Consider the following 137,041-nt stretch of genomic DNA (forward strand, 5'->3'; position numbering starts at 1 on the left):
ATCTGTCATATCAACCAGAAAGTTTAAAATACTGTGATTTAAAACTTTTATATTATCTGTGACGTTGTATTATAATTCAAATTCATAAAAGTACAAAATAGTAAACAAATCTAAGCACGCCAAATTCAGAACATATGACGTAATAATAAACAAGTTTTATTGTTCTTGAAGACATGTGTATGTCTGGAGTGAGTAACTTAGTGTAACCTAAAAAAGATGAACTGTTTTTGAAAACAAATTGTTAGTGTTGTTTATTCTCTCTTTACTCTTGATTTTCCTGTTTCTTACCTTACATTTTTAATTTGTTTAATAATAACAATTATTAATTTTATAGTTGTATATAGTTTATTAGTGATTTTTAATACTATTTTAATAATGTTTAAGGTTTAGTTTTTTTGTTTATTTATTAATATTAAGTTTTATTAAAAATAATTGGTGTAGCAATTGATTAAATCATATTGTTATTTGTATTCATCCTCATATTGGAAATAGTAGTATTTAAGCTAGAATTGAAGTTAAGTTGGACCATTTAGTAATTTTATGGTTGTGTATAATTTATTAGTGTTTTTTAGTACTAATTTAGTGACATTTTAGGTTAAAGTTTTCTGTAGTTATTAATTAATATTAAGTTTTATTTGAAAATTATTAGTGTAGTAATTGTTATTAATACTCAAATAAATATTCATAATGTTATTGATATTTATCCTCATATTGATATTTATAATGTCATTCTTATATTTGATGACGAGAAGATGAGTGAGAGACGCATGAGTAAACGTAGTAAAGAGAAGGGTACTAGCCAGAGCCTTGCGACTATTAGGGTCGCAAGTGACTCTGAGGCTATTTCGCCGGTGCTACAAGGCCCTACGAGCGTACAGATCAGTGTAATAAACTTTAAACAATTAAAAAAATACTAACTATATATAAACATATATGATAAATAGCAGTTTAAACTAAAAAAAGTATTAAGAGCAACTTAAAAATTTACAGATCTATTAAGCGATAAATCAATAAACTGGACTAAAAACAGCCTGAATAACTTTTATGAAAGGTCAACAAGCTTCAAACAAAACATAAGTTCAAACTTAAACTTAACTGACAAAAATGCAAATTCTTCATTTGGCTTTACCAGATCTGGTACTGAGCAACATAAAAAAAGAAATCGAGACATTTCTGCGACAAAATTACCAGTATTGCAAACAATTCATAGTTACACTCCTAGTAACCAACACTTAAGTACTTCTTATAACTTGGGAAGACTCAATGAGACTATTGAAAGAAGTCTCACTACAAACGCAAGCTTAACTAGTCAAGCAAGCAAACTTTCTAGTAGCTTTACTTTCTTATAAACCTAATGATTAGGATACCAATAAATTAATAAAAAACAAAAAGTTTACTAGTTAAAATTTTTAACAATACATAACAAATAAGTATAATTACTTATGACATTTTTTTTACTATTTTACTATGATTATTGGTCTAGTTTGAAGAAAACAAAGTATATGCAATTGAAAGAGGCTTATCAAACTTTTTTATTCTATTGTTAGATAAACTTAGAAATTAGTAGTAAATCTTGTAAATGCTTATAATTGTAAGCCAAACAATACTACTTTAATATTTAAAAAGTCGTTCAAAAATTTTGAAACCTTTATCAAGTTAGTTTAAATAAAATCAAATATGTTTACACTTTTTCAAAAAATTCAGGAAAATATGAATTTTTATACAAATAAGGAATTAAAACAGGGGTCGGTAGCAAAAAAATTTGTCACAAAAATTTGTCACAAGTTGTGACTCATAACTGTAGAAAATTTTTGTGTGCATCAACTAAAACAGAAATTATTAGAAACCAATGATGTGATAAAATAGCTATAGTGTTTCACAACCATAACTATTTTTTTAATTTATGAGTCAGACTATAACTTTAATAACTTTTTATTTTTATGTTGTTTTCAAAAAGTGTGTTTTTAGATAAATATAAAATGTACTAGATGGCTAAAAAATACGAAAACAGACAATATTTACAATAAAGTTTAGTTTTAATAATAAGTGTACGAATCTCAAAACACTTTAAAATCAAAAGTTTTGTAACATATTTAAATTTAAGATAATTTATACTTGCAATTTAAAAATGTTAACGAAGCAATCAAATGTTTACCATGAAAATATTTAACTTTCGTCTTGCCATTTTTGTAAATGATGAACTTTCTGTTAGAATTTTCAAAAACATTTAAAAAAAATCATTGTAGATAAAAAATACTTTTTACATTTTCAGACTACTTTTTTTTGTGTTTCAATTTATGCTATAAAAACTAAATGCATGAAAAATAGTGGTTGATATGAAAAAAAATATATTTATACTAAAACAAAAAAATTCACAATCTAATTTATTGACTTTAATTTACAATGTGTTATACCAAAAGATACTTAAATTACTGATAAATGTAAATAAACAAACGTTTAAAATTTACAAAAACCAGTAGCTAGTTTAAACGACTCAGTTACTTTTCAAACCAATTATCTTTTATTCTTTATAAAGATTTTAGTCACGTATAGGAATTTTATTCAGATGTTTAATTTTACTGACAGAACCCTATTATATATATCGTTTATTGAACGATAAAAAAAGCGCTCAAAAATTTTGGTCTAAGGACCTAGTATACAAAGGAACCTTTCGGTTATCGAGTCGTACACCACATGCTTATAAAATATCTTACGAGCTATTACACATAGTTTTTTGTATCATTTAAATATTTAAATCTTTAGTAATAAACAATCAGTTAAACGATAAGAAAATGAAAGAAAATAAAACTAAACGAAAATTAACTGAATTTTGTGTTTAATAATGTACAATGAATCTTGTTTAGTAAGATATGAACTAAAAAAAATATATATCACTTCAAACTAACTTTTAAAAGTTGATAAAGTACACTAATAAGAAACATGTGAATACTTGAATTATAGGTTACAGCTTCTTTAAAGAAAGTAAAATGTAATACGCTGAAATTTTCTTACGAAATATTATTATTAATAAGTATTTTTGTTAAAAAGGTAATTTTTATATTATTTAATAATCTAACTTGAACAGTAAAAACAATTTTACATTTGAATATTTAAATAAACTGTTGTAAAATTTTTTTGTTAAGAATTTTAAAGAAATGATTTTTACAATAACTGAAATTAACTTTCATTAAATATGAAGATAAATACTGTAAAATTTATGCTTTTAATAAGAAACAAAAGTTAAAAAAACTATAATAATTTTAACAATAATGATAGTAACAACAACAAATTTTCTTCTATTTTAAAATATCCTTTTTATTTTTTTTTTTTTGAATACTTTTACAAGTCTAAAACTGTAATAATTTTAACCAAGAAACATTTGCAAACACAAAAAAGAATAATTTTTTCTTTAATTTCCTCAAAAAAAAAAAAAATTAAGTTAACTTAATTTTGCCTGGAACAGTCATCTTAGCCTACTATTTAATTACTTTATTTTCTGCTAAAGTAAAAACATCTATAACTGTTTTTTTACATTTGTTTGCTAAAAAAAATGTAAGCCTATGAAAAATAAGTTTTTAAGTATTCTGAATTTAATTCAAAATAGCAATCTTAAAGAATAATCTTAAAATATTAAGTTATATTATTAACTGGCAAATTTAAAGGGAGTTTAAACGGTTATAAATTTAACTTAATATAATTTGTTTAATGATTACTTACGAGCTATTCAAAGTGATTTCTTTATTTACTATTTATTATTAAGTTTAAGATACTCAAAACAGAAGGTTATGACGCAGTTATATAAGATTATTTACGTTATGTAAATTGTTGAAAGCGTTTATAAGATATTCTACTAAATTTAGTTTTTATGTTGTACAAAAAGTTATTTCTACTACTTTATTTAAAACTACTTTTGTTTAAGAAATTTTCAATTAAAAAGTCAAAAGAGTAACAATTTAAAACCAACTAATTAGCAATATGTTTTCAAGTTTTTTTAATTAGCAATAACTAAATATTTGTTTTGCAATTTTTGGAACTATAATGAAGGCATAAGCCATTCACACTCAAACAATTGATTTGACACAAAGTAAAACAAAATTAACTGCTGTGTACAAGTTACAAATAAAATTTATTTTGTATAACTAGGAATTTTTTTAATATCTCAATAGCTTTTATCATTTCATACAAAACATAAGCTTTTTGACTTAATAAATAAATACAAACCAAAGAGATCTATTAAAATAAATAGAAGATGAACTAAGTGGCACAAGAACAAAAAAATAATGACAGACTTAGTAATTATTTTATTAGCGGTCGAATTTGTTAGTGTAAATATTATTTTAGACTTAAATACATATGTAATTGAAGAAATAACTTAAGTATAAGTAACTACTACAAAAAGTTTATTATAGTTATTGCTCGAGTTTTATGAAAACAAAGTAAATGCAATTTACAAGGGCTTATTAAAACTTTTATACTGCTGTTAATTTAACTTCAACATTAATTGTAAGTCTTTTAAAAGTTAGTAACCCAAACAGTACTACTTTAATATATTAAAAATCATTAAAAACTAAGGAAACTTTATTAAATAAATTTAAAAAATGATGTAATATATTTACCTTTTCTTTTTCTTTTCGAAAGAACGGGATTTTTTGTACATATATGGGATTGAAACAGGGGTCGGCAGTCTTTTAAAAGTTTTAAAATTTCCCTAGCTACTCGAAATTAAGTTAATTATATAAAACAATTTTGAAAAATATTATTATAAGCCAAAGATTTAATAAAAAGATTTATAATAATTCACAAGTAGCTACAATTTTTTAATTCAGGAGCAAAACTATAGGTTTTACCACGGAACGTTTTTTTTCTAATTATTTTTAAAAATTATGTTTTTAGCTAAAAGTACAACGCGAGCCGCAGCTTGCCGATTCCTGTGTTAATCGGCTACAAAGACAAAAACAAACAAATATTGTAAAACATTTAGTTTAACTTATAATGTAAAATTCCAAACAATTCACCTTGCAATATCTAGTAACCGAAAAACTTTGTCACAATTTTTGTAAAAATTGCAAAGGAAATTCATTATAATTTTTTTTCGTGTATAGACTACTTTTCTTTTGAGTATCAATATATGCTATAGAAATTAAAGACATGAAAAATAATGTTTATGTTTGATGAGCAAAAATATCTTCATTTTAATACAAAAAAATTTTGTAAACTAGCTATCTACTGACTACAATTTACAATGTGTTATACCGAAAGGTACCTAAGTTACTGATAGAAAAAATAAATTTCCTTAACTTTTTAACTAACTGTAATTATATAAAAGGTTCATTTACTTTATGAAATAAATCATCTATTGTTTTTTATTAAGATTTTGTTTTCGTATAGAAATTTTACTTAAGAACCTTAGTCAAATAAATTACTACCGTATTGAAATTTTTCAAATAAAAACTTAAGAACATTAATTTACTTCTACTACCTAACGATTAGTTTTCAAAGTTAATTTTTTATTTATTATTTACGATCTATATAAGTACTATTTATTAGCATTTCTTTGAAGTCTGGTCTTTATATTAGATTAAATTTGAGTTTAATTAGGTCGATAAAGTTTCTGGAACATTATAATGCATTCAAAATAAAAGGTTCAGGCATTAATTTATAAAGTTAACATTAATTTTAGACAACTTAGTAAATCTTTTCATCCAATTATTCTAATTGTACACTACGCTAAAGATTCGTTAGCACATGAATGTACTTGTTAGTAAAATTATACAACTCAGTATTTTAATGCTCTTAATTTTAGTTGAGTATATGTGTTTAATTTAAAAACTCTTTTATACCCCTTAAATAATTTATTTTAAAAAGTAGTAATTAGTTTAGTTAATGAAAAAAAAAAATATGAAAATAGTAAAAAAAAATCACTTTTGTAAGTTTCTAAGCCTAGTATTAAATGATGGCTAGTAATGGTACTGGAAACCTTTCACGTACAAACTTATATAAGTAGCTACATTTTTAAATTGTTTATTTTATTTTATAATGTAAAACAGAAACTTCAGTAATTTTTTTAAAATTTAAACAAACATCTGGCTATCTTTTTAACAGTTCGTGTTTTTATCTTTTATTTATCGATAGTTCTCACAAATATATATAATAAGTTGGTTGCCAAAACAAAATTTTTATTAACACAAATAATTTAAACGATCAAACGAAAAATACAACTAAACATAAACAAGACACTGGGCAATTTTAAGCGCAAAACAGACAATCTTCACAATATAAACCTTTCTTTAATCATACCGCTGCAGTTGAATCGACGAGATATTTCATTTTCCAAAATTTGCAGGCAAGTTCCGTAAGAATAGTTTCCACAACCTGCATACTCCCACAAAACTCTTTGAATAATGGCTCGAACGTGTTTACATTTCTTTTGGAGTAATAAACATTGATATTATTCAGGAGGAAACCGACATCACGACAAAGTCTTCGATTCATGTCCAGCAAACCTACGTGCAAGTCGCGCAAGAATTCAACGTAACTTGAAAAATTTGTCAACCATTTCATATAGTCCTTTTCATTGCCGCGACAAGGTTGCGCCTGACATAATTCGTCCAATTCAGCGTTTATATAAACACTGTAGCTCTCAACAACACTTTTTAAACTTGCTGAAAAGCACTTTAGTTCATAATAACCTTTAGATAAAAGAACTTCAGGTTGACAAGATTGGATATTTGTTTTGCAATTTTTGGAACTATTATGAAGGCATAAGTCATTCATACTTTAACAATTGATTTGACACAAAGTAAAACAAAATTAACTGCTGTGTAAAAGTTACAAATGAAATTTAATTTGTATAACTAGGAATTTTTTTAATATCTCAATATCTTTTATCATTTTATATCAAACATAAATATTTTTGATATAATAAATATAAACCAAAAAGATCTGACAAAATAGTTGGAAGATGAACTAAGTGGCATAAGGACATATACTAAATTATAAATAAAACAAACAGACTCTATTGGCGATCAAATTCAATATTATAAAATTTATTTAAATCAAAGTACTTAGATATTTGATGATTGAAAGTAAAATACACAGCCTTTGAAAAATTTAGATTGAGTATCTAATCAAGGCCAAAATTAATTAATTAAGATTGTAAGCGAAGAGGTCTTGTACTTGGAGGTCGGATTTCGTATTAACAAGAATTAACCTAACAATAGAAATAACCTAACAATAGATAAAAATTTAATGTCTGACAAATTATTTTCAAAATTATCACATTGAACACAGTTTTCTCAATAAAAAAAAACTCAGAAAAACTTTTATTGGAAGTCAAAATTAACTATACACTTAATTTAAAAAATAGCAAAATTTCAAACAAAAATTAGTATTTTCTTAAGAGTTTTTGGTCATTTTTTTATTTCTATAGTTTGTACTACTTTCCTTTTTAAATTTAAGAAAACTAGATCACCTATATAATTTAAACCATTGTTAAAGTTTGAATCAATACAAGTTGCTTAATTTTATTTTTTTAAATGCATAAAAATCTCAAACTAAATTTAGTATTTTATCTAAAGTTAATATAAATAACTTTTAAAAGTATTCCAAACTTTATATTTTAAGGTATCACAGCAATTATTAAATTAGAAGTTTCTTATTACACAAAAGTCTACATGTTATATATGATTTTTCTATTTTAATCAATTGTCGATGATTAAGTATTTGTTTAATTTCAAACGTAATTAATAAAAGTATTTTTTAAATCAACAGTAATTAAACTAATTTAATTTGATTTTTCAACAACTTTATATGCTTTCTAAAGTTCATTTTAACTTTTTTGAGTTTGATTTTTTTGACAATATTTTTAGTACCGCTTCAAAAGTATCTTTAATAAATATCGTTTTTTGTAATTTTAATATTTGATATGAGTATAAAAGCAGTATAACCTGACAAAGTGTAAAACCTAAAATTTAGTAACTAAATATATAATTTGTTTAAAATCATTAAATGTAATAAATCTTAAAGACTGACAAAATATTTTTTAAATTTAATCATATAAAGATTTTATTATGAATGTTGGCAACTATGTACTCAATTATAGTATGCATAACAAATAAATAAAAAACACTTTACTTTTTCTTGAGGTCTTTTAGTCTTTTTTAAGCTAAGCTAATTGCTAGTTTTTTTACTATAATATTGTTTCTAAGTTTATCACCAGTAAAAAAATCCTAAGTATTGATCTATTAAAAAACTACTTGAAACTTTGATATAAAATTACCAAGTTAATTATTTAAAAAAGGTTATAAACAAATAAAATTAATGTTGATTTAACAATTGCTATATAATAAAACATTACAAAAATTTATGCTTTTTTTATCTTCTAGAAGTTTAAAAAGTTATGTTTTAAATGTTTAGAAACGTAAGTTAGTTGAATTAATATTGATTCCGGATGTGATAAAGTTCAGTCGAATAAAATCGAATACGTTTAAACTTATAAATCAAATTAGTATGACATTTTTTTACTAAGTAAAACTTAAAAAAACAGAATATATATACAGAAATGTTTATTCGAATTAAATCAAAATTTTAGTTTAGTTTAGGGCAAATATATAATTATTTAATAAATATAAAAAACATGAAAACTTTACGCAGCTAAATTTTTTTATGAATTAATGATTTATTACTATCTCTTTTTTTTACTCATAAAAATTAAAGTCTCTCAAAAAAACGTGTATAAATTGACATTTGTTGAATATATTGAAAATATTATATTAAAAGTTTGTAAAGATGTTAAACATTAGATAAAAACTATGAATAAGTATAAGAATCAACTAAGATTTAAAAAAATATTTTTGCCTAAACTAAAAAGATTCAATTTATGTTTATTTCAACAGTTTTTGGTTATTTTTTCTTTTTGCTTTAAACTGTTTCTACCTTTTACTCAAAGTATAAACAACTTAACTATAGTTTTTCTGAGCATAGATTAAAGGGTTCAAACAATTAATTACTAAAAACTTTTTTCTAATGTTAATTACAGTTTAACAGCTAAAAACAACTTTGTTAAGGGCTTTAGAGTTATATAAACAACAAATAAATATACTTAGCTACTTATTATCGTGTTTTTTTGTTCTAAAATCTTAGTTTTAATACTAGTTTTAAAAAAGTTTTAGGCGTAAACTGTGCTTAATCTTTTTTTTTTTCTAAAATCAAGGCATAGTTATTACAATGGGAAAAGTAATTATAGATATTGAAGAACTAGAACGTGATTTAGAAGAGCTAAAAATAGTGCTAAATTTGGAAAGAATGAAATTGTCTAAAAGCGCTGGAGAGCTAATGGAATTTGTGAACCAGGGCGAAAAAGATGATTTTTTTGTAAACAGCAAAGACAAAGTAAACATGTTTAGAGACAGAAACGGTCCTTGCTCATTGCTTTAAGAAACTTAACACAAAATACATTTTCACAATACTGTATTGTTCTAGTAACAAGTATGGCAAACATAAAAGTTCTTAATTTAGTATTTTCGCATTAAAACTATCATTAAATTTACTATCATGTGTTAGGTTATTAATCTTCACAATATATTTTTAGATGGAATTTATATACATTTTTTTGTTTCTGATGCTTTTTATAAGTGTAATAAAAAAGTTTTCAAAAAGTTACCGATGTCAATATTTACAACATATTATCTTTTATGACCTTTTAACAAAGTTCGTAGATTATTTGTTTATTTGAATTCGCATTATTTAACTTAAAACTCATTATCAATAAAAAAATTAGTTTTTTACCTACTAAACGTTAAACCTTAAAAACAATCTGTATTACTAAATATAGCTCCATTAGGTTTTTTCGATTAACTTTAATATTAAGTTTGTAAAACTCGTTAACTATGAGCCGTTGTTGTTATTAAAAACTCCTTATACTTTTTTTAATATGTTTTATTGTTAGCAGCAAACAATTTGTAGGACTACCCAGCTAACATGTATTAAAAATAGTGTATCACTTGTATTTTATTATAAAATGTAAAAGAAAATTAAAAAATATTCACAAATACTTTTGATATTTATTTTTTATTTGTATTAAGAATTATAAAACAAAACCAGGCATTAGAAGTTTTTAATAGTTTACTACGGGATAAATTTATAAGAAAACGCCTATCGCAGGCTAATCTTATTAAAAGACTAAACTTTCGGGATGCAGTAATTTTATTAAAACTATGTTTAAAATTTCAAAGAGTACTTGATAAGCAAAACTTTACTAAAATGGTCTACATATAAAAGCTAATGTTTACTAACAAATAAATAAAGATCATATTTTTAAGTGATTATCAAAAAAATCGTATGTTTGGTAGTTTTGCACAATTTGTTTTCAAGCAAATAGTGCGGGCCAGCATTAGATATAGTTTATTTAATCAAGTACTCAACAATATACAAACGTATGTTTTAATTTTTCACTAATCATACATCTATTTATTTAATAAACCTTTAAAAAACTGAGAACTCAATCGATCAAAGATTATGAGATGTTACTGACTTTAATAACGCATTAGAATTTTTTAAGACATTTAGTATAGTTAAGAAACCGAAAAAGAACCAATTATAAAAAGGTTTTACTTGTTAACAAATAATTCGAGTTTGATAAATTAATCTAGTTAGTGTTTTAATTTAAATTAAATTTTTGATTTTATTAAAACTAAGCAGTTTAGTAAATTTATAAAATAACAAGCGTTAAACATACCAATGAAAAAAATAGGATTGAAAAACTAAATTAAAAACTTAATTAAAATTTAAATTTAACTGAAAATTTTACTTTACAAATTTTATAAAAAAATAATAATTTACAACGTTAGTTAAATAAACTTTTCTTTGACTTTTTGTAATAGTTATAAGACTTTGATAAAACGTAGAGCCAATTCAAAACTAAAAAGTAGCTGTAATAAAACACTGAAAAATATGTAATTACAACATGTTTAATGAAAAACTGAGAATATATTCAAACGATTCTGACTTGAAACGATCTGTAAAATTTAAACAGTAAAAATCACAACAAAACTTAGATGCGTTTTGTTTGTTAAAAATTATGATAATACTACTACTTTTAAAAAAATTATTAAAAAATTTACGCAATATTTCAAAAATAATTGGTTTAATATTTTCTTTTTTATAATGCATTATTTAAAAAAAATATACTTTTTGATTTTATAAAAAAGTAGACTAACATGTTATAAGATGTAAAAAAATTAAAAAATAAAGACTAACTCCATAAAATCGGGAGATTTCTTTAACATGTGTTCAAACTCCGATTCTCCGAGTTTGTTGTCCTTATCCAAGTCCGCTTCTTCCATTATCTTAAACAAAAGAAACTAAAATAATATAGTTTACAACTTATTTATCGGTAAAAACTAAAGAACTAAATAAATAATTTTTAACTTTGAAATTGAAAAATTCACAAGATTTGTTTCAGAACATGTTCATAATAATCTTTGCTTTTAAATTATAAATTAAAAGTTATTTAAAGTTGTATTACAGGCAACTAAGGAAAAAATAAAACTAGCTATGTTATGGAGTATAACTATTAGTATAAAAATATTGACATAGTTACGCAGCATTTTTGAGCTTCTTTGTAAAATTTTCTTAAACTTAAATATGGCTAAGAGGCATTTAAACCTCGATGTACAGTAGAAGAGACTTTTGCTTTTAATACTGACCATACCAAAAAGTATATTAGATTCAAAATGGTTAATGCAAAAGGCCACATATATTTAATTGAAAATCTACAGAAATTTTTTCTTTTACCAACCCTAAGTTTTTGTTCAGCTCTTAAATACTACTTCATCTTGTAGGAAGGTAAGCGGCTTTTATTTGAAATGTAGTTTCATCGGTAAAAGTTTAAACTAAAATAGTATTAATGTAGAGATCTGTGTTGAATTTTACCTCTGTTCAACTAAAATAAAAACTGGCTTCAAAGATTACGAGACTACAGTTCACAATATTAGTGAGAACTGATTTTGTAGGCGGTAGACTATTCTTAGGGGCTCATTAGTTACTGCTGAACAAGTTGCGTACACTATTTCAAACTATTTGTTAACAAAGCTCCAATTGTGTGGAGTTATTAGTAAATAATCGATATCTCTTTTTACCGTGTCACTCATGAAATCTTAAAGAAGAATATTTGATCAATTAAGCATTTTTGATTTGTGACAGTAGTTAGGTATAATATCTTTCTCATTTTTAGACGAAGTTAGTTCAGGTAATTTTAGATTTTTATTTAACTGACATCACACTCATATATTATCTTTATTCATTTGCTTCGCAGATCATTTCGGAGTTCTCTTTACTCTTTTTGAATCAGCTTCATTTTTCTTTTTGATTGAGAAGTATGTAGTCTTTCACTCCCAGGACGGTCTTAATATGTCCTAAGTCCTATTATAGCGTGGTAAACTGTCAATTTAGCCCCCGTTTAAAGCTTAATAATTTCTGAACTTATCCTTCTAGTGCAGGGGTCGGCAGCCTTTTGTAGCTCACGGGCCAACTTTCCCAGGAAAATTAATTATTAAAGATCAAAAATAGGATAAATCAAGCAACAGTAGAGCACTAGTAATTAGTATTTATTGAATTAAAAGCGTAACTGTAAGTTTTTATAACAAAATATTCAAATTAATTGTTTTAAAACTGTAAGTTTTTGGCTGAAAAGGAACTCGCGGGCCGTAGATTTTGATTTTGAGGGCCACATTTGGCCCGCGCGAGCCGCAGTTTGCCGACCATTATTCAAGTGCAATGAGACTTAAATATTGCCTCTGTTTTACTTATTTAAAAAAGGTTTAGTAAATACTGTTTTTAAAATTTTTTTAAGTTGTTACAAACAGTTGCACAAGATACTTCTTTTATTTGAAAAATTATTTATTCTAAATCAAGAAGAAATCTAAGGACCTTTAATTTCGATGTAAAATATACATAAAATATGCTAACAATAAACCAAAAATTAGATACATTACAAAAAAGCTAAAAACAGAATATAACGATCAATTAGTTTTATGGTCTGTAAACTCATAAACTATTTCCTACGCACTTATTATTACCTCTATAAAGCAAAAAAACATATACTGATTTAATTAAAGGTAAGGTTATCTTTTAACCAAAAACTTTTAAATTTGTAGTTTTGTTTATCTCTTAAACTTTAGAAGAGCCTGTAACTTTTTAACTGATTTTTTTTAATCTATTATTTACATATAAATTAAGTATATCAATTATGAAAAAACCGATTTTATTATGTGAATTATTTCCTCCTTTTTTAAATTTTCGTTGTCATTTTTGGCAATAGAAGTTATAATCCATCTTAAATCATCACCTCCAACGAAATCATCTCCATCAAAGTCTGTTTAATTTTTTACTATTTTAAATAAAATTATGAATAAAGCTAAGTATTTTACTTTTATAGTTTAATTTATCGTTTTTCAATATAAAATATCTATGAAATATAAATATGTTTAAAGATGTATACATCAAAACTGTCATTATTTCAAAAATGTAAAGATGTATTAAAACAAATAACAATAAATTAATTAAACAATTTTTTAAAATAACTAAAAAATTGTCATTTAAATGTTTTGTTTTCAAGTTTAACAAAAAACAAGTACTAATATATTTTTGTTGTACCGAAAATGCGAAAAGCGTAATAAGCTTTAAGAGAAAAGGGAGCTTTAATCGAAAGTACATTCATTAAGTCGAGAAAATCTTCGAATCCCAATGATCTTTCTGCACTATGTTCGTTGTTTGAAAATATGTCAATAAGGCGATGCAGGAAAGGGTTTTGCTAAAATGTTTTTTTTGTTTTTAATTACTTTACAATGTTTTTTATCCTAAATGAAAAAACCGTGTAAGTTAATGCTTACTAAGTTAAATTAGAATTCTTTTTTAAAGTTTTTTTAAAACTTGTACAGTATCAATCCAATAGTTTTACATTTTACACATTGAGCTTTTTATAAAATTACAATTTACACGAATTACAATTTTACTAATTAACGTTTATAACGAACTAAAACGAAATTAAACACTGAAGTAATTTATTTAAAAAAGAATTAGTACGTATTTTACCTTTTAAAAGTAATAAGGATTGAATTAGAAACACTGAAAGCTATAAAATCATTAGCTTTAATTTAAAAAACTAATACATGTTTTTGACAGAAACGTTTCTAAAACTATGAAAGTTAAAATAATAAATTTATAGTTAAGAAAGCTATGATTTTAAATCACAGTAAAAACGTAGCTAAAACAACATCAATAAAATGAAGCATTAAGCCATCTTATAGGTCTTATAAAAAAATATGTCTAAAATAAAATTCCACTATAATTTTAAATTTTTTTAAGTAAATTAACAACCAGATAAATTAATATTTTACTTATCTTTCAATACATAGTTTTAAAATTCTTTTAAAGTGGTAAACCTTTGTTTTCTTAATAAACATTTAGACAGTTTTCAAAATTTAGAAACTTATTGTTTTTAATTGTTAATTCTATAAAAAATTTAAATTTTTTTCTATCAAACTCTTTTTTAATAGAATGTTTTTTATCTTTTATATATTTTAGTTTGCTTCGACATAAGTTGTAAACTAAAATAATTGTTTTTATAATTTAAAAAGTTATAAGTAAAACATTTAAATTGTTTTATAAAACTCAAATGTTAAACATAAGTTTAATTCGTAGGGACACCAGTCTGTGTTTAAAGTTTTTGTTCTAATCTACTGATGCTCTAATAGTCTAATACAATGGTATGGAAATATTTTTAAACTGGACAAGACGTTAAAATCTATTAAAATGCATTATTTTTTGTTTGTTTTCCAATAAATACCCTCAGTAAATTAGTTGAATATGTAGTTACAGTTACTCTATCTACCATAACTATAGTCTACTCTTTTTGATAACTTAAAATAAAGTAAAATGCGTTTTAAACAAAAACACAGCTATTAAACAAGTTCAGGATAAGTTGAATACGTTAACTTAAAAGTTACATAAAACTATTACAACATAAAAATAAATCAATTTACTGACTGATAAAGATAAGTGTATTTTATAGCTCAGTTTAGAAGTTAAGTTAAACAATTCTACAAAAAAAAACTTGTTATAGTTTCAAATAACAAAAACTAACTTATTTAATATATAGTTTGAAAAAAAAAGTAGAAACAAAGGTTTCAATAAACTGAAAAGTATTTTTCCGTAATGTTTTTTTTATTTTGAATAAAAAGATATTTTTTATATAAAACAATTTGTAAAAAAAAGTACTATTTTATTTATAAATTTTCTTGTTTTAATAAAGTTTAGTATAAAGTGTTCAATGGTTTGTGTTCAAAGTGGAGCGAATTATATTTATTGTCAATTAAAGAAAAAGTTTAAAACTATTTCACATATTCAGAAATGTGTGTAAAGTGACCTCTTAGGAATCTACACATATTTTGTCCACAGCAAAAGTGTGTAACTAAACGAAAGATAGCAAATATATCTACTTTGTTGTTGTACTGTTGGTGTACTATATTTTATTAACAAAGACTTTTTGTACAATCGTAAATAGCTTTTAAATTTATTTTTTCTATTTTCTTGTTTTTGCAGTGTGAGGTCACGATTTGCCTTAGTTTAAAACACCTTAATCAATTGTGTTTGTTACCAAATAAAGGTAAATTTAATAATTCGTTTAAACTTCTAAAACTTTTAGTTAAGTCTATACGCTTACTATAAGTTATAACGCAATGTAACTTACTACTAACTCACTTAAATTAAAATGAGGGCTTTATTTTATCTTAACTAAAACATAGTGAATTGTTTTTCGCTTAGAAATATATAACAATTCACTTAAAATTATAAAATAGAACTTAGGTAAAAAAGATCGTTTTTATTATTAAATGCGTTGATTAAAACTAATTAAAAAATATATTCAGAATGAATAGCTGTACAATCTGTACATACAAGCTTAAATTATCCTAAAAAAGTACATAACTTATATGAAATTAATTTCTTGTAGTTTATAGATAGATTTAGCTGATTTTGCACCAAATTTACAAAATTAAAGATTTCTAAAATGTTTGTTTTTTTTCTTGAGAATTCTAAAGTGCGTAACAAAACGAGAGTACGTAACCAAACGAGTGCGTAAATTTGCAAGAGGTGACTGTATTTTAAAACTTGAATCATAATTTAAAAATATATATATTATACGAAGTTTTCATAAACTAATTCATTAGTTGTCTAGCACGAAACTTAGTTGTGGAAGTACTTTGATAAAAACGTAGAAATGGTTAAACTTTAAGGCTGGTCGTGTAAAACTTTTCTAAAAAAATAAGTCATTATTCTCACTTGAAACTCAGATAATTCTTTTAGCTGTGATTCATCAACTTGTATTGTACCAATATTTTCATGTGTTATACTTTTGTCTAAACTGCAAAACTTCTTAAAGAGACTGCAATTATAAAAAACATAATTTACAATTTTTTCTTTGTTAAAATGACTAGGATAGTTGTATACTCATATCAAACTTATGCTCACGTTTTTAAAATAAATCTAAAAACATTTAATTTTTATTGACTCAAACAATGTACCTTTTTTATATACATTTATTACTATAAGCAATAACAAAAGTTAATTTTTACTAAATAACTTTATTTCTTGCTTATCTTATTTAATATAAAGTACTTGTTGTCATTTTTTAATGAGATAAATGAATTATCTTTTATTAATTTGTCTTCTTTAACTAATACAATGTCTTTGAATGTTAAAATAGTATAATAAAGCTCAATTGTACTTTTTATATACTCCGTAATGGAAATAAATAAGAAATTAATTTTTATATTCCAATTATCCTAAAATAGTTGTTTTATTAATTTTTTACCAAGCAATAGTATTCTGGATATTTTTAATTGTACTATTCAAAACATAAATTTAAGTTTTTTTTAACAAAAAATCCTAGTGAAACAAGTTCCACATGTTAAAGCGCTTTACTGCTTTTACAAACATAAAGAATAAGTTATCTAACTTTATAACACATATTAAATAACTGGCATAATGTTCATATATATTGTGACGTAATTATTAAATATATTTTGTTCAATCATTAACAAAGGTAAATAAATTTGAATCAGTTATTCTGACCATTCAAGTAAGTGGTTTATATTATGATTTGTTTTGTTGTGTATTTTAGTTTGTTTTACTTTATTTAGGGTTGCCACTTTACCTGGAAACCTGGAAAAACCTTAAAAAACCTGGAATTCGACAATTTAGGCAAAAATAACCTAGAAAAACCTTGAATTCGAGAACTTTTGAAAAAAACCTGGAAAAACCTGGAATTTTTAATAATTTTAACATTTTCGGTACTATAATTTCAATTTGACACAAAAAATCTAACATATAAACAAGATTTTTTTGTCATCAGCAAAAATTTTTTTATTAAAAAACACATTTAAAGTAACTTTACAGCATCTTTTAAATGTTTTTGTACTATATAACACAGTTTCTTTTATAGAAATTAACTTAAAACTAAAAATAGACCTAAAAATGTTTACTTTTAAAAACCTGGAAGAAATTTGGAAAACCTGGAAAAACTTTAGAAAAAACAAATGGCAACCCTGTTTATTTAGACTTAATAATTACAAATTTTATCAAGTTTTATAACAGTCGGATTTAACATTAAGTATTTTACCTATTATTAACTGTTAACCTCTAAAATCTGTATAAGTTATTTTTATGAAAACATGTATACACCTACTTCAGCTTTTATTCTTTCACTACAGTAATTATTTTTTTACAGAAGCCAGTTGAAGTGTGTTGATTCGTTAACACACAGAAACATGTGTTGCTACAGTAAAGGAATATTACTGTATAATTTGTTTTTATTTTTAATTTAGTTATTTTGAAAGGGATCAACATCTTCAACTACTATTTTTAAATAAATTTATAGTTTGAAACAACAAACAAAACTAACATACTTATTTCTTTCCTTGTAAAATATGTAAGCTCTACATATTCATCAACTAAATCTTTATCTAATTTACTGCTATTTCCTCCCATCTTTAAGAAATAAATTTGTTTGCGTTAGTAAAGACAGAGTTGAAAATAAGTAAATGTTTAATAAGTAAATGTTTGATATGTTAAACTTATAATACAAAATTCCAGCATAAGTTTAAAACTTAGTAATTGTGCTTAATTTTTAAAATTCAAACTTATTATATTTATAAATAGTTTTAAAAAAGTATGCATTACAATTTATTTTAAATTTTTAGCGAGTCAACTTTACTCATTTTAGTGAAAGAAACTTATTGTATTGCAATGAAATGATGTAAAACAGTATACTATTTATTTAAATGACTAATCAAACTTATTTTGACAGAATTTGTTTACAACTTAAGGAAATTTAACAAGTTAGTAAGAACTTTCTTTTAATTGCATACAAAAGTTTTTTAAATTGTGTTCTGTGCTAAAATCATAGTGTTTTAACACATTTTCCCCTTACCAGCTTAAAAATTTGCTAAACAAACTTAAATGCATTAAGTACTTTTAGAAAACAAAATTGTTTGGACAAAAGCACTTTAATAAAATATTTTAAAAGCTTTTTAGCCTGTTCATCAAAAAATGTTTTAGGCTGAGTTTAAAAGTATATTTTATATATATAAATACTTATATTAGCATCTTAAGATAGTATTTAATGTTTTTAAAGAAATTTAAACTAAATCGATTCTTCTTACTATTTTTAACTTAGTTATGTAAACGAGAATAATTCGATTTATTTAAAGTATCCTTCTTTGTTTTAGTAAAGTTTTAATTTTTAACTTAAATGAATATATACATTTAAATGTTAGTCTTGATATAAAATGATTACTTATTGTTTTATAAAACTATATAAGTTTTTATTCACTTCTATATCATTACAATTGTATAAGAAACGCATTAATAAAAGTTTACGAAATATTTAAAAAATAAAACATTACAAATAAATGTAATATTGAAATACATGTACAACAAGATATTCAGTCATATAAGTATATACATTATTTGTAATTAATACTATGTTGATGTATCTAACCGTTTAAATATAGTACTTAAATATTAAGCCTGATTATCACATAACACTATTTTTTAAATCAAAATATATAAGCTAATGTATCAAATGAAAAATGCATGCTATGTTTTGGAAATACTTTACTGTATTAGAAAGAAATCTTTCTTTAAAGTTTTATCTTTAGATTATACTACAACTACCAAATTAATCGTTTACGTAGTATTTACAGAATAAATAACTGCAAATTAAAATGTTTATTTTTCCAACTTCTATTTTTTCATTTTTAAGCTGATTTATAAAGTATAAGCTAACTCCTTTTTTTTAAATCTCGTGGTACACAATAGGGAACAAACACAACAATGAACATGGCATTTTTTTTTTGTTTGCACACAATTTTCTCATACTATTGGTCACCTTTTTTAAATATGATTTTATTTGAATGAAGTAAATTCATTCGCTTTTTATTTATCTACGTTTGATTGTTAAGCAAAAAGAAAACACTTATTTATTTTAACACTGAAGTTCTACGTTTTATTTTTTATAGAAAGTAAACTTTTAAACATTTAATGTTAAGATGGCTTAGTAAAAAAAGTAGATTTAGTTCATACTCATAGCAATATTATTTGATTTATTATGATTTATACCTTAAATTTAAAACTTTCTTAGGAGTTTATAAACATTTCAAAGCGGTAAAAGTTAAACAAAGTTAGTTTAAACATTATATGTATCTAACTGAAGTAATTAAAATACCGACTTTATAATTTTTTAATACTTTTTGTAATACTAGTTTTAAAAAACTGTAGATTTGTTATTAATTACATTTGTAACTACTAATAAAATACAAAAAAAAAACATTAGGAACAGATAAACATTTTTTGGGTTATAACTATTTGTTATCAAATTATTTGTTAAGTGATACATAGGGAAGAAGAATTTAGTTAATTATTAACAATTTTGTAGACATCTAGTGTTGTTTATGTATTTTTGTATATACATAAACTAAGACAAAACTTAATTACTTTTTTATCAAACATATTTTTTTCTTACCAACAAAATGTTAATTTAATTTACTCTAAAATACATAAACAACATAAGATACTTTAGAGATCCATAATATATGCAGCAGTAGTAAATTTTTATTTATTACTTAAGCAAAAAAAAAAATTAATCTAAAATTTAGATTAGACATCTATTAAAAAACAATCAGTGGTTTAATTAAAAGTATTAACCTTGATTGATGTAAAATTGGGTCAAACATCTTAAACCAATTATTCTTAAAATAATTTCTAAAACTACTATCTTTTTAGCATATAACTAGAAAAAAAGCAACTAACAAGATTATTTTTTATATCTTATATTTCTACTGTATTTAGTAAACTATTAGATATTTAATTTTCTGATACTACAAAAAAATAATAAGTAAAATTTTGTTGCTTAAAACAAAATGTGTAATGAATAACTTATAAAGGTACACATGATCTTAGTATTCTTTTAAAACTAAATAGAAATGTTTTCGTAAACAAAAACAAACATAAAAGCTTAGAGCTTATAGTACAACAAATATCTACAATACTAGCATTAGTTCCGGTAGAGCTTTGACCTCTTGAATGCTATTTACAAAATAATCTTTCATATAGTTTTGAAAACTTTCTTACAGTTATTTTGTTAACTTAGTCAAATAAAAATTATCTCTACAAGAATGTAATTCTTAAGACAAAGCTTTTGTCGATTTAATTATAGTTTCCTCAGTTACTTTAATGAATTTATAGCTAAATATTGTGTTAATCGTTTTAATTTTGTTATCATCATAGATAATTTTGTTTACTTACAAGCACTTAGTAATGTTTTAGTATTTTACTTCAAACACAGCAAATAATATCTAATTTGTTTTTATGTTCGTTTAGTTTCTATTATTTTTTAACTAAATTTAATAAAAAACTATAATCATAAAAAATTAAAGGTAATGTTAGTAAAAATTTGGAAAATAAATTTTCTAATTAAGCAGGTATTAATTTTAATTTAAAATTTTTTATTTAATGTAATTATAGAACTTAGATTTTAGTGCTTTCTTTTAAAGAAACTTTCGAAAAACTTTTCTGCAAGCAATATATATATATATATGTTCACAAAAGCGACAATAGTTAAAATTCATCAATATTTAACAATAAAACTCAAGTATCTCTTAATCGAAACCTGAAATACTTTAGTAACAAACTTTAAACTTTAGTTGTTTAACATTTGTTTTGTTACAGTTTATGTACTATTCATTAACTTTAAAGCGTGAGTACTTTAAAAAAAAATTATGCCTTACATTTAATTTTACCGTAATAACTACTACAGTTGTTCAACACAACAAAAATACAATTTTACTTAGTTAATATTTTTTAGTAACATAATCCTAGTTAATGTTTTTTTTTTAATTTAGTGCTCAATACAGTTTTTTTTTCTTATTTACAAAAAAAATCTTGCCGTTTGTACTTTCACTGTTTGCTTTGATATATGCATGAATATTTAAAGTCTTACACTGTAACTAAACGCTATCAAACTTTAATGCCATAACTCAAAAAGTTTCGCTTTTACAAATTTTTGTCTAGTGTTTTTCTAGTTTTGTCAACAAAAATTATTTAAAAAAAGAACTTTAAAATAAAGCTAATTTCTTTTTAATTACTGCTTTAGAAACAACTTTTAGACTATGTCGTCCGCTATAGTATTAAAACAGTAGTAGATTTTTAATGCTTCATTACTCAGCATTCTTTTTTTTTTCAAGTCATCAGTTGTTTAAACAGTTTAAATGTCAAAAAAATTTATTTAAAGTAATTTTTTGTGTTTTAAAATAACTATTTGTAACTATATAAACAAAAATCATTTGTTTTATCAGAAAATTTTGATATTGATTTACAGCAAATTTCGTTCTCTTTTCTAAAATACTAAGCAAATAATGTTGATAATCGTTACTTTCAGAATTAATTTAAAGTCGCTATTATCTTTTTCGACTCACAACTTTACACCAACTTACCTTATCATTAGTTTTCTCTTAGTGTGATTTTTTTTTCTAATTAATGGTTTTAATCTTATACCAAGTAAACATGCAGTATGATACGATATTACAGTAGCATAATACGAAAGAGTATATTTTTTTACAAAAAACTATATTTTAAGTGAGTTGCAAACAACAAATTTATACTTAAAAACGATTAAAAGCCGTATCCAAATAACGTTAAACGAAAATTTTTGTTTTGCAGTAAAACATTTACTTAATTACCATGGAAGAGTTGAATCTGAATTAAAGGTTTATTTAGGTGGTTCTTTAATAACTTTCGGTTTTAAGACGTGTTTCATAATCTTCGATCATATTTATATCTTGTAATATTTTTATTAATTAGTATAAATAACACTATTTTTAATGAAAATAGTTTATGTTGTATTAATCATTATTAAGTTGTATCTTGCATTCTGTTTTTATTTTTAGATTTACTTACTATTTGTTGTTTTTGCCTAACACTTTACAGTTATCGAAAATATTTCGCCTATTCCTTTAAATTCCAACGTTTAGTGTTAGCTTACTTTTATGTTTTAACTGAATAAATACTCAAGTATATTCATTTATTAAAGATATTAATAATAACAGAAAAAAGTATTGTTTTTTTGGTGAAACTATCTAAATTTGAAATTTTTCGAATGTAGTTTAATCTCGTCGAGGTTTTTAGTAACCATATGTATTGGTTTTGTTGGAATTTTTAGGTCTTAATGAAAACTTAAGTCTTAAGTCGTACTCAACTTACACTTTGTAAAAGTTTACTTAATAATAACTTATAAGAGGTAAAGTCTAACTTCCACAGAAGATGGTATTACAACAATTAATAGTGAAATGTTACCGATAATTAAGCGTATTTTGTTAATAGTATTTAAAACTAGTTCTTCTTTCGAACCGAAGATGTGTTTAATATTTATTATATATTTTTTAATATTGAAAGAAACGATTAGAGTATTAATGAATTCAAACTTTATAGTTTGTATATGAAATTGAACCGTTACCTTATTTTGTAACAAGCCTATCCTAGTAAGTTGCATATATTTTTTCTAGCTTTTCTCTATTAACAAATAGATTAACTATGAGGAGCTTGTTTTTCTCGTTAACGTATTTACTTGATAAAAACCTCAATTTAAAAAAAAATAAATTATCTTTACTCTACTATTGTTTAATTTTTAACAAGAAATTTTTTTTACAAAAACAAATATTTTTTTATTCCTTAGGTTTGAGAGATGATACCAGATACTGTCTTCAGTATATTTATCTTTCTACTTCATTATAAATACATGTTTTGTTACTCTTTATTAGTTTGAAAACCTTTAAAGAATATTTTTTTTAAGTTTTAGAATGCATAACTTGTAGATGAAGGAGGAGAGTAGTAATGTACAGGTAACGTTAGGATAAATTTGAGATTGTTTTTTGACAAACTTTATTTTATTACACACACAAACATTTCATTAATTATTTTTAATAAACAACTTTGGTATGAATTGATTTATACATTTAAAATTTTACAATCAAATGATAATCTAATTATAAATTTAAATAATCTTTATTTTTCAAGTATTAATTCTTTGTAACTTAAAACACTACTTATAATAAGTTAAAAAGTTAAAATTGAAAACATTAAAACTAATATAGTTTAGATACGCATAATTTTGTACCTAAAATATCTCCAATAATAAATACATATCAAGGAAGACAAAACTAAGACGCTTATTTCTTTGGGACTTTTGGAGGATTCGGAGTAGTACTTTTTTTATCAACAGCACTTTTACTTACAGAATTATCTTCACTGTTCCCCATATTAGGCTTTTCGTTGCTTTTCAAAGGTACAGTTGGAGTTGATGCCTTTTTTGTTTCTTTTTTAGTTTCAGGAATTTTTGTTCTTTTTTTGCCGTGTATTTGAGTATGAAGCCAATCGGCTATAGCCTTTATCTCTGTCGATAATTCACTTTGTACTTGACTAGAATCATTTTCACCTTTAAGTGTAGAAGAATGTTTATTTAGTGTGTCAGCAAAAAGATTCCATTGATCTTTCAAAAACAATAATACTTCCTTTCTTTTAGGTTTGTCAGTTTTTGCTCCTTTAACATCGCTACTATTGTTTGAGCTGTTTTTACTGCAATTTTTTTTAACGTGCTTCAACTCTGACTCGATATCAGACTTTGGAGTCAATGGACCAGGATTGCAGTTTTCCATCGATTTTCCTAGTAACATGTTTGCAAGGTTAGGACCATATATAACAAGAGCCATAAAAAGCATCAGAGCTTTCTTTGCGCGACTACCGAACAGAATTTTACCTCCGTTCGACAAGGCTTTCACAAACCGTTTCCAAAGGAGGCGAACAAGACTGAAATGTTTATTTTACTATTTAGAATAAAATAATTTATTTACTCAATTATTGCTGTAAATTTAACAATACTTCAGCAAAATTTCTGTCTTAATGTTTTATAAAAATGTTAAAATAGGCTTTTTAGAAATATTTCATAAAAAAAATATACTTAAAACTTTTATTTTGATAATTATAAAATCACCCGAAAAAAGATTTTCTCTTAAAGTTGTGTCTCACAATTGTAAAGCTGTTGATAACTGCAAAAAACGTTTCTAGTATCCAGTAAAACGTCTGATTAACTTTTTCACAAAAGCTAGCTACCTGTAATTAATTTAATGGTTAGCTTTATAAGATTTAACAAGTGTGATAAACGTTTATTTCATACAGAAGAAAATAAGCAGTTTTTTATTCTTTTAATAAGTTAACAACTAAGCTTACATCGTTTAAAAAATGTACTAGGCTCTCGAATGTTTCAAACATAAGCTTGAACTTATTAGCTGAAGCTTCAATAAATTTACTATTTTCACCGTAAATTTTCCCCTTATCTGCAATATTGGAGGTTATCAATTCTTTCAAACTTAAATATATTACTAATTTTTAGCTTTAAATATGGTAAAGAAAGAAGTGTAGCTGGTCTTTAATATTCATTTAAGTTTTTTCTTTACTTGATAACTAATATATATTACCATTTTAAAATTACTTTATGTTTAAAATAAAAACTAGTGTTGTTGCAAAAAAAGTATTTTCTACGTTTTCGTGATTTTAATATCTAAACAGCTTAAATAAATAAACTATACTTAAGTTTATGAGTTATAATGCTTTCTTTTTCAAAACTTTACTAAAACTACAGTAGTTTATAGTTGGAGGTATCCACTAACCTTTGTTAAAGCAGCGAGCCTGTAAAATATTTTGTTTTAAAAAACTTTGTTAGGTTTAATCAATAAAACTAACTTAAGTATAACAAGTTTCAGGTTTCTTAAATAAGAAACTTCTTTACAAAAAGTTTTAGGTAACATAAGTAACTATATCTTGCTTTTGAATAAAATACAAGTAAAGTTTACTAATTTAAGAAAAGTTCAATTTATTTAGTACATCAAGTTGAAACTTACCATTAATTCAGAATAACTTCGAGGAGCAACCTGTTAAAAAAAATTAAGCTGTTAAATTATTCAAAAAAAAACTAGATCTATCCTTTATACTACAACACTAAAATCTGATCATTTATGTTATTTGAGAAACTTTATGTCGAATTAATAGTAACATAAAAGTTATTTTTTTAATAAAACCTTCTTTTTTTTGCAAATTTCACAGTTAAAATAGTAATATAATTTATGCATATTTTTTTTTACTAGTTTAGCTAAATATTTATTTCAAGTACATACGATGATAATAAATAAATTTACCACAAACAATTTTCGCGCAAGACTTATTATAAAAAAAAACTTAATGGGTCGCATTATTCTTAAAAATTTCCCATTGAAAAATAAAAACAGTTTACAGTAAAACTTTAATAAATTAACTATTTGACAAGCACTATTTTGTAGAATTACAGAATTCAAAAAATAAAGAGGTCCGAACACAAAATAAACATTTTTTCTTTTAAGTTGAAACTTATATTTTTTTATATAAGTACTATAATAAGTTTTAAAGCTCATTTCAAAGTATTCTTTATTAAAAAACTAAATTTTATATGTTTGAACAACTTACATTCCAGCTTAAAATATTTACGGTCTAAAGCAGGGGTTGGCGAATTGCGGGCTACATGCAGTTTATAAAAGGTAAAAGTGCGGCCCACGAACATATGTTACTTTAAAATTATTGAGGCCAATAAAAGGTACAATCTGCAGCCTGCAAGCACATATATGTGGCCCACAAAAAATCTTAAAACTTACACAAGAAATTCTGAGGTTGGAAGTCAACAGCTAAAAGCAGAAAGAAAGTCTCAGATTAGTTTGAATGGAAATTCGATACTTACACTAGATAATAGGTCTATCTAAATAAAAAGTTCTGTAGAGACAAAAATTACAAGCAAGTTTTATGATGATAATCAGATAAAAAATGTTCATGTACAATCTCTAAATTAAAAAAAAAAATTTTTTTTTTGAATAAAAAAAAAACAAGGTTTTCACTTTAAAGTAATAAACAAACGTGGTACAACAAAACAAGTAAATGGTATGTTGACTTAAGACTAGGGGGGGCAGCTTTTACAGTCAGCAGGCAGGTTCTAAAAGAAAAAATGTTTCGCGGCCCATACAGTTTTGTAAAGTTATTATTTTAAAGTTAAAGAAGTCTTAAATAGTAAAAGTTCAATGAAATAATCATTTGTATCAAAAACAAAATAAAAGCAGACATCAAATATTGTTTATAAAAAGCTCAACTATTTTAAGATATTTTTTATGGTAGAAAATATGTCGTGGGCTGTAGGATTCCCACCCCTACCCTATACTGTAGGGTTTTAAACACAACTTAGTAAAATTATCACACAAACCAATGCTACAAATATTGCTCTGAATTCTTCAAAAAATTGTTGTTTGTACATCAAAATTTTAAACTGATGTATGTTTAAGAGTTCATTAAACGTAGACTAAATTTTATTTAAAAAAATACTAATCCGCAGACTGTTAAATTGCTTTAATTTGTTTATTAAAAAATTCTAATATGTGTATTATATACTAATTTAATGATGAATAGGGAAAACTAGTAAAAACTTTATTAACTTACTTCAGGTTGTTGTGGAACTTGAAACAACGGATCAGTTACTTTTTTCATTTGTTCTTTTGACAAATAAATTGGATACGCCATTGTATTCTAAATAAGTAAAAAGTTGTTTAATTTTAGATAAAGTTTTAATCAAATACTTATAGCGAATCAAATAACAACTTTTGACTTAAATATAATTAAACAGAACTTAATAACTATCTCAAATTGTTTTTAATTACTGTTTCAATTTATAAAAAGATAGCTTTTATAAAATATAAAACTTTTCTTCATTAAAAAACAATTCTTTTGTTAGTTAAATTTTAAAGTCAAATATATAATCAGAGTGTTGCAGTTGATATTTTTCATCTTTAATATCTATGAAATATTTTTAAAGTTATAATAAATCTTATTAAAAAAACTTACTTTAGAACCAAAGATACTTTGTAGCCTTGAAAGCTGATCCGGGACTTTAAGGAGTTTAGAAGCCTAGAAAAAATATTATTTAGTTGTTAAGTACCTAAAGAACATTTTTTATTATGTTAAAAAATATTGTTTATTATTTTTCATAATTAATTTTGATTATCTACTCATGTAGTTTAGTTTTTTTTTGTTACCAACATAAAAAATTTTAAATAGTATATTAAATAGTTTTAAATAACAAAAAATATTAAAACAAATGTTTGGTTTATGACAGCTTTAGTTTGAGCTTGACTTTAAATAAGTAACAAAGTTGTAAAAAAATTGAGATATAAAATAAGTACTGTAAACTTACCATTGTAAACTACTAATAAAAAGAATTTTAAATATTCACTGTTTCTATAAAAAAAAAATCAACTTGCAAAAACTACTCTTATAAGTGCAAACACTTTATACTACAGTTTTATACTTTTATAGAAATCTCAACTTTTAAGGTATCCGAGCTAAAACTGCTTTCAGCCTAGTTGTGCAGTCATGAAAACACAGAATACATTATAGATTTTATAAGATCTTAATATTGTTTAAAACTTTAAAAACTTCAATTAAAACTTATAATACTCATATAAATTGAATAAAAAATTATAAACAGTTATCTGATTATATAAATTATCTTTCAAATTATAAACTATTATCTAATGCAATTTCTAATTTAATTTACTTAAACTTTTCTTTATAGTTACATAATCAAAATATATAGGAAGAAAAATGTGACAACTGTAGTTAATATTAGTTGTAAAACTTTTTTAAGAGATATTTAATTTTTTCCATTTTTCAGTTTGTTGCATTTTTCTGAAAAACCAATTCTTTTACAAAGATAAGAGGCCAAATTTAATAAATGAGTTAATTCTATAATCTTTTCATTAGGTTCACAATATGCTTTCATCTAGTATTTATTTTAAAGGTATAAAAAAAACCTATTAAAATTGTATTTAAACAGCCTTTAAAGTAATTTTTGATTAAACCTCAAATAATTAAAAATAAGTAATTATTTAAAAACTAAGAGTTATAACTAATTTGTTAACAACTACTTAGTGATATTAAGAAGTACTAATTATGAGTATTATGAGAAATATTATTTAGAAGCACTAATTTGTCATTTCCAATTAATGCATGTTTTATAAAAAGTTTTTATTATATTTAGAGTTAATTTATATAAATTGAAAACTTAGAACTTTAAATAAAAATTAAGTAGTTTATTTTACTGTAATTTTAATTTTTTTTAATAATTTTGGAGTTTAAAATCTACTAATCAAAGTAAAATGTTTAAGTTTATGTTATAAAACCTAAAAAGCATATACTTTATGAAAAAAAAAACTCGTTACACATTGATGCTTTTTTACTGTATATGTATGTATATTTAAGATAAACTTATATGTTTTTGTATAAGAATGATTTAAAAATCAAAACAAACAATTTACAGAACATAAATTTCATATCAAAAAAAAAAGCTTTAAAATAAAGAAAAATTTTACACCTTGTTAACTTAAACTGGGTTGAGAGTAAAAACGATTCTAACATAAACAGCTAAATACAGGGTTGCACAAACAAAAACAGCCTGTAATTAGCCTAAATTACATAAAACCAGTCTCAGATCAACTAATAATTTGAAGAATTTCAAAGAAATCATCTAAACGAGCATAAATTATAGTTCATGAAACCCAAATACCTAAAATTGTTAAAATGTTAAAAAAAAACTTAACAAAAACACAAATAAATAAAAAATATAAAGTAGCCTGATAGTTAAGAAAATATAGAACTGGCCTGATTTTTGCACAACAAGTTAAAATAAACCCGGAGTATTTCAAAAGGTAAAACTAGCTTGAATTAAACAACAAATAAACAAGCATTGTTTATCCTAAATTATCTTAGAAGCTTGAGTGTGTCGTAACCTGTAAATAATAGCTCGTGTTCTACTGTTAATATTAGAGTTTTAAACTACCAAGTATATAAGGTTTCTTTCTTAAAATACAAGTGACTTGTGAGTTACAAAAACTGAAAAAACACAAAGTTGGTTACTGAAAAAATCCATATTGTAGCTCAGATAAAATTCATCTAATGTAATTAATAAATTTATATTATCTTATCAGGGAAAAATAGTTTAGTAAGGACTAAACAAGTTCTTAAATGCAAAAAGTAGCAAAATGAATTAAAAAACCAGATATTTAACATTATACAATAATATATGATGCTGTTATAAAATAGGTTGATGTTAAAAGAAGTGTTATAAATGTTTGCTGTATTTTCCATATTTGCCATATTTGGACTGTTGTGCCATATTTGCTAAATAATAACATTAATAGTATTTGTTGTTACAATATTGTGTCCTTTTTCTACATATTTGCCAAATAATGATGTTAATAATATTTATTTTTATAATACATAAATAATATTTATAAAATTAACATTTGAAGTTTTATTCCCTGAAAAAAAAATAAACTAATAGTTGTATTAGGGACTTTTAAAGAACTTAGATTGAGTTTCAATAACACTCTATTTAAAAAAACCAAGCTATTCAGCTTTGGTAGCAAAGTTAAAAAAACGGGAACGGGTCAGAAAAGCACGGGTGACACTTTAGCACGATGTGACAATTTAACTACCCTGCTGTAATTGTTGTAAGTAAGCAACTATTAATATTAAACTTATTATACTAAATTAGTTTATTGTACTTTTTCTATATTCTTTCACAATTGTACACTTTATTTATCGTATTTGGTCAAACATAGAAATTTTGTTTTTTAATACATAATCAATGTAGAAAACTTAAACTTCATGTGAATTTATTAAATGAGCAATTTGCCGTAATATAAAACATTGTTTGTGTAAACGTATAATTAAACACAAAAGACAATACAATAAATTAGTATGGTATTTGAAAAATCGATTTTTGAGAAAACATACTTTGATAATGATGCTTAGCTAATAGTTCATTGGAAACTTTTTATTTTCTGAAAAAAAAAATTCTATAAAACTAATAAGTACAAAAGCCAGAGATAATTTTTTTAACTTACGTTTTTCTTTAGAAATTAACTACTAAGATGTCATTTGATCAATTTTTTACAAAAGCAATTTGAAATAAAAATGTTTTATAACATTTTAAAGTATGTCGACTTATAACTTGATCTGTATGTATACACAAGCTCGATCTAACTACTTCAAGTATTTTGAAATTGAATTTAAAATACTTTTATAGTTAGTATTTAAAAAAAGAATACTTCTACTTATTTTTCTTATTAAGAAAATTTTAAAAACATTAATTTTATTTGCTTTAAGAATTAGTAGAGAAAAAATTTGAAACTATTTTGGTAAAAATTTCAGATGAAATGTACTTATATTGGAACAAAGCATAGTCTTTTAATTGTTTAGTTAAAAATACTTTTTAATGACCGGTGAATGTATACCGAAGGCAAAAAATAAGTAATGTCACTTACTCAAAATGAAAAGCTTTTTTGATATCAGAAAATGAAGTTTTTTTTTTGAATAAAGTAATAACAAACATAAATCAAGTTAAGATTTTTGAGTCAGGTAGTCTTAAAATATTTATTGAAACAACAAATACAGAACATCAAATTTTAAAAATTCGATAGAAGTCAGATATTTATATATTAAATAACGATTTTCATATGTTTATACGTACTTAAAAGTTTTCAAGTGTTGTAAAACATGTTTTTCAATTGATTCAGCTGCCTTTAAAAGTAATTAACTTTTTGCTCTCAAAACAATCAAAAATATTTTTTAGCAGGATTGTTTTTTTGTATTTTGTTTAGTTCACTTATAAATAAGCCGCAATTAATCGATCTGATTAACATTGTTTTCAAATTCTTTTTTTTTTATTCTTCAAGATTCATAAATAATTCGCAAATCGGTCCAGGACACAAGTCAATTGTTTTTACTAGTGATTTTTTTCCCTGCATCAGTAGTTACAAAAAAAAAATAAACGATGGTTTAAAAATCTACCAGCTTATTGCAACATTTTGTTCAAATTAATTTCGGACAACAGTCCTTTATGAGTGAACTTTAAAACTAGCTTTAACTAACTTTTAAAATTTTTAACTAACTTTAAAAATATTTAAACTAACATTTAAAAAAATTTCTTTATTCTTTAAATTTTATAAATCTATCTGCGCTTTATTTAAAATACGCTTATACATACTTAAACATCTAAAAGTCTTCCCGAATATTAGTTTCCATATAACTTACGTAGACAAAGTTTTTTGTATTTTTTTAATTTCGAAAGTAGACATACAACTAATACAGCAGCTTATATATTGTATGCACTATCACTAACAAACAAAGTGGAAGTACAAACGTTTTTAATTTTAATAGAATGTCTTAGTTCTACTCGACACATTTATTTCTTCATGCTTTTGTGACTGTTTGGAGAAAAATAAGTCTATTGAGCCATGTTTCTTTTTAATTTAATACTTTAATCATTGGACTTAAAAATTTTGTACTAAAACATTTTCACTTCAATCATAAAACTTTCATAATCCTTAGCTTGTTACAAACATATTAAACAGTTTTAAAAGTTTCCAGTTTACTCTTGTTGGTATGCTTTATTTTTCGCTTGATTGTAAGTTTATACTACAACTTTTGTACTTCATTGTATTATAAACATATTTTCAAAACAGCAGCATAATAAATTAGGTTAAAATATTATTCTATTTGTAATTAAGATATTTATATATATATACTTATAATTAATCTAAAATTTGTCAATAATTATTGTTTGGTGAAAAAGCTTTCAAATGTTAAATAAAATTGTTTTTGTTACATAAAACTTTTTTTGTTATATACAAGGATAATTCTTATTTAATTTTAAAAATATGACCAATATTGTGATCATAATATTTTAATTTAAAACACTTTAAAAAAAAATTATCGAGTTTACTTGCACATAAACAAAAACTGTTCGAACCTCATAAAAAAAAAATTAACTGTTAACTTTTAAATTAGTTTATTTGGCTGTTATACTAAAAGTTTAAAGATATCAATGAATTCAAAAATATGCAACTTATATTTTAGTAAAATTGATAAAACTTAAAGCTAAGTTTCTTTATTTTACTTAAACTGTTTTCATTATACTGTAAGTTAGTATATTATTTTTTCTGTAATATTTAGCATACTTTTGCAACAGACTTAGTTGTCATTATTGTTTTCTCTTAGTTCTCATTATTTAATGTTTTTCTTTAACTGCTTTAATTATATAAAATGTTGTTAATTTTTACAAATCAATATGTTTTTATCGAACCTTTTGCTATCATCTTTAATTAATTTGATTTATTTTGATTTCATTTTGACTAAGTTTATAATAAAGTTTAGTTCACCACTGGTTTTCGATGATTCTATTGCATTTTTGAAAGATTGTTGTACTTTCTTGTTAAAAAAACATAATCTAAGCTAATCTTTCGATAAATTTTTGCTGTATATTTTGTTACGTTTTTAAGAGTCATTATATGAATTATAGTTTAAAGTTCTTTGTCTATAACAATAGTTTTGCATTAATTAAAATACCTACTAAAACTTTAAGTATTGGTTTGGCCGTCTTTCTCACTAATACTGACGAGTAGCATATCTCCGAGTGTCAAAGTTTTGAAACTATACTACGTTCTTACTTTACTTTTTTGGTCGGCTCGAAGACGCAGAGTTAGAGAAATTTTTTACCCTTGAATGAAAGCTGGCTTGTAAGTATCATAAAAAGGCTATATGCCGACGGGTGCTGTAAGTCATTTTAAGAATCTAAACAACTTTCAATTCATGAGAATTTACTCTCAAAATAGTTAAAAGTCTATTCGTTCGTCTTAGAAACACCATTTGACCATAGTTCAGAATTTAGTTATAATTTTTTATGATTGATTTGCACAAAGCCCTCCTGCAAACTCAAAACAAAAACTCTGGTGCAAGTAATTGTTTTAAAATAACAGCTAGTGCAACCCTTTTTTTTAAACCACTTATTCTGCTTAAATTTTTAATATTTATGTTTTGATCATAAACATTTTACCTAAGATAGTAAAAATGGAAACTTTGTGATATAATTAAAACTATTAAATGTTTGATAAATCTTATTTAATTCAACTGATTTTTATCAGAAGTGTACAATAGAACTACATGCACTGAACCCAGAAACTAAAACGCAAGCAAAGTTTTATACAAAAAACCTAGAAAACTATTTAAACTTTAAGTAATTAATTCGAGAAAAAATAAAATATTAGAAAAATTAGCAGTAAAAAATTAATAAAATATACTAAAGTTAAACAGAATTGCGTTTTAATTGAATAAAATGTTTAAAACTGTATTCATAATTAAGTATTTATTTTCATTAACAACGCCCATTTTTGCCAGCCAAGTTTATAACTACGTTTATCAAGCCTTTTACTTTAACCAATAAAACTTCAGAAATGCTGTCTTAACTTACAAGCGACACTGCACGAGAAACTAAACTTAACATGATTGGTTATAAAGATTGTTCGCATTGTTTGTAACATCTTATTAGTAGTGAGTATTCTAAGTATAAAAGAAAATTAATATATAAGCTAGTCCGTAGTTTTGTAACTCATTTGATACCGATTGGGTAATAATTTAAGGTAGAATTGTGACCATAGATGGCAGCTTTTTAATAAAAAGTAACTTGCTAAATTTACTAGAACTATTCTTACGTAGGCTTCCATAATTTAGAAAAGTTATACCAAAAGTAAAAGTTATTCTTTAAACATTTAAACTTAGTATAAACACTACCGTTCACATCTAATCAACTAAGAGCAAATTTTTTACATAAAAATAATTAAGTTCTATTGGTTCGTATAAGTTGTTTCTAGCTAAAATAATTATGTCCATGGCTGGAGATTTATCCTTTGCGTGCCGGATCTATCTAGCCCGTGGATAATAGTTTGCCGACCCTTAGCTTACACCGAAACTACATTTAGTCTAAAAAAACTTCTAAAACTTGACTAGATTTTTATAAACTAGTTTTGAATTAATTAAAATGTTGTTGTTCAAAAAATATTATCTTTCTACTATATACAAAGACTTTTTTGGCTGTATAAAAGTATGTTTAAACAAAAAAATAATATTTGATATTTCTTACGCTAAAAAATTTGTTTATTTTAAACTTTTTGTTTTTTGCTTAGTATAGATATTAAGAAATTTTTTTTTGCAAGATACTTACTGATAAATATTATTTTAATCAAATGTGTTTGAAAATAGTTGTTTGGACTTTGGACTGAAATGCACAAAGAAACTTTTACTATTTTATAATAAATGTTTATTAGTAAAACTCTACTTTTAGATAACATTTTCATATATTGTAGATGTTAGCATTCGATTAAGATTAAAGTTGAGGTCAAGTACTTGAAAAGATTGGTACTACTTTAAGAATATCAACTTTCGTAATTCAACCAGATAGGTTTTGGTAATCTTGAAAAATCATTAAAGTTTTGAAAAAATAAACTTTCGTAAGCTACCACTCAAGTTTAATATTGCGAAAATAACATATTCAAACGACCTTACTTGCATTAAATTTTTACCACCACTAAAGTTAAAATTCAAATAGGTTCGTTTGAAATAAGTTTGTTTGAATTTTTTAAGTTGACTGCAACTTTTGCATATGTTGTGTCATAATAACAAACGTGATCTAAAATTTATGAATGATTTTTCATTAAAGTTGTACAACATTTGTAAGTATTTGTTTGTAAAAGCTTTGTGTAAGTTTGTTGAAAGTTTGTCTTAATAATATCTTTAAAAAACATGATAAGAATAATTTGCACAGTACTTTTTCTTTATTGAACTGACATATGTTTCTCCGTGTTAAACAAGTTAAGACAGTTCCACGGAGTCGTCAAGATCCAAAAGTCAGTATCTTTAAAAAACGTGAGTTAATTTACAGTTTTCTTCATAATGGCTAGTTTTCAAACCTTGTTTAAGTATATTTTCGGTAAAGTCATATTTTTTGCATCATAATCGAATAAATTAGATTAAAACAAACATACTTGTTCTAGACTAAGATTTTTAACAGCTACTTGTAAAAGAAGTACTCGTTAACTTAAGATATATACTTGCAAAAATTTTAATTTTTTCTAACTGAGTGCATTATTTTTAAGTGTTACGATTTTTTTTTTACTGTTAGTACATATAAAAGGTTAAATAAGTTGGTTTATATAATGGTAAAGTACATATTTAAAGGTAAACTTAGAACAACTTCCTATAAATAATGTTTAATAACAATATTTCATCTATCTTCAGCAATATTTATCAATGTTTTTACGCCATCGTTCAATAAGTCCTATACTGCACCGCACGCCAATCGACAACAGTCGAAATGTCACATGGACTTTTGTTGACGGTCGTGTGGTGCAACTCTAGTGCGATTAATAATGATAAATTAAAATGTAACAAAAGTAATAAACTCAATAAGCAGTTTTAAGTTTTTTAATCACTTTTTCACCTAATTAAAAAATTGTTAACAAAACTATTTTGTTATAGAATAGTATCAAAAAAACAGAATAAATAGTTCTATAACATTTAAAAAAAATTGTTTTCTTTTATTAATCATTTTATATGGTACTTGATATAAAGTTCTTATCAAACTTTTTTTAAATCATAATAATCAAATAAATCAATAATAAAATATAAAAGTTTTTTTTTTCAAATATAATTAAATGTAAAATTCACTAGAAAAGCAACAATCTTTCGAAGACAACAAAAACTTATTTACAGTATGTAGAAGATTTTTAAATAAAATTAAAACTCATAATATTCAACTCAAGTACATTTTGTTAAAACTTTACTCTTTGTTGTGCTTGTTCATTCAGATGACTGCATAAAAGTTTAAAACATTCACAAATAATATTATTAATAGTATATTATTGATGACTGCTTAAAAGTTAAAATTATTTATAAATAATATGATAAGTTATACTTAACTAATACATCGGTGGAAAAAGACATAGTAAATTTAAAATGTGTCAAAATATGAACTTAAAAACCTTGTTATTTATGTTACATAAAATATTTCATTATCAATCTTTGCATAATGATTTTTTCAGTTTGTAGTTTTTTGATTGGCTGTCACGCCTACTTAGGTAAGCGAAGCGTATAAAAAGCACGCACAAAGCAGTTACGAAGCTAAATTGTTACCTAACACTTAATACTATTACTTTTCCAACCGTTTGACTGTCATGAAATTATAAGGATTTTGATTCATTGAGTAACTGTTTTGTTTTGAATAAAAAACATAATTGAAAGTATTTTATGATTTTTAATGAAAATACACTGTAACTGTTTGATAGCTGTTCTTGTATTATAATTTTAGTGTAGTTGATTAAATGAAGTTTTAGAAAACTGAACTGATACTTTATTGTTAAGTTATGCTTGAATTTTTTATTCAAGTTTTGTAAATTTTTACAAAATAGATTAGTTATGAATTAATTAGTATTTAAATATTCAATTTAACAGTGAATTTAGTTTTATGCAGAACTATTACATAAATATATTTCATAGTATGTGTAATAATAGATTGCAAAAAAATATTTTTTTAGAAAGTAAAAATTAGTTTGTAGATCAAACTTATAAGTTTTTGTCCATATAGCAAAAAAAAATTCAATTTAATTTTTTTTTTCGGTCGTTGTATTTTATAACCAAGTTTAGTTGTTACACAAAAAATAAGCTATAGCTAAAATTATTTTAAAAATACATGTCATTTTTATGTTCATTTGTTAGAATATAATGTGTACATTTTTGCATTCACTTTTCTAAAGTCTTAGCTAATTAATCAACTTGGTATAACTAAACTTAGTATTTTAAATCAAATAATAATAAGAAGATTTTTGTTCGAAAAAAATATATTTATAGAACTTTTGCTTAAAATTTAAAAGATCCATCTAACTACCAATAAAAGTGAATGGATGTTCTGTAAGAATGAAACTAATTTTTAATTATAAACTTTAAAACGATAAAAATAATTAATAATATTTTTTAAGACAAAGGTGATAATAAAAAAAATAAAAAATCTCATTTAAAACTAACTTACTTGAGTATCCTTATATTTTGATTAAAAATTAAAGCTAGAAGGTATTTTACGTTTTAAAACTTATCTTAAATAAAAACACATTTAAAGTTTTAGTTTAGTTATTGATTTTTATTAAGGTGTCAAGTGTTATAAATTTCTTTATAACTTTCTAATTTTAATTTTGAATATCTATACCTTTCTATAGTATTAAAGATAAAAAGATGACTACTAAAAAACATATTCCTGTCGTAGCTGTCCATGGGGGTGCGTGGAAAATACCTGAAGAACTTAAAGAGGGATCTGCTCTCGGATGCAGAGACGCTGCTTCAATTGCTTATCGGTAGAAAAACAGAAAACATTTGTTTAAATTATAGCAATTGTTTTATTTTTTTAATGAACAGTTATATTAAAAACAAAATAAAACTAGGTACATAAAGAACAAACTTAAAGTAAATAAAATGAAATAAATGTTTTTTAAGATTTTATTATAAGACTTTAAAAATAGATTAAACCTGTTTTTTTTCAATCTTATTTTTGATTATTTAACTTTGTCATAATATAATGTTATAAACTTTTTGTACATAATTAACTACAACTAAATGTTTTGTTATGTAGACTGTAAAAAAATTAGTATATAACTAGATGAATTTTTTGGTTTAGTATTTATTTTTAAGTGCAATAAAAGCTAATACACATTTTTGTATCACAATGAGAAAAAAAGTTAAACTAAAAGTTTGATTCATTTTTTTTAGTAAAACTATTTAAACTATATATTAAAAATTGTTATACTTCAGTATTTAACTAGTGTCATAACTTTTTCGTCTTCAGTCCAACTTGTTAACATTAATATTTTTTTTTATCCTCTTTGATATATTTATTCTATTTTTTATTTAGTGTAATGGAACACGGAGGGTCTTGTATTGATGCAGTGACGGCCGCTGTGTCTAGTTTAGAGGACAACCCAAATTTTGATGCCGGCAAAGGGTCAGTATTGAACGAGAATCGAGATATTGAGATGCATGCAATGATAATGCGAGGAGACACTTGCGATGTTGGTGGCTGCATCGGACTCAAAACTACAAAAAACCCCGTTAAAGCAGCGAGAGTTGCTCTTGAAAAGGTTTTTTTCAAAAAATATGTTATATTTTCATAGTAAACTAAAACTTTTGTATTTTTTTTAGCTTTTTTAAAAAGTGGCTATTAAAAATTAAGTAAAATACAGTAAAAAGATGTATTTTTAGTTATATTAAGTACAAACTTGTCTTACTTTTGAATTTTTTTCTGCAAAAGTTTTATAATAGTATTGAAGTAAAACTACTTTTAGTTTGTTTGGTTAAGTTCTTTCTATTAATTTTATAAGTAGCTCAAGCTAACTGTAGAAAAAGTAGTAAACAAAACTAATAGCACTAAAAATAATATTTAAGCAAACTAAGTCCAACTATTTCAATCTTTTAAAATATATTTTTTAAATAAAAAATGATAATCAGTAGTAAGCATATACATACATATACATTTAATACAAGTTTTATGTATACTTTGTACAGCTATTTCAGGGTGTAAAATGCGTTCTTTAACAAAACTTTTATTTCTTTAGAGTAAATTACACAAAAATTCGAACTAAGTTGTATAAAAATTTAAGTTATATTTGAAATCAAAAAATAAAAACATTTCTAAAATTTAAATGAAAGTGATAGTATAAATTTCAAGACTTAAAATAGTGTTGTCAAGTAAACGTGCTTCATCGTCTGCTTTTATTTTTTATACTACAAACTTAAACTAAGATATTTTGTTTTGAAATCTGGGGTGCACGACTATTCCATTTTGGACAATTCAAATTCATTAAAAAAATGTTTAAAGGGTCAAAACTTAAAAAGTAATGTGCATTTTTTGAAAAGTATTAAGGTCTTATTAACATCTATAAGCCGTTTTTTATGTTTTGAAAAATTTCACACAACTTTTTAGATCTGACTAACATAAGTTCTATAGTATAAAAAGTTTTAGTAATTTTTTAATATCTCAAAAAATATCTAAAGTTCTGCAAAAAATATAAATTGCCTTGTAGATGTTAATAAAACCAACATACGTATTTTTTTTAAAGTTTTCTACGTTATAACATATGGTCTCTTAGTTTTTTTAAGAATGCGAGTTGTTAAATATTTAGTTGTCATGTAACCTAAAATCTGTGTCTGTATGGATTTTAACCTTGCTTTATCTTTTTAACTTATTTGGTTTTATGTTTAATGGTCATGCATAAAATTAATAAAATGCATACAAACGAAGATATAAAACACTAAATGTAAAGTATTTTCAAACTTATTTTTGTTCGTACAAGATACAAAACCTATTATATCTCCAAAGTTTTGTTTTTACTAAAAGTTTTTAAACTATTATGCCATCAATTTTTACAAAATTTCGAAAAAACGAAATATAATATTTACTTCTAATAAAGTTTGTTTATCTAAAAAATTAAGTTTGTCATAACCGTACCTACTATAAATAAAAAGTTGAATATAAATAAACATGTTAGGTATCTTATATGCTTAAAAGAATTGTAAAACAGTTACACAAAACTGAAAAAGGCTTCTTTTTAAATTTTTCCTAAAAAAAAATAATATAATTAAAAAACTGACAATACTGAATTATACTTTAATTTTTCTAAAACTGTATAATTTCAGCACATACTTTTATCTTATTCTTTAGGCTGTAGTTTTAAAGAGGGACTTTTGTCTTAAAGAGTTGATATGATATAACGTATGTTGGCGTATATTTTTGAAGTAAGACTTTATGGCCATTGTCTTTATATAAAAGTATTAACTTTTAATTTATTTATGTAGTTCAGTTTATTTTTCCACGTAAAATAAAAGCATTTTTTAATTTCAATTTTGGTTTCGAGATGTGGCCAAAGTATGTTTTCTTAGTTTTTTTAAATTTATTTCTTAGTTTTTGTCACTGTGCAAGTTATTTATTATTCAACACTAGAATTTTGGTGTTTATTTTTTGTTAAAGGTTTTATCTCTTTTTTTTCCATTTAAATTTATCTTTTAAGAAATTTTCGTATAAAGTTAACTTTCTTTTAAAGTTTAATAAAATTTATCACCAAGTTTTAAAGCTTTTTCGAAAATACACTTTTATTTTATTAAGGGTCGCCGTCAGTAGTACGGCTTTAAAGTTTTGGAAGTTTTTTGTTCATAATATTATGGAAATGAGGTAAAACAATATTACAGCAGTATATTAATAGCACACAAACCGCTATTTCTAAGTATTTTCACACAAATTTTTCAATCTATACTCCTTTACCTAACCCATCTTACCAAAAACATAACAAAAATCAAAAAATGTTTATTATTTAAAATTTAAATTTAAATTGACGAAAAATAAAATTTTAACCAATCAGAAGCGCCTAGAAGTTACAGCTGAAAGTTGTGAAATAAAATAAAAATAATTTTGTTTGTTTCATTTTATAAATTATATCGTTACGTAACCTTGACTCATATACTCATATATATTTTATTAAAAATTCACTTAATTTTGAGGTTTATCATATAATATATCAAAACTGCTAGCTGCAACATATTACTTTTATAATCATATGAGTCAGAATTACGTAACGTTTAGTTATGTAATCAAAAAAATTAAAAATATTTATACAGCGTAACTAAAAATACTTAAAATTATAACCCTTATAGTTTTAAAAACTTATTAGCGGTAAAAAAAAACAAGTTTAAATGTAACTTTTAAAGTATTTTTTGCATTATATATACAACTTCATCATTAATCATTAAAAAAATTCTTAATAAGTTAAAATAGCAAGTATTTTAAGTTAGAAAATGTTTTAGCAATTTTTATTGAATATTAAAACATTTTAAGCTAAATGGCCTTAAAAAGATGAGTAACTTTAAGTTTAAGGGTTGTTAAGCTTTGTTCTCGGTAAATGGTTCACACTTTATAAACTTATGTTTTCTTTATGTATAGTTTTTATTGTATAGTATTTAAAGTGTTTTTTAGTCTTTTTCGCTAAACTTTATACATGCTTGAAAGTTAAAATGCGTTTATTTCGCTAAGTATGCTAAGTGTTTTTTTAGTGTACATACTATATAAAAAATGAAGATATTTTTTAACAGACAAAAAGCAAATACTTTTAAGATGTAAAAGTGTTTAACACATTATATATTTTTTCTAATTAAAAAAAAATTGAGATCAACTTGTATTTCTTAAAAATTAGAGTTATTTAATGATTTTGTTAATAAGTTTCAAGCTGACATTTATAATTGAAATCAAAACTTGATTTTTATAACTTAGTATGTAGTTATATATTGAAACTTTTACTAAAGTTATTTAATTAAGTAAGCAATGTAATAAATTTCAATAGTTAGATGATTAAAAATAGCTTATGTTTAATTAAAATATGAAACTTAAAATACTTTTCAAGTTGCTAAACGTAAACAATAAATTTTGCAGACTCATCACTGCCTTCTTATAGGAGATACAGCAACGCGTTTAGCACGTGATTTTGCAATTAAAGAAGAAAATTTTGAGTATTTTCTCACTGATTACGCTGTTAAAGAATTTGAAAACATGATAAACTACAAAGCCTCTCTAATGGATCTTTTTAACAGTAAAACAAGGTATGGTTTAAGGTTTTTTTAAAACGAGTAATATTTTTTGTATAATTTTCAGATAAAAATTTGTAAATGTTGCTTTTAAACAATTACACATTTTTCTTACGGCTCGGCTTATATTAAGTTTAACGTAATACTTTTTTCAGTGTTCGGATTATTTTAAATTTAGTCTTTGTTACTATTCACTATAAAGTTTTAATAGTCTATTTTTGATAATCAGTACATAAACAATCATTTAGTAAAATAGTTAAAATAATTTATTTATTATATGTTTTGATTTTTTGGAAACTAATAAAAAGATCTCAACTTCTAGATGAGAAATCATATATATTAAATTCTTTTAAAATTTTTTGAATAAAGTTTTTTAAATAAGCACTGAAAAGGTCTTTGACCGAAACTGAGTCTGCTTTACAATATCTTGAAAGAATTTAATAAATATTTATTTGTTTACGACATATGTTTGTTATTTTAGTATATAAACCAATTTAAATTTATAAATACGTTTGAATACTTTTTTCTTATAGCATTTTCCTTTTTCTATTTTTAAAAATATGCATTAGAGTATAAAGACTAAAACAATTTTCTCAAAAAGTTTAAACAAAGAGTTTAAGTTTTATCAATAGTAGTGCGGTGCAGTCTAGTGGTTACATTTAGTTTCAAAAAAATTTAAAAAAACGAAATGAACAAAAAATTGGCTTATTTATAAAAAGTCTATAACAATTCTTTTGAAATAAACTGTAAAGTAACAACTAAAGCAAACTGTTAAAGTATTTAAAAATTGTTTTAACATTAAATAACAGATATTTATTATTATTCTATTGTAAATTCAAAGAGGTCACGACACGGTTGGGGCAGTCGCTATTGACTGCGACGGAAATTTGGCATGTGCCACTTCTACCGGAGGAATTACTCGCCAAGTAGTTGGAAGAGTTTCAGATTCTTGTCTGGTAGGAAGCGGCGGATTTGCTGACAACGAAATCGGTTAGAAATTTTGTAATCTAAGCATTAATGTTTTTTTTTTCTGTATTACCACCTTATTTTTTATTTAAGTATAATGAAATTAAAAAACTTACAAATATTTATTTTAAAATTATAAGGTGCAATATCTACAACCGGACACGGAGAATCTATTATGAAAGTTAATCTTGCGAGGATGATTTCTTTTAACCTAAAACAAGGTTTGTATATTTAAAGTTTATTATGTTTGTTAAGTTTCGTTTTCATGGCTTACTTTACTAAAAAACTAACAACAATTAGTTTAATATTTAAAATCATTGTTTATAAAAACTTGCACTAAACTAAAAAAGAAACACGCAGACCTTTATAATAAGTTTTTTTGTTTCAACCAAGTAACAGTTTTTAACCAAGTTTTTATGACCATTTTAGGTACAGATCTAAAAATTAAAAACTTCAATAAGGTGTTGTATAAACTTTAGTTTATAAGAGACTGTATCAGAGAAAATAAACTAAAAAAAAGAGCTAATCTTATAATAGTATACTTACAATTCCCACCCATTTTTTTCATTCGTTACTTATTTAATATTATTTTCTATTTTACCCCTAACTCTTGGTCGGTAAGCGGTTCTCGAATTTGATCGGGTAGGAATTGTGCGTAGCTCGGAACAGAGCAGCTCCCCTTATCACAAGTAGCGACAACGCATACTGCAAAACTTATTATATTTTCAGAAATTAGATTTTTTTTACAAAAATAACTAATTGTTGTGTTTCTAATTTTTCAGGCATGTATCCTTACACGGCTACACTGCAAGCATTGAATCACATGCAGAGGCGTGTCGGGGGATGCGGAGGAGCCATTTGTATTGACTTGAAAGGTAATGTTGACATATGCCACACTACAGATAATATGTCCTGGGCCATTGTGGACGGAAGGAAAAAGACGGGCGAAATGGTGCAAATTAGGTTAGATCTGAAAATTTTTATTATCTTTTACTATTTAAATATTTTTCATAGTTAAGATTGTTTTTATTCAGAAGAAAAGCTTTATTTCTCATTTTGCTTTTAAAGTAATAGTATGAGCTATTTAAGTTTTAAACTACATAATGTATGCACTTAATTCTTATTTTAAACTTCACATATAACAACTATACTTTAAAATGTATATTAATGATTTTAAGCTAATGCATGTAGACTTTAATATTAAATTTACGTATAAAACAATATAAAGATATGGAGTACATCAAAAAGAAGTTCGCGAGGAAAATATCTCAATTGAGCTTATTGACAAAGACAGTATTTTATACTCGCTTAAAGTCATCCCAACAAGCGAAAAGCTAAATGTTGACCAGAATACAATTTTACAAATCCCAGAATCAGTTTTTCAGTTAGAGACAGGATCATGTGGTTCTCCATCTCAGAGAAGTTCTCCAGAAGGATCTCCTCAACTTATAGTTGATCAGGATTCATCGGACGAAGAAACTCGAAGTCCATATAAAAAACAAAAGTTGTAATCTATAAAAAAAAATTTGAAGCAAATTATTTAAATTTTTTCAAATAGCTATAAGCTGCAAGTTTAAGTGTATCTGCACATTTTCATTATTGACAGTGTTTACTATTTTATAATCGCGATGTTCCACATATCAATTTCTTTTATTATATTTAAACTTATAAATTGTATAAGTTTTTTTCTGTGTTTAAACATGAGCTTTGTAAATCTTTCGTATATTAGTTAGTGTAATCAATGTTTTAGTTTTTGTTAAAAAGAGTATAATAGAATTCTACCTATTTATTATAACATTTTAATGTCTTTTTATGATTTATATGAAGTTGTTGTATAATAAATTTAAAAAGTATAATAATTGACTATATCAAAAACAATAATTTTAGTTATTTAATAGAAAAGCATCTATTTTTGTTATTATCTTATTTAGCCTAAAACTATTAACTATAAAAAACTAAAAATTGTATACTATCAGTTCAAATTCAGGTCAATTCTTTTCCGAAGTATTTTCGACTTAAACAATTCCAACATTCTCATTTGATCAATTCCTATCCGATCAATCAAACAAATTTTTACAACCGAGCAGTTTTAATCTGCTTTTAACTTCCTATTAAGTTATTTTCTTTTCGTATATATGCCTATCTAGATCATTTTCAATCCAAATTAACTCTTATCCGATAAATTTTGTTTAATATCAACTACTTTTTATCCATATGAAAACAGTCAAACTAAATCAAGGTTTTTTCACATATTAAAAAAAAACTTATCCGATCAGTACCAATCTTATTGTTTTCCAAAGAAGATATAAAATCTTGGAAGAACAAGCATACTGAAACAGTTATTTTGTAAACTTAGTATACTGTTAACTGTCACAACTTTCAGTAACAAGCGGTTATCACGTTTGACTAACACACAGAAGTTCAGACAATTTAAACGTCATATATTTAATGTAATTTACAACAAATTTAAAACAATTTCACTTTAGAGCGTTGCATCATTTTTTAAATGATCTTACTTTCAAATACAGAATAGCCTAGGAACAGAATATTAATTCAATAAAAAACGTTATTTAAAAAAAAAAAGCATTTTTCAAAATATTTTTGACATATAAATTGAATAAAACTTAAAAAAAAACATTTGATTAAAGTATATATACTTTTTTGGAGCCTAATTTTAAGACAAACCACTCATATAGACTAAATTGAAACTTTTATACAGAGTTTTACTCTTTTTTTTGAAGTACTTCCATGTTGAAATGTAATTTTATTAGATATTTTGCGAATTAAAAAAACTAAACTAAGTGTTATCAAGCTTATAATACTTTTAGTTTTGAAAGTATAAAATATAAGCATAGAAGTTGTTACTTTTTATTAAAAATTTTGAATGAAGATAATTTTTGTATACATGTTAAAGTTTTATTACACTGAACAAAAATTTACTTAAGCGTCAACAAACAACCTAAAACTTTCATAAATATTTTACATGAAAAACTAGAATTTTTTCTTATTTAGTTTTATTTAGTTTAGAAAAATTAACTTGCACAAATGTGTGTTTACTAATCAAAATTTAATTTTTTAAGTAAATTAGGGTAGGTGTAAGAAAGCACAGCATCACTTTAGCACGGAGTGACACTTTAGCACGGGGTGACACTTTAGCACGGCGTCACTTTAGCACGGAGTGTCACTTTAGCACGGGGTGAAACTTTAGCACGGCGTCACTTTAGCACGGAGTGTCACTTTAGCACGGGGTGAAACTTTAGCACGGAGTGTCACTTTAGCACGGGATGACACTTTAGCACGGCGTCACTTTAGCACATGGTGACACTTTAGCACGGCGTAACTTTAGCACGGAGTGTCACTTTAGCTCGGAGTGACACTTTAGCACGGAGTGTCACTTTAGCACAGCTTCAATTTAGCACGGGGTGACACTTTAACACGGAGTGTAACTTTATCACTGATTAATTCTTTTGCACAAAATGATTCTTAAGCACGGAGTGACACTTAAGCGCCATCGATAGTTTTAAGTAATTTATTTAAATACGTGTAAAATTTGTATTTAATAAAACGTTTAAAATTAAATTTATATAACCAGTATGCTGTTGATTATGCAATTTAGGCACTTTAAAGTGTGATTTCGAGAAAAAGTTTGTCTTCCAAAACTAATTTTAATAAAAACATTAAATAATTTTTTTTAGACTTTACATTTAAATTATGTTCAAACTTTTATTTATTAAAAAGCTTATATTAAATAAATACTGCAACGGCTTTGCGTCGATTAGCGGGGAAAATTACTTTTCTTTTTATTGGGGTCATTTTATTGTACTGTTTTGGCAGTAACTTGTTGCCGTTGTTATAAGCTCATTTTAGCTGTGCTTTTGCACAGTTAACTTGACGCCATTATTATGTTGCTCAGTTGTTCAAGAATTTAGTTTAAACGAAAATTTTGTGTTCTGTTTCTTTGAGTCGGTAATTCGATTAGTTGGCATTCATGTTGTTTAGTTTTTTATCGTCTTTATGTTTCGCAGTTTATTAATTGTAAATACACCATTTCCTTGACTCGATTTTATTAGAACTAGTCTAAATTTAAATAATTAATTGTTTTCTAAATCCTTTTAAATAAACAATAGTTCGTTTAGCACCTATAAAATATTAAGTTAATTGTAAAAGTTTAATTCGGATTTGATGCATCGACTTTATTAACATGTCAACTTAATTTAAAAGTAACTTAAGAAACTATCTACGACCTATCTTATAATAACGCGTTAAGTCAGTTAAACGCTAAACCCGCATATATAAAAGTAACAATATCGGCAGATGGTAAAATGGAAGCATGAGTACAAATACTTTTGAAACAATCAGCTTAAAATCATCAAATTAAAATTTTACTGATCAAACTTCAAACTATAGTATTTCTTAAAATTTAAAAGAATAGAAAACCTAAATAGACAGAGAAACTTGTAGAATATTTTTATTTACTTTTGTTGCAGTCTATATATAAATCTTACACATTTACACATTTATTTAACGTATTTACTAATATACTAGTATTTATTAATATTTATACTTTACTCACTGAAGTTAAATTAAGCTATAATCTTATTAAATAACGTTATAAAAAACTATGAGCTCGTATATGTTGCTAGGTTTAAATAAGTAGTTTTACGTTAAAAATTTGATAGTAAATATTTAAATACGTTAGTTAAAATATCTTAATAAAATGATTTGATAGAATTCTTAAAATTACATTTATATTGTTATTATTAAGTCATTCCATGCTAAAATGACGCCGTGCGAAAGTGTCACTCCGTGCTAAAGTGTCAACCCTTTGCTTAAGTGACGCCGTGCTAAAGTGTCAACCCTTTGCTTAAGTGACGCCGTGCTAAAGTGTCACTCCGTGCTTAAATGACGCCGTGCTAAAGTGTCACCATGTGCTAAAGTGTCACCCCATGCTAAAGTGACTCCGTGCTAAAGTGTCACCCCGTGCTAAAGTGTCACACCGTGCTTAAGTGTCACCCCGTGCTAAAGTGTCACACCGTGCTAAAGTTTCACCCCGTGCTAAAGTGTCACACCGTGCTAAAGTGTCACCCTGTGCTAAAGTTTCACCCCGTGCTAAAGTGTCACACCGTGCTAAAGTGTCACCCTGTGCTAAAGTGTCACACCGTGCTAAAGTGTCACCCGTGCTTTTCTGACCCGTTCCCGTAAATTAAGTGCAAAGTTCTTCTTTACAATACGCAATACAGGCTTAAAAATTTTTATAATCATTTTACTAAAGTTACGTAATAATTTAAAAACGTTATATTTAAGTGCTTCAAACATATTCATAAATTTCAAAAATTTTTAGTTTTTCTACCATTTTTCAGCAACTTGAAGTTTTTGTGTGTTACATATATTACAAAATTAACAAATTAGTGTACTTAAATAAGTAATTCGAATCATGACTTTGAACTAGAGGACCCCTAGTTACAATGATTTTTTTTATTAAACTAAGTTACACTGAATTGGTTTCAGTACATAATTAGCCGTAAACTTAAACAGCAAATAATGCTCATCCGTTTTATTTCGAATCAGGGTTAAGAACTGTTAATTTTCAATGTAAATATAAAATTACTGTTAGTATTCAATACGATCACTAAAATAATCTTATGTCGTAAAACCTTATTGGAATCTAAAGTGTCATTTATAAGTTTCCTGAGTTTTATTTTTTTTTATTTTTTTATCAGCAAAATTGATACTAACTTTGTTTATACAAAGGCAATGTTGCTTTACCAAACAGGGATCCTCAGGCCTGCAAAATATGAAATAAGACGATGGACAGCTTAATAAATAGTACAAAATAATTTATTGAATAAAATTTACAAAAATCGATAAATAGTAGAATCAACAAAAATAGTAATATTCATAAATAGCAATCTTTATACTTACAAGTATTGATTTGTTTATACAGTTTTAGATATATCTTATAATAGCACAAACCAAAAATAGCATTTAACAAATAAAAGTACGGTAAAAATTAACAAGCAAAAACAAAATAACAGATATAAATACGTTAAGTTTTAAAGTATAATTTTCTAAAGGGCGGACAAGTGTAAAAAAGTTCTTGTCTTTTATTTAAACTTCTTTTTTGTCAGCAACTGTTATCTCAACTTTTTTCATGATACAGGTTTTACAGATCTTACCTACTTTCTTTAATTCTCCAATCTTATGCATAATGTACCATTTAAGGTCGTAGCATTTATTGTTTTATTTAATTTCTAAATGTACTTGGAAAGTTCTGTTCCTTATTTTTTTTTTTTCATTTCAAATGTCACTAATCTGCACGTACCATCTCTTTTTGAATAGATCTCCCGTAGATCCTATGAACTCCTTAATTTCGGTTTGTGTTGTGGTTGTTGCCTGTTAATAACATTTGCTTGTTAATTTTTACCGTACTTTTATTTGTTGAATGTGAATTTTGATTTGTGTTGTTATAAGTTATATCTAAAAGTGTATAAACATATCAATACTTGTAAGTATAAAAATTGCGTTTTATAAATTTTGTTATATTGTTAATTATACTTTTTTTGTTCACCTTAACTTTAATTTTAAATTAACGTATTGATTTTTGTAAATTTTATTATATTATTTTTTTTGCACTATTTATTAAGTTATCCATCGTTATTTTTTTTTTACTTTGCAGGCCTGAGGATCCCTGGTGGGTAAAACGACATAGCATTTCTATAAAAAAAAATAGTATTAATATTGTCTTCCAAATAGTTTTTGTTGAGACCTTTTGTGTTAAAAGAATACTCTATACACATACCTAATTATTAAAATTAAAATATTTACTCATAACTACAAAATATTTCAAAATTATTATTAAAAAAAAAGTATATTAAAAATATGAATGAAACCTACTTTTATATAAATAGAAAAGTATCAAGAAGTTTAGTTTTTGAATATTGGTTTAATATGATTTCTATGATATTTGTATAAGCTTAAAAAGTTAATTACAGTAACCTCTCGGATCTTTACGCACTCGTGACGTTACGCACTCTCGTTTAGTTACGCATTTTAGAATTCTATAAATTTCAGAAATAAAATTTTTATTTTTTTTTAATATTGCAAAAATTAGGTTTATTGTAAATTTTTAACTTAAAATATGTCTTTGAATGCTAATACACCTCTCTATATTTTTAGACTTTGTAAATTTATGTTCCTTGACTAATTGATAAATATTTAGTTATACCCCATTATATCAGAAATTTTGTTAAAAATAAAATATTAAATCAAAATTCTGAAAGAAATATGACTGTGTTTAATAATAAAAGTATAATGAAATAGTGAGAGTTTAAAACACAAAGAAATAATACAGCAGTCTTGCCCTATATATTAATAAACACTTTTTTATAATTGTAAAGAAATGCTTAATTATAAATTGAATTTGCTAAGTAGAATAAAATCTAAATGTCAAATATAAATAAAGATTAAGATAAGTTATACTTCTTATTAAAATAGTAAAATTATTTCTACTCGTATTATTATTTCAAAGAAATTCAAATCCTTTTTTTTTATATATTTATAGATTTATCTGTTGTTTTCATATTTATAAACAAAGTAAACAAATATTTAAAAGTGGGAAAGTGCCCAGTCTGCTTTTAACTAGAAGCAATATTAAAAAACAGCCATTATAGTGAGTATAATTGGTACCTCTCGTTTCTTTACGATCTCTCATATCTTTACGCACTTTTTCTGTGGACACAATGTGCGTAAATAAGCGAGAGGTTACTGTACATTAAAATAATTTAATCTTTTTTTAAAAACTGAACTAATACGCCTTATAATGATTAAACTATACACTTATTCTTCTTACAAATTGTTTAATTTTTGATTGTTCTTTTTCGTTTTTTGCCTTAGACATTGAAGGTTTTAAATACATATTACATATATACAAAAGTTTTCTACCTTCTTAAGTGATTTAGTGGTAAAAATAAAAAACTTATGTTTTCACAAGCAAAAAACGTTTAGTTATATCTGTAGAAATGATATAGATATTTTTTTAATCTCTTCGTCGGAAATTAAAACCCCTGTAGCTAGAAGAATACTCTTATACAAGTTTATTATAAAACATTTCAATTTATTGTTTTAAACTTAAATGTAAAACTATTTATTAGAAATGTTTTTAACTGTTTACTTTACGATGAAAATAATCAGTTATTTTTAAATATTACTAGTTGGTATTTTTCTTACAAAAAGCTAAGTAAATGTGAACACCAAACAACTGAGTAAAACTAATTACAGTAAAAAGTGTTATTGTTCTACCTACACTTATACAACCTTTTTTAATTGCCAAAATAATGTTTATAAGGTTTCTAATTTATAGGAGTATAATATTAATTTATTCTATAAATTCTACATTAACTTCTTTTTTGTTATGTTACTTGTTTTTATGTTAGTTATCGTAGAAAGTTTATTTTAATAAACTATTTTACATTTATGTAAATATTTAGAGTTACATTTTAAACACACTAATGATAAATATAATACTCAAATCAAATTTTACAACTTTATAATTTATTCTTAGTGTTCGTTTAAATTAATTATTTAAGGATTTAAATAAACAAAACTTTTCGACAAATTCTTATAAACTATCAGTTGTTTGTAATTAAATTTTAGATTTTCAATTAATGAGATGTTAAAAATGGTTAGGTCAATGATGACAAAGTATATATCTTATGATAATTAAAATAAGTTTAGGTAATTAGTACAATATAAATAAACACAGAAATATTGATTGATAAAGTAGCAGTCGGGTGTTTAGATTAAATATCCCATACAGATATTTTATATATTTAATAAGTAAACTGTGTTATATATGAAAGTTAAAATGTAAAATAACAAGGTGCTCATATGCTAAGTATAAACCTGTAGTAAAAAACCTACTAGCTCTCTTGGGCGTAGTAAGTAAAAAAGCACGATTTATCTGTGATTTGAATACAGGCTTCCAATTAAACTTGGAACTTAACACATAAAGGTGTGAAGTATAGTAGTATAGTAGGAGGATAAAGTGAATATATGAAATGTCGGAGAATAGAAAGTGACTTGTGTGAAATAGATATATAAATAATAATTGAATAAAACTGTATATTACTTGGGATATATAATTATATTAATATATATTAAGTGAATTTGTGTGTGTATGTGAAAGGTGAATGAAAAAAGCGGTGAGAAAGGAATGGAAGGTGAGAAAGCGCCAAGGTGTTATTTGAGAAAAACCGTCGGTTGTGTGCACAGTTGTTTGAAATATCACGTCTTTTATTTAGTATTTTTTTACTATTTTCTGCTAAAATTGTCATTCGTTTAAGGTTGCATAATTGGCAGATCTCGCTCGCGCTACTGATGTTATTGTTGGCGTGGTGAAGGATGCTCCATTCCATTTCTGGGTTGGTTCCATACCTGTCAAAATACTGCCAAACGAGATCTGATAATCTTGTGCTATTCTTTTTATTTACATGCTTAAAAGTATACTTATGCCCGGTGTACCTATCTTTAAAGTGACCTCCCGTCGAACCAATATATACTTAAAGCAGAACCTTCCTTGGTTGAGTTTATTCACAAACTAATTACAAGAATGATAAAATCTGTACAAGAAAACATAATGAAAGCTAGGTAAATACTTATACAATACTTTATCCTTATTATTATCATGAACATTATTATTACTTTTGTTATTATCTTCACTAAGCTTACATTTAACACGCACCTTATACACAACATTTTTAATTAAGCGGTTACCATGTAACGTACAATTTAAATTTCGACAACTTAAATTCCGACAATTTAAACTACGACAACTCAATATCCGACAATTCATACTACGACAATTGAATTTTTGAATTAAAACGACCAAAATGTACACATATGTTACAATAAATAATAAAATATCGAATTATAATTTTTATTAAATGTTGCTTTTTAGATTAGAGATATTAAATTTTTTATATGATTAGTTTTTAAATATCTTAAAAAGTTAAAAATTATTAGATTTTAAAGTATCTTATAAAAATAAACGACTATTAAGATTTTTTTTTAAATATTCAGAATAATTTTAGATATAAAAATTAAGTAATCTTAAAAAATGTATAATTTTTTTTTATCAAGTATATAAACTATCATTAGCATAACCCGATCAAAAAATAACTTTAAGTTTTTATGTAACGATATAAACTAGTTTTACTATTTATAAACCGTAATTCTATAAATTAATTTATTTAGATTAAATATCATTAAAACAAAAATTATTTATCACTGTTTTATATTAAGCTAATTTTAAAAGTTGTATTGAACATCATTAAAGCATTACTTAACAAGAAACTGCTTAACGAAGCCTCTTTTCCATTACATACATAATATAAATAAGAAATAAACTGATTACAAATAATATTTCGATAGTCTAACTAGACTTATACAATGTAGTCAATAACAAGAAGTTGAGGACCGAGTCACAGTTACAAGACCGAGACCCGAGTTCTGATTGAAAAAACTAAAACGAGTATTACAATGCAGCATTTTGATGTCTTATAGCTGAAATTGATAAATCTTTTTAACCATATTTTTATTATTATATTTTTTAGGATAACATAATTAGAAAATAGACTTAAATAAGTATATTTATCAAAAGATTAACTTAAATTATATTTTAAACATTTCATGTCTAGCTATTTTGTTATTACAGTTTATTGTAGTTTATCGCTTATTTATTCATTGCAAATACAGTCCAAATTTATTGACTAGATTTTATTATACAACTATTTCAATAAACAGCAGTTTAGGTTAAATTAACACTTATAATCTATCAGAATAATAGTATAAGTCCAACTTCGTTTTATATACCTATTTGAGTAATTAACGAGATTAGTCTAAAAAGTAACGTATAACTACCTAAGGATATCATTTTTGTGAGAACGGGTCACTTTTGCACGAGCGTCACTTTTGCACGAAAACATTTTTGCACGAGGGGACACTTTTGCACAAGCGTCACTTTTGCACGAGGGGACACTTTTGCACAAGCGTCACTTTTGCACAAAGGGTCACTTTTGCACGAGGGGACACTTTTGCACGAACGTCACTATAGCATGAGGGGACACTATTGCACGGCGTCAATTTTGCTAGCAGGGTCACTTTTGCACGAGGAGACACTTTTGCACGGCGTCACTTTTGCACGAGCGTCACTTTAGCACGAGGGGACACTTTTGCACGGCGGCTCTTTTGCACGGAGGGTCATTTTTGCACGAGGGGACACTTTTGCACGGCGTCATTTTTGCACAATGCGACACTTTCACACGTCAAAACTTTTGCACGCAGGGTCATTTTTGCACGGCGACATTTTACACGTCAAAACTTTTGCACGACGTTACATTTGCATGGCGACATTTTTGCAAAGCGTCACTTTTGCACGACGTTATATTTTTACGGATATAATTATGAACTGAGAAAATTTTAAACAATCAGTCAATTTTTAACGGATTTTCACTTTTTCACGCTTCTAGTTTTTGTTTTCCAAAACAAAAATTAATTTTTATTTTTTCAACTTAAATAATATTCGCTTCTAAACGCAAGTTGTTTTGAATGAATAAAATGTGATAGTTTTTTAATGATATTTTTATTTTTTTGAAGATTTTATTTATTGTTTCAAAAATTTATTATACAAACTAAGTTTCGGTCAAAGACCTCGTCAGTGCTTGAATTAAGTTCTTAAATAAACGTTTTATTTGAAGTCTTACGTAGAACAATATAATAACGTACCACAATTCATCAATTCATATTTATAATCTTAGTTTAATTAAACTAGATGAATACACATTTCCTAATTTTAAATAAAAACAATTTTGAATACCTTAAATAAAAGTAAAAACAATTTTGAATCTCGTTATCTTTAAAACAGAAAGATAAACTTAATTTAGTAAGGCTTTAAAACACGAATCTTGAGTATTATTTTTATCTTATATTCTGTTGATGTTAAAATTAGCATTATGTAGTTGTAAAACTAATATTTTTAATATATTCTAGTTTTAAACAATTGATAAATTAAAAAAAATAGTTAGTTTATGAAGTGTAAAGGTATTTCAGATTTTACTTGATGTTTATTTGTTTATTTTTTTTAATTTAGCGTGAGAACAAAAAGATCAATAAAATAGCGTATTTTTCATGATTTAAACTTGGACTTTAATGTTGCATGATCATGATAAGCCAAAAGAGAGTAACATTTGGAAGTTTGAACTTATGTTCAAACAAAATATACCATATTAGACTTTAAGCGCTGCAACATTTCAATAATGAGGCTTGGTAGAATTCTTTTTTTATTGGTCAGTTGAAGTATGGAACAAACTACCAAATGATTTAGTTTCTTGGAAAAGTGTTAAAGAATTTCAATTAAAGTTATAAAAGTTCTATCTAAATAATATTTGTGCTAGTAATATTAATAAGTAATTTATACCAACCGTTGATTTAATTTAAGATATAGCTTAGTTTATAGTTCAATTTTATTAGCAGCACCTTTATTCTATTAATAATGAGTCATTTTTCAATGTATTTAATGATTATTTATCTGGCCAGTCTATTGCTAATTTCCTTGGAGCGTTAGGTTTTTATTTTTGTTGTAAATCAATGCATTTAAATATTTGATATTGATCGTTCTACATCAAAGCGTAAACAAGTATAAGTTTGTGGTTAAAATGTTGCTTTTTATGTCAAGCTATAAATTTTATATCAAATTATGTTTTTATCGTTGTTTTAATAAATAAACTATTAATTTTATTTATTCTTTATGTGTCTTTAAGTTTAAGTAGTCTAGGTTTTGATGTCTAGGTCCATCACATGAACAATAAACTTGTAATCGTATAGTAAAGTATATAAAAAGGCATAGTTGTTGATCAATATATTAAAGTTCAAAATAAACTAGAACAAGTTACTTATACAAAAAGTATTTTTTATCTTAGTTTCTAAATGAATTAATTTTTTTGTCCCTGGTATGAATACTTTATAAATAATTTTATTTTATCCTTTCGTTAGTTAATTTCTAACATTTACTTTTACTGTTTAAGATTTTAAATCTTTCATATTTTGTCTTTAATAGAAGAATGTTATAATTTTTTAGGCTTCAATTTCTTTTTATGTTACAGATTTGGTACTGGCTAAAAAACTTTTTACCAAAACGCAAAATTGATGTTCTGTGCGAAAAAGTCATCCTGCAAAAATGTCGTTGTGCAAAAATTTCATCGTAAAAATGTGACTTTGTGCTAAAGCATCTTTGTGTAACAATGCTGCGGTAAAAAATTATCATCGTGAAAAAATGTTTCCTCGTGAAAAAATGACGCCGTGCAAAAATGACCCTGCGTGCAAAAGTGTCTCCTCGTGCAAAAGTGACGCCGTGCACAACTGTCCCATCGTGCAAAAGTGTCCCTCTATGCAAAAGAGTCGCCGTGCAAAAGTGTCCCCTCGTTCAAAAGTGGTGCCGTGCAAAAGTGTCCCCTCGTGCAAAAGTGACGCTCGTGCAAAAGTGACACCCACCCCATTTTTCTAGCGCGTTAAAATCAGTAACCGCCAGGCCCGCGTATATATAACTAAGCATATCTCTTAGATTGGATTAATATAAGTAAAGATAATACCGCTGATTTTGAATTAAACAAAATTTCACGACAAAAAATGGTGCTTTTATCACTATACATAAACTAAATTTCAATTTTTTAAATATGTTTTTTAAAGTCATATTCTTACTTTTTTTTGTTGTAAAACTAAGATACAAAGTTTTATAAAAATTTTGTTATATTGACCTTAGCGGGCCGAATCTGGCCCGCGGGCCGTACGTTGCCAAACCCTACTCTATGAAAATAAGATTAAAAGTTTTACAACATCTTGAAGACTTAAGAAAAAACTGAACAAATTTAAAAACACATCGCTGAAAAACGACAAGTATGGAGATATACAATTAGAAATTACGATAAAAATAAACTTTTATTGAAAAACCAATTATAAAATATTATTTTACTTTGATTATCTTTTGTATATATTTTGAAATTTAAGTATATTATTTAAGACAATAATAAATAAAACAATTAATGCTGTCAAAGCTTTGATAGCAAAAACTAAAAGAGGTTACTTGCTATAATAATAAATAATTCTTGAAACTTTATTTTATTATGTTGCTTTTACTTATCGGAGTTTTAGTTGTCGGCATTTGAATTATCAAAATTAAAACTTTCTGGTTTGAAATATAAGAGTTTAAGTTGCTGGAATTTAAGTTATTCGAACTTGAGTTGTACGAATTTGAGTTATCGAAAAATAAATTGTCACAATTTGAGTTTAAAAATTAAAAATGTTGGAATTTGGATGGTCAGAATTCGAATTGTCAGAATTTGAGTTGTCCGAATTTGAGTTTTCGTAGTTTAATTGTCCGAATTTGAGTTTTCGGAATTTGAATTGTCCGAATTCGAGTTGTCGGAATTTGAATTGTCGTAGTTTGAATTGTCTGAATTTGAGTTGTCGGAATTTGAATTGTCAGAATTGAATAGTCATGTAACACAAGGGATCAGATTAGAATTTTCATGGTTGAAAATTCATAAGATTGGAATTAAGCAGATTGAAAAGAACTTGGATTAGAATTAAATTGGTTCATATTGTTAGTGGATATGGTGGAAGTTAGTTTAAGTTGAGATTTTCAAGTTGAACAAATTTCAAATTTGATTAGACCGGATTGGAAATGAGGGCAGCGAGTATGAGCTAAGTGCTTTCTGTAAATATATGCTCTATTAACAAATATATAAAATTAAGTAGTATAATTGTTAATTTTAGAAAAAAATAGTATGTAAATGTTAAACACATATCATATAAAAAATATCTATCAACAAAATTACAAAGAACACATTAAGAATCTGTATTGAAAATTGGTTAAATGAAAATTTAAATTAGGGCAACTCAAATTATGACAGATCAAACTACTATTAAAAAGTTTAAAATTCTATATCTAAAAGCTTTTTTTTAATTTAATAAAGTAAAAAAAAACGTTACTCAGTATCTGATTGATAACGTTTTGTTTGCAAAACTTTAAAATTATCTAAAAAACACAAAACTAATAATTACGAAAAGTACCATACTTTAAAACGACTCTTTCTTGAATAGAGACTCTTTTTGCAATACCTCTTTTTCTAAGACTCTTTTTGCAATACCTCAAAAAAATATTGAATTTGAATAAACAAAAAAAGTTTCTAAAGGACTAATATAACAACAAAGAATCTTTAAAATAAATTTATTAAAAGAAGTATTTTACAATAGTTTTGAAATATTAGAATTTGAAATTTCAAAATTTGAACTGTCGTGCACCTTAAAAACATTTGTCTTTACTTTTTGTATAAAAATTCTTTAAGAAGTTAACTGTTAACCATAAATAATAATTCAAGTACTAGATAAACTTTAGTTTACTTTAATATGATAGTTAATTTTAATAATATTTTTAAAAATTGAGACAAAGCGAACAATACTAATTCTGACAATACGAAAGTAAGCATTATAAAAAAATACTTATTATATACAACTGAACTAAAGTTCTATGCAACCTTGAGCCGGTAAATCGTCAAAAAATACGAAATATTTTAGATAAACTATTTTAAGATTATAAAAAATTTACTCCTCAAAGTGAAATAAAAATGACATTTTTTTTTGTTAGTAAAGTATAATTAAATAATTTCTTATGGAGTTTTCATTGGTAAAGTAAAAATACCGAGATTTTTTTTTGTTTTTTCAAATTAAGCAAGTGTCTAACATTTTCAGTAAATTGAAAAACATTTTAAATAACTTGGATATTTGGATGAAAAGTAAAATTTAAAACAAACATTTAATTAACGGTTTTTTCTATAAACAATTAAGCAACCCTTGTTCTTTTGTATAACTTAAAGTAAGAAAATTTTAAAAGTTTGAAAATCTATAAGACAGATTTTGTAAGTAATATTTTAAATTCTGTTTTAATTTCAGTTTAAACTTATTGGTATATCTTGCAAAACAGGTAATTTACTAAAAAAAATCTTAAAAGTTATATATGATCGGTGGGCTTAAAAAGCGTTCAAGTGAAATTTGACTTTTTTAGTGACTAGAAAGTCAAACTAATCGAACTCTAAATATGAATAAAACTATAACAGTCCCATAGAAATGGGTTTTACCATTTCAAAATTATTTATTTATTCAAGTTTTTTAAAAGTTATTAAAGTTTAAAAGCAGTCAGTGTTTGCTATTTTAATTTCAACAATAACTTAAAATTCTCAATATTTTTTGTCAAGAAAATGGAAAAATGTCAGAAACAGGCAAATATTATAATTATTGACATTCACTACTATTTTACCATTTTCTTGATATGATATAGTAATCATCAACAATTAAGATAAATTATTTAAAAACAAATATTAGATTATTATTTATTTTTTTACTTAGAAAGACTTCAATGTTTTTCAAAAAATAATATATAAACTTTATAAGATACTGCTTTTTAAAATATAAAAAAAAAAAAAAAAGGTCGTAAAACTCAGAACTTCCAAAATTTTTCTATAGCACTTTTGTTATATGTGCTAAAACCTGAGAAGAAAATTTAATACCGTTTAAATTTCATCACCCTCCTCAGTATTCCCTAAGTTAAAAATCTTTGCGATTTTAAAAATAAAAATAAATTCAAATGTTTTAGTTTTCAAAATAACTATTGTATTTTTTAATGGGAACTGTATAACATCAGTTTAAAAGATAAAAAGAAAATATATATATTTATTTATAAGTATTTCTGTTTTTTATTGTGTAATTGTTGCAAAATTTATTTTGACGTAAAGTTAAAATGTATTTCTAGTAATTTTTAAATACTAAACTAACAAATATTGGCTGTATTTAAGCTATTTAAGCTATTTAAGAAAAGAAAAAAAGCAGTATTGAAAAGAAAAATTAGTTCGTTTAACATTGTATTACAAATAGAAAACCTTTTTTTACCGCGATTGAATTTTTGTTTCAGCTTATAAAACTTAAACTTAATTAATGACAATAATTTCATAAGTGCTCTTCAAACAATTAAACGACAACAAAACATTTTTTAGTTAATTCTACTCGTAAACTTTAAAATGTAATTGCCTTGATATAATTTTGTATTGTTAAGAGTAAATGAATTTAGCTTTACATGTAATAAGAACATGTAATAAATAGTATAAGAACTCAACGTTTTAATTTATACACGAAAAAAAAAATGTTGTACTTGCTTGATACTAGTTTTTTGTTAGTTATTTCTTATGAAATCATTGTTTTTTTTTTCATTACTTAAGAAAGCTTTTTTCTTACAATTTTATTTTCTTAGGTATTTTAAGTCACAGCTAACTATTATACAAGTACATAAAATTATTAGATTAAGAATGTGGATTACATAATTTACATTTGTATTTTCATTTTTTAGTGAAATAGAGTATAGACTAAACTATTTATTATAAAAGAAATATTTTTAGTTTTCATTAATTAATAAACTTAAAGTTATAAAGTACTTTACCTTAGGTTGTTTTTATTGTTATACTGTACTGAAAACGGTATGAAAAAGTGTTAACTAGCTAAAGAATGCTTAATAAAGAATACATTACTGGAGTATATGGCTAAAATCTTCAAGTTAAATGAACACTCTTGTTCAATACAGGAATTTAGAAACATTCCTTTCAAGACAACAGTAAACATTTTGAAGTTTCTAAAACTATTTGTGTTCATCTGGGCTGTTTCTTTTATTAGTAAGTTATTAAAGAATTTATAGTGTTTGTTTACCATAAAATTTAAACGAAATAAACATGCTTTAATACAAACAAACTATGCAATCTTCAATACTTTCTTTGACCTAAAAGTAACTTATTAATTAGTGCACAAAAGTACTTAAAATATATACTTTATTTATTTATTTTTTTATAAATTTATTTATTTTAGCATATATTTAAGTGATTTAGTTTCTAAAAAGTTATTTATAAATTAAAATAAATTATTAAGCAGAAGGTACTAACATAAAAAAAAAAACTTTTTTGTGCTCTCCAATAGTTTAAAATATGGTTCCTAAATTGGAAATACCTCCAATTTAGGGCGATTTTGAATATTAGCGCAATTAATTAGTAAAGCGGCAAAAAAGTAAGTGGATAACTGACTAGTAAAGATGCAATATCTAGTAAATAGGGGCGATTATTTTTTGAATTGTTGACAAGGCAATGGCGAGCTTTGAAAACCTGGTTTAAAAGTAATATCTTTTTATTTAAACCATCACCTAATTTATTAACCTCAAAACTAAAAAACTAAATTTGCAACTAAACTTAATATAAGAATATACCCTGCTATGATGTAAACATTTAAAAACTGTTGTAATGTATTGGTTTATAAAACGACAAAAAATGCGCTCAAAGAATTTGGTCCAAGGACATGGTATACAAAAAACCTTTCGGTAATCGAGTTATGCACCACGGATACAGCTTAATATCTTTTCCAGGACGTAAAATATTTGTAACTAACTATTTAAAATAATTAAAAAGTGTTTAGTAAAAGAAAATATTTTTTCCATTACTAAACACTAAAGTTTATTGAAAAAAACTATAAAACTTTTCTAAAACTTAACTAAAAACAAAATTATTTTATTAACAAACTATAGTTGGTAAATTCTGTTTTTAAAGTTTTAAGTATTACCGATAAAATTCTATCATTGTCTATTTTTCTAGTGCAGGGTTCCCCAAAGTGGGCCATTACAGTAATTAAGGGGGCCATGAGCAGTAAAAGGGCCACAACGAGGCCATGAGGCCATAAGTTTAAACTTATACTAGATATTCTGGAGTTGATGGTGAAGAGCAAAAAAAGAATCTTAGTTTGCAATTAAGGTAAGTTTTTCGAGAGTTATTGTTGGAAGGGGCCATAGCTTTTTTATTTCTTTAAAGGGGGTTTTATGAAAAAAAAACTTTGAAAAACCCTGTTCTAGATAGTCTCCTCAGTCTGACTGTCTGTCCAAACCCAGTTGGTTTGTGAATGGAGCGTGGGTTTTATCACTTTTACACACGATTTTCAGTCGTTAGTTTCATGCGATTTTTCTAATTAAAACCACTTTTTTTAGTTTTTTCAATAACGTGGTTAGTATCTAAGAAAGTCAACTAACCACCATAAAATCTAGTGGAAGGCTCTCAAAAGTAATTTAAAGGTTGTATTTTATAATAGCAACTTTTAATTGACTTTTTACACTTTTTCTACTGACCATTGTCTCAGACAAGAAGACAGTATCATTAATAAAACGTTTAAAAATAATGTTGTTTTTGCAGCTGTTATAATCAGCAATATAACGTGGTGCATCGTAGTATTTGCAATTGATACCGAGTTTTTATCTTTAGTTATTATTCCTTTGGAGTGTCTGAAGAAGGTTGTGCTGTTTTGAAGTACTGTATTCTAAAGCCACAACAATGCAAAATCGATAGATATCTTTATGAATTTTATTGTATATATTGCGCAATTTTTACGAAAAAATTTATTTTTTTAAATGAAAGCTTATAAAGTAAAATTTAAAAAAATACTGTGTTCTGTACCAATTTTGGAAAGATATACATATATAATTTTCTATATTTATAGTTATAATATAAATTTTTATTAAAAAAACAAAAGTTTTTTTATGATTATATAGGAAGAATATATGAAACATTTGTAAAAAGCTGTGTTTTGTTATATAGCTAAGTAAGTAAAAGCATTTGTATATACGTTTTTTCTTCATAAGATTTATATTTATGACTTCCTAGAAAATTGTAAAAAACTTAATACTACTACTTACAAACATAAGTCACAGTAAAAACAAATTAAGCGAGGCATCTTTTTTTAAATGTTTAAACTAGTTAAGCATTATAGTAGCAATATCAAAAAGTAAATATCTTATAATAAATATTTCGTATCAAGAAATAATGGATGACAATTCTTAAAAACAAAATTCAAAACTTTTTTATATGTTAATTTTCATTTTTTTATTAAAAGTTTATATTATCTTGAGCTATAAATATTATTTAGATGTACAAAACATTAATTGTTTTACGTTTGTTCAATTAATAAAATATTTTTAAATGATATTAATAAAACTTAAAGGTTTGAAGTTTTATTTTAATTTTTTTAACCTAATGTAAAATTTTGCAATAACATACAATGCCAAAGAAATAAAAATATAATTTCTAAAAGTAAGTGATTTTTACGTTTTTAGAAACTAATCCTTTTACTTGTGGCTTAAAAATATTTACAAAAGTATTACAGAACACTTAGAGAAATACATAAATTAAGAATTACAGTAAAAAGCATGTTTTGATTAAAAACAACAATTATTAAAAAAATTAATATCAAATTGGTTTTAAAGTATGCTAAATGAGGCATTCAAGTACTAGTTTTGACATGCGATGAGATTGATACTTGATGAATTATGCCCACTTGATAGTAATAAATGAGCTGAATGATATTAGTTTATGAGAATTAAATTTTCAATACGATGTTTACTATAAATCAAGCATTCGATATTTTTTCATGTAAAGTTTGTTCCCATAAAAAATAATTGCTATTGTTTTCCTTGTTCCTTATACATACATGTATAAGTTTAACTTCCGCTACTTGTATTAATTTAATTATACAGCTTTTGTTGTTCTATATGTTACATTTATAACTTTAAGTTTCTATTTGTGTTGTAATGATAAAACTTTTTTTACTAAACTTATACAACTCACGTATGATAAATTAAGCTTTTAAAAAGCTAATGTATAAAAAACAAAAGTTTTTTAGTTTTCGGACTTCATTTGATATTAGATGTATAGATATTTTTCGTATGATTGTAAGTATTGTTTCTAAGTAAAGAACTATAAATTGAAACTATAAAAAGTTTATCGTTGTAAGAATTTTTTTGAACAACTTTTTTATTGTCAAAAAACTTTTTTTGATATTATCATACTTTATTAAGTATATTGAATAAAAACTATATTTATAAAACAGTAAAATAAACACACTCTAAAAAGAATTTAGTTACTACTTTTTTTTTTGAAAATCTAAATTCTTCACTGTAAAACTTAGCTCTCTTTATAACTTAGTAAGTTTACACTTTTTATAACTTAGTAGTTTAAATATTTATAAAATCAAACACTGTTGTGTAGTGTTATTCTATTTTTTAATGTTAATATTTATCCAAAAATAGTTTAGTCTAAGTTAAACTATATTTAACATTAAATCTAGAATCAGTAATTCCCTACAAAAACTTAAATAATAATAATAAATCATTTAGCGTATCTTTCTTCAAATAGTTGCCTCTTCAATGTTCAAAGTCTTGTCAGTTGTAAACTTAGTACTATTCGGATTCGAAGTCAAAACATTTAAATATTTTAAAATTTATATAATAAAGAAATTTTAGAAATACGTAGAGTCTTTATTATGATTTAAAGCTCTTAAGAAGGTTAGTATTTTTCATCATAGAATAATTCATATGAAGTGCATTAAATTAGCTTGTATCAGTTACGAGTTTTTATACTTTTTTCTTTGCAGACTTTGGCTAAAACTAAGTTGGCCTGATTACTCTCAAAGTATCTTTTAACATTTTAGATACATCTTCTTTAATAATAAGCAATACAAATTACAATTTAGAAACTTGTTTTTTTTTTGTTCAAATGTATTTTATTTGTATTTCCTTACATAGTTTAAAAAACTGTATTTTTGAATATCTGTTTTTATTACTTTTTTAGATATATAAAATTAGTTTTTTTTTTATGGAAATCATAGGTAGTGTAAAATTACTAATAACATTTTCAGTTTTTGAAATCAGTTATGTTTATGTTAAATTGTAATTATACTCACTAAAACATATGTACATAACTGTTTTTGTAATACTTATTTAGAGGTTTTTTAACAAAATTTTTATGCCTTCGCATTAACCTTTTTAATCCATATCTAATAAACTACAGCTTCATTTACTGTGCTACTAGTGTCTGGAGATTGTGGGGAAAGCATACCGGGGAAAGAAGGATTTTTTACCCACCCTGAGTATCCAGAAAACTATACTTCAAATATGAAGTGCAGGTATACCATACTAATAATTGAAAAGGAAGAAACTAGTTATGATATTCTACAATGTTTTAACTTGACTTGAAAATAAACTTTTATTCGAATTATGGCTTTTTCCTGTCCGTAAAAAACAGTTTTACGTAGTCTTAAAGTCAGCTGATTTTTAATACTAGGATTAAATAGAACTTCATAGAACTGTTTATTATTCGTAGACATAGAAACGTCGTTAGTGAAATAGAGTTAAAACTTTTAGTTAATCTCAGGTCTAAAATACTTGTCTAAATCTCTTTGTTTCCATTTCCGTTGTACCTGATAAGTTTAGTTTCACTAAGTTTTATACTTTTTATATATCGTAGCACTTCAGCTCGTCATAAGTGAATTTTTTAGAAAAATAGTTTTAAAGTTCACTTTTTATCTATTTTTTATAACTAAGTTTTAAAGAAACGTTGTAAACGTATAAAAAGTTTTCAGTATTTTTATTTATCATAAACTTACAAAGAAAAACCTTTTATGCGAAATAATAGTATTTTAACTAATACAAACAGTTTATTTTCAATACATTATAAACATAATACTTTTTATTATATACAATGATAAAACAATAAACTGTCGTAAAACTTAACAAATTTAAGCTTATTTGAAAAGAAACTGTTTATTGAGTTTACAATTATGTTTTTATTACTTAAAAAATATATACTTTACTAAACTTTCAGTATTCAACTTTAAGGTTTCAAAAGTAATAATTTTTAATCACTTTATAACTGCTTAAAACCTCAATGAAAAAATAATTTAGTCACTATTTCATTTTAGTGCAATGACATTTTTACAATAAACAATATACATACATAGATTTAGAAACGAGCGTGAACTTGTCTTGAATAGCTTTTTTTGTTATTTTTTTTAACCAAACTTTAAAACCAATTATTTTCAAATTGGTTAATTATAACTTGGAACTTTTTTTTATTCTAAAGAACGTTCTTTTGCTTTGATTTTCACAATAATTTCCGTCGAATTGTGGTTTTACTGTTGTAGTGGGGTCCCTTTAAAAATTTTGATTTTTTTCTATTTTTTTTTTTTACAAGTTTTTCTCCAAAAATAATTTTTTTTTTTCAAATTTTTTTATTAAACATACTTATTAAACTAAGTTTAAAATTGTAATTTTATTTTTCCAATTTTTTTTATACCATAAGCTTAAATAAATTTTCATAAAAATTCCAATTTTGCACAATTTTCAATTTTTAGGTTTACAGACTTTTATGCAAAAATAATTATTTTTCAACAATATTTATTTTTAACAGACTTGTATAGTTAAGTTTCATGATGTAATTTTTTTTTTCAATTAATAATTTTTTTAGAATATATGACCAATGCAAGTTTTATCTAAACTCTTAGCACTTTAGCAAGAAATTCCTCAATTGGTTTTATTAAGAGTTTAGGTAAAACTTGTATGCGTCATATATTTAAAAAATAATAATTAATTGGGAAAAAAATATATCATGAAACTTAACTATACAAGTCTGTTAAAATTAAAATTATTAGAAAAAAAAATATTTTTTTATAAAAGTCTGTAAACCTAAAAATCGAAAATCGTGCAAAATTGGAATTTTTCTGAAAAATTTATTTAGGCTTATGGTATAAAAAATAAAAAAATTGAAAAAAAAATTAATTACAAGTTAAAACTTAGTTTAATAAGTATGTTTAAAAAAATTTTTTAAACAAATTATTGTTTTCGGAGAAAAACTAGTAAAATTAAAAAAATAGAGAAAAGCTTAAAACTTTTAAAGGGGCCCCACTACAACAGTAAAACCCCAATTCGATGGAAATTATTGTGAAAAGCAAAAAAATAAAAAGAACGTTTTTTAGAACAAAAAAAAAGTTCCAAGTTAGCATTTAAGAATTTGAAAATAATTGGTTTTAAAGTTTAGTTTAAAAAAATATAAAAAAGCCATTCAAGCCAAGTTCACGCTCGTGATTTAAAATCTAATATTTTATAAGATAAACGTAATAAATATATTACTCAATTCTTAAATTTATGAAACTCATTTAGAAAATAATTCAAAAGATCTATCAATCAAAAAACTCTTTAGAAGTTCTACTTAGTTCAAAAAAATTAGATCAAGTAAAGAAAATGACCCTAGTTTTCAACAAGTAAAAAAAATAACCCCGGATATAATTAAGCAAAAAAAAAACTGTTAGTAAACAAAATGTTAAATAAAACATATTTTTATCATTATCAATGTCATCACTCACCCTTGATCTGTTTTTATTACTATATTATTATGTTTTTTTTTGTTTTTTAATCGTATTGTTTTTTTCACTACTACTGTTACCCCTAACCCTTACCCTTTGTCGGTAGTTTTTTTTTTATTTTATCTTCTTATTGTTTTATTTTACTATCACTGTTACCCCTAATCCTTGGTGTGTGTTTTTTTTTCGTATAACTATTTTTTAAACGTTAAAAAAGATTTTAAAAATTTCTTTAACGTTTAAGCAAAAAATTTATATCGAGTTTATAACTTGAAAAGTAAAACAAATGACCTCAAAAGTTTAAACAAGTAAAAAATATGACCATAGAAAAATTTGGATCAAGTGAAAAAAATTACACCAGTTTTAAACAAGTAAAAGTAATGACCTCGGGGTCATTTTTTACTTAATCGAAAAAATTTAACTACCTTGCAATATCAACATAATTTTCAAAAGCTAAATCTTTTTACTTTTAAGTAGCGGTATAAACATACATTATATTATTAGTAATATGATAAGGATAGTTTTTTGTTATTAAAATATCCCTCACGGTCTGTTTTGTTGTAAGTTTTTGTGACTAATCTCTTATACATTTTTCAAAACAAAACATCCTCTGAGTTTAACTAACAATAACAACTAAAAACACTTACAGATTTTACAAAACTTTTGAAATACAGATATTGATAAAAAATATTTGTAAAGTATAGTTTTACAAATATACGAAGCTCTGAAGTTTTCCTTATGTAATCTCATCTAGCTACAAAGAATAATAGTTACCTTTAAACCTTTAATGTTATTACGTAAATATAAGCATTAAAGGTATGTTTAAAAACATTGAAAGTAGTTAACACTTATGATAAACTTAAGTTACACCAATAAAACAGTTGTATCAACAATAAAACTGCAATCATGTTATTTTGTTTAACAAGCTAAACAATTTAGTTGTTTTAGGTGGTCCACAAGCGCCCGAGACGAAGACAAAGTAAAATTTTGGTTGGAAGAACTCGATGTTGAAGAGGATCGCGATGGAAAATGCAATTATGACTATCTCAGGTATTTTTCGACGTGATAAACGTGCGCCTTGAATTGCAATTGCATTTTAGTTTACATATTTTAATCAACAACTGTCAATTAAACTTTTGAGAGCACTTAATTTTTATTTTGTCAAATTTTGAGTGTTTTTTGGTTTTAAAGTAACAAGCTTTTTATTGTTACCATACCTCTCAAAATAGCTTTTCGTGGCCACAAATTTCTAATAGTTTTAAAAACATCATCCTTTTAAGCAATCATTTAAAAATTATCTACAGTTATGTAACGGTAGATTACAATGTTATCTTTACAAACAAAACAGCATAAAATTTCCTAAAGAAGAACGTCCAGCAAAATTCTGCGGACGGAAAACTAAATACGCTGAAGAAGGTCGTACACCTTATTACAACGGAACAGGCATTCCTAAAATTCAGTTTGTTTCGGATGACAGTGTTGAAATGGGAGGTTTTAAAATAAGATTTAAAAGTGAGTATGTATTTTATTTACTAACAAACTCACTTTACAGTTATAGCTAAATTTTCAAAAACTAGTCGTTGTTTTATATTAAGTCGTAGGTTTACTTGCCTCTAAAAATTTATTTTAGTATATAACCTTGAACATTTTATAATTTTACTATTGTACTTAACTTTCATTTATTAATAAAAACTTAATTAATTAATTTGCATGTACAATAGCTTTAAAATCTTTAAGAAAGGCTAGGTAAAACTTTATATATTTTATTCTTCCAATATAAACTTGTCTTATACCAATACTAGTTTCATAGTTACATATTAAAGTAGTACGTATAGAAACTCACGTGTTTTGATAAAAGTTTAACAATATTTTGTTGATGTAAAAAACTTTTGTATATTAAAAAAATCAGAACATTCTGACTATTTAATTTCAGAAGATATACTTTACTAATTCTAACAAACAAAATTGTTTTTTAATCGACTCGTAAAACTTGCGTTAATTTTTCATAATCAATAAGCATGTTGTTTAAAGTTGACGTATTAAAAAACAGCTTTGATACAAATTTTAACTCTTCTATTTAATGTATTTTAAAAAAGTAAAAATATTTACTAAAACCTGTTCCTTCTAAAAACTATGAAAAAACTAATAATTTTAAATAAACAGTTGATAGATACGATTATTGCAAAAGCAGTCCATGTGAAAACGATGGATCGTGTATTCTAGATGACTCGATTTTAATCAACGGGTTTTACTGCAAATGTGAGGAGGGTTTCGGTGGCCAACTCTGTGAAAGTGGTTTGTAGTAAATCATTGAATTTAAAAAGTTTTGCTAATAAATTCACTAAAACTTTTAAATTATCTTTACTGTTATACAGACACAAACGAATGTGCCAGTAACCCGTGCTTGAATGGAGGGACTTGCTCAACTCCAGACTTTAACATGTACGAATGCGCTTGCCCTGAGGGAACTAGTGGTACAAATTGCGAAATTGGTAAAATCTTATGGTGTACAAAAGTTGATAAAAAACAATTAAATGATTTTTAATTTTGTTATATTTCTAAGTTTATGTTTGTTTGTATAGACGAAGATGAGTGCGTATCTGAGCCATGTTTTAACGGAGGCACTTGCATTGACTCGATAAATTCTTATAAATGTGAGTGTGCGGAAGGATTTACTGGTTCTTTGTGCAAAACTGGTTTGTTTTTTTATGTGAATAGTTAAGTAATGTAACTACTAAGTTTTTGCAAGTCAGAATGTATAAATTTAAATAAATTTTTATTACTTTAGTACAACTAAAAGTTTTAAGATATAGCAGATTTACAAAGCTACTAGAAAATTAATGTTATATAAAAGGTATTCAGTGTTAAATTTACCTTTTTATAATCTACTAACTTCTTTAACCACAATACAATAAAGCTAGTAAGTTTTTTATTAGTTATTTATGATTTTGAACTTCATTAGATAGAAAATTACTTAAAGATAGATTTTTTTCCTAGTTGGAACTTTTCAGTAGTAGTAAAAACATATTATTTATGAACACATTATTAACTTAATATTATTAGAAAACTATATGTTTTGTTTAGAAATTGATGAGTGTGAATCAAGCCCGTGTATGCATGAAGGCAGATGCGTCGACAAGACTAATAAGTATCTGTGTGAATGTGCAGCAGGATACGAAGGAAAGCAATGCGAATTTGGTACAACTTCAATTAAAAATTTTTAATACAAAACTCAGAATAATATTTTTAATTGAATAAGTAGAAGTTTTAAAAATTGAAGAAGTTTAAAAAATAATGCTCTTGTGCAACTTTTTTTCAATAACTTTTGTTTTTTGACGTTCTTAAATTTAAAAAAGATACTTTCATAATCTAGTTCAAGTAATTGTATACATTTTAAATAAGGTTTAAAACTTTAACAAAAGCACCAGTTTCGTTAAACTTGCCGATAGTTTGTTTAAAAATATTTGTTTAGTTTTTCAAAATAAAAAAGTAAGACAAAATATGCTTTTGTAGTTTTTAACACAAAAAAATTCCATAACATTCTGTTTACTTTTTGCACATAACATTTTACTATAAATAACTCTCAAAAAAATCCAAATTTTTTTCAATGTTAAAGTTTTTAATATAAAACATTCTATCATTTGGCCTTTATATGTTTACAATGTTTTAGAAATAGACGAATGCAGCAGCGATCCGTGCCACAATGACGGCATTTGTAAAGACAAGATCAATGCATTTGAATGTGAATGCAAAAGTGGATATAGCGGCGATCGGTGCGAGAAAGGTCAGATTCTATTTTTATAAAAAGTTCAGCTATACTTTATTCCAAAAGATATTAAAGGAAATATAGTTTTTTACTAAAGATTTTTATTTGCTTAAAATCTTTCTATGTTTTAACTTGGTTTTGACATTTTAAGTTATCGCACTGTGTGTACTAAATACTTGTACAACATACTTTAATAAAGTAACTTATTACAATTTTTACATTTTGTTTAAACAATACAAAAATTATATTTTATTGTAGGTATATTAAGCATTACCTTGAAAAAAAATGTTAGTTGAATTTTAAAAAAGAAACAATTTATTTTAGTATAATTTCATTTTATAATGCTTCAATGTTTACGCTTATAATAAAGTTGAAATCTAATTGTAAGTAAATCATTTTAGTTTTTATAAAAAGCAAACTTAGCTAAAAAAAAATTACTCTTATTATATTTTTTTAATTAACTACGTTTTATATTACCTAAGTGTATAATTATTAAACATAAGTTTGTTTTTTAACTCCAAACACATATAAAAGTATAAGTGAACTGATTTTTTCTAGATACAGACGAGTGCTTGTCTTCCCCGTGCTTAAACAACGGAAGATGCGTGGACAAAATTGATAAGTGAGTTTGTAAGAACGTTTATATATTTTATATCAAAATGATGTTGATAAAACTAAACTATTCAGGAATATTGTAAAACTTTTATTCTTATTGTTTAGGCTCAATTCACTATCATCTGTTAAAAGTTTCTCACGGGAAAAAGTTAAAATTAATTTGTAATTTAAGTTTTTGTCGTAAAAAACATTTGAAAATTATGTTTTACTAAAAGAATTCGCACTCAGGTTCGAGTGCAACTGTGCGGAGGGTTACTCAGGAAGTACGTGTGAGATTGAGTTAGATGAATGCGATAGTTCGCCATGCAAGAATGATGCCTATTGTATTGACTATCCGGCTTCTTTTTATTGTGACTGTAGAAAAGGCTACGACGGAGTTTTATGCGAAATAGGTTTAAGAAAATTTTATACAAAAATCATTAAGCTTAAATAAAAGTTTTTTTGACTTATCAATTTTCAGTATTTTATATTAGGATAATACGGGTAAACATTAAGTTAATAATTTTATTATTATCCGTTATTAGTTTATCGAGTATATTTATGAACAAAAACACATGTACACTCTGATCTAGCATTTTTATTTTTTATAAATCTTTATTCTAATCTCAATAAATTTAATCAAAAGTTATATTACAAGAGTTTATTTCATTTTAACTTGAAAAAAAAAAAAAACACAGATACTAATTTAGAAGTTATGTTTATAACTGTTCGTTTAAAAATAATTAATTTAAACAATTTTAGAAAGCATTTTATATTTCAATTGTTTATGTTGGTTTAGTATAAACAAACAAATTATTTAAAAATAACCAAATATCTATGAGTTAGTTGTAAGATTTTTATAACCAACTCATATATGTTTTGTGTTGTTGAAAAACATTAAGTCTTAACAAAGTTTTAAACTTTTAGGTGCTATAGTCGTGGTAAATTATTATGACATTTAATAAGAAAACTTATGAGATTTATTGTTTTACTTATTAGAAAAAACCTTTAAAGCTAAAAATGTATTTTTTATATCGTTTATAGTCAACAAATGATAAGATTTTACTAAAATTACATAATAAAACGTAAAACTAAACTTAAAATTTGTTTTTAAAATAAACAATATAACATGTTTTAAAGCTGTTTTTGAAGCTAAATTTTTATTTTAGGCTTCTATAAACTTACTGATTTGATTATTAGTTTGTTATAAAAATCCCTACAAACACATATACTTTTTTTGTTGTAAACAAACTTAGTTTTAATTCTGGATGCTAAACCTTTTTAACATCGTTTGATAAAAAAAAAACTAAGGTTAAAAATTGATGCTGCTGTAGCAAATTTTAATTATAAATTTAAATGTCAACAAGTTGTTGAATAAAATTTTCAATGGGTTAAATTTAACAGTACTTTATAAAATCTAAAAAACTTAGTTTAATGTAGATGACTTAAAGAATCAACTTAATATTTTATCTTTACATTCTTAACTTTTTAAGATATGTGTGAACCTAACCCTTGTAAAAATAATGGAGTTTGCATGCGTAAGAGTAGTAGGAAAATAGAGTGCAATTGTTCACCTGGCTATTATGGAATCAACTGTAATCAGCGAGGTTCTTTTATAATATGATTATTAGCAAAAAAAACATAAAAAGCTTTATAAGTAAAATTTTAAATGCTTTTAAATTCTTCAATAATCATAAAACTAGTTTTAGTTAGTTGTAGTAAGTTTTTTGTCAATTATATATCCAAATGGATACAAATAACTACAAGTTTTAACTTAAAGTTTGTTTGCTAAGAAATTACTTAATCAAAACGAGCGTGAGAGATATTTTAACATGCGTGTATGTTAAAAGTATACATTTAAGTTAAGTTTTACTTTACTATAAGTCAAAACAACAAATAGACGTATCGAATATTTTTTTAAAGTTTTATTTTCAATATAACTACTTAATACAAAAATGAGATTAACACTTTAATTATTGAGTAATCAAAATATTATAATTTGATAAGCAAAGAATTTAAATCAAATGTAAAGAAGGTAACTACTTTTTTACAAAAATTAATTCAGTTAAAAGTTTTTTTTTCTAGCTGGCAAAATAGGGAAGATCTAACGAAGTATGACTTCAGTTTTTTATTTAAATTAATGAATGAACAAAAAATAGACATTTTACCATAACTAAAAATAATTACTCAGATCCAGTAAAACCTGATACAAACAAAAACCAAGAAGAACCAAAACAAAGTCTCGCAAAACCGAAAAAATATGGTTTAGATGATAACGTCAACAACGATCCTCCCAAAAATACACCAAATAAAAAATATGAAGACACCGAAAGTGAAAACGATGAGAGTAAAGATGACAATAATAACTACGCCATAGCTCTTGCATTTTCCATTGTTTCTATGTTCATGATGTTAGCTTTAGTTTGCATGATTTCTTACTGGTTGCTTTCTAGAAAAAAGAAGTCTGATGTTGAAAAAAGTTCCGGTAAAAAAAGTAAGTAACTTCTTAAGTATATTTACCTGAATTGAACAACCTTTGTAAGACAAACTAAAACAAAGTAAAGATGTTTTACAACAACTTTTGTCTTTATTGAAAAATTTTTATTTGTCTTAAAACCAAATAAATCGTTGCAGTTTATTAAAACTGATTGGTCAAGCATAATACTAGAATTTTATAGGGATTGAAACAAAAGTTAAGTTGTTGTGCAACTTATATGTTGCATATATTTTAAGAAAAATATATAATTTAAATGATTTAACTATCAAAGCAATACATATTACAACATTTGTTTGTAAAATTAGTATATATAATTTTTTTAACATCTAAAGTGCTTAACTAGTTTCATTTTTTCATGTTTTGGTTAGTTTTCAAGTTGTATATTGTATCTTACACTGTAAGACTTACATAAACTTCTCAAAACAGAGAAAATATTATTTTATAGTTTTAAAGTACCAGTTAGTTTAAAACTTAAACTATAGGTCAAAATGTCTTTTTAAATAAAGTTAACGTAATAGTGTTTATGTAAATGACAGTATATAGAAGAATATATGTTACCACCTAACTTGTGACTAGAAATAAGTTTTTTGGCCGTAGACTTAAGTCGAAAAATTTGTCTGATTTTTAACTAGCTTATGCAGTAGTTTTAAAAAATTAAAAGTAAAAATAATTTTTCAGTTTTCTACAACATCAGCTAAACTTTTCAAAAACTCAAATGCTGAAATGTATATAAGTCTTTTTTCAGTACAATTTTGTAAATGACATGTAAACTTGTGAAAAAAAAGAGTAGGGTTATTTATTCCATTTTAAAAATTTGAGTTTAAAAACAAATGTTAGTTCGTTTTACAAATAATCAAATGTTTATCTATTCTAAGGCTGTAATTATTCTTATAAGTTTTTTATTCTAAAAAAACGGTGTAGTACAAATTTTTACTGTTTGTTCAGCTAATCTAACTATTTAACTAAACTTTACAAACTTATATGTTAATTAAATGTCCTACTTTGTTTTAAATGTTCTTTATTTTTATTGATTTACTAAAGAAACTTGTTTCAATTTACTACAACAAAAAAAAGCAGTGTTTAAATACTGTTGTACATACACAATTAATTTGTTTAAACTGTTTTTTCTATCAGTTTTGCCAATAAACGAAAGCATACACAATTTATAAAAAAATATGTTAAAACTTTAAACTTATGAATGTGTCTCCTTGGTATTTTTTTTTTTAATCTTACAAATAACACTAACAAATATTATTTATTTGATATGTGAGAAACATATTTTTGGTTTAATTTTTTTTAGGTTTAAACTTTTTTTATTAAAGACTTTTAATAAATTATCCCTAGTTTTATCTTTATTTAGGTGAAGAGTTACCATACCGATATACTCAACGATGTTTGCTAAGAAGTGCAGTATATATTATTGTAAAAATATAGCTAGTTCAACCCTTTCGAGTTTTTATTTTATAAACCTGAAAACGATTTTAACGTGTTCGGTTAAACTTGAAAGTACTTGTAAATTATTTTTTATCACTCTATTTACTTTAGTTATTTTTAAAGATAAGTAACATTGAATACACTTTTATTTAGAACGGTGTCTGCTTTTTTAAATGAACATAAACTATTATAGGAAATGATCAAGATTTTACAAAGAAGAAGACTCGAAGAAAATCGCATTATTCAGCAAGAAAAAGGAGACAATCAAGGATTGCAGTAACTCAGTCATCTTTGAATTCATCAGATGAATTTTACAAAAATGATATTAGTCTTGAAGATTTTGATGACTATCAGAAAAAATCTACAGTTAAGCGACCTTCAATGTAAGAAGAAAAAATTAAAATACATAATTTTGTAATTCATCCATTAACACTATTGTTTACTGAACGATGAAAAGTTTGGTGAAAGGACCTGATGTACAAAGATACATTTTGGTTATCAAATCGTACACCACATTCGAGTTATCGAGTCATACGTATTACTCTTTTTTGACTATTTTCTTTAAAATAAATTTAAACAAGACTTGACATAACTAAAGTAAACTAAAATTGAATACACTATACCTACGTACAAAGATATTCCTACATGTCTGATTGCTCTAGTTTTTTTTCAATATTTTTGTTATGAAATAAAGAATATTTAATATGCTAATTATTTAACCTTAAAAATATAAATTAAAACTGTAGATAAAAAGATTTTTAAGTAAAATTTGTATTTTGCAATAGTTTTATCGTAAGTTAATTTATATAAAAAAAAGAAAACATAGTCAGAATAAAAACTTGCTAATTGAAACTGTTTAGGATTATGAAAGCGGATAATAAAGAACCGATGGCATTTGTAGGTAACTTTAGCGAAACTGACCGGATAATTTTTCCGTCGTCATATAATGAAGATATTATAACATCCTCTCCTAAAAAGAAGCCAGCTAGAATTAGTTACATACATTTACCAGAAGATAGCAATCAGGTTCAAATCGGCAACGATATAAAAGTAACTTTTACCTATAAGTAACAATGCAATTTAAACTATACTTTGTGACTATAAATTATTTAAGAAGTTGTTTATACTAAATTAATATTTTAGTTTTAAATCACAGTTGTTTAACTCAAAATTTTACAAATATAAATAACCAATTCTACTTTAACGCTTTAAATCAAACTATACTGTGTAACTCTTAGCACAAGTAAGATTTAGTTTTAAATACTTTTGTGTTCAAAATAAGTTCTTTTTGGAGAATACTTGAAATGATTTATTTGAAGACTTATAGATAGACTGAGTTAATATTCGGACTACGAAATGCTTAATTTAAAATTTATCAACCATTCAGGTTCACAAGTAGTTATAATTTTAATTGTTTTAAATCTAAAAAAATGAACTTTTTCCAGTAATGTATGAATTAACTGACCATTTTTTATATCATTTTTGTATAGAGTATTATCAAGTTTGTAAGCTATTGTAGGTAAATATTTCTCCAAACAAACGTTTTAAAAAACCCTTTAAAAAAAATTTCACAATGTAACGTTGTTTGAAATTATTTTTTCTTCTAAACAACTGTAGTCTACAAAAAGTTTATATTTCTTAGTATGATAATGTGTTAGATACACCTTTTTATAAGTGTTTTAAATGTTATGCTGAAAAGTTTAATGACTCCAAAAAAGCTCTAATGTGTTTATATTTATGAACTTATAAAAACTATGGCGACATTAGACAAAAAATAAAAAGAAAAATCAAGTAAGTGAAAATGCATAGTGCAGTGGCTAACTCATTAAACTTTAAACTGTTTGCCGGCATGCAATTGGCTTGCAATTATCTAATCTGTGATTAAACTCGTCCAAAAGCTCAATTTTGTGAGGTAGCAATTGTGGCATATAATTTAATATTTGATGAATGAAACTGCTTTTCTAAATGTTTGTTGTGAAGGCTTATGTATCAACGTCATTGTCAGTATTTTTTGAATAAACGAAACAAAAACTAATTGACTTGCAAACATAATCATGTTAAATAACGTTTTAAACTAATATTTAAAATATACTTTGACCTTAATTACAATTTTATAAAAAAAATTTTTGTTTAACACATTTTGTACTTATTTTACAATTATCAACTTTAAATAATAACTATTATATTTTATTAATAACATTTAACAACAAAATTCACTTTTTACGATTTAGTAAACTAAAATAGTACGAGTATTTACTGATAGTACTTTAACAACAGCTAAAATGTACTTTTTTACTATTCAAAATCTATTATTTTTTTCACAGCAATAAATGTTTGTCTAACAAATATTTTAACAAATAAAGTTAAAAACATAAAAATTAAACTTTATATGTAATTGTTTTATTACAGAAATTGAGAACTTAATCATGTTTTTTAATGAAAATTAACTTATAAAAATAACGTTAACAAAATTTTAAAAGTCAATCTAAGCGATTTAAGTAAAATAAAATTTATTTTTTAGCGGTCCTCCGTTTTCAAAAGACCTTATGCATCTCCTCAGAACTATACCCCTAGCACTAACTATGAAACTCCCCCGTACAAAAATACTGCACGAGATGTGTATGATGATGATATTTCATTGCAATCTTATTCATCTTCAAGGACTAGCGGAGAAGATTCATACGCTTCTCAGTCACCAACTTCCTCTGATGAAGGTGAAAGTTTTATAATGGAATAAAATTCTACGCTAAAATTCATCATTATACTATTTTTAAACAAAAGCAACTGTATGATATTTTCAACAAAGTTTTTTTTTTCATTTAGATACTAAACACATTCCAAAGAAAGAAACGTTTTTGGATATTGATAAACAACAAAATTCGCCTTATAGTTCACAGAATTCTTCAGAAGGTTTGTTCTCATCTTTAAAATCAATACAATCACGTAAACCGCGGTTTGTTAAATAACATTATAAAAATTGACTGAAAGTATAAAAAGGACCAAACTATGTAATAAAATATATAAAGCAAATTTTTATATCAAGTTTTGGACGTTGACATATATATTGTACAAAAATTTTACTTTACACTTATGTTAAAGATTTTTGATAAGTAAACTAACATAAAGTGCTTATTATAAGACAAGCTTAAATTCATTTTTTTGATGATTAGATGTAAAAGAGCCTCCGAAGAAAAATAATTCTCAGATTCCTCACAAACAGGAAAACTTAGCTAATAAACCTCATAATGCATTAAAAGGTTGTTACAAAATAACACAATAGTAAATTAAATTCGTTTTTTTACGTTTCAATGAAAACATAAAACTTTTAAGAACTAATTTTAGAAAAACCAAGCTTACATTGGAATGCTAGAGACGATAATCGTCTTAACAATATTCCTGTTGAACATCATTTCATTCCAGAAGTTGACTCCGAAATCGATACTGGAGTTGCAAACGCAAGTGAAAATATAAAAGACCAGCTAAACTGGAAACACAAAGAAAGAGTCAACATAAACAAGTTTGTTTTGTAGCTATGTATTTCAAAAACGATAAGACTATATTTCAAATTAACTTTACAACAAACGGAAATCAAGTTATAAAAATAAACATTTTCTCCTTGAAAAGTTATTTAAAAAAGTTTTAATTTGCTAAATATTTAGATCTTAAGTTTTGTCCCTTTTAAAAGATTTTAATTTTTATGTTCGTATAGAAAAGTCAGATACTTATTAAAATTACGTATTAATATGTATCACTAAAAAACTTGCTTATGAATGAAAAATGAGATAAGCTAATTAAACAAAGCCCATTAGGTTAAAACAAAAAAAAACTTAATATCACTATTAATACTATGATTTATGCTATAATCAATCAAAATGAGTTAAGTAGAGATACATACTGACACAAAAATAGATCTTGTACTAAATAAGTTCTAATTACTTTAGTATGTTTTTGTACAATTTTTCATTGTTAAAAACAGTAAATATTTTAATATAAAAAAGTAGTTTTAAAAGATTTTAAAAGTCTAACATAATCAGTAATTTGTACGTTATAAAACTTTTTTTTTAGAACTTGTTTTTAAAAAACTATTTTTTCTCCTTTAACAATAAAAAAATTAAAACTTAAAGGATACATCCGACATCTAAGTTTGAAAACAATGTTATAAAAACAGAAAACTACTTATCAGACGAGAAAAAGTGAGTTTATTTTTTGTAAGTTTTAGTAAGTGAAGTTTAAAATATTTGTAAATTTTATAAATAAATGCTAAAACCAATCAAATTGAATATTAATCTAATAGAAATTTTTAATTAAACTAATTTTGGAAAAAAGAAAAGTGTTTTTTTATAAGCAAACTATTAAAATTAAACGATTTTTTCAGTACTGAGACAAAAGTTAAGATAAAATGTAAAATAAAGGTTTAAATTAAAAGTATTTGGATTAATTATTTACAGACAACCTCAGAAAAAAGTTCAATTTAAAGGAGTAAGCAACTTTAAAACATCAAAAGGTATAAACACTGTATTTGTTTTGAATTTTTTTTTTTTTAATAAAAATTAATTTATTGTAAACTGTTTTTAATCGCAATACCACACCATAAACTCAAAAAAAATAAACTCAGGTAAATTTGACACTAGTCAACGAACTATAAGCAAGTTTGTTCCTTCACGTAATCGAAGAGATAGCACATCATCTGGAGTATACACTAGTGAAAGCATAAGTTAGAATATATAAAAGTTTATATATTTAGTACGAGAAAATATTTATATTTACTATATTGAGTCATGGAATATAACTATTTTATTATGAAAACGGAAAAATAGCCGTCGATATGTTAATAAATTATTCAGAACTGCAAAACAAGTTAGCAAGCTATTACTTTTGAAACATTAAAGCTGCTTCCTTTTACACTACAATGCAAATAATAATTTGCTGCGTTTTAAACTTAATTTTGATCTATCTTTTGAATTCTCATTTCCATGCATTTATTTTTAATGAACTTATACTTTCTCAAAATATTTTGTTTTTTAAACTATTACTAGTGACGATGAATAACGATGTTATTGTGGTAGATTATTTTTTATCAAAATTATAAAAATTTGGCATACTTTTTAGATTTATGCTATTAATAAGTTATACTATTATAAAAACTTATTTATTCAACAAATAAATAGAAATTCCTTTACTAATGTTTTCAACTTTTTACACTACTTTTATATAATAACAACAGACTAAATACGATATAAGCACTTCAAAAATTTTTTTTAACTATAAACAAATTTGTTCTGAAAAATGTACTAGTCTTCAAACATTTCAAAGTTATATTTTTCACAGGAAAAGAAAACAAAGGCTTAGATAAAAATAACGTTAAACAATCTCAAGCTAAAACCATTAAAAGTGAAATACTAATTTCTGAAAAAGAAAAAACAAATGAATATAAAAAACTGAAAGTAATAAACAAATCGTACCAAAACTTAAACAATGAAAATAATTTAGGACTGAATCGAGAAAATGCATTTGTTAAAAAACTATAAACAAAATTTTACAAAAATTGGATTTTGTATGATATTTTTATTTTTAAACTTTAGCATTTGTGTTATTAATTTTTTCTCAAATACATTAACAGCTTAATGAAATTTAAATTACATTCAAGTAGACAACTTGTCCCAATAAAAAATTTTCAGTATGTAAACAAAATCAATTTATGTACTGATTACTTTGTCATTAAATAATTAGAAAATTTCTATAACTTCCTTGAACTATATAAGTTGTACTTTTACAAATTAATTGAGTTATAATTGTTTTACCTCTAAATTTTTTTAATGCCGGGACAAGTTTTTTTTTTACATTTTTCATTGTTTTAGTTTATTTTTTTCTAATCAACAAGATTTTACACTTATTTAGAGCATATAAAGGTTTATTAACAACTTTTTTTTATATTCTGTACTAACAAAATTTTTAGTTTAGATTTTCACGGTACTGAGTTTGTATAAAGTTTAGTAAATAGATAGTGCTAAAATGTTATAGCCACTAGAAAAGTGAAACTTTGGGAAAGATTTTATACGATCGCTTCCTAATAATCATTGCTACGCGTGTTGTCTCATCAAATATTTAAAAAGTTCACTTTCTCTTCGAAACTTTAAAATTTTGATTGAGTTAGAAGAGGAAAACTAAAAATTAATTTTGTTTAGCAATTTTTTCTCGCTAGCAATTTTTCATACTAATTAAAACTGTTTTCAAATTTTTTAAATATTATATAAAAATTCATAGTTAGGTTATGTACTTTGATTTACTTACAAAAAACATTTATATTAAAATGTTGCATAACAACCAATGTATGTAAACATCAATAATAAACACAGCTAAATGATGTAAACAATATTTTTTTTTAGGTTTTTTTGAAACTCAAACAAAATATAATCTAGAGTTAAATTGAGAAATAGATTACAGTTAGTTAAGAAATAAAGCTTTTGCTAAGACATATCTATTAGAATTTATTATACTTTTAACGCTTTAACTAAGTCGCGTGCTTAGAGTTTACTACATAAATTTCATAAAGCACTTGATCAATAGATTTTTAGAAGCAAAATTTAATATCTCAGAAAAGTGTTTCAATGTAATTTTTGTATACATTCTTAAACAGATTTTAAAAGAAATATATTGTGTAAGTAAGATAGATTTTTTACTAAACTTTTATCACTAAGCATTCCAAGCTCTAAGACACTTATCCTTTCGAAACAATTTAAAAAAATTAATTATCGCATATAGATTAAAATTAAATGTTTGGTACATAGTTATTTAAATAATAGTTTTAAAAATATGGAAATTTTTGTAAGTAAATACTTTTTTAAAAACAAGCGTACTACATTCAAAAAAAAAGTACTTCATATAACTTATACATCATAAATATACACACAAAGCATGATTACAGTCATTAGAATATTACAACAGAGTCCAAAATAAAAGTGTTAAATATTTTCTTATTGTTTATTGAACGATAAAAAAGCGCTCAAAAAATTTGATCTAAGGACGTGGTGTACAAAGGAACCTTCGGTAATCGAGTCGTACTTTTGAATAGTAGTTTTAACTTAAAATATGTAAAAGTAAATCTATTTTTACTTAATACCATTATTACTATAAAACTTTATAATTTGTAAGTAGTTTTATTTTGAGTAAATACCAACTGATTAACTTATCCAAAAAGTCTACTTAAAATTTTGTATAGAAAAGTTTTTGTATAAAAAACCTTCATTTAATAACTTTACCACATTTTATATCTAGATTTGATTTACTTGTACAGATATGAAATTAAAAACATTAATTTTTAAAATAAGTCAAATAAATAAATGTAAGTTTGTCATGTATTCAAATTTTCAATTTCTTAAATATTTATACTAAGTTTTTTCATCGATCAACTTCTAATTAAGTTCAACATTAACAAGCTACAAAATATAACTATTTAATTTTTTTAATGTACTGTTATTAGTCTTAAAAAAATGTATTTAAAAATCTATTTAAGAGTATTTTATGGTTAAAGATAAGTTGTAATGTTATTAAATAAGTTTCATTTTTCGTAATATCAGGTACTTTAACAATTATGAAAAACTTTAAAATTTTTTTAGATAGCTTGTTAAACGTTAAAATCAAAAAGTTTCTACTGAAACTGATAATAAAATAGTTTCAGATTTTAACGATTTAAATGATAACTGCTACCACTAAAGACAATTTAGTATAAAACTTTAATATAAAGCTTTTTTATCAAATAAGTTTCAAAATAAGCTTTATATTAACAGTTTATAATTTTAAGATACGGACTTAATACACATTTTATTTTTTTTTATACATTACAAACTAATTCTTATATGCGTATTTATACTTTGTAGACAAAGTGACTTTAGAAGATTGTAAAGTAAAAAAAAAAAAAGCAAAACGTAAGTAAAAAGAAAAAAAGATCGACTCAAACCATCAAGTGCGAAAATCAGCTTGATTCAATCTTGATGTTTTCGTTAAGTAGGAGTTTTTTTTATAGTTTTTCAACTTTAATAAAAATATAAAGTTTTGTTCTATTTAATCCTTCGGACTAAATAAAATTATAAAAGTCTAAAAGCATAAAGACGTTTATAAAACAAAGCCTGATTAATCCTAAGTTATAAGACATTCTGTAGCTGAAATAATTTAAATACGCTTATGAAAACTTTTTTTGTAAAAACTTAAAGTGTTTCAAGAAAACTTACACCATAAAATTTTAAAGCATCTGTTACTATATTTTGATTTATTTTGAAATAAATTTCAGTTTAAACTTAGTTTTACAAATCAAAACCAGTTTTTTTTATTTCATTTTAAGTCTCATTTTGATAGTTTGTTAATCTTATGAATCTAAAGTAGTTTTGTTTTACCGTTCTCTTGTTGCAAGTTATTTAAAAAGAAACGCTGTAAAATACTCAGATTTTTTAAAATACTTCTTTTGAAAATTATTAAACCAATATCAATTAACAGTTTTTTTTTGTTAATTATAACTTTAAAAATACATATTCTCAGAAAAAAAGTATGCTCATTAACTTGATGAATACACACGTTTTTTTTTAATTTAATTAATAGTTTTTTACAAAACTTGACTAGTAATACTAGATTTAAGATACTCTCTAAACTTTAAGTAGCTATAAAAGAAAACAGATACAACAGTTAAAAAAAAACTATAACACATTGTAAAATTAGCTAACAAGTTTAGTAAATTTTATTTTAATTGGCGACAAAATGTAATTTTGGTGTTCTATTGCAGTCAATTAATTATGCATTAGCTTTTAGAGTAGTCAAAGATTTTACCTGGTTTAGTGTTATGCTAACATTCGATCACTAAGAAAAGGATACTATGTAAATTTAATTACCTTTGATATTCTTGAAAGTTTTAGTTTGACAACCTTTGTGTTTAACGTTTTCCTTCGTTACTCTTGTCTGAAATTTTTAGACAAAACTACCTGTTTTTATTAATTTTTTACACAGTGTATACTATAATATCGAATTCAGAAAAATTCCTTGCAAAGTTTTTTCGATTTGAAAGAATCTGGTTTCATTAATTTAATTTAAAAAAATAAAGTCTGAAGTGACTAGAAGACTTTGAGTAAATTGTTCTAAATTCGACTAAAATTCGAATTCAAACTAAATTACGAAACTAATATCAGCCAGACAAACTAAATAAGGCTTTTTTAGTAATCTTAGCAAAATATAGATTTTACAATTTAAACCGTACGATCTAAAGTAGCTTAAAATGTCAAAATGTTCAGAGAGTTAAGAACGAAAAGCATTCTTTACTAAAGTTAAACTATAAAAATTTAACTATTTTTATCTAAGTATTTATTTTTCAGACGAGAATTTATCTAAAACTAATCATTAAATGGTCCTTTTTTTAAACTCTAACGAACTTTTAGTTGTAAAACATCAAGATCAACTGATTAAAAACAAATTAATTTTTGCCAAAGTGGTCATCTAGGTTCAATTTTAAATCAATAAAACTAATTCAAAGCTTCAAATTTACTGCAACTTATTTTTTACTGAATAATAAAACGTTTTAATTGTATAAAAGTTTAATTTTTTTAGAATATACACAGAAACTTTTTTCGTTTACTTGGTTTATAGCCAAATGTCAAAAACAGAAACAGAAAAGAACAGAATATTTATAACAGCTATTTTTCTTAGCTTGTTTTAGCTAAAAAGTAATCTCTCTAAATTTTGACGTTCTTTATGTTAAAAAAATATATTATGTTTAACTATAAATTATATCTATTTACAGCTGTAACTGTTTTTGAACAAATTTGGGCAGTTTCAAACAAGTAGAGTAAAAACAAGCCTGGTGACAGTTTTTATTTTTGAAACTGCATAAACGATTAAAAAAGTGCCTGAATAACCTTAATTTTGATTTTTACAATGGGAGCTATCTGTTGCCATCCGTTAAGTACAAATAGCAAAGAAAAACTTAATGTCACAACAATCAAGGGTGTCGACATGGCTTCCGAACTTTGTCAAAAAACTGGTTTCACCGTAGAAGAACTAAAAAAACATTTCAATGATTTCATGACTGTAAGCATACTTTTGTCAAATACTTTGTTTGCTTTTAAAGTATATACTTACTATCGTATATATAGCTTTGAATAAGGTTTAACATGCTAGTTTATTGCTTTTACAAACTTAAGATTTTAAATTAAGACACAGTTTATTATTTGGGTTTACAAAAATGTTTTTTTTGATTAAATGATAATAGTTATAATATACTTTTTATAATGTTTGAAATACAATGAAGAAACAAACAGTCTTTCAATAAATATTTTTACAGAGCAATAAATTGCATGTAGATTCAACTAAGCCTATTGAAAGCTTGAATAATTAATGTATTCTGGAAACTAATAAAATTTGATAATTCAACAAAAACAATTTTCGGATGCAATCTTGGAATTTTTATTTTTCAAAGCTTATCTAACTTTTATCAATCAATTAATTGAACTTTTCTAAGCTAGTGTCTGACTTTTTTTGACTGAATTTCTGTAAATTAAACTAATCGTTAGAGTAATAGCTTAAAGTGGTGGCTAAATTTGTAATAATATTTAGAACTATATACTTTGTAACACAGCCAGTTTTATAAACTCCGTCATTTTCTGAATTTCTCGACTTACTATAAATAATTTAAATCTCAATTCCAATGAATTATCACAGCCATCATACCATTTGAGTTTATTCGTATCAAACATAAGCAGTAAAAGTTCATATATTAATTCATTTTACTACAAACTTGGTAATTTATTCTAACGTATATAACAAATTGATACATATTTAAATAAAAAAAAGGTAGTAATTTGTACTTTTTTAACAAATATTTAATAGATATTAATAGTTTTTTTTAGGTATAAGCTTTGAAACAATACAATTATAATAAGTAGTATGTATAACTAAATTAAAAAACAGAACACATCAATTTCTGTTATTTTTACAAATACATTTCACTGTTCAATTAGTCTATATAAATAGCTTATTAACTAAAATAACTTCTAAAAAGTATGAATCAATTTTGTTTAGGACTATCCGGATGGAAGTGTAACAGTGGCTCAGTTTGCACAAGTTTACGTTAAGTTCTTTCCAGATGCAGGAATAAGCGGAAGTAAAAAACGAGCAGAGGAAGTTTTCAGACAATATGATCAAAATAATGACGGTAAATTATAATTGTTCATATTTTACTCACTGTTAAAAATAACAATAGTTTTTTTTCAGGGCTTTTTAAACTTAATTTTCTAAATCTGTTAGAATCACTAATTAGAAACATAAAAAACTACCTTTGGGTATTTTACGTATTACTTTACTTTAATTTTGTTTCGTATAAATTTTTTTACTAATTTACTAATTTTTTTTTAGATTTTTGTGACCATTTTTAAGTGATGGAAATTTTTATTTATTTAATGACAAACTTTATTCAAAGTTTTAAAATGTTTTTATTCGTATTGTAATTTTTTTTTTTTGGTTTTTAAGTTTTTGATTTATGAAAGATTTAAATTTAGACTTTTTTAAGTTTTGTCCATTTCTATAACTACTTACAAATTTCTTTATTTAAATTCTGTTGTACTTTGTTTAAAAGTCAAAAAACTTTTTCACATTTTTTTTCTTCTTTTAAAAAAAAGTTAATTTTCGTAACGTAGACTATATGCAATCATTTTAGGAACGATTGATTTTAGAGAATTCACGATAGCATTGAGCAAATTGTCACAAGGAACTATCAGACAGAAGCTTTCTCTTGCGTTCTTCTTGTACGACGAAAACTGTGACGGAGTACTGACGTTCGACGAAGTGCTTGGCATCGTTGAAGTAAGTGTCACATTGCAGTTCAAATCAGATAGCCTGTTAAATTAATTGTAAGTATTACAAGATTGATCAATTGTTTCGTTTTGGAAATAACAGTTTATGCAATTGAAAATGTTTACGCTATAATGTTTGAAAACAAACGCTTAAATTTAAAACTATCTCTAGCTTATTATATCGTTTAAATCATTTTATAGTGTTATTCTAAGGATTTTCCACTAAAGTTAATGTTATATGTAGGTTTGTAAAAAATAAGCAAATTGTATATTTGCGTTGTGAAACTTGTTTATATTTATATTTTCACTTTTTTATTCTAAAATTAAATAACAATTTATTAATTTAATGTACTTTGTTTTTAAACTACTTTATAAAATGCTGTAAACTTTAATACACAAGTTATGTAGATTTATGTAAACAGTTATACTTAGAATGTTTTAGTAAAAATTATAGAAACTAATAGAAGAATAGTTTTTTTTTATTGCTTTAACAGCATTAATTAATTTTTAAATCTTTGATAAAAACAACTTAGACAGATTGTATGAAAGAATGATAATAAATCGTATAATTTTTAGTTTACTTACTTTAATTTTAGTTCTTTTTTTCTTACAATTTCAGTTCCGATATATGTAGATTTATAATATCGACATTTTAAAACACTTATTGATTGTCGTTATGGAGCGTTACAGATTTTCGTACTTGAAAACCTGCTTATCGATATATTAGGTGTTTTAAATGAAACAATTATATTAATAAATATGTAAACATTCTATATTAGTATTTTATACTACTTAATTTAAGTATTTTGATAAATCTAGCATAATATTTTCAAATATTTTTATTAGTAAGTACTTATAGTAACTTGTATTCTATATGTAATAACTTTTACTTTAAAATAAAAATTAGTTAAAAATAGAATTTAGTTAAATATTTAATTTTATAAATAAAACTTGGTAATTTCAATCTAATGTTTTGAAACTAAATAGTAATTACTTTTGATAAAAAGTTAATAAGTTGTCATTATTAATTTGCTGCGAATACTTATAATATCAGTAAGATAACAGTCAACACATTTCACCTTCGCTAAACAGCATTGGTGAATAACATAAAAGCAAAAAAAGTTGAACAGCATCAAAATGAATAATTTATAGGTATTACAAAATTTTGCTGTTTTTGTTTTCCATCTTCCCATTTTCCTGATCTGGCCTCGGCCTTAGCGACTAGGCATTACATTATCTGTTCTTCACCTTTCTTGAGCTTTAAGCCTAGCTTTTGTGTGCCTTTGAAAAGTGCAACAAAAAGTCAAAAAGTTAGTCCTGCGTTTGCTAGATAAATCCCTTGCTGGACTATTGCACGTTTGGCGCGCAAGTAAGCAAAATAATCGATATTTCGGCGATAATGTCGTTTTCATTAGCAGGTGATTACTATCGTAAGTTTTTCGTAAAACTATGTCACATCACTTTTGTCTTATTAAAAAGTGGTTTATACTTGCAATTTTTTTGAGTTTTGCAGCAATTGTCTAATAATTTACCTAAATTAATAGTTAACAAAATTAACAAAAAAGTTAAAGATTTACTACTTTTATTTGGACGAACATTGTTTTTTTTAGTTTAAGGTCATGATAGTCACAATGATCCATTACTTAAGTATCAACTAAATTATATAAACACTTTTGACAGTATAAAGACAGAATTTTTTTAATGTGTTATAAGTTTAAACAGTGATTTGTTTTTATAGCATTTCCATAGTACTTTTTATTTTATATAAAACATACAGTGTAATTAAAATAAAACTTGTTTTATACAAAAGTCTCAACATGCTTAAATTTATAAATTAGAGTTAGCATTTAGATATTAAATAGTTAATTAGTTTTTATTAGGAGTAACACTAAAATAAGTATAAAAAAAGTCTTAAATATTACTTGGATTTAAATTCTTCATCATATAAAATTGTTATACGAGATACAAAATACACATTTAATTCAATGATCTATTTCAGGCTATGTATGCTGGTGATCAGAAGATTTTAGGGCGAAAAAAGAACGACAAACTTCCTCCACCAAATATTTTTGCTAAAAAATTGTTTGAAGAGCTAGATAAAAATGGAGACGGTATTTATTTACTTTTTGCTTAAATATTTTCATGAATATTTTCTAGTTACTTAGTGGCTGCGTTTATTCTTTTTTTTTTCGAATGCAAAAGTTATTATCTATCAAGTTCAGTGTAAACATTATTTTCAGCAAAAAAAAAGTTTTTAGTTTTTCTAGCTTTTTTATAGATAGTTTCAACTTAAAACTTCAATAAGTAATTATTAGACATTTATAAAATATAAGCAGTTTTAATTACGAAAGCTTCTTATGACAAAAAACGAAAGATACATTCTAGAAGTTATATACAAACTTTTTTAACTTTGTTAAACTGTAATCTTTTTTGTTTTGCTTTTTATCAAAATGAAAATGGTTTTTTTTTTTATTAACTTTAAGTTAACACTTTAAAATCTTAAAAAAAAAATAATAATTAATCATTCTATCAACTTTTGTTAAATATATAAGTTAGGATTTTGATAAATAATTGTTTATAACAAATTAATTTTAGATAGTTACTAATCTATCTAATCAGATACCATTTATATGATCAAACTGTTATTAAAAGAATATCATACTAATTAACATAAAGTATACTTTTTTGTTAAAAACAATTTTATCGTATTATAATTTCTACGGTTTTTTATACTAAAAAGTATATATTGTAAGAAATAAGTACTTTAAAAAAATGTATAAACATATTTTACATGATATTTATAACACTATCATAAAATTTAGGTCAAATAACCGAAGAAGAATTCGTAGATGTTGGACAGCACAATCAAACAGTAGCAGACTTATTACTTGCGAACATTAACGAAAACAATGACACGTAGAATTTCATTGACTTATAAACTACTTAAAACTTTAATTATTTTCTTAATTTACAATAAAAAATACAAGTATTTGTTTTGCTCTTAAGTTGTTTTTAAATTATTTATTTTATTTTTAAGGTTATAACGACAGCTCGTTTAGTTAAATTTCTGTAACTGTGTAAAAGTTGATACTATTTGATTTTGTATAAAATGTTATAAAAGTCATTAAATTATCTTAAACTTTTTTAACATAGATCCTATGTAATATTAATTAAAACTAAAAATATACTTTATAGATGCAGTTTACTATCTTTTTTTAGCAAAACCCTATTTATACTTTAACAATATCATTTCGTTTTCCTTTTTTTTAAACAACGTTAATATGGTTTTTTAGTTTAATAAAACATTTTCATTTTACGTTGTTAGAAAATATAAACTTAACTCAAAGTACAACCCCATAGAAAAAAAAACAGTCAAAAAACAAAAATGCATATTTAAATCGTTTGGAAAAAATTTCAACTAATGTGTTTTACCAATTATTACAACTTACCTTAATACACGATACGACAATACGGTTATTTTCTAATATTCAACAACTAAAGTATCATTAGTATTCAGTATAGAAAAACAAAGTAAAAATGTTTTACTCAATATTTTTGAAAAACTTTATACACAATCGCAAATTTTCAATTTATTGTTTTATTTTATTGTTAATTATTTATCGTCTTTCATAAGAATCAAATTATTTTAAATGCGTTTATAAACACAAAATTAAACTTCAAACGTTTGATAAAACTAAAAGGATACATATATTATTTAAAGTATTGTAAAAAAAACATAAAAAACGGTTGTTTTTAAACTAATTTATTTTCATATTCTATTAATTAACTTCATTTAGAATTTAATGACTATAAAAACGGTTGTTACTCTAGTACAGGTATATCATGAAAGTTATTTACATATTCTTTTAAAAAATACTAAAACTTCTGAGTTATACATATAAAATATTTTAAAATTCATTCTTTAAATTTTAAAACTTTTATGAATAAATGCTTGTGTAAATTAATAGAAAAAGAATTTACGAATTTATCTTAGCACAGTAGAAAAACATGTACATTAATAAAGTTCTACTTTATTAAAAATAAAGTATCAGATATAACTTTATATCATTAGTTTTTTTTATCTTCTATATACTAGTTTGTTCTTATATTTATCGTTATTCAATATGCTAAGTTTGTAAAAGTTTTTTTTTAATACCTTTTTTTTAATTATTGTTAAAGTTTTAAAGATCAGTTTTAGTACATGCAGTAAAGGGTCCGATGGTAATTTCAAAGTAATTCCCTTAATATTTGTGAGTAAGCAAAATATTTTTTTTTTTATACCCTTACCCCTAACCCACCTTACCCAAAATCATAAAAAAATTATCAAAAAAATATTTTTTTATTAACTTAAAATTTAAAAATTATGAATCATACTTTTTTTTGTTGAGTCATCAAGTATTAGGGGAACTAACTTAAATTACAACAAAACTCTGCAGTAAAACTTGATTAAATTCCTCTCTGAGACTAACAAAGTTTTACTAATTTCCTCTTTTAGTTATAATAAACAATGAACTTTACCGCAAGATCAACTACAGCATCCGAGACAATCCTACGACCGGTTTCGTCCTTATTAGGACTCATCAGGTAGGAATAGTCGCTTGTTTAAGATCACAATAGCGGTTTCTCGCGACTATTCCTGCCTGATGAGTCCTAATAAGGACGAAACCGGTCGTAGGATTGTCTCGGATGCTGTTGTTGTTGATCTTGCGGTAAAGTTCATTGTTTATTATCGATGGCATAAAACATCTCAACTTGTTGATGATGGCCGAAATAAATACTGGCTAAAACTGATCAAACGATCGCAGACTATAATCTCACAACAAGCTGACAATGTCTGATACGTTGAGCTGTGAATGATTAAGCTGTGTCATTTTTTCAACTTTATCCACAAACGGTCGCTTCAGTACATTGTACTTAAGCCCGCTTGTTTAAGATCACAATAGCGGTTTCTCGCGACTATTCCTGCCTGATGAGTCCTAATAAGGACGAAACCGGTCGTAGGATTGTCTCGGATGCTGTTGTTGTTGATCTTGCGGTAAAGTTCATTGTTTATTATAGATGGCATAAAACATCTCAACTTGTTGATGATGGCCGAAATAAATACTGGCTCTTTTAGTTATAAAAGTTTAAATAATACCAATTTGTGAAACTAACTGTATTAGTTTATCATAATATATAGTTCAATACGTATTGTTAGTCGTTCTCTACCGAAGAATCTAATTTTGACATAATGTAATCTAACATAGTCCTTACGATAGTTTTGTTGATTGTATATAATACGAGAGTACCAGATGTCTTGCCTAGTGGACAATGTATTGAACGTTGCACGGCAAAAGACAATGCTGACATCACTGATCATTACTAGCAAATGGTTAATTCATGCTTGCAATTATAAATCGTTTGTAGATTGAAGACTGTAGGTTCTTCGGTTGAGGCTGACTAATCAGTCCTAATCAGGACGAAACCGGTGTCAGTCTACCGAGGGCTTGTGGTCTGACTGATGATAGAATTAGTATTATAAGACCACAAGCTTTTTGTTGAACTTGAGTTTTGTCTCACGGCATACGAGAGTGCAGGCTTCTGCTCTGCGGACTTTTGCCGATTTTTTTGTCAAACATAGTCTTAGTTATTTTTCTTATACTATAATAAACAGGTATAAAAATAGTTTTATGTATAAAATTTTATTTTTGTTATAATGTTTAGATACTAATTTATCTCAACTGTATTTTATCTTTAGCTTTAAGTTAGGCGCATAAGTTATTCTGAATAAGATTTTAAGATAATTTTGTTGTTTGAAAATTAGTTTGAAAAATAAATTTTTGAAATAATAAATTCATTATTTCTTCTCCAGTAGTTGAGATCTCTCTATTCGTTTTCTTAAATCAAAACATATAATAAATTTGTTGTTTTAGATTATTTGTTGATATGAACTCATTTTATCAAATTTGTTTGTTATTACTTCTCATGTTTATTTTAAGGTTTAGTTTAACATTGGAGAGCCTGGATTTTTATTTAATTTAGTAGAAGTTTTTTTTTTATATTGCTGAAATCAAAATGTTTATATTAGGGATCGTCAAACTGCGGCCCTCAAAGTCAATATATGCGGCCGGCAAAGTACTTTTCAGCTAAAATTATACACTTTAAAGTAACTGTTGTATATGTATCGATTAGTAGTTTCTATCTTACAACATTAAATCAAAGTTTTTAAAAACTAATCAAGAAAAATTGTATATTTATATGCTTTCAAAATTATTTATTTCCTTTTAAATGCTTTTAATTAACCAGCCAGAGTCTCTTCTCTTCACCAGAAATAAACTGTTTCAATCTTTTTTTTGTTGTAAAGTTTTTAGAAATAAAATTAAAGTTTACACATATAACTTTTTTCCATAAATTATTTTATTTTAGTTCAAAATACATAGTTTATACTTTAGTTACAACTATAGTAAGTAACAAACTTTGTTACTTATTACTTACAAAGTTACTTATATCTGCATTTATAAGGAAACAAAACTTTAAAATCCATAAAGTGTTTTAAAAAGTACCTGATACAAATTTAACTTATCTACACCAAACAATTAAATTACCAAATCAAATTAATGGCATAAAGTTAATTTTATAGGCAAATTTATAAATTTTTCAAAAAACATAAAACTTTAATGTCAATTATTTTCCTTATCTTAAAAGCTATCTAAAAAAATTTATTTTTATTTTAGAGAACGCACCTTTGTCTAAAATTAAAAAAAAAAAACTTGGTTTGGGGTTTGAATTATTTCATGGGTCCCTCAAAAAATAAAGGTTTTTTTTTTTTCATTTATATGGTATTACAACCAAAAATAAATATTTTTATATTTTATTTTTTTCCCTTAGTTTGCATGTTATTTAAACTCCTAAATGTTTATTTTATAAATAATATTAATATCTTTTACGATTTGACCCCAAAGCAAAATTTGCCAAATCGCCAAAGATATTAATATTATTTATAAAATAAACATTTAGGAGTTTAAATAACATGCAAACTAAGGGAAAAAAATAAAAAATAAAATAAAAAAATATTTATTTTTGGTTGTATTACCATATAAATGAAAAAAAAAACCTTTATTTTTGGAGGGACCCCATAAAATAAAATTATTTTAAATTTTAATTATTTTAGTTTAATTAAATTTGTTGTAATTTACATTCTTATTATTTTTTTTCCTTTTATCATTTTTTATCTAGGAAATGGCCAAGGCGAATGATAGTGTAATATACATCATTTTGCTTTAGGGCCAAATCGTAAAAGATATTAATATTATTTATAAAATAAACATTTAGAGTTTAAATAACATGCAAACTAAAGGAAAAAAAAAAATAAAAAAAAATATATTTTTGGTTGTAATACCTTATAAATGAAAAAAAAAAAACCGTTATTTTTTGAGGGACCCCATTAAATAATTCAAACCCCAAACCAAGTTTTTTTTTGTTTAATTTTAGACAAATGTGCGTTCTCTAAAATAAAAATATTTTTTTTTAGATAGCTTTTAAGATAAGGAAAATAATTGACATTAAAGTTTCATGTTTTTTGAAAAATTTATAAATTTGCCTATAAAATTAACTTTATGCTCGTATCAAATTATGAGTGTGTCCAGTTATACAAAAATATCTTCAAAAAAAATATTCACAACAAAACTCAGTTTTTCAATTACCAAATAAAATTCAGTGTCCATTTATACAAAAATATATTTTAAGAAAAAAAAAAACTTATTCTCAACAAAACTCACTTTTTTAATATGATTATAAGTTTTGAATGTTAGTATAAATTATTTAAAATTTGTAAGTTAAGCTTGCCTTAACTATCCAGTGGGAATTTTGTCTTAAATAGTGTTGTTATAAACAAGCTTGATCGATGTATAATTGTTTTTTTGAAGTTTTAAATAGCTAATAAAATATAATTTAAAATTAACTTGCTATATGGCAACGTGATCAAAAATTATAAATATCATTAAAATTGTAATTATTATTTTATTTAATAAGTTTAGAGAATTATAAAATAAATGTTGTCAGATTCCCCAGAATTCGTTTATCGTTGCAAAGGGTAGAGTTTGAGACTGATTTTTTTTTACAATAGATTAATGAAGTTAGGTTTGCTACAAAGTCAAGCTTGTTTGAGATTTTACAAAATATCTTGGCCAACTTATACAATTGAGAAATTTCAAAGGTTATTTTAAAAACACGTCATGTATAAAATTTTTTACATTTTACTAGTCTCAATCTAGTGTTAATGACATTAAAATATTTTTTTGTGAAAAATTTGTTTTTGTTTGACATTTGATGCTAGATTGTTATTAATATAGGGGTAGGGAGTACAACACATTTTTTTGTCATGTTGTAGAATTCAAATGAAACTATATGAATTGGATATGTTTTGGCTTCATTAAAAGAAGAATCTTAAAAAAAATTCAAAATCAAAATCACTTTTTTTTAATTTTGTCATATTTTTTACATAATTAGATGAGCTACTTGTTACTTTTTACTGCTTGATAAAACTCAAAGAAACTTAGAGATAAGCAATCAAAGTTAGATTGTTCAATTGGTTCTTTATGGGAGGCAGAAATTAAAAATCTATCTCATCCTTCAGTTTTTGAGAAATTGTTTAAAAATTTTTAGAGTAATCTTTGACAATTTATAAAAAATCTATAGAAAACAGATTTTTTAATTTTTGTAAATAAAAATACACAAAATAAGTAAAAAAATAATTTTTAATAGATTTTGTTCATAAATTTTTTTATGGTTTTTTTTTCATAAATCTATTTCGTACAAGTTGTTTGTAATATTGATAAGTACATTTCCTGAAAACTTGAATTAAATGTGATAGATTTTTAGTAAAAAAATTTTAATTCTGAATTGGCCTTGAAAATGTTTGCCTATATACTGTTGTATCGTATTTTTCTACTGAATTTGTTATATCTCAAAAATGAATATAAAGTCTTTTGTTCTATAAAGGGCATGGTATAATAAATACTCTAAGCTTTAGAATAAGAGCTAATGTAATTTTTGGTTATGGTTAACTTTAGATAAGCACCAATATCAAACTGAAATTTTAGTACACTTGATGTCTTATTTAATCATAATTTTAGGCTAAATATTATTTTTTATTACTAAATGAAGGAAATTAATCTTATGTATCATAAACTAATAAACTAAAATATTTAATTGCTTTTATTTAAAATATAAAGTGATTATATCAATACAATAATTTATATTGATTATTATATTGTAAAATAAAATTGATTAAATATTTTAGTTTATAATATATTAATTTAGTTCTTTCTATGTATTTATATATGTTGTTTAAAACAAAGCATCGTTTTTTAGCCTAAAATTATGGTTAAATAAGACATCAAATGTATTATATTTTCAGTTTGATGTTGGTGCTCACCTAAAGTTAACCATAACCTAATTTTTGTAAAAAATATTTTAAAACCACCTATGCCCTTGATTTTTAATACTAAATGATACAACGCAAATTATTTTTTTGAGCAGCAATTTTCATCTTTTATTATTTAGATTCTTCTTAATGAAGCCTAAACACATCCAATTAATATATTTTCATGTGTCCAACAAACATCACCAAGTACTCCCTACCCCTAATTAAGATGACTTTTTAAGTAATTTGATTCTAATACTTTTTTCAGGTTTACTACTTAAAATTTTCTTAAAAGCTAGTTAGATGTATCTCATATTGAAGTCTTTTTTGATACGTTTCTATAGTTAGCTGAATATTTGCAACCTTAAATTCATATTTGTATCCTAATGCACCAAACCTTAAGTTGAGGTTGTGTAGTTTTAATACTTTATATATGTGTTCTTGTAAGTCGTCTAAACCTTCAATTTGAATTAAAAAAAAGAAGCATTTCTGACGTCATAATTGACACCTGAAGACAAAAACCTGTAAAAACCGCCTAGTTACGTATTTACTAATGCAGTGCTTCTGAACTTTTTCCTAGTGGCAGAACCCTTTTCCAAAGTTCAACTTTTCCGCGGAACCCCTAATTTAATTTTACATAAAATGTTTAATACAGTATTTCCTGCAAAAAACAAAATAATTTCAGTGAAAAACAAATTTTTTAGCAAAACCATATCTTTGTTAGAAATCATACCAATTGTAATAGTATAAAGTCAAGTCAAACAAAAGTGCGCCAGAGGCAATAGTTCTTTTATGATTCTATAATAAACCAACAAAAACAAACATGATTAATTGCAACGTCATAAAAATCTTTCCTTGCATAATAAAAACAAAATGAGAGCCAAAAAACAATAACAAAACGAACATGAACCTAATCAAGTTCACAGATTACTGTAATAAACGGGTAAGATGCCTAACAAAAAATAAATAAAAAACATTTAGTGCAAAACTTGAACTTGTCTCTTAGCAACAAGCATGTCAATGCGCGGCTGGATTTTGGATAGACTGAGACTGAATTGCTCCTACATTGTTTGCTTTAGTGATAATACCAGTATTTTCTTGACTTCACTAAAAATAGAAATTCAAAAAATTTGTAAAAATTTGCGCAACCAAGACACCTATTAATAATGAATACCCATTAAAAGTCCTATGGCTAGATACACACTAAGCAGATCAATGAATGCTATAATTGTATATGTTTTCCATTTTATGTGTTCCATGTTTTTTGAAGTTTTATGGTTTATTTATTTTTTTTTTCTTTCAAATTTCTTTTTTTTTTCTTTCAAATATCTTTTTTTTTTTTTTTCAAATTTCTTTTTTAAATTTTAAAAGACTTCGCGGAACCCCTGAGAGGCGCCACGGAACCTCATTTCAGAAGCACTGTACTAAAACACCAAACCTTAAGTTAACGTTGTATAGTTTCAATACTGTATATATGTGTTCTTGTAAGTTGTCTAAACCTAAATTTAAAAAAAAAAACATTTTTGATGTCATAATCCGTCATAACTTTGTCAAAAAGTACAACCTGTCATATTACAAACAACCAACATAATAATTGAAAATGTTTGAATTGTAATAAACATCTTTAAAAAAAATGATGCTCAAAATATTTGGTCATATGACTTGATGCACGACAAACCTTTTGGTTATTGTGTTGCATATTACGGATACCTTTCAATGTCTTGTCCAGGAGTATAATCAACTTTATACTAATTTTTACTAAACATTTGTGTTTTTATCATTGCACATTTGCTTAACCAACTTTTAACATTGTTTAGTCGTGGTTATTTTGGATATAAAAAACATTAGTTTTAAGTCTCTCCACAAATTTACTAAATACATGAATGTTACTCTGTATTAGAGTTGCATGTTTTTATCTTATTTTTATTTAAACGACAATAAAACTTCTATTTTAGCATTTCTATGGTGTTTTTGTTGGTGTTTAAATAGAAATGAAAAATATACTGTACATTTGTATATAAAAAGCGCTGATTAACGTATACAAACATTTAAAATGTTGTTGATGTTTTATATTAGATTATTTCTAAATAAGTATAATATAAATAATACTCAGTCTGATTTGCTGAGTCAGTTATTTTTTACTCATTTATATCGTTATTCCTAATCTATGTAAACATATTGAAAAATAATAGAAAATAAATAAGTTTTAATAGTTAAACTTTAAAACAACAAAAATAATTTATTTTTGCTGACTCAGTTTTTAAATTTATATGCCAGATTTATGGTAGAAATGTTTAGTATTTTGCATAACGTAACCTGGAATTTGAGAAATTAAAAAAAAACCTGGAATTTTGAACAAAAATCACTTAAAAAACTGGAATTATAAACAATTTTTACATTTTAAGTAGAAAAATTTTGATTTGACACATAAAATCTACCATATAGATAAACATTTTTTGTTATCATCAACATTTTTTTGTTAACAAACACACATTTGAAGTAGCTATACAGTATCTTTTCAATATTTTTATACTATTTAACACAGTTTTTTTACCTTAAACTTAAGTTTCAAATAAAAAAATTTCCAAAACAAGTACTTTTAAAAACCTGGAAAAATTAAATAAACTTAGAGAAAATTTGCCAAAAGTCAGTGGCAACACTGTATAATGTAGTATTTCTAAATTTACTTAAAAAGGCTAAGTTTACATGATAGACACCTAGAACAACACAGAATATTTTGATTTTTTTTGAAATTCTCAGGATGACTCAATGTAGCTCAAAATATTATTTTTGAACTTCTGCTGACTCAGGATAGTTTTGTTTTTTTATATGAAAAATAGTTTTAAGATTTTTTCTATAATATCAGGGCAGTTTTTTTTTTTTAATTTTGAATTATATTTACTTAACTTAGTTGCATTTTTTTATTAACATATAACAATTTTAGTGAAGACCTTGAATTTTTAAGTTACAGAAAAAAAAGGTCACTCAGGACTTTTTTTAGTCTTTTAGGACAGTTTTTTTATTTAACTCAAAGAGTGGTATACATGTAATTTATTGAAAAGGGGAAGAAATCTCATACTTCCACAGACCTGGAAGAAAATTAGAAAATCTAAAATAATTGTATTAAGAAACCACACTGTTTTTTAACATTTTTTCAGTTTTTTGGTCAAATTAAATTAATTTAAATTTTGTTTTAATTTAAGGCTAGCTTGACGGGTTTTGTTCAGTAAGGCTTGCTTTTTACTTAGAATGTGGCAAGCCTGTATTTCCAACTCTAGTGATTACAAAATTAAATTAGCTGTATTTTTAATAATAAATGTAATAGCAGACACTAATGACATATATGTTTTGTTCAAACAAGTTTTATCTGTTTTATAGTTCCTTGTCCATTTAGATACAAAATATTACTTAGTTATCACAAAAATTTTTATTATGCAGCATATAGACTGTATTATTTCAGGGTGACCAATTTATTGAATAAACCTTGAATTAAAAAATTTAAGCAATAAAAAACCTTGAATTTTAAACAATTTTTTTATATAAAACAATGATTTTTTTAGACAAGAAATAAGTAAAAATATTGTTCACAGTTTTATTTATTATGAAGTAGCTTCTACAGTATCTTTTCAGTAACCTTATACTATTAAAACAATTTTTTACTTTTAGTTTAATTTCCTAATTAAAAGGCAAGGAAACTGCACTTTTTAAAGCCTTAAAGAAAATTAGAAAACTTGGAAGAGATTTATAAAAACTTAGTGACCACCCTGTAAACTTTATTTAACTATTTTTTTTTGTGTAAGTTAGAACGCTTAGAGGTTGACAAATCCAATTTAATTTCAAAAACTAATGGTAAGGGCATAGGGGATTTTTTTTACAAAAGATATCATTGGCTTTCGTATGAAAGCTTTAAGTATAAACTACCAGCTCGTATTTATAGAATATAAAAATTTTAATCAATTTTTATGATAAAGAAGATGTTTTTGTAAAAATTTTCTTATACAAGCGTATAGAATGTTATATTTAAAATCTATTTTCTTCATTTTTTGAGACCTCAAATTTTTAGGAAACATTTCTTTGATAGTTTAAAAGACTTTGAGTGTTGCAATTTTAATAATATTAAAAAATAAATTATATGAAAAAAACAAAAAGATAAGTATTTTTTTAATAAGTTTTTTAATTTGAAATTTTTTTAAAAATCTTGCATTCATTCAAGCTCAGACTTGAATTCAGACTTTTGTATTCCATGAGACAAGCTCAATTTTAACATAGTGTTAATCATAGCAATTCGATCATCAGACCACAAACTTTGGTAGAGTTCCAATGAGGACGAAACTGGTCTCAGTCTACCAAAGCTTGTGGTCTGATGATCAAATTGGTATGATAAACGCTTTTATTAAAATGTTTTAGAAAATCAAAAACACGGTTAAGTTAAAGTATCCACATACTTTTTTTTAGCCTAATTGATTTAACTTAAAAGGTAGTACCTTTGAAACAATATCTTAATAAGTTTAATTTTAATAAACATCAAATATGGAATCTTATTTATACAGCCTTTATTTTTATTATTTAAATCAGAATAATAACAGAGTTACCTAACAAAACTGGAATTTCACAATTTAGGCAAAAAAAAACCTGGCATCTGAGAAGTTTCAAAAAAATCTTGGAATTTCAAACAAAAATCACTAAAAAAGCCTGGTAAAACCTGGAATTTTAAAATATTTTTACATGTAATGTAACAGAATTTCGATTACAGTAACCTCTCGCTTATTTACGCACATTGTGTCCACAGAAAAAGTGGGTAAAGATACGAGAGATCGTAAGGATACCAGAGGTACAAAAATTACTTACTATAATGGCTGTTTTTTGATATTGCTTTTAGTTAAAAGCAGACTGGGGACTTTTCCACTTTTAACAATTTGTTTACTTTATTTATAAATATGAAAACAAAAGATAAAACTATATATATATTAAAAAAACGATTTAAATTTATATAAAACAATAATACTTGTAGAAATGTTTTACTAATTTTAATGATAAGTATATTTTATCTTTATCTTTATTTATATGTGATTTATTTGATACTTAAAATTTGTATTCGATTCTACTTAACAAATTCAATTTTAATTAAGCATTTGTTTAGAATTAAAAAATGGTCTGGTGTCTATATAAAAATTTGTTTCTATAACCTTTCACAAAAATATGAATTTAGTGTTGTAATGGATTTCTTCTTTTGAACAAAAACATATAAAATATAAGAAAAATGTTTTATAGAAATTGTTTATGGTATTCTAAGGTTTAGGTATAACTAAACATTTATCAATTAGTCAAGGAACATAAGTTAACAAAGTCTAAAGATATAGTTAAAGATAGAGGTGAGTTAGCAATTAAAAACATATTTTAAATTAAAAATATACAATAAACCTAATTTGTGCAGTAATAAAAAAAAAATCATTTTTGAATTTTTAAAATTCTAAAATGCGTAACCAAACGAGAGTGCGTAAAGATACGAGAGGTTACTGTAGATGCAAAAAATTTATTACTAATTTTTTTTTGTATCATTCAATTTCTTTACATTTAAAAACACAGTAAAATTATGTTTTCAATTTTGTTATACTACCAAAGACATTTTTTTTAACTTTAGTTTGATTTTATACTAAAATAGACCAAAAACTTCTTTATTAAAAACCAAGAAGAAATTTACAAAAAACCTTTATAAACCCTGAAATGAGAAAGATGTAGTTGGCGCCTGAAAAACATTTTTTTTATATGATTTCAAAAAACTCATGGTGCCTAAGGTTAAATTTAAGTCACTCAGGATAGTTTTTGGTAACTTAAGATAGTCTTTATTACAAAGAGTTGCAACCCTGTAGCAGGGTATATTACCTGAAAACTCAAGGTATTTTGCTCAAATACAAAAAAAGTACATAGATTTATAATTTATTTTTATTTTCATGATCTATATTTAGTTTTTAAGTTTTCAATTAGATCCAACATTAATTTTTGTAAAATAGTTGTTGGACTCCTAATGTCTTTTATTGAATTAAATTCTTATTAGATTTATTTTATTTTTAGCTTTTGTAATACTATGAGTACAAACTATAGTGTGCTTTTTAAACAAGAAAGTGCTCATGAAGATGACATTTGGAATTGTGCTTGGGCAAAAAATGAGCATCATGGAAATGAGTTCATAGTGACTGGATCTCTTGATAACAAAGTTAAGTGCTGGAATTGGATTGATGAACAGTTAGAACTTAAATGGGTGTTTGAAGGTCACCAGCTTGGATTAGTATCTGTTTTTGTTAACAGTTCGGGAACACAAGTTGTTTCCAGCTCCATGGACTCTCAAATTTGCATATGGGATCTCGAAAGTGGTAAGCAAATTAGATCTATTGATAATGGGACTGTAGACACATGGACAACAACATTTTCTCCTGATGAAAATTATATTGCTACTGGAGGTCAAAGTGGAAAAGTTGTATTATTGAGTGCTCATGATGGATCAAAAGCTAGAGAAATTGAAACAAAAGGTAAATTTATTCTCAAAATTGCTTACAGCCCAGATGGCAAGTATATTGCAGTAAGTGCAATTGATGGAAACATAAAGCTTATTGATGTTGAAACAGGACAACAAATGCCTGAATTTGGACATTCAATGCCTGTCAGATCATTATCATTTTCTCCAGATTCTAATAAGTTAATTAGTGCTTCTGATGATGGTCAAGTAAAGCTGTTTGATGTAAGAACAACTAAACCTATTTACACTTTTAGTGGGCATTCAGGATGGGTTACTGATTGTGATTATTGTCCAGATAATGTACATTTTGCTACAAGTTCAACCGATAAAACAGTTAGAGTTTGGGATGAGAGTTTGCAGCAGTGTGTAAATGTTTTCCATGAACACAAAGACCAGGTTTGGTCTTGTTGTTATAATTCGAATGGATCAAAAATAGTTTCAGTAGCTGATGACAAAATCATAAATGTATATGACTGTCCAATTTAGACTAAATTTTAGTACTTTTTAAAATTATAGTAGGTATTGACATTGTTTATAATTTTTTGCTGTTAAACGTTACAGATGTTTAAAAAGTTAGTTTTCTTCTTTATAAACAGAAGTTATTTAAGTTTTTATACTTCTTACGTGTATATAGCTGCAATATCAGCTAATTTTCTGGTAAAATGTTAGATCTAAGTGGTATATTTTTTAGAATAATTTTTCTATAGTTATTTTTAAGGTATTCTGTTATAACTAAAATGGGAAATGCAACGTCATCAAAGCGCTCACATGAAGAACAACTAGATGGCCAACATAGTTTAGATTCAACTAACCCTAATTTTGTTTTTCCTGACCATTTTCCTCCAGATGAAGTTGTTAATCCTAAAATATCAGGAGCTGCAAAACATGTTCCTGCTGTTGTTAGATGGAAAGGTTATTGTTTTTTTAAATAAAAATATGTTATATTATAAATAATTGTATCTTCAAAATTTATATGGTATCATTATTTTATTTTTAAGCTATTAGTTATTCAATCATTTTTAATTGTAAAGTATTATATTACATTGAAAACAAATCATATACAAAACTGCATGTATAATTTTATTGTAGATATACGCTTAATTATCAACAAGCAGAGTATATATTTGGACTAATAAAAAATCATATACCTCAATTTATCTCAAATTTTGTTCTTTATTCTATGTCAGAATTTTATTTAAGTACAATGGTAACGACTTAGTTTTTTGATTAAAACAAGTATAGCTTTAGCTAAAAATCATATTTTTGTTTTATTAGAAATTTGAATTAAATCAGCTAACTAATAACTAAATAAGACTCCAAACAAAGTATATTAAAACTAATAAATTATTGGATCTTAATTATAAAGAACTATCTGGTTTTCATTCCAATTTATTCATGTTTTCAAATATGTGTAACCTCTAAAGTTTAAAATTTTGTAATACAAAATTATCTAGTTATTTGCCTTAACTAAAAAAGAATGCTGAATTTACTGGGATGTAAAGAGCTTATGCAAATTATATATTTTATTCGCGACCAGTTTCGGTCAAGAAGAGATTGCAACCTTTTCAAGCAAAAAATAAAATATTAAACTGCATATAACAATGTTAGTTATTTACAAACTCATTCATGCGTGAAGAATATAAACAAAAACTAAAATGTTGCATATTCGAAAATTCCAGCATGTCAGAGTATAATTAGATAAAATTGGTACTAGTTAAAAAAAAACGAACTGAAATTAATATTAATATAATGAGTCAAAGTAAAAAACTGAATTCAGAGCTTTGAAAAAATATTTATACCTTGAAATTTATCTAAATGAAATAAAGAATTGTCTAAAATTGTAATTTTAAGCCAAGAGTAAACTAAACATTAATAAAGCTCAAAGTTGCTGAAGATTTCAAAGTCTAATTTTTGTTAAGTTAACATAACAGTCAAAAATTAAACTAAATTAAGAACTATCTAAAAAATTGCATTTTATTGTTGTGTTGTGTGTAGATATACGTTTTTTAGTTGATTGGCACTTAGTCCAATGTATTTTTTTGTTAAATTGTCTGTTTGTATTGTTGCCTGGTAAGTTACATTTTCTGCCCTACATTCTCCTCCTTCTAGGGGGAAAGTTTCTTTCTGCAGTTGCATGATTCATCTCTGTTTACTTTATCGTTGTTTATTTCTTTTTTGTTGTGGTTTTTCTAATATTGTTTCAATGACAATCCAAATGACAAAAACTACCTCCAGTATAAACAAGCAACTGAACTCTCAAAATTAAACCATAATTTAAAAAATGAAAATAAGAAATACAAAATAAGTTGGAAAATATTACAAAGGGAAAAAAAATCTAAACCAGGAGTTATGACATGCAAATTGTGCTTAAAAGAAGCTTTATTAATACTTGAATCTGATACAAATTGCATCAACAAAAGAATGAGCTCATGCAGACACAGAAACAAATTTTTATTAATAAACTGGAAAGCAGACAAAACTTAAACCAGATTATAATTATAGTACAAAATAGTTTATTTTTCTTGACTTTTTCATTGTGTTTTTGTTGACATTTGGCTTAAATAAAAAAAAAGTTTTTTTAGATAGTTCTTAAATCCGATAAATTTTGACTGTTATGTTAACTTAACAATAATTATAATTCGAAATCTTCAGCGACTTTGAGTTTTATTAATGTTTTGTTGACTCTTGGCTTAAAACCACAATTTTAGACAATTCTTTATTTCATTTAGATAAATTTCAAGGTATAAATGTTTTTTTTTTAAAGCTCTGAATTCAGTTTTTTTCTTTGACTAATTATATTGATATTAAGTCTATTCGTTTTTTTTTAACTAATACCAATTTTATCTAGTTATACTCTGACATGCTGGAATTTTCGAATATGCAACATTTTAGTTTTTGTTTATATTCTTTACGCATGAATGAGTTTGTAAATAACAGTATAAATAACTAACATTGTTATATGCAGTTTAATATTTTATTTTTTGCTTGAAAAGGTCGCAATCTCTGGCCACCGAAACCTGTCACGAATAAAATATATAATTTGTATAAATCTATTGTATTACAAAATTAGTAACAAAAAACTTCATGAAAAGATGCAAGCTTCAGGTTTACAATTAAGCACAAACAATTCTATAGTATTAGATACTTCTAAAAATATAAATCTATATGTATGAACATAAATTGCTAGTTTACAAAGGTAGTGAATTATGGACTAAGCTACCATTATGTTTTTAAAAAAAGTCTTAGGTGTTTTGGAAAGTTGCAGGATGATTTTAAAATAGTTTGTTAAATAGTGTATTTCAAGGTCATAAGTAATTACTACTACTCTTTTATTTACTTTAGTTTATGAAGAATATAAATAATTGTTTTTTTTACCCAAAAATTCTGTTTTATAAGTTGATTTGTTGTGTTAAAATAGCAGTAATTCAGTTTAAATTGCAGCACTTTTATTTGACTATTTTTTTAGATTATTTATTAGGATCACTATTTATATTTTATAGCTGCCCAACTTCAGAGTATTAACAAACTTCTTGCTTATTGTATAGCTTGTCCATATTAAAATTTAGATATAAGCAGGGGCGTAGCGTGGGGAGGGACACTGGCGTATGCGTGCCACCCAAAAATGAAAAGAAGTAAAAAAAAATGTAATAACTATTTCTTTATTGTTTATTTTTTCTGCTTAATTTGTCTTTTTTCAACTATGTTTATCTAGTATTCGAAAAGTCAAACGAAATTTTAAATACCAATTAGTGACAAGTTAGGGAAATTACCCAATATACTGATTCGGTGCGCAAGCGAAAGTGCGCACCGATTTTGATGGAAAACTCCATAAGGAATTTTTTTATAAATTTATTAACTTCATTAAGAATTTAAACTCAAAAAGTACGCAACTAGTTAGTGCACCGCAGTAGTATAACCTTATGACAGATTTTTTTACAAAAAGTATACAAAAATACGTCACGCTTAAAGAAAAATTAAACAGTTTTACAAGTTTTTTTTAAGCTACAATAAATGCTAAATCTACTGCTAGTTTTCTGATCTTTGTTTTCGTAAACATACAAGAAAACGCGTGGCGGCCTATGAGAAATAAACTTTGTTTGTGATTTTAATTTGAACAAATACAATTAGATGAATTAAATTTAAAAAGTATACTTTTAACTGTTTTACAAAGTTGTAATAAATTGTAATAACAGTTATAAAATTGTTCTATTTTAAATTCTGTGTAACTTTATTTAAATTATGTGCAATGAGGTGTTGTTATCACTGTTGTATTGTATGTTAAAGAGATTGATGTTTTTTTGTAAATAAAACAGATACTTTCGTTTCATTGAATATACTCATTTTTAAAGATATAAAGTTTACTGTAAGTAGTAAAAACAAATTTTATTTAGTAAGTTTACATTTGTGCAAGTATAAGTAATTCTAATGAAATTTATGCTTCTTTTTAATTGTTTAATATTGCAATATATAAGTATCTTTTAAAACAGTTACTTCGAACTTGTTTTACTTAAAGAACTTATTTCAATTATATTACTTATAAAAAGATCTTTTTATAGCTAATTACAAAAGTTTTAATTTAGGGGATTTTTGTGAGAAAAAAATTGCGCATCCCCTGACCAAAATACCACGCTACGCCACTGGTTATAAGTGTTCTTATTTTACAATGAGTTGAATATATAGATGTTAGGGTGAGACTAATGTTTCAAATAAACTTATAATAGCTTGGTCTACTTTTTTAAAGAAAACTTAAAGTAATTTTCTGCGTTTGCAATTTTTTTTTTGTTTTTTTATAGTTGCACTTAAAGGCTTCGAAAAGTATTTAAAATGTAAAAAAGTATTTTTTTAAAGAAATAAAATTTTCTTCTTCTATGTTCTGAATATTCTTTATTTTATTATTAAGTGTGTAAGTGTTACAGTACTTTTTAATTTAGTTATCATATTATTTATAAAAGTCAAAATGTGTTTATGGTTGAATTCACATCTTTAAAAACTATTAAAAAAAGTTATCATTCAAATACAATTTTCCTAACTGTTTTTATCATGTTTTAAAATAAATAATTTAGTAGTTAAGCTATTAGCATAAAACACTGATAAAATTTAAAAAAAGAAAATTTGAGCTTCTTTAGTTTTTACTTTTAAAGAAATCTGTGCCTATCTTTTAAGAATTTCTAAGTTTGCTTTTTTAGGATTGTTTATCTTGTTATATAATTAATTTTTTAGGTCTAAAGGTATTTCTACTACTTCTTTAAAAAAAAATTCAAAGTTTTAGGCTAGTACTCTTTTCATTTGTATGTTTTTTAAAACGTTTTGTGTTCATTTTGAATACAATTTTTCCAATTAAATCTCACTTATTTAATTTCCAACTATTTTTATTTTCTTTTTTTATCATTTGGTTTTTTTTAAGTTTAGAACTTTAAATTTTTAGCTGGTTTTTATTGCTTGTAATAGATTGTAAAAGTATGTGGTGTACAACTCGATAACCGAAATGTCCATAGATCAAATTTTTTGAGCGCTTTTCTTTTGTACTTCAATAAGCAATATATTCAGGATTGTCTAAAATCTTGGAATACTTGAAAAACCTGGAATTAGAAAATTTAGGCACAAAAACCTAGAATGTTGAGAAATTTTGAAAAAAAAATCTTGAATTTCGAACAAAAAGTAATGAAATTTCGATTTGACACAAAAATATATCGTATGATTTTTTTTTTGTTATCATTAATTTTTTATTATTGGAAAACACGTTTAAAGTTGCTTTGCAGTATCTTTTCAATGTTGTTATACTAATTAATACGGTTTTTAACCTTAAATATAATTTAATGCTACAAACAAAATTATAAACTTGTAGTTGTACTTTCGAAAACCTTGATGCAATTCATAATACTTGGAAAAAATTTCTCAAAAACCTTTGGAAACCTATATACTGTTTTGGAGAGCTTACAACCAGTTAAAATAATTCTTTGACGCTTTAGAAAACACAACAGTGTTGATATATAAATAGTAAACTTTAATTTTTACCTTATAAGCATATTAAACTTTTATTGTTTCAATACAAATTTTTACTTTAGAACTTCTTAAAATTTATAAGAAGGTAGGTCACAAAATTTTACTAGTAAAAAAAGTATGTTTTTGTTGACATTAGCATGTAGGAAGAACATTTTGAATTGCTGTAACTTGAAGTCTGATAACTTTAATTCTAGAAGAAGTAATTTTTTTTAAATTTTATGAAATCTATGGCTAGTTGGCAATATAATTTTGAATATATTTTATTTTTAGGAAATTGAAATAGTGGTTAAGGCCATAGGGGATTTTAGTCACTTTTTTTATTTAGTTTAGTTGTAACTATAACATTGATTTTTTTTTATATAGTTTAACAATTATATTTTAAAAACTATCAAAGTAATATATTCTAAATGTTAGTATGAAGCTAACCCCTAAAATAAATAAACATGGTTGTTATATAGTTTTTGAGAAGTTTCTTCTAGGTTATATTTTTTCTTTAAGGATTTCGGAAGCACACGTTTGTTGTCTCTTTTAACTAATAAATTAAACTTAAGGTTAAAATTTTTTATTAATTTTCTTGAAAGATACTTAATTGCAACTTTTTATGTGTTTAATTTTAAACAACAAAGTTTTTAATTGTGCATAACACTTATTTATTATGTAATTTAATCTTTTTCAAAATTCAATGTTATTTAATGATTTCTGTTCAAATTCCTAGTTGTTTTTGCTAAAATTTTCAAATGACTGGTTACATTGCCACCCTATTTAACTGTAATAGTTCTTAATAAAAATTGAATTTTATCGATTTTTAAATAATTTTTTTTCGTTCAAAATAAACTTAATTTCAAAATTCCCTGATAGTTTATACATTTTAAAATTTCCTAAACCAATTAAAAATTTAGGAGGAGGAAACGAAGTTTACATTTCTGGTTCTTATGACAACTGGCAGAACAAACTTAAGTTGAACAAGAGCCATGACGACTTTGTCACCATAGTAGAGCTTCCTGAAGGTGAACACCAATACAAATTTTTAGTTGACGGCTCATGGAAAGTAGACGACAGGGAGCCAACCAAACTCAATGACCAAGGAGAGCTTAACAACGTGCTCACAGTCAAGCCGTCAGATTTTGAAGTCTTTGAAGCGCTTGCTTTTGATTCAAATTCAAAAAATAAAAAGCGCCAGTTTGTGAAGAACTACAGCATAAATCAGCCAGATGATCAAGGCGACGTTTTCTCGCAGGAAATTCCAGGCAGGCTGCTCGAAGACTGCAACTTGCATCCTCCCAGTCTGCCGCCGCACCTTCTCAGCAAAGTTTTGCTCAACCAAGATATCGAGATGTCCAATGAGCCGTCGTTGCTTCCCGAGCCACAGCACGTAATGCTCAACCACATGTACGCTCTCTCTATAAAGGACGGCGTGATGGCTCTCAGCGCTACTCACCGTTATAGAAAAAAGTTTGTGACTACTCTGCTCTACAAACCAATTTAGTTTTAATCTGCTTCTGAATGGGTTTTACGTATTTCGAGACTGTATTTTTTTTACAAAAATCATTGTTGTTCTCGTGAATTTTAATAATGTTTTTTTTGTGATCATAGAAACTGTCTTATTTTATTTCTTGCATAAATGTTGTAAAAACATACTTTGGTTTGTAGAATTTTATGAAAACATGTAATATTGTAATTTTCGTCAAATTTTTATCAATGAACTTTAGTTTATAAAAGTTATCAGTTTTTTAATAATGAAATTAAAACAAAACTTTAAGACAATTTTCTAATAATACGTGTTATTCCTGGTTATAGAGTATTTGAAAGTCCAATAAATAAATACTTTTTAAATCTAGTCATCCTTAAAGTGTTTTTTTAAAGAATGTTATGAACAAGTATCAAAAATTCTGCTTATATATTTTATACTGTTTACAAGTTTTTGCTATTAATAATAGTTACATACACATTCTGAGCAGTAAATTTAAAGCTTTTTTAGTTTGAATATGCCAAAATACTACTAGTACTTTTGTATTTATTCTAAGATGAATTTTTTTACATTAAATTAATTCTACATTTAAGATTTATTCAAGAAACGTTTCTAGTAATCAGTAAAATTTTTTCATTGTTCTTGTTGAAATTTTTATTAAATTACCACTTAAAAAAATTCCAAAAGTTCATTCTAAATATTTTTAATGTTTTTGTTTATAAGTTACTGTTTGATAAATTGTGGTTTAAGGTTTTCATACTCGGATCAGAGTTTTATATTGGTTATTATTTTTTTATCAATTCAATAAAATAACTATATGATTTAACCGTGTTGTTTTTTTTTTCCTTAAAATAAAAATATCTTATGTATTTTAAAATAAAATAAGTAAAAATCTTAATTGTCTTTCTGAGCTTTAATTTTGTTTGAAGTTATAAACAGCCTTTCTAAAAAGTTTGTTTTTATTTTTAAATTTCAACACAAAACTTGAGACAAAGATTTAGTTATAAATATATCATTTAGTTTCTTCGTATTTTTAGATACAAACATATTTTATATCAATATTTTTGAAAATTAAAGTTAATCTATTTTAAAGTTATCAAACACCTTGGAAGCACTAAGTTTAAAATTTTATTAACAGAAAAGTTTTAAAATCATAATACGAACTAAAGTTTGATAGCTATCGTTTAATTACTACTTTTTCGTAGAAGATTCTAAACAATTTTTATTTACTAAATTGATTTAGCTAAACAATGTTATTATCTAATTAATTTAATCTCTCAACATATTATCAAGTTTTTTAATGTTATGTTAAAATTTGTATTTATTTCCTATTTTTTATTTGACCTAGTCAATTTTAGATTGAAGAAATAGATAACCTAGACTATACTTTTAAAGAATATAAATACATATTTATAGTGAAACATTTAAGAGGGTTGCTAATTGCTTAGGTTTGCTTGATAATGAAAGAAAAAACATCTATTTTTTTAGTTCGTTTACTTAAACTTAATCTTCTTTCATAAGTTATCTTAAGAATCTATATAAGACACGTTTTTATAACTTTATTTTCGTCGTCTTTTAATATTTAAGCTTAGTTTTTAAACATTTATTGGTGGCTAGCTTTTTTTTGGACTGTCTTTACACATTATTCTTTAAAGTAATTTGTTCGCCCAACTTGGAAAGCATGAGCTCAGGATATTATGTTACTTACAAATGTAGTTTAGGTTTGTCAACTACATGTATTGTAAAGTTGGGTTGCTATAAAAAGGTAAAAATTACTTACGTGTTTATAGTTCCTAGTAATATACTTTGTTTCTATGAAAATTAAACATAATCAGTTTTTTCACTTAATATATGGATGAGATATTTTTTAGCTATACTTATAAGCTCAAACTAGTTTTTATTTAATAAATAAGAACTTTGGAAAAATAAAATACTTAAAACAACTTATATATTATCAGATACAACAAAAATATTTAAGTTACTATTGACTAGAAGTTAGAACTTAAAAAAAAAACTTTTATTAGGTATTAAAATTTGATTTTACGACATTTTCATCTTTTTGAACATTGGAAAGCGAAATAAGTATACATGAGTCTAAGTAACTTCAATTTAATTATGATATTAGTAGTTTAAACTTATATATTTTGAACTTACTTAATATATTATTTTATACATAACATATTATGTTATACTACACGACAAAACTTAACAATTGTTTATTTTAAATTTCTTAAATAGGTTTTAAAACTTGAAATATTTTTTTTAATTAAGAAGTTCTTTTGCTTACTTACACCAACTTGTGTTTTAGAATGTGATTATACGCTTTGGAGAATTATTTTATGCAAAATTTTTATAGACAAACATGTTATGCAAAGCACGGGCTAAAAAATAAAATTATTTCTTTTAAAAACTACTAGCTAAAAGTATTAAATTTTTGTGGCTACCATGTACATTTTTATGTATACTAATCTACACAAATAGAAGTTTGTCATCACATTTTTTAGTTTAAATCCTAACTAAGCACCTTTGCTTGTTTTATTGTAAGGACCTTGTCCCATAATCTCTTTACAATTATTTTCAAAATTTAATCCTGTTATTTATATTCTTAGTAATTTAATTATTTTACTGAGGACAGTTGATTATATTTTATTTCTTTATGTTTTTGTACTACTTCGTACGTTATGCTTATATAAATATAAAAACAAACTTATTTATAAAAACATCTAGCATGAGTGATGCTATTATCAGTTAATTGTATTAAAATCTATACATATAAAGTTTCTGTTTATTATACAACATATCCGCCAAATTTACGGTTTATTTATTATTGTTGAATGCTTATTATATTTTTTGATTTTTATAAGCAACATCTCTTTTAATGGCCTCACGTAAATTGACATAACTTCAGCTGTAAATTTAATTTCGAATATGGTTTTCAATAATAAAATTATAATAATTTTAGTTTTCTGACCACTAGTTTAAAAAAATCCCAAAATTATTTTTTTATTTACATTGCCAGGCACACAGTGTGGCGTTATTACACTTAGTAGGGGGCGAGGGGTTATAATTAAAGGGATACTATATTAGAATAATGTTTATTCTAATAGACCTAATACAATACATTTTGATACCATTGTTTATTTGTTAAGACCGATCTTATGATTTTCAAAAGTTAAAGTATATTTTAACTAAACAAAAATTTATAATGATATTTATTTACTATATTGATAAAACATTTTGAAATACCTACTATAAAAAATGAAATTATCATTAGATCAGTAAAAATAAAATACATGATTTTTTTCAAGTTTGAATAGTGTTTTGGAGACATGTTATTAAAACTAAGTTTAACAATTACATTTCTGCTGGAATACAGTACAAGATCAACAGCAGTCTCGCAGCAAAGCCAGTATAAAAACAGATCAGTAGACTTATAATTTTATGTCAATCTAAAACACCAAGAGTAGAAAAATTAAAGGTCGTACTACTCATAGAAACACTGCGAAATATTAAAAAAAACGCTTTTGCCTAAAAACCCCCTAAGACACTCAGCGTTCGCGAAAGTTAAGATAACAAAGTTGCGGAGGGATACGAGTACTATATTTAAAAACCCGTAATAAGAATAAAACTAGGGAAACCGGGTCCATTTAAAGGGTTAAAAATTGTATTTCCTGATTTGAATGATTTTTAGGAAAGGAAAAACGATTAGAATCGCTGCATATGATTTGAGTCAGACTTAAACGTCTAAAATTAGAACTTATCATCTGATGGCTTAATAGATTGATGCGCGCGTCCAACAGGGAATCCCACCCTTGTGCTCTAAATGCTGCTAATTTAGGAAAAGCTGCTAGCCTAAACGTCTAAAAACTTAAGCTTAAAATGCATCATTAAAATATAGGTCATAGCAGTAATTAGGAAATAACATAACAAATTTATTTTAAAACAGAAGTTTTAGAAAATGCTTTTCCACCAGATATAACCTGCTCGACTACTTGTGAGTGATTTAGGCTAATGGTCAAAATTTACCTCCCTATAAAAGAACGGCTGAAACACAAACAGCTCCATATAAAAATGAATGCAAGAGAAAAAATAAAAATACTAGACTTTACTAACAACGCTCCGAGTATTTTTGATCAAAATGACTCTGCATGTCCATTGTGTAAATATGAACAATATTATCTTTAATTCACATTGCCTGGTGAAATATAAAATATGTTTGAACTCATCATAAAAGTTTGGTAGGAATGCGTCTTGCGAAATATTTGGTTTTAAGAGAAATTCTTTCCCCAGGGTATCTTAAGTATTTTGATATAAGAATTTTAATGACTTAAAAATACAATTATAATTTTGCTATTAAATTCTACAATCAAAATTATTATTAGGTTTAAATTTTAAATACTAAAAAACTGGTTTTATTTTCTAGTATTTATTTGATTAAGGTGATGTAACCAAGATCAAGAAACTATCTACTAAGAAAAAACTCACACGCTAAATTCAAGCCATTTAAGATTGCACTTTATTTAACTTTCATAGAATAACAAATACAAGTTTTATAAGCAACATTCAAAGCTTGTTTATGCTAAAATTATTAGTTTATTTAAACTTATACTTAGTATATTAAGAGTAAACAATTTCAATAACTTATTATTCATAAGTTTTATTTAAATAAATAATTTTCTTTTTATTGAAACTGTTCTCCAAATAACTTATTACACATATTTTAATAGTATTGGAATTTTATAATTACAATCTTAAAATTGTAAATGTAGTTTTTAAGTCCATAAAAATAAAACATTTTAACTGCTACCAAGCAAATCTAGTTATAAAATTTAAAAACCTATAAGATTTTCATATTTTGTTAATATCAATCAAAATGTCTAAATAAAGTTTTGTAAGAATCAAATAACGTACATATTTTCAACCTTGTTCTAAGGACCATTAGATATAATATACAAGTCATCAAATTTAGTTGTTGTATTGAAGTTATTCATCAAATATTTACTTTTTATTTTAAACAGTATTTTAAATCAATTTTGTTTTAAAATTTATTAATAAATAAATGAAATATTTACACGTATCTCCTAAAATTATGTATTCTTTATATCAAAATACAACTGCATAGAGTAAATAAAACGATTTAATTCATGAGCTAATATATTTCATTATCAATAATTTTATAGCGTTAATTGTGTAAGTTCTATAATTGTTTACTTTTTTTCTTGAAATTCGGCTGATGAAAAGTGTAGTAGTGATGGACTAGTTCTTTAACAGTTTTATGGGGCAGTTTTTCTTTCAAAAATTCAATTTTGTTTTTCTCTCTATGCCTGCCATGAAGTAATTTGCATGATAGATCGAAATTACGTACTTCTTTTTCGGTCCATCTTTCTTTTAACATTTCCGACTCTTTACCATAATTTGGATCAATTTTCACAAGCTCATCATATTTTTTCCCTTGGTAATGATCAAGAACTCTTTCTTCTAAAAGATCAGGAACATTTGCAACCAGTAATTGATACTTTTCAGGTACTAGAGGAGATTTTGATTTATAAAGACAACAGTCAGAAACCAAAGTATCTACGGTTCTTTTTCTTATTATATAAAACTTGTTTTCTCTACTTTTACAAGTATTTAAGGCAGTTTCGAGAACTGATAAAGGTCGCTTCTCACAAGCACTATTTCCTTCCATTGCATTAATGTTTGTTAAAACAGTCTAACTAGAAATCTATAAAAGTATTTTAATTTAAGTATAATTACTAGACAACTTTTAAAACCTTGAATTTGAAGACACTAACTTTTATAGTGATAGCAAATTACTTGTTTAGACAGAAAATATAAATAAATCCCTTTAATCGCTATTTTTTATTCATTTTAGATAAGTTTTTCATTTAACCTTAAAGATATTACAATATCGCAAATTAGATATTAATATATAAATCAAATAACATGTTTTATAAACTTAAATTTTGAAACTTATTATAATAAGATATAAAACAAAATTTACCAAAACTACTTTAATTGACTTTTATTAGAGTCAGAAATCTTGAAAAAATTGTGTCAAGTTTTTGTAAGACTAGTCTGAGATTAAGTGTGAGTTCAAATAAACTTTGTTAATTCTAATATTAATGTATAAAATTCAAGTATGCTACTAAAATTTTAATATAAAATAGTATATACAAACTCACTTTATTTTCTTCTAATTAAAAGTATAATCTAAAAACTAGCTTGAATTTGCCAAAAAATATTAGTTGGCCTTTTTTTTTGATAAACATTGACTATTAACGCTGAGTCGAGTTTATAGGCCAACTGATATTGTTGGTAGGTTGTAAGTAACTATACTCTAGTGTTCTATCTGATCTAAACATTGAATTTGGTCGAATCTAGCCATAGCTTGCCAAGAAATGAATCTAATCAGATTTTAATTTGAAAAGTAGACTGGAATATAAGTCTGGCTGGATCTTGATTTTAAAAACAATTCTATCTGGTAATGGTTGGGTCTAAATATAGACTAAACATCAGAATCCTATTAAACTTGTTTTCAATTTAGTTTTGTCAAATTCGAATAATCAGGTCCAATTAAAAGAAAGTAGAAATTTGATTATAACCATATAGGATTATATAAGTTGAGATCCGGCTAGAACCAGATGTTAAACTTACTTTTAAATAAAATCTGCTTAGATTTGGATCTTGGCAAACAATGGCCGGATCCAGTCATATTAAATTTTTAATACAGTAGTTTACTACTTTCAAGTCAATTTAAAATGGTTTTCTATAATTAAATCTAAAGCTGTTTTATTATTATCTTTAAAAATGCATTATCATTAACACAATAATGGGTCAAAACAAAATGCTTAAAAAAAATAGAAAAACAGATAAATTAAATGAATTCAAGAAAATCCCTAAACCATTTAGTTTGAAAAAAAGGCTTAAATTTATTTATAATTAATATTATAAACTTACTATACACTTGATTTATAAAGATAAGTTGTTGACAAAAATTTTACGTTGAACTTTAAAAAAGGAGACGTAAACTTTAGTTTGACAATTGTGCCATTTAACATCACTTTACAAAAAATTAAATAAAAACTGATAAAAAGTCATATTTCATAGAATAATGTCCAACAAAAAGTAATTCGAACTATTTGTATCTGTTTTTATCACAGAACTTGGTGCTAATTTGACACTACTTACTAGCCTGACTTATAAAATTAAAAACTATATGGAAAGAGAAAAGTGGATTTTTGATTAACCACCTTGTTATTATTTTCTTGTAAATGTTGGCAAGAGTTTTAAACTTACCACAGTAGTCTTTTAAAAAATAAGTAAATTATTACAACTACTAAAATATAATAGCTTTAATATAAAAATATTAGTAAAATTATAGTTTTTTAAAAAATTGATAAGTACTGTTTTAAAACTTTATTAGTTTCTGAACATAAAACAATTTTCATTTTAATCATTCATTTTCTTACCGAGACAAAACTTGAATGCATTACTGTAAGTAAAAGTTTTATTATAAGGTTATAAACCACAGCAATAATTTGAACCTCGTGTTTTTACTAACTTTACATACTGTTGTAGAACCATTGCAGTTTTGACAGACAAACCCTGTTTTAACAAAGTTAGTTAACAAAGAGTTCAAGTTCTGTCTGTTACACTCCCAGGGTTACCACAGATCAATCTGAAAAAAAATTCCTGACTTTTCTATTCACTTTTTCTGACTTTTTGATCAAATTCTTAATCAAAACCGATTTAAAAATACATAAACAAAGACTTGAAATTATGTTAAGTTATAAATCTTAATTTTATACCGTTCTTTTGCTAGAATCAACCATATAAGTTCTATTAAACCATTTGAACCATCTGTGTATTATTATTATATTATTTATTGTGCAATGTTGGACTCAGGGATCAAAACCTGAGCCACTTATCAAGACACTCAATGAGAATAAAAAAAAAAAAACATTTATAAACAACAATTAATAAACATAAATAAAACATCATACATAGTTGAAATTATAAAAACTCATTAATAAATTTAAACTTATTTGATTGATATAAAAGTCGATAACTTTAGACTTTCAAAATTAGTTGTACAAAAATAATGAAACTTAATTGATATTCTGTCCTAATTTTTAAATCTTATATTTAGTAGGATTTAAATCGAGTTTTCTTGTTTTTAACCATTTGTAGATATTATCCGGAGTAGATTGTAAAGAGATATTTGACACACTAAAAATTTTTGTATCATCTGAAAATAAACTCATATCACTTTAAATTTCAATGTTTGAAGTAATGTCATTAGTGTAAATGAAAAAAAAAGGAGGGGACCAATTACACAAACTTGTGGTACTCCACTGCACATAGATAAAGGGTCTGACGGCGTATCATGAATTACCACTCTTTGTTATATCCCAATTTAAAAACTCTTGAACCATTTCACTAAGGATTCATGTAGTCAATAATAACTCAATATTTTTAATAATCCTTCGTGTGATACTGAATCAAAAGATTTTTGGATATCAGTGTAAACTACTCTAATAAATTCGTTTTTGAGATAAGGAACTATCAATGAACGTATGCATGTTAATAGTTAAACTTTTGACGAGAGGTTAGAGACAAAACCAAACTGTTTATCAGATAATAAATTATAGTCAAAAAGGTGATTTAAAATTTTTACAGATATAATGTGTTTAAAACTTCGAGACAAAGATGAAACTATGATTGATGAATTTGCAATAAACAGCTCTATGAGCAAAATAATGTATCTTTACCACATAGTAAATACACATGTGAGAGCACAGAAGATTTTTATTTAATTTAAAAATTCAATTTAACCCTGAAAAAAAAATTCAAAACCAAAAGAGTAATTTCTTATTAAGAACAGGTTTTAGGTTTGCCAAATGTTATTGGAAAATTTTGTCCAGTTTTTTATAATTTCTTCCAGGTTTTAAAAATTATTGATTTAAGGGTCTATTTTAAATTATAAATTAAGTTTAAGGTAAAAATTGTGTTAAATAGTATATGGACATTAAAAAGATATTTTGAAGCTTCTTTAAATGTGTTTTCAATAAAGTAAAAGTTTTGATGATGAAAAAAAATTATATCTATACCATAAATTTTTTGTGTCAAATCAAAATTTTACTACTTAGATTGTAAAAGTTGTTTGAAATTCTAGGTTTTTCAGTGATTTTTTTATCGAAATTTCTCTAATTCCAAGTATCTTAGTCTACATTTTCAAATTCCAGGTTTTTCAAGGGTTCTAGGTTTTTGGCAACCCTGAAGTTTACATAAAATTATCTGATTTTTTTTCAAAAACCCCCATTTTTTCCTGACTTCTGTCCTTTTTTCTGACTTTCCTGATTTTGTGGAAATCCTAAATTCCTTCCCATTAAGCTGACAAAAACTTTTTCGGCATACACTATGCAACATTTCACATCTTTATTTTATATAAAAAAGTTGATATATATCAATTATTCGCATAAAGATTATTTAGGATAACTTAACTATTTAAATTTAGCACTAATAAACACTCATACATACTTTTAAAGTTGCAAATTAAAAAACTAAAAAAATAAGTTCAGTAAGAACAAGCATTGATAAGATTTACTATATTAAAATGTACTCACCTAGGGTGATTGTCACTTTTGCACGAGGGGACATTTTAACACAAAAGGACACTTTAGCTCACTTTTGAACAAAGTACGCACTTAAAGAGGTATGAAGCTGTATCAAGTACATAATTACAAAATGTACTCACTTGCACCTGCTTATAATACTATACAACATATTTATATCAGTACTTTACGTGTAGCATAACTAAACGCAGGTGTTGCGTACTTAATGTATAGATTTTTGGTGAACAAGAAAAGACACCCAAAATAGTTGGTACTAGGACCTGGTGCACGACGGTTAGCACACCACGTATACCTTTTTAAGTTTTATACTGTACTTAATGCGGGTGTGCACCTCTTTAAGTGCGTTCTTTGTGCAAAAGTTACCCTGCGCCCAACGCACATGAAAAAAAAGTCACTGTAAAAATGACCCATTCCCACTCAAAGGTAAGCACTAGATGTTGAATGGAATCAAAAAAGATTATGAATAAAAAATTATTCATGATGTTTTATAAAACGAATGCAATTAAATAAATATGATTTTTAAATGATTAATGAAAATAATAGTCCAATTTTTGTTTTAATTAAGTAACTTTAGTATAACATGCATTTTAACTAAAAGTAAGTAGATAATGGCTACAGAGTTGCAACTCTTTGACAAGGTTTACACAAACTCAAACTACTCAAGACAACTTGGGCTAGTTTAAAGTTATTGAAATACTCAGGCTGACTTAGGCCAAATCAGATTAGTTTGAACACTTTTGGAAAAATCTGGCTGACTCAGGCTTTGTTTGAGATTTTTTTTAAATTTCAGCTTAGTTTTTGACTTATTTTTTTGTATTTTTATTAAGTTATTTTGTTATTATTGTGGTATTTTTGGGAATTGAACTTAATAACAGTTTTTTTTAGCTCATAATAATATTTTTAAGTATTTCTCATAAATTCAAAAAAAAACTAGCTATTTTTGATCACTAAGCATAGATTTTTTGCCTCAAACAGTTGCGAAAGTTCAAGTCTGACTGATCAAAAACTGGCCAGAGACACATCAAGCTAGCCTTTGTCAGTCTTAGTTTGTGAGCAAGTTGAAAAATAACTATTATGAGCATAATCTGATAAAAATATTGGCATAAATAACTTAAACATGTAAAATTAGCAAAATAACAACAAAAGTTCTCCATAAAAACATAATTTTCATGAAAAAGAACCCAACATTTAAAGAAATTCTGAAATAACATCAGACATGCAAAAAAAAAAAAACTCAAACAAGCCTTTGTCTTTTTGAAAACTCCAAACTATTCTAAGTGTGTTGCAACACTGTTGCTATCAATTGGTTTGAATGAGTAAAATTTGTAATTTTCAAGTATACCTACTAGGGTAGCTGTCAAATTTGCACGAGTGTACAAAAATTCACGAGGGGACAAAATTGCAAGAGTGCACAAAATTGCACGAAGATAATTTTGCACGAGGGGATAAAGTTGTACAAAAATACTTTTGCACAAAGGGACACTTTTGCACGGAGACATTTATGCATGGGTTGAATCTTTTTTTTATTTTTTTTATTGATTTAATTTTTTTTTTTTTTTGCTATTACTGTTACCCCTAACCCTTACCCTCGGGTCGGTAACTTATTATTATCTTTTTTTTTTTTTTTTTACTATCACTATTACCCCTAACCCTGACCCTTGGTTGTTAGCTTTTTTTGTATAATAATTTTTATCAGTTATTTTTTTTATTATATTTTTACTATAACTGTTACCCCTAACCCTTACCCTTGGTTAGTAACTTTTTTTTGTTTTTTTAATAATTAATCTTTTAGTTTTTTTTTGTTTTTCTATCTTTATTTTTTTCTGAGTTTTTTTACTCTCATGCAAAAATGTAACTTGTGAAAAATTGTCTTCGTGCAATTTCATTCCCTCATGCAATTTTGTGCCCTTGTGTAATTTTGTGCACTTGTGCAATTTTGTTCTTGTGTGATTTAGTCCATTTGTGCAATTTAGTAAGCTCGTACAGTTTTGTCTTTATGCAACTTAGACCTGTTCCCTCCTACTATATATAAAAACTAAACAAATTAAGTAAGTTTTACTATTGACTTCCTATCAGTTTAACTTCTTATATGTTAAAATTCTAAGGTAATTTAATAGTTGAAGCAGCAAAGTGAAAAATTTAATTTGTAATTGAGTTCTTATACCATAATTTGAATTAAGAATTAACAAAAAGCAAGTTATATTATTTAAAATTATCAAACCATTTATCTTAAATTAAATAAAATCTAGCCAAAGTTTTCAAAAACTTCAACTTCAGTGACCTTTTTTTTAAGTCAAAACTAACTTGAGTTTAACTGAGTTCCTAATAATTATAAAACTAGCCTTATTAACTGAAGGGAAAAACTTTTTAAATTTCTAACTTTTAGCTAACTTTTGTAACCAAAGTTCGTCTTTGAAAACTATCCGATTCTATAGGACTGGGAACTGTAGTACCAAGTTCAGGGTTACTACTAAAATTTTCAAAGTAAAGTTATAGTTAAAAACAAAATCAAGAAAATCATTTAAAGCATTATCTGCTAGGAGACAGCCTTTAAAAAAATAAATCCAAACTACACTGCTTTTTTTATTCTTTTTTTACTTAATATAAAGGGCAGGGAGTATTTGGGGGTGATGTTTGTTGCACATGAAGACTGGTAAAATTCGGATGTGTTTTGGCTTCATTAAGATGAATCTGTAAAAAAGTTTGTAAAAAAAACTACACCCCAAAAGACTCATTTGACCCTTGAAAAACCTTTTTTCATCTTAAATAGTATTTAAGTCACATACACATGTCCTAGACTTAAAACTTGTATCCTTTTTGAAAGCTTTTACAAAAAAGCATGCATTTAAATAAATTAAATTCAGTTGCTCCTAATGTATTATAACGTTACAATCACACAAGATATCCAAATTCTGTCTGTAAATTTTTTCAAATTAATATATCAATTTCATTTACATCAAGTTTGGTGAGCAAGTATAAATCAGGAAAACCTTTTTCATTACATTCTGGACGGAGAAAAGTGTTTCTGACTTAAGTTCCTTTTATTTAATCATGAACGCAGACTTACTAAACTTGGGTATTCTGCTGCATCTACCATGTTAACAAGCCTTCCTTTTCTTCGAACGCTTGTTAACAAAACATATCAAGCAACCACCATGTATAAGTTTTCAAACTTCTGCTACTCGATTCAGAATTTACAGTCACTGAACTTGAAATGCTTTCTTTACCCACAAGCTAACAAACCATTTTTACACTTTATTGAGGTAAGCTTTCAACAAGACATTTTCAAATCACACTACACTTGAAGATCTTAGCAATGGATTAAAGTGAGTACTTTGGACAACAAGAAACATTGTTCACATTTTAACGCGTACAACTCAACTTCTGAGCTTTGTTGTAAAACTGTTAACAAGATCCATCCTGCCCAAATTTTTGTTTTTAAAACAAGGAGAGAATATTGATTTGGAAACTTTTGCTCGTCAAGTCTACCATATGCTACTGAGCTCAATTTATTAATTCATCATGAAATCCAACCAATAACTTAGAACCTGAAACGCACCTTGTCTGATTTAGTTAGCAAGCAGCAGTGGAAAAGTTTAAAAACCAATTCTTACAGCAAAAGGGATAAGAAACGACTTTATATTACTTATACCTGACTCTTTTGACTCTAAAACCAAAAAAGGTTTCAACAAAGTTGTTAAGTTTCTGAATGAGATGAAGCAACCTTGGGAGCAGAAAAAAATAAATTTAAAGCTCATACAGATAGAAAGAAACGGGATTGTGCAGAAGCATCTCAAAATGTGTAAAACTTTGGGTGGGCCTGTAGTCAGGGTGAAAGAGCTGCATTTAATTTAAAAGTCACATCCTAGTCAAAAGAAGTTATTTTGGTAACTGCTTACTTTAGAAAGACACACAAATCTGAAGTTCATACAATCCAAAGTAAATATAATAAAAAAAGTAATACTCACAAGAAAATACTTCAAAACTTATGTGTTGCGTTGTTCTTGCAGAAGATGATGAGTGTGTTCTTTACCAACAAATTCTGATACATTATTAATTGTAGGGACACCTTTTTTTCTATATGTATGTATATATATATATATATATATATATATATATGTAAGATGTAACGTTAAAAGGCGTTAAATCCTGGAGATCCTGATAAGCTAAGCTTATTGGAATATATACCACGGATGTTATTGTGTTAAAACTTTATTCCGACTAACGGCGTTTCACTGCTCTCAAATAAATTTAAGAACAGATCTACGGAGTCTCAAAAAGCTCTAAGAATAGTTTAAAATTTAAGCATAAATACATCTTGAAATGAACTTTTTATTAAAAAAACCCTTAAGGTGGGCTCCGTGTTGAAAAAATTAGTTTATGATATTAATCAACTTATTTCTATGTATATATATATATATCTCGAAAAAATAAATTGTGTAGGACATTATTATGTTTAATTAACCAGTCAAGGGTCATCAGACATATGGTATATCATAAATTGTAAAGATAAAACTGATTGATGATGAGATTTACGAGATTGACCACCTCATAAGAGTTGAAGCTGGGAGGAATTCGAAGTGAAAACACACAACTAAGGTTGATTTGCTAAAATTGCATCTAGGTTCTATTCCTAATCTATGTTGACGAGGACTAAAATTTTTGTAATGAAAGATCTACTAACTTTTTTACTGAGAAATCATACCCAGATAGTATCATTATAGACGACTATTTTTTTAAAAACAGTTCTTAGTTTTAGTCTTAATTTTTCAATCATTAAAACTTAATATTAAATATGATACAAAACAGTATAATGATGTCAAAAAAAAATATGTCTTTTAATTTCCTTACTTTGTTTTAATGCAGGTTGAATGATTATTTTGGTTTTTTCATCATTTAAAGCTAAATGAGTTACCACACCAAATGTCCCATTAATATATATACCAAATCATCAATATAATAAAAACAAATTGTACAGTAATCTTTTTTTATTGTACCAACTATATTTTTGAACAGTTATACCAAATCATCTAAACATTTAAGGTAAGTAAATATAACTTTTAAGTTTAATTTTACAAAAGAAATTATTATTTAAGATTAAACAACCAGCTATGCTTTTTAAATTTTTTAAAGCCAATTTTAAGACAAAAAATGCATAATTTGTGTAATTATGTCATCATAATACATCAAAAGCAGTTGAAATCTCTTTAAATGTATGACTAAAAGTATAAGCTTAGGTAAAAGATATCAAATGTAAGTTTAAGACATGTATTAGTAATTATATTGCTATTCAAGTTGAAAATCGAAACATAATGAGATTTTTGGTGGTCAATCAGTTTTTTGGGGTATAACTTTTTTTTCTCAAAACCTTTTTTTGTTAATTTTTCTTAATGAAGTCAAAACACGTCCGAATCATACCATTCCATGCGAATTTTACAGGATTAACAAAATAATTGTGCATTATTATGTTTATCATTATTACTTGCCAGGATCTGGATCTAACCAAAATTTTATTTGAAAAATAGACTTGAATCTGTTTTTAGTTGGACTAAAAATTAAATAAAAGATCATCACAGGCCAAAACTTATCTTTATATTTAGCTTTTTTGGATGATGATCCTTAATATAAATTTAGGTATAACCAGAACCAGATAGGATCAACTTTATTTACTAAGATCCAGCTGGAACTAACTACAAACCTTTTTTTCAAACAGTATTAATAGAACTTAAGCATTTATTTGCAATTACAGTGAAAAAAAAGCAACCATATCATCTCAACTTAAAAGTAATAAACTAAACAAAATTTAAATAGAGGCGTTCTAACAAACTTTGTATCACATAGTTTATAATTTATCATATAAAAAGCTTGATAAGGAAAGACAATATTTTTAATTTGTATTTTTTTTCTCAGCTTATTTGGCAAACAAAAACTGTGTACTAAGAACAGTAAAAGTTGTATACATAAATTTGTATGTACTGTAAAATATTCAGCTATTATTTCTCAACAAGTTTTTCTTATAAACTCAACAAAAATAAATAGTGTAAATTATTACCAATTGAGTTATTATTACCTGTAGTTTTCAAAATATTATCAAGAATTTTCTATTTTTAATAACTAAATAATGACATAAGGTAGTATTTAAACAGTTAAAGATAATTTAACTAAAAATTTAAAAAGCAGTTTCAGCTATTGAACAATTTATCTTCTAATCTTAAAAACATAGTAGTAACCTCAACTTTTAGACAAATTAGTGTTAACCAAAATTCTTCATGCAAAAGCCTGTTTTTAATTTCAACTCAAATTAAAATGATTAAAAAAATTAATAATTGAAAGTCAGAAACTTTAACTAATTTGATATAAAAAATTAAAAACGATGTATATGACAAAATTAAACATATTTTTGATGTTAAATAACCTAACATCTTAGTTTTATAAATTCAGATGCATACTAAAAATGTCTGGTACAAAAAAAAATATTCGAAAAATGTTCAAAAAAAGAATATTACAGAAAAGTAAAAAGTTGAGATGATTGAGATAAAAAAAAAAGATGAATCTTTACTACTCTCAGAAAATGATAACTTAAATATTTACTTACTGAATGCAGAATCATATTATTACATAAGATTTAAACTTAAAGAGTTATAGAAAACTTTTATCTTTTAAAGAAGTATATATCATACTCATTCAAAATATATATATAATTTTTTAATCTCCTAGATTGTATAAAAATTTAGCTTTCAAATCTTAAGAATTAAGAAATAACTTGATTCAATTATTATATATATTTTTAAACCCTGTAGTACATTTTAAATTTGAATATTTAAACAAATTAAATCATAGAACGACATAAAATTATTTTGAAATGTATTATACCTTTAAATTGGGATTATATTGCTATTTCTTTTACGCTTACTGTTTACAGTTATTGAAAATAACATACGAAAAATAAATATACTTTTAAAAATTATACAAATTTGTTTTCATTGTATTTGAAACTATACAAAAAAGATTATTAAAATTAAACAAGCCTGAGCAAGTTGCAATCTTGTCTACACCTTAAATAATTACAAGTTACTGATAAGTTCGATGGAAAATATATGCTAGGAAACTATTAAGTATTTTAATAGTAGACTTTTTGAACTGATTAACTTGCATATTTTGCTTGAGTTAAGCAAGTACCATCAATTATAAGTTTTTAAAGAAAAATTACTAATTAAAAATAACTAGTCACTAAACTTTAAAGGTATAAAGAAACAGATACTCATCATCATTATCTTTAAAAGAACAATTAAAAACATTGTATATTATAAAATAATTTTTTTTATATTAAAACTAAGTTTTAGTAGTACTCAAAGTAGTTTAAAATATTTTTTCACTTACCTTTTTTTTATAATGACTCAAATGTATTCAGAAAGCTACCAACTTCAAATTAAGTTCACCAGTATATGTTGCATAAGCGTACTTACATACATATAGTATTTGTTATTATAAGTTATATGGTAGCAAGTAAAAACTGTATAAGCTGATATTACTAGTAATTCTTCAAAATGTTACCACATATATAAAGGCTTCGCGATTAAAGACAGCTATCGTATGTAACAAGCTTTCTTACAGCCTAAACAAAAAGATTTAAGTTAATAAGATACTTGCCTGTTTTAAACTGCTTAACATCAATCGTTGAATAAGTTCTCGTTCTAGTAATTCGAAAAGATTTGTTTCCAAAGAACTATGCACTGAACATAGTAGGTAATGTATTATGTAACTACTAGCCATTGCAATTTAACTAAAAGCTATGTGTTGGGGTGAAATATTATAACTCGTGATTCTTAAATACATCAACAAGTCTAAAAATTTACAAAACATTAACTTAATCTTCAGGTCTAAAATATAACTTTCAGCAAATAAAACTGAAAAAGTTGTTTCTAAATTTAGTAAACTATGTTAAAGAGGAATAAAAAGATTATAATTTAGTTTTAACGTGTTTGTTTATAATATAAATAATATCTAAAACATATTTTTTATTACGTATTGAAAAGTAAAAAAAAAATACTTTACAAATAAATACTAACACTTTTTTACATAGTTATCATTGTCTAATAAAAGTAAGTTTGTCAAAATTTGTTTTACAAAAATCTTTCGTATTTTTGTTTTAACAATTCTTAAAACGCTTTAAGGTTCTTTTTTTTTTCAATAAGGTTTATGTTATCAATAAAAATAAAATAATTCCTTTAAAGAACATTATTAAGTGTTTTTAGTTCTAATCATAGTTCACAGATTTCTACGAAAAAGTCGCCACACAGTTATTCGAGTATTGAATTTTAAGTTAGTACAAACAAACATTTACCTAGTATTCAGAGCTCTTGAGTTATGGTAAAATAACCCTATCTAATGAATCATTAAAATTTGAACAAAAAAATAAGAACATGTTTTTTAATTGAAAATATTTGAAAGAATAAAACTGATAGTTTAATTCAGTTACTGTTTTTAGTCACTTTATTTTACTTACTAATAAGTTTTTGTTGTTAAATTACAAGTTTAAGAACTGTCCTTAAAAAGACATTAAAAAGTATCCGTGGTGTACGACTCGATAACCGTAAGGTTCTTCGTGCACCATGTCCTAGGACCAAATATTTTGAGCGTTTTTTTATCGTTTATTAAATTCTATGATAAGTTTTATGTTTACTTAAGATAAATGTAAGATTAAAATATTTTTTAGTATGAAAACGAGAAAAAACACAAAGTAAACAAAAGCTACGATTTGTTTGTTGTTGATGTTTCGAGTGAATTAATTACACTCACTTTTGTTAAAATAAACTTATTTTAACATTACCAAAATAACTTAAACACTATTTTTATAGTGCTAACAAATGAACTGTAGTTTCAAAAAAATATTTGAAATTTTAACTAAAACTTGTTTGTTTATAATATATTATAATTTTTAGTCTGATATACTTAAATTGTAGAAACTAACAATACATTTTATGTGATTCTTATGGTTTTGAAAAATAGGCACAGGATCTAGTTCAGAAATCATATGCATCTACTTAAGGGAATGGGTCACTTTTGCACGAGCGTCACTTTTGCACGAGGACACTTTTGCACGAGGGGACACTTTTGCACGACGACTCTTTTGCACGAGCTTCACTTTAGCACGGCGTCAATTTTGCACGGCGACATTTTTACACATCGAAACTTTTGCACGACATCACATTTGCATGGCGACATTTTTGCAAAGCGTCACTTTTGCACAGCGTTATATTTTCACGGATATACTTATAAACTGCAAAAATTTTTTTAAATAAGTCAATTTTGAACGGAACTTCACTTTTGCACGCTTCTAATTTTTATTTTCTCAAATAAAAAATTAAATAAAGTATTTTCTGTTTGTAAACTTAAATAATATAATAACGTGCTGAAATAATAATAAATAATATTTGCTTTTAAAAGCAAGTTGTTTTGAATGAATAAAATGAGGTAGTTTTTTAATGAAATTTTAATGTAAAGTTTTTATGAGTTTATTGTTTTAAGAATTTATTTTACAAACTAAGTTTCGGTCAAAGACCTCGTCAGTGCTTAAATAAAATTCTTGAATAAAAGTTTTTATTTAAAGTTTTACGTAGAACAATATAATAACGTACCAAAATTCATTAATTCATATTTACAACCTTAATTTTAATAAACTAGATGAATATACATTTTTTAATTTTAAATAAAAACAACTTTGAAAACTTTAAATAAAAATAGTCTTAATCTCGTTAATTTTTAAACAGAAAGATAAACTTAATTTAGTAAGGCTTTAAAACACGAATCTTAAGTATTATTTTTTACTTATATTCTCTTGATGTTAAAATTAGCATTGTATAGTTGTTATACAAATATTTTGAATTTATTTTTGTTTTAAACAAATGTTGAATAAATAAAAAATAGTTAGTTAATAAAGTGTAAAGGTATTTTAGATTTTAATTGATGTTTATTTTTTAGTTTAAATTTTAATTCAGCGTGAGAATAAAAAGAGCAATAAAAAAGCGCATGTTTTCATGATTTAAACTTGGATTATTTCATTACTATAATGTTGCATGATCATGATAAGCCAACGAGAGAGTAACATTTGGAAGTTTGAACTTGTTTTAACCGCTGCACTGCAATATTTCAATAATGAGGCTTGGCAGAATTTTTTAAATATCTTTCAGCTCAATCAGCAACAAACTTTCAAATAAATTATTTTCTTGCAAAAATTAAAAAAAAATTATTAATTTTAAAGATGTTTTATCTTTATATTTGTGTTATATTAATGTTAGTAAAATTTATAAGTAATTTTTATCAATTGTTGATTTAGTTTTAAGATTTAGCTTAGTTTATATTTCAATTTTATTAGCAGCACCTTTACTCTATCTATAATGAGTCATTTTTTAGTGTATTTAATGATTATTTATCCTACCAGTCTATTGTTAATGTCCTTGGAGCGTTACATTTTTATTTTTGTTGTTAGTCAATGCATTTTAATATTTGATGTTGATCGTTCTACATCAAAGCGTTAATAAGTATAAGTTTGTGGTTAAAATTTTGCATTTTATGTTGAACTACAAATTTTATATTAAAATATGTTTATATTTTGATTTTAATAAATTAACTATTTGTGTTAACTTTAGTTTTTCTTTATGTGTCTTTCAGTTTAAGTGGTCTAGGTTTTGATGCCTAGGTCTATCACATGGACAATAAACTTGTAACCGTATAGTAAAATATATAAAAAGGCATAGTTGCTGATTAATATATTTAAGTTCAACATGAACTAGAACAATTTACTTACACTAAAAATATTTTTTTATCCTAGTTTTTAAATAGATTAAGTTTTTGTCCCTGGTATGAATCTTTTATAAATATTTTTATTTTATCTTTTTGTTAGATTGTTTCTAACATTTACTGTTTAAGATTATAAATTTTTCAATTTTTGCCTTTAATAAAAGTATCTTATTAGATTTTAGTTTTCAGATTCTTTTTATGTCACAGATTTGGTACTAGCTAAAAAACTTTTTACCAAAATACAAAATTGATGTTCCGTGCGAAAAAGTCATCGTGCCAAAATGTAGTTGTGCTAAAATTTCATCGTAAAAATGTGACGTTGTGCAAAAATGCTGCCGTAAAAAAAATGTCATCATGAAAAAATGTCGCCGTGCAAAAGTGTCCCCTCGTGCAAAATTGACCCCGTGCAAAAGTGTCACCTCGTGCTAAAGTGACGCTCGTGCAAAAGTGACCCTTCGTGCAAATGTGACGCTCGTGCAAATGTGACACCCACCCCTACTTGAAGAGTATAATTGCTTTAAATAAACATCCATACTGTAAATGACCTTATCTAATTAGCGTTAAAATTTGTAAGAAATATTTCATATAGAGTACTGCTTAAAATATAACAAAGTGAAACAAATAAAGATGTTTAAACTTTTTTTTTGTAACATAAAAAGTTAATTTTTTTATAACAGCAAAACTAAATATTTTAAGATTATAGAAGCTCTATTTTTATAAGCTTACTAAACAAAACAATACCAAAAAAATGTACTAAACCAAATCATTTGAACAGAATTTTTAAAATGGTCACTTACGAGGTCTTTCACCGAAACTGAGTTTGCTTTAAATGTCTTGAATGAATAACAAAATTATTAGTTCTCTTATAGAAGTTGAGATATTTTTATCTGTTTTCAAAAAACCAAAATATATAATGTCACTGAATATATAGTTAACTAAATTTAAAATTATTGCTCTATAAACTTTTATTATAAACAACCAAAAGTTGTAAAACTGTACATGGTTAATTTACAATTTTGTACTTAATTGTATAGGATTTTACGAAAACTCAAATGCTACAACATAAAATATCAAATACGATTAACAATATATATTTAAAATTATATTGTTTTTCCAACTTGAATTACTTAAGCTTTTATAATTTTTTCTTAAATTTTATGAGAAAGTAACATATAACTACAGAGATAACATTAGTAAATTCCGTTTTGTTTTAGTAATATTTTTTTTCTAAAAAACACTTTTTTTTTTATTTTGTTACGCTAACTATAATAACAATATATAAACTTTTTAAACTGTGTAGCGTCAAAAAGTTTGAAGTAGAGTTGAAATGACACTCACAGTGGGAAATTACAGTTAAACTCAACGGTTAAACTAAATACAACAACAGATATATAAAATAAAATTAAAATAAATGTTTTATTACAAACAACTATTTCGACAACAAAAATGAAAACAAAAACAAATTGTACAGTAATCTCACTTTATTGTACCAACATATGTTTCTGTGTGTTAGCGAATCAACCCACTTCAACTTGGTTCTGTAAAAAAATAAATACTGTAATGAAAGAATAGAAGCTAAAATAGGTGTATACATGTGTTCATTAAAATTAAATTAAATAATTTCTATATATTTTTAGATGTTAATTTTTAATAATATGTAAAAATACATTTTAAATCCGACTGTTATAAAACTATATAATGCTTGTAATTATTAAGTCTAAAATAAGTAAAGTAAACTAACATACACAACAAAACAACAAATCATAGTATAAACAAACCAATTACATTAATGGAAAGAATAACTAATTCTAATTTATCTTATCGTTGCCAATGATTGAATAAAGTACATCCAATCATTACGTCACAATATATATGAACATTAAGACAGCTATTTAATTTGTATTGTAAAGTTAGTTAATTTAATCTTTATGTTTGGGAAAGCAGTAAAGCGCTTTAATACGAAAAGCAAGCAATCTATTCTATTTATAACATTTCACTTTCTTTTCCTTAAAAACAGTTTTGTTAAATAATATGCAATGGGGAGCGGGTCAGAAAAGCACGGCGCCACTTTAGCATATTGGGTCACTTTGGAACAGTACACTACTTTTGCACAGCCACACTTTAGCACGGGTCGTCATTTCAGCACGGTACGTCACTTTAGCACGGTAGGTCACTTTTGCACGGCGTCAAATTGACACGGTATGTCACTTTTGCAAGGCGTGATTTCAGCACGGTGCGTCACTTTAGCATTGTGGATTTTTTTGTTTTAATCATCAAAAATTAATAGTATGATTAAAAATTAAATATCAGAATAAATTTGAGTTTGTTTTCAAGTTTGTAACCTATCACTTTATAAAGCTGAATAAATAATTCTAATAAATTATAAGTAAACAATAATTTGTTTTAATACGTCTACCGGTGAAACCAGTCTTTTGAGTATGTAGTGTTTGCTTAATTTTTATAGTTATATTTGTTTATTAAACTTTGTTGTATATACTATTACACCGTTGTCAAATAAACTTAGTACTACATTTCAAAAATTATTAAGATACTTCCAAAATAAAGTTGTAAGTTACGTTTGAATTTTTTACGAATCTAATGCATGTTTACTTTTAACTTTGCAATTTAGTTTTTAAACACATGTTTTAGATATTACATTGTTTTCATATTTATAATTAAAAATGTGTTATCAAAAAATTAGATTTTTAATAATAATGATTTTTTTTTAATAATTTTCTAAAATTTCTACTTATTTTACACAACAAACTGTTATTTGTCTGAATCAGTTTTTTTTTTATACATCCGGCTTCATAGTTTTAAAAGTCAATAATTTCATGTATTAATAATAACACTGTTTATGTTTTATATTTTTTATACTTAGCTTTAAACAGTTTCAAATACCTTCAACTGTTTCTACAGTCGCATACCTAAGAGTTAAGGGATTTATACTTTTTTATTGTGCTTAATTAAAAACAAAGTACTAATCAAAATTATTAATTAACTTGTCTTAATAATAGAAAACCTTGCTTAATGTTATACAAATAAATTAATCTGTCAAATATTGTAAGTTAAAAATCAAACTTAAATTTAAAAAAAAATGTTTTCAAACAAACTAATAGCAGACGTGATTATCTATTTTGCAAAAAAAAAAGAAAAAATCCGATTTTTTTAATATTTAAAAAATTAAAAACAATAAGTGGTTTGGTCAAAGGTTTTCAAAGTTTAAATGAAATCCTTAGAGTTGTATTATTATACAAATATTGGTTTTTTGATACTTTTGATTGGCTTATTTTAAATGAAAAATTTTCTTTTTTAAATTGTGAAACTTAAGCTTTATCAAGGGTTTAAAATAAAGTTCTTTGCTTTACATACTTATAAGCTTTATTAACTTAAAAGACTATCAAAATGTTTGTTTTTTCAAAACTAGACAGACATTATTGAAACGCTTTCTTCTACATCTACAGCAACAAACGTTTATAAAAGATAAATCAAATAAATTAGATCACGTGTAATTCTACCAGTCGCTATAAAAATAAATATTAAGTTTTCAAAATAAAATATTATGAAAATATTGTAACTATGTTTTCTTCAAAATCTACCATCTATGTTAAATAAAATTGTTCCACATGTTTGCCAATTATTAAATACTAAGTTGATGAACGTAAATTGTAAGAAGCAAACAGCTTAAAAAAATTTATTTATATAATTTGCTTTAGATACTACTATTATCCTCTTTTTATAATTAAACAATTAAAATTAAAGGTTTACGCTAACCATGAAAAATATATTTCTAGCGATTCTTTACACAAACTTAAATTTTTTTTATTCATTGTAGCTTTTACGGTAACTGTGATTAAGTATATTTTAAATTAAAAAAACTGTTGTTATTATATTGTTTATGGTGCAATGATGAACTCAGGCATCAAAACCCGAGCCACTTAAACAAAACACATTTGGGTAAAATAGAAAAAACAATAAAATAAACCTACATTCAACAACAAAAAAAAATAAATTCATAGAGTTCTTAACTAAAAACTTTTAATTTACCTATATAGCATAAAAAACAATAACTTAGTACATACAAAAAAAGTTTTTCATTTCATAGTAAATACATTATAACAACCGCAATTTATTTTATAGAACAAAAGTCAAGCAAATGCATGTACGATTTCATTTTTAAAAACTCAATTTAGGTTCTTTAGTTTCAACCTGCGAGTCAGCATTGAACTTAAAGAGTTTGAACGATTCTTTACTTAAATCAGTACCGGTATAAGCTTTACAACGAGGACACTCTTGCTTACCGCTCAACAAAATTTTATCAGCGCATTTGCAACACAGCAGGTGTCCCCAGGGTAGAACGACAATGTTAAGATCTTCATCAACGATCTCTTTGTAGTTGCTGAGACTCACAGAACAGTTGTTCTCTTCAAAAAACTTCATGACGCTGCCGTCTTTTTCTAAGTTTGCCAGTTTTTCCTTCACAATTGACTGAGAAATTTTATCTTCCTCCGAAGATCTAAAGTTTCTTTTGTTTCTAAATGTTATTTTTCTTCTGTAAATTCTTTTTTCCTCTGAAGATTCTTTTTCATCTAAAAATTTAATCCTGCTCAGTTGGCTGTGGGGCTTAATAAACAAACTTTTTTGACCGCCCTGATTGAACTGGCGCAAATAACAGAAACCTTCCACGAACTCTGATCTCAAATTCAAGATGATCAAATTTGTCTCTTTGATGAAAATTTCCAAAAGACTCTTCACAGCGGCGTTCTCACCTGATACCAACCTTCACCAGGTTATGCCTTATTTATTATGTAAAAGTAACTCTACTTATAAAAAACCTTATAAAACTTACTTTTAAGGAGGACGTACTTGCTAATTAAAAAATTAAGGTAGTAATTTTACAGCTCAAATAAAATTTAACTTAGTTACATAAAAATTTAAGACTTCAATAAATCAAAAATTTTTATCAGTTATAAGGATAAAAAGTTTTTAAGATGAAGTTGATTTTATTTTAAACCCAACTAATTTTAATTTAAAAGTTAAAAAATAAACTAGTGAAACTTATTTTTGAGTTATACATAGTCAGTTTTTAAAGTAGCTTAATTTGTATATTATACATACAAAAGTCAGCAACTAAAAAAATAGAATGTAATTTTGTTTGTCAAAAACAAGGCAAAAAGAAAAGCTTAAATTCTAGAAATTTAAATAACAACAACAAAAAATCTTTTCAAATTTTATTTAAGTGTTTATATTTGTTAAATGTTTATGTACAACAAGGAGCTAAACCAACAAAACTTGCAAAATTTGCTTCTTCTCAAAAAATATATGTACACTTTGCAAATTGCAAGTTCAAACAATTATACAATAATAACTTATTTGTAAATTCAAATTAGTATTTTAACATTACTACTATATACTACTACTACTTAAACATTTTAGAAAAAACTTTTTTAACTACTTAAACAACATAACAAAAATATATATCTTTAAACACAATATTAAAAGTTTGTTTTAATCTAACAACAAAACACACCCTAGACAAGACTTTAAAAGGTATCCAAGTGGTGCGCGACTCGATAACCGAAAGGTTTATTTGCGCACCGGGTCTTTAGGACAATTATTTTGAACCCCTTTT

At 24.9% G+C, this 137,041-nt stretch overlaps 6 protein-coding genes across 7 annotated transcripts; 5 read left to right on the forward strand and 1 right to left on the reverse strand.

Annotated features, from left to right (window-relative positions):
• Positions 1-10,105: 10,105 nt before the first annotated feature.
• LOC145834306 (calcium and integrin-binding protein 1-like) lies at positions 10,106-20,326 on the reverse strand. 2 transcript variants are annotated; one of them, XM_082941704.1, is made up of 7 exons: positions 20,263-20,326; positions 17,960-18,045; positions 16,339-16,441; positions 13,654-13,810; positions 13,257-13,372; positions 11,257-11,345; positions 10,106-11,015 (listed from the first exon to the last, which is right to left on the reverse strand). In XM_082941704.1, the coding sequence occupies exons 2-7, from the start codon at positions 18,043-18,045 to the stop codon at positions 10,991-10,993; spliced, it is 576 nt and encodes a 191-aa protein (XP_082797830.1). In that variant the 5' UTR covers positions 20,263-20,326; the 3' UTR covers positions 10,106-10,990. The 2 variants fall into 2 exon arrangements, with proteins under 2 accessions (XP_082797830.1, XP_082797831.1); XM_082941705.1 differs by lacking the exon at positions 20,263-20,326 and adding an exon at positions 19,261-19,280.
• A 17,459-nt stretch (positions 20,327-37,785) lies between these two features.
• On the forward strand, positions 37,786-44,837 carry LOC145835125 (isoaspartyl peptidase/L-asparaginase-like). The gene is made up of 7 exons (XM_082942674.1): positions 37,786-37,916; positions 38,471-38,696; positions 42,035-42,201; positions 43,028-43,176; positions 43,293-43,373; positions 43,935-44,115; positions 44,381-44,837. The coding sequence occupies exons 1-7, from the start codon at positions 37,798-37,800 to the stop codon at positions 44,661-44,663; spliced, it is 1,206 nt and encodes a 401-aa protein (XP_082798800.1). The 5' UTR covers positions 37,786-37,797; the 3' UTR covers positions 44,664-44,837.
• Positions 44,838-60,700: 15,863 nt separating this feature from the next.
• LOC145833864 (uncharacterized) lies at positions 60,701-82,024 on the forward strand. The gene is made up of 23 exons (XM_082941095.1): positions 60,701-60,920; positions 65,121-65,235; positions 68,416-68,517; positions 68,816-68,979; positions 69,631-69,762; positions 69,843-69,959; positions 70,050-70,163; positions 70,552-70,665; positions 71,138-71,251; positions 71,792-71,855; positions 72,077-72,240; positions 73,321-73,434; positions 74,019-74,321; positions 75,952-76,141; positions 76,619-76,808; positions 78,280-78,472; positions 78,582-78,668; positions 78,929-79,015; positions 79,101-79,275; positions 79,883-79,951; positions 80,207-80,262; positions 80,374-80,472; positions 81,087-82,024. The coding sequence occupies exons 1-23, from the start codon at positions 60,788-60,790 to the stop codon at positions 81,284-81,286; spliced, it is 3,096 nt and encodes a 1,031-aa protein (XP_082797221.1). The 5' UTR covers positions 60,701-60,787; the 3' UTR covers positions 81,287-82,024.
• Positions 82,025-85,544: 3,520 nt separating this feature from the next.
• On the forward strand, positions 85,545-90,786 carry LOC145834773 (visinin-like protein 1). The gene is made up of 5 exons (XM_082942284.1): positions 85,545-85,826; positions 86,817-86,949; positions 87,451-87,596; positions 89,586-89,697; positions 90,409-90,786. Exons 1-5 carry the CDS (start codon positions 85,674-85,676, stop codon positions 90,504-90,506), a joined length of 642 nt encoding a protein of 213 aa, XP_082798410.1. The 5' UTR covers positions 85,545-85,673; the 3' UTR covers positions 90,507-90,786.
• Positions 90,787-103,065: 12,279 nt separating this feature from the next.
• On the forward strand, positions 103,066-104,166 carry LOC145834372 (WD repeat-containing protein SL1-17-like). The gene has a single exon (XM_082941787.1). It carries the CDS (start codon positions 103,075-103,077, stop codon positions 103,987-103,989), a length of 915 nt encoding a protein of 304 aa, XP_082797913.1. The 5' UTR covers positions 103,066-103,074; the 3' UTR covers positions 103,990-104,166.
• A 49-nt stretch (positions 104,167-104,215) lies between these two features.
• LOC145834164 (5'-AMP-activated protein kinase subunit beta-2-like) lies at positions 104,216-111,494 on the forward strand. The gene is made up of 2 exons (XM_082941527.1): positions 104,216-104,415; positions 110,406-111,494. Exons 1-2 carry the CDS (start codon positions 104,241-104,243, stop codon positions 110,990-110,992), a joined length of 762 nt encoding a protein of 253 aa, XP_082797653.1. The 5' UTR covers positions 104,216-104,240; the 3' UTR covers positions 110,993-111,494.
• The last annotated feature ends 25,547 nt before the right edge of the window (positions 111,495-137,041 follow it).

This window comes from Thalia democratica, chromosome 4 (genome assembly GCF_965202585.1).
Source record: "Thalia democratica chromosome 4, ktThaDemo2.hap1.1, whole genome shotgun sequence".
Taxonomy (NCBI): domain Eukaryota; kingdom Metazoa; phylum Chordata; class Thaliacea; order Salpida; family Salpidae; genus Thalia; species Thalia democratica.

Coding starts and splice junctions, on each gene's coding strand:
- LOC145834773 (XM_082942284.1), top strand. CDS start 85,674: ATGGGAGCTATCTGTTGCCATCCGTTAAGTACAAATAGCAAAGAAAAA. Junction 86,950..87,450: donor ATATGATCAAAATAATGACG/GTAAATTATAAT, acceptor CAATCATTTTAG/GAACGATTGATTTTAGAGAA. Junction 89,698..90,408: donor GCTAGATAAAAATGGAGACG/GTATTTATTTAC, acceptor CATAAAATTTAG/GTCAAATAACCGAAGAAGAA.
- LOC145835125 (XM_082942674.1), top strand. CDS start 37,798: ATGACTACTAAAAAACATATTCCTGTCGTAGCTGTCCATGGGGGTGCG. Junction 43,177..43,292: donor ATTTGCTGACAACGAAATCG/GTTAGAAATTTT, acceptor TAAAATTATAAG/GTGCAATATCTACAACCGGA. Junction 44,116..44,380: donor GGCGAAATGGTGCAAATTAG/GTTAGATCTGAA, acceptor AACAATATAAAG/ATATGGAGTACATCAAAAAG.
- LOC145834306 (XM_082941704.1), bottom strand. CDS start 18,045: ATGGGAGGAAATAGCAGTAAATTAGATAAAGATTTAGTTGATGAATAT. Junction 13,811..16,338: donor AAGAATTATCTGAGTTTCAA/GTGAGAATAATG, acceptor AAAACATTTTAG/CAAAACCCTTTCCTGCATCG. Junction 11,016..11,256: donor AAATCTCCCGATTTTATGGA/GTTAGTCTTTAT, acceptor TAAATTTTACAG/ATCGTTTCAAGTCAGAATCG.
- LOC145834372 (XM_082941787.1), top strand. CDS start 103,075: ATGAGTACAAACTATAGTGTGCTTTTTAAACAAGAAAGTGCTCATGAA.
- LOC145834164 (XM_082941527.1), top strand. CDS start 104,241: ATGGGAAATGCAACGTCATCAAAGCGCTCACATGAAGAACAACTAGAT. Junction 104,416..110,405: donor TGCTGTTGTTAGATGGAAAG/GTTATTGTTTTT, acceptor TTAAAAATTTAG/GAGGAGGAAACGAAGTTTAC.
- LOC145833864 (XM_082941095.1), top strand. CDS start 60,788: ATGGCTAAAATCTTCAAGTTAAATGAACACTCTTGTTCAATACAGGAA. Junction 76,142..76,618: donor ACAGTTAAGCGACCTTCAAT/GTAAGAAGAAAA, acceptor GAAACTGTTTAG/GATTATGAAAGCGGATAATA. Junction 78,669..78,928: donor TTCACAGAATTCTTCAGAAG/GTTTGTTCTCAT, acceptor TTTGATGATTAG/ATGTAAAAGAGCCTCCGAAG.